The following is a 144,179-nucleotide window of genomic DNA, read 5'->3' on the forward strand; positions in this document are numbered from 1 at the left end:
CCTTTTGCTTGGAAACCGATGCTTCAGATGTAGGAATCGGTGCGGTGCTACTCCAAGACGGTCATCCTATTGCCTTCTTTAGCCGCAAATTGGGTCCTCGCCGTAGAGCTGCTTCAACCTACCACAAGGAACTCTTTGCTATAGTGGAAGCCGTTCAAAAGTGGCGCCAATATCTTTTGGGGAGGGAGTTTATAATTCGCAGCGATCAGAAGAGTTTGAAGGAGCTGCTTCAACAAGTGGTTCAAACACTGGATCAACAACTATATGTGCGAAAACTTATGGGTTACAAATTCCGTATAGAGTACAAGAAGGGCATTTCGAATAAAGCGGCGGATGCACTGTCTCGCCGTGAGGAGGGGGATCCACTGCCCGAGGAACCAGCAGGGCCAGAAGCTCTGCCAGCTGACCCGGCAGATTCGCGGGACTTGGCGGACCAGGAGGGGATCGCTGCAGCTTTTACTATTGCTGCCCAGCCAGTCCCGAAACTGTTGGAGGTGCTACGTTCCGAGACGGCGTCGCGCTCGAACTTGCGAGACTTAGTCGCACAGATGAAATCCGGTGCTGCACCTGCTCATTTGACCTTTATGGACGGCCTGATATACTTCAATCGACGAATATTGGTCAGCTCCTCGTCTTCCATGAAGCGGTTATTGTTGGAAGAACACCACTGTACTCCGTACTCCGATGGCAGGACATCCGGGACACGAAAGGACTTTCCGGTAGCTCGCAGCAGGTTTTTATTGGCCTAATATGCGGAAGGATGTTCGAGCTTTCGTCGATGCTTGTGTCATTTGTCAAGCAACTAAATACTCTACCTAGAAACCTGCAGGCTTGCTGCAACCATTACCCGTTCCCTCTCAAGTTTGGGACGATGTATCAATGGACTTCGTGACGGGGCTTCCACAGTCGCGCGGATATACTACAATAATGGTCGTGGTGGATAGGCTGTCGAAATATGCACACTTTGCTGCTCTACCCACCCGTTTTGACGCCTTGAGGGTGGCTCATCTGTTTGTCAACACAGTGGTCCGCCATCACGGTTTTCCCAAAACCTTAGTGTCGGACCGTGATTCGGTTTTCCTGAACACAGTCTGGGAGGAGATATTAAGCCTTAGTGGTACCAAATTGAATTTCACGACTGCCTATCACCCGCAGTCGGGTGGCCAAACAGAAATTCGAAATAAGGGTCTGGAACAGTACCTCCGCGCCTTCACAGCTGATCGCCCATCAACGTGGTTGAATTTTTTACCGTGGGCGGAGTTGTCGCTCAATTGTTTTCATCACGCTGCCTTGGGCACTTCTCCTTTTCGGGCCCTGTACGGCTGCGAGCCGCCTCTCCTGGTGGCAGCTGCACCGTCAGCCAAGACACCTCCTAATGTGGCGGAATTAATCACCCAACGGGGGGAACTGTTGATCGAGTTGCGTGAAAATTTGAAGAGGGCACAACAACGCATGAGTGCATCAGCCAACAAGCATAGACGTCACATTGAATTTGAGGTGGGTGACTTCGTGTGGCTGAAATTGCAACCGTATCGCCAACACTCCGTCGCAAAGCCGATTTCAGCTAAGCTGGCAAAGCGCTTCTATGGGCCGTTCGAGATTTTGCAGCGTATAGGTCCGGTAGCTTACAAGTTGCAGCTGCCGGAGGGGAGCCGAATACACAATGTCTTCCATGTGAGCCTTTTGCGCGCCTTCGTAAAGGGAGACAACGTGGTGCCGCTGCCGGAAAAATTCAAAGGGGACAGACCAAGAGTACATCCAGTAGCCATTTTGGATTCTCAGGTTATGTGGCATGATGGGGCGGCAATTGAACATGTGTTGGTACGGTGGTCCGACGGGTCGGAATCTCCATCTTGGGAGCCATTATCAGAAATGAGGAAACGCTTCCCTAAAATTCCCCTTGAGGGCAAGGAGGTTTCTAAGGGAGGGGGAGTTGTTACGACCTCAACAACCTCGCCTACTGCAGCTGCTGCAGAGACGAGCCCAGCTGCAGAGACGAGTCCAGCTTCCTCGTCAACTAAGGAGACGATAGAGGAGAATGGAGGTGAGGAGAAGATATCAGGGGAAGACTTGTTAGCAGAGGAGAGTGTAGCGACCAGGACGCTGAGGCCGCGGGAGCAAATCAGGCGACCGGATCGATATCAAAACTTCGTCGCCAAGTAGGCGCCGAAGTATGGAGAGCAGTAGAATTAGGAGTTAATTAAATTAAGTATTTTGTTTTACTTGCTTATTGTTATTTTATTTTATTTTTGAACTTAATTAAGTCGAGCGTTTTATAAGCTCCGTCGGGTTTTCTTTGTTGGTTCTTTCCCGATGAATAGGACTAGGTCGAACCAACCCTAGGGTCTTAGATATATAAATAGGGCTATTCATTAATTCTGTCATTCAATTAATGAAGTAATATTTTGCCCATATAAACTTACGCAATACACAAACGCAAAACCTCCCGCTGCCGACGGAATTCTCTTCCGCGCCAGCCGCCTCTGTTTTGTTTCAGCCGCCGATCCCAAGCTTAGGGACGCCGGATTCGTGTGTTGTTGGTTTCGTGACGGGAATTCTTCGTTAAGAGAAACTTTATCATAACAGTACACCAAGTACTCAGCCATGCATATGTTTTAAAAATGTGCAAGTTGAGCAGTGATGACGGTGGGCGGTGTTGAGCATAGACGATGAAGATCCTTCGATAGAATAGTACTTGGATGCGTCGTGTCTCCATACACGATGTCATCTACTCTTGACTCTTCCGCTGCAATGTAAAAGTCGAGTTTACATTCTTTGTACCATGCACTCTGATTTATGTATATATATTCCAAGTTATTTCAGTTCATGTTCAGTTGTGCCATAGTTTTTCCCCTTTCTTCCCCGCTTCTTTCATCCTCCCCTAGTCGCGATCAACCGGGCTTTCTATCCTTAGAAAGTGCGGTCGTGACAAAGTGGTATCAGAGCAATTTCTTCCTGCTCTGGACCCAATATTCAGTCTTAGTCTAGATTTGTATCCCTATGCTAAAAGGTTAAACGTCGAAGGCTCAACTAGGAAAGGAGGTAACCTTACATTTTCAGAAAGAGGACAAATTGAAAAAAGTTTTATGCCGTAAAGGAAGTAAATTCCCTTTGTGGAACAGTTTTACAGTTTTCAGTTTTTAAGGAAAAGTGTCGTGCAATCCCTTTGTGGGACGGTTTTCAGTTTTAAAGGAAGGTGCTACGTTTTCCCTCTGTGGGACAGTTTCAGTTTAAAAGAAGGAAAAGTACTTTGTTGTGTTTTGGAAAATAGTGAGTTTTGAATTTTGAGAAATTATGATTAGTTTCTCCGATTAAAGTTTTGAGATTTAAAGTGAGAAAAATAGTTTTGATTTTCAAAGTGAAAGTTAGAAAGTTTTTCTACAGTGATGTTTACTTTCAGTAAGAGAGTTTGAAAAGTACAAGATATCTTTTATGAGTCAAGTTTTCAAACATTGAAATCTATAGAGTAGAGAACCTAGACGATTCTCGCAGAACATAAAGTGCTTTAAGGTGCATGTCTTCCTTCTAGAACATGGTTCGACCTCGAACTTAAAGGGAATAATTTCCAAGATTAATATCGCTCTCCCAAGCAATAGAAAACTATGTGAACACCAAGAAGCAGTGGAATAAGAAAGAACACAAAAGGAGAAGATTAGAAAAAAACATATTAGAGCTACGAAGAGAAACTAGAAGTATATTTTTGGTCGATGGGCGCAATAGTTAGGGAATCGGTCGATTTTCCACAGTAAAGGTGTTAGGGAAACACCATAGACAAGAAGAGGCTACATGAGAATTGGAATGAGATGAAGGAGAAATATAAAACGATTTAAAGGACGTAAGCAAATTTCGGGATGAAATTTTTATTAAGGTGGGTAGAATGTAACACCCGACTTTTTGACATCTTTTTAGCTCTTCTGAAAGGGACGCCGAATGGCTAGACAAATTATTTTTTTACAGATAATTGTTAAGACGATCAAATGAGCATTTGACATTTATGATTGATCAAGAGAATTTTTGAATTTCGTTTCGTACAAAGGAATTCAATTTCAAATAAGCAATCAAGTCCATGATGGTAAAGTACAAGTGTTGGACTATGTCTAATTTCTCTTGAGCCCAAGTTCTTCTATGCTCGGCCCAATAGTTGAAAGATCAGCCACTTGAAGCCCACCTATCTCCTTCCCACTTCCTGCAGTGAACAAACAAAGACATTTAATACCAAGGAGGACCAGCAAGAATAAAACAAATATGACAAATCTCCTATCTGCAAAAATATTTATTTTAACTCCAACCTCAGCCCCTCTTGCACCGACAGCTTCAGTGTATCCTACACATCAAACAAAATCAGTTAGGGGACAGCTTGTTTGACTCCCTAAAGGACTGCCAGCCATGCCACGTCCCCAATGTCTCCAACCGATTGTCACCTCTTTATCTAACAACACTTCTATGCCTGCAAGATAAATCCAAATTCAGATAAGGAAAGCATGTGAGGAGTTATTGAACATGAGTACACCTGCACAAAGTGTCAAAATTTATTAACAAAGAGCCAAAGAAAAATCTGGCTGTCCTGATCAAAATCTTGACCAAATCCCAACAAACATTTATATAGGCATATATATATAGAGTCTCATTATTCACAAATCCAGTCTTAAAGACCGAACTAGAGATCAAATTTGGGCCCTTAGATCTAGTTTTTAATGGATGAGATTAGACAATGCTTTATTAATTTCGCTCCTTCATTAGGTAGACAAATTACTTCAACATAGGGGTATTTATGTCATTTTATAATTAGGGTAAAAAATTAGAATTCAATATCTCAAAAAATTCACTCATTCACATTCTCGTCTCTCTGTCTCTTCTTCTCTCAAAACCTCTCTGAAATACTAGCTGAAAAATCATCGATCATCTCTAGCTAATTCAACTGAAATCGACGACAGTCATCCATCATTCAGCATCTCCATTGGTCAATTCAGCATCACCATCGGTCGCTCAGCATCTCCATCGATCATCTCCAGCCGATTCAATTGAAATCGATGACAACCATCCCCGATTCAAAATCTCCATCAGCCGATTCGGCATCTCCATCTGCCTAGTTCGACAACTCTTCAGCCTAACCCGAAATCGGACGTTAATTCGTAATGGTTGACACTCACAAATAGTCCACCAAAGGTGAACGACACCTATTGCTTTATTGTTTTTACTTTTATTGTTTTTCCATTCTCATCCATCATTACTTGTTTGGTACCAGCCACAAAGTGCGAATCTTCCTTCAATTTGCTCTAACAAATGTGGGCGTATGTATGTATAGATAAGTGATTAAATTCGTTGCAGTATCTGTGGGGTTTCAATTGTGATTCGAGCATGAAGAGACATAGTAGAGGAGGAAAACAGTTTGAGGTGAGAGATGGTTGCTTGGAGTTGTGCCTTTGATGTGTTTGTAGAAATGTTTCAAAGAATATAGAGGTTTGATGATTAAGTTGTGTGTTTTTTTGTTATTTATGTCGGTCGTTCTAACTCTCCAATATAATGAAAAAATAGCTAAATATTAAGCCTAAAGTTTATGTTTTTGGTGATAATAAAGTGGACACAGAGAGTGAAGAAGATGATATAGCCTATCAATCATGTTTCTTGCTTCATCACTTTGTGAGCTTAGCTTTTGTTTCTGACTTGACTACTGTTTTGGAAAGCTTGCACTTGTAAAGATGAATATATTATGCTTGATGATAATGTCGACTCGACTAGGGGATTTGAATATGCTTGCTCAACCAAAACTACAGATGGTCTAATTTTAAACTGATCATTATTAATTAATTCATAGATAGTGAAAACGTACGGAAACTTTGCTTTTCGAATGTATATAGCATCTGTTTGATCAAATGCTGGAATGAAGTAAACCCGTAGTCCAATGAAGTAATAATGGTTTTGAATGAAGTAAAATCCTACTGGAATGAAGTAAATATCTATTCATTCTCAATATTACATATTTGTGTTTATTATGATTTTTGACTAACAATATTTAGTTTTTATGTTTTATACCAGTGTCTTGTTTTATTTTCTAAATAGAGTATATGTCCAAGCCTGGTCGTAGATATGCCATATGAAGAAATAAAGAATTTGTCCAAGCTTGGTCGTAGATGTGCCAAATGCCACATAGGTGGTTGGCATGATTCAAGGAATTGCGACAAAACATATGAGAAGAAGCAAATATAAGTGAAGAGTTGTTTTAGTGATATTCTTTTGTTAGCATTTTGATTTTCTGAAAATGTTGTGATACATTTATTTGATTGTATTTATTACTTCATTCCAATAGGTTTGATACTTCATTCCAGTAGTTAATCATTTCGGTACTTTATTACTTCATTCCACTTTGAATTTGAACCTGTTTAAACTTTTTGCAAACTTTAAAGTGAATAGACTGTATGAATTATTTTAACAATGAAGTACTTTATCTTTATTATAATGTATTCATATGTTCATGCTGAACCTATTCATTTAAAGATAACTATATGTGCATGCATTATTAAGGTATTTCCACATCCTCGTTATTTATTATGATATATTCATTTAGTTTGTTGTCGTTTAAATTTTTGGAGGTAAAATAAAATCTCATTTCAAAAGTACATAATTCTACTAATGAAATACTTTTTTTTTGCGTTTCGTTTTATTATTTATTAACCTTTCAATCTCTTACCAAACAAAATATATAACATATGATTAAGATTATCGTGATAAATGTTCTGTTGGACAATCACTTATCAATAGTTATTGTCTTGTTTTATGTTGATTCAAAGTAATTAACGAACGAAATGAACTAGTAAATCATTTACGTGATGAAGTTTACGAAAGAGTGATCACTACTTCATGCGTACGCGCATTTACTTCATTCAACAAATATATCACTTCATTACAATAGTTTTTTACTTCATCAAACTTCAAGTGAGTTATTACTTCAGTTCACTACCTTATTAAATACAATTAAGTCCATATTACTTTATTACATGTGGTTATAACTTTATCGAGTATGTTATTTAGTTTATTACAATTATAATTCTTCGCAAACTATGCATACAACACAATTCAGTTCATATTATTTCATTACTTAAGGTTATAACTTCATCAAGTGCGTTATTTAGTTCATTACAATTATAATTCTTCGTAATCTATGCATACGATACAGTTCAGTTTATATTAGTTCATTCTTTGAGGTTATAACTTCATCATGTGTGTTATTTGGTTCATTACAAAATTAATTCTTCGCAAACTATACATATAACACAGTCTCTATCTGTTCTTTTCCACTCTGAAAAATTCCTTCAATCTACCACGACGATTTCCCCCAGAAATCCTTCAAAATCAAACTTGATGACTATAAATTATTCTCGAAGCTTCTCTAGCCCGAATGAAGCAATATATGCATTTCTTTTTGTGAAGTTTATTTATTATCATAGACCCACTATTGTTGGTATATATGTACGAGTTTATGACTTTCTTCATTTCTTAAAAATGAAGTTATGACCTAGTCATAATGAAATTGTAAATTCATACGATGAAGTTAACTGTGTTGTATGCATTTTGGTGAAGAAATAACAATTGAATGAACTAAATAACCTACGTGATGAAGTAATAACCTCATGAAATGAAGAATATAAACTGACCTGCTTTGTATGCATATTTTGTTAGAAATTACATTGAATGAACAAACTAACCTACTTGATGAAGTAACAATCTCATGAAATGAAGTAATATAAATTCACTGCTTTGTATGCATATTTTGCTAGAAATTACATTGAATGAACAAACTAACCTACTTGATGAAGTAACAATCTCATGAAATGAAGTAATATAAATTCACTGTTTTGTATGCATATTTTGCTAAGAAATTACATTGAATGAACTAAATAACTTAATTAGTAAAGTAATAACCTCATGGAATGAAGTAATATAAATTGACCTGTTTTGTATGCATATTTTGATGTAAAGTATGTTTGTAATGAACTAAAGAACCTAAATGATGAAGTTACAAACTATTTTACTGAGGTAATATAAACTATGTTTCAAATGTTGAATTGTTGTTATGTGTTTCTTGTATATAGGTGAACAAAATGTTGGGGAAAATCCTCTAGCTCACAGCTGAATGAGAAATCAAATCGGGGGAGGGGATGAAGAGTTTCTGGAGATGTAGTTGAGGCATTATTGATGAGGACATTTGTGCAGTCGCTGAATGGGCTATCCCCAAGCCTAACAAAGGGGCGATGGCCATAATCATGGCTCATCCTATTGAGATGCGTTGGTGTTTCATTTTTGGATGATTTATTGTATTGGAAAAGTTTGTGTTTTTCTTTTTTGTAATTGAGATTTTGTATTTGGTTATGGGATTTATATAGTGAGCATGGCGTGGTTTACCAACTTTCTCCTACTGTGGAAATAGTTGGCTATTTTGGAGAAAATTCAAATAATTTTAGTTCACGCACACTATTAAATTACTGGAATGAAGTAATAAACTACGACAATGAAGTATTGAACATATAAGCATGATTAATAGGCAGGTGCAGTCTTAGCATACAAATACATCATTATAAAGAATAAATACTTCATTAATAAAACACTTCATATAGTCTATTTGATTTAATGTGTGCCAAAATTTAAATAAATGCAAATTCAAAGTATAGTGAAGTAATAAACAATTAGAATGAAGTAATAAACAACTGGAATGAAGTAAATAACTACATGAATGAAGTACGAAACCTACTGGAATGAATAATTTACTATAAGGAAATAAACTCATCAGTTCTTCTTCTTCTTCTTCTTCTTCTTCTTCTTCTTCTTCTTCTTCTTCTTCTTCTTCTTCTTCTTCTTCTTCTTCTTCTCCTCCTTCTTCTCCTCCTCACTATCTTGTCGCAATTCCTTGAATCAAGCCGACCAACCTCGCCACATTTGACACATTAACAGTCAGGCTTGGACATATTCTTTATTTCTTTCTCAAGTCGTGAAACTTTCTGACTACTTCAAAATGAAGTAATAACCTAGTCAAATGAAGTAATAACCTAGGTGAATGAAGTAATAATCTAACTGAAAGAAGTTATAGCCTATGTGTTTGAAGTAATATATAAATCTAAATAATGACAATTTCCATACTTTCTTCTCCACTCAGAAATGCATCCAATCAATCGCAACGACTGAAGTAGGTGACGCTGCTCTGCAGCTTCTTCCTCTTCTCAACCACTGACGACAACTCGTCCAGCATCCCCTCCTGCCCATTCTCCTAACCTCATCAATTATCTTCTTATGCACCACCTACACTATGCTGAACAGCAAGTGCAACACCATGTTATCTACCATCCTCCCCATCACCACCACCCATTACGCCGACATCATCATATTCAGATCGTACGCTACTTGCACCACATCCGTGTTCACGCCCCATAGATGTGTGATGCAGCGAGAAACTAGCGCGAATCTGTTCCATGAATCGGTTCTGCTCCGCCATTAGCTTGTTCCACGACGCTATATGCCTCGTTCCATGTGTAGTCGGTGAGCTTTTCCATCTCCACCAGATCGAAGATCCACTCCGCAGAGTGGTGTTTCTTCCTCCACTCGGATGCGGTGGGGCGGGGGAGGCCATGGAGGTAGTTGCGCCGGGGATAGGTGAGAGAGAAACATAGAGAGAGAGAAGTGGATTGGATTTAGAGAGAGAGAAGTGGATTGGATTTGGGAAGGGAAGAGGTGTATACACGTAGCTGCATCATTTTGGTTCTTCCAAAACTACCCTTGTGTCAATTTAACAAAATAAAAAAATCAGCTAATGTGTAATTATTAATAACCATTAGATGTGATTAATGGATGGATGAGATTTGGTCTCTAGTTCGGTCTTTAAGAATGGTTCGACATTGATCACAACTCTATATATATATATATATATATATATATATATATATGTATACATAGCCAGCCATCCAGTTCCATCCTCTCTCCACAAATCAACTTCACAATCAGTTGCCAAAGAATAGAGGGTAAGGAGAGAGTTTAACAATGAATAGGGTGGAGTCAAGAGTTTGAAGTCAGCAAGGAGAACTCCCCAATCTCACCACAGTTCCTTGTCTTTCCAAGAGGTAAACACCACCATACCCTTTGCATCATATAGAACTATAGAACAGTCACAATAGAAATTTCCAAAACCTAGAATCATAGAAGCATGATCACTTATGAAGCAATGTTGTCAAATAGCGGCTATGGCGGGGATATGGCGCTATAGCATATCAGTTTTTAATGAAAACGCCATCGCCACAACGATACATGGCATTTTTTTGTGGCGGCCGCCATGCCCGCTGATAGGCTAGTTTTCGTCACTCGGATTAGATCACTTTTCGTACTTATTAGTTGGATATTTGCATGATAAGATGCTATTTTGGCAGGGAATTGAGCTTATGGATCGGAGGCATGGTAGAAAGGCATTTGTAGTGGAGTGATGCAAAAAGGAGGCAAAAAGTGCAAGAATTTGAAGAAAATCAGAAAAATGGCAAACTGCCCAAGCTGTCAGCTTGGCCAAGCTGGACCCGACGGGAAAATGCATGAAGCCACTTGAGCACAATTACAAGACTGCTTCCTTTTGCAACACGTGTCCACCTCCGTCTAAGGCATGGGAAAATGGAAATATCTTTTGTTAAATGAGAGATATGTAAAAAAAAATACTTAACTTAGCTTGGAACCACTAGTACTTTATCACTCTTTAGTTTAGTTTTAGTTTATTCTCTCTCTAGGAAACTTTCTCTCTTCCTTAAGAAGAGAGATTTCAACTTCAAGGCTGCCAAGATCTTTAATTCACCATGGGTTGAAGTAGTAGTAATTTAGTAGTAGTGTTTGCTTTCTCTAGTTAGCTTGTTCTTAACTTTGTAGTACTTTTGCTCCTTTCTAAATCTTAGTTGTTGTTGTTGTTGGACTTGTTTTAAAGGCTCATTTAAAGTAGTAATTGCTCTTAGTGTTTATGTATTGAATGTGTTTTAAAGTTTAGTTCTTGTTTCATTTCCGGTTTAGCTTGTTGTTTAGTTCTAGTGTTGGTTAAGTTCTTGTTTAGTTAAAACCTTTTTCAAGCTTTTAAAATCAGTTTCTCTTCACCATGTTTAAGAGTTCTTGAAGCTTCTTTCTATCATGTTTAAGTGCTTTAATTTTCAGCTTTTCATTTGGTGTTTCCAATGCATGTTTAGGTAGTTTAATCGATGATTTTATGTTTCTCTTGCATTTTTAATTATGTAGCAGCCATCTACTCTCTTTCTTCTCCATATTTTCGTGCCTTTTAGTGTAGGATTAGTAGTTAAAATCAGCTTTTAGAAGTAAGTGAAAGAACCATTAGTTGTAATCTTTTATCCAATGGTTTTACACCTTGGGTAATAGGGTTTAGGAGACAACAAGTACATGCTTTCATTTCACTTTTGGCAGCCCTTTTAGCTTAGTTAATTTCTGCACTCAACCTCCATTTACATCTGATTTAGTTTAGCTTTTAGGATTCAATTAGTCTAGCCACTTTTAAGGGTCACAATCCTAGTTTCTAGACTTAGTTTAGTAGCTAACACTTAGTTTATTTTCCTTAGTCTTTTAACTTAGTTCCTTTTGCTTTCTGAACTTAGGATGCTCATGCAAGTTGCTGCTCTCTTTTCATTTCCGAAATGTTCTTATTTTCGCCACTGCTAAGTTGCCCAGTTTACCAACTTGCCCAGTCTGCGTTCCAGTTTAATTGCTTTCTTCTTATTGTATTTTATTTGCATGTTTAGTTCCCAATCTTAGCTTAAGTGTTATTATATTTCGTAGTTCAGTTCCCACCCCAATTTAAAGCGTGGCGGCATCGCCAAAACCCTTTCTAAGTGTTGAAATGCATAACGGATGCTACCGTTCCTCGTGGGTTCGACACCCTAACTTACCATATACTAATTAATAGTATTTTGGAAAGTGGGAACTTATAAATCTTGTTGAATAGGAAGGGACACGCGCCTACGACACGCGTGCAAAACCCCTTCCTCTCAAATGGCGCCGTTGCCGGGGAACGGTGTTGTTGTCTTGTTATGTATTCCTACACTTATTGTATATAGTTTTTTACTTGTTTTTTTTGTTGTTGTTTTTTCTCTTTTATTTTTAGGTTATGAGCAGGTCCTCTTCTCCAAGTTTGTTGTTCGATATTGGAGTTAAGTAGACACCGAAGAGGCTACGCAAGGAAGCTCGCTTGAGAGAACAAGTGGGTATTGGTTTCTCTGTCCTGGGCAGTTCATATAACTGCCAAGTTCAACATACTGCCCAGCTTGTCTAGTCAGAGAGTTTGGAGAAAACTGATGAGGAAATCAATTCAAGAGCCAATGACGAGAGTGGTGTGCCATTAAAGGGCAACATGGATCATTTCACAGATCCATACAATCTTGGATGGCATGATCATTCCAATTTTGTATGGACCGATCCGAATCAACAATATCAAGGTCCACCACCACAAGTAAATTACCAAGATTTCCATGGATCAGATGTTAATCATGTTTATTGGTCTCCCGATCCAAGTGGATTCCCTCCGTGTTTTCAGCCACAAGAACTTGGCCAATATCAATCAAATCATCCGCCAATGCCACCAAAGTGCTTAGAAGAAATGATGGAGGATCTAATCACATCCCAACAACTCATGCAAAACAATTTGCAAGCCAATTACAATGTGGTGCATGAGATGCATGATGAACAATATGAGCAAATGATTAGTCTTGATCATCTTACACGCCAACTGACACAATTGGCGACTTCCATCAATGATATGCGTGGGAATGGTGGAGGAATTCCGGCTCAAGTGCAACCACCAAGGATGGAGGCCCTTAATCAGATTACCTTTAGGTTCGAGAAAGAGTTGAAAGCTTCATTCAACAATAACTCAAACAACGGACCTAGGGAAACATTGGAACATGAGCCCAGATTGCCCAGTGTAGCACACTGCCCAAGTCAGAAGACTGCTTGGTTTGAAGATGAAGAGGATAGCGATGAGGAGATTGAAGATAATATCATCATTCAACCCGATGAGCCTACACCTATACCTTTGAGAACAGAGGCGACCATCATGAAGGGGTGCAACATATTGGAGCACGCAAAGTCTACCAGCAAGCTACCTAATTCAAGCGAACTGCTCAGTCTAAGGGCAGATGGGGAATCGGTACCGTTGGAAGTTCGGTCACCTAAATTGGAGTTCAAGCCGCCGGCCACCAATGTCAACCATGTCTCCGATATCATCAATAGTGAGCTGGGAAATGGCCAAAGTGAGAAGTTGATCAAAGAGTTGAAGGGTCCCAACTTTCTTGAAGCCGAGTTATTTCAAGATACGTATCCACTACCCTCCATTGAAGAAAAAGTTGAGCTTGAAGAACTTAGTGAATACAAGTTGTTCAACACTCAAGGGCTTAGTGATGAGGAGATAGAAGCTGAAATAATGACTTGGTGCAAGAAGAGGAGTTACACAAACCCACCCGAGAGATGTAAACTGCCTAATCTGCTGGAACTGCCCAGTCAGAAGGACCTGCCTAACACGAGGGAGAAAGAAGAGTTGCTACCATTGGAGATCCATCCACCTAAGTTGGAGTCAAATGCATTTCCTTCAAAGCTCAAATATTTGGAAGAAAAAAAGACCATTCTCATGATCATCAATAGTAGCTTTCACAGGAATAAAGAAAAAGAGCTAACCAAAGTTTTAAAGAGGCAAAAAGAGTTGATTGGTTGGACTTTGGCCGACGATATCGTGAGTATAAGTCCCAATGTTAGCATGGTTTACATGAGTTCAGAGAAGGGTTCCAAACTCTACAGGGATCCTAAGAGGAAGTTGAATGCTTCTACTTGGAAGGATTGGAATGCAAGATTCGATGATGCATTTCCAAAAGAACACTCGTGTGCTGCCCAGTTTGTTGAACTAGGCAGTCTGGATGCCATAGTGGATAAAGTAGCAGAAGCTGAAGGAGCCATCGAGCCAACACATGAGCCTGGATCGAAACCAATGGAGGCAGCTGCACCAGATCTAGCACCACCTGCCACATCAGCCCGTACCCCCCGCTTTGTGCGGGGGAGGTGATTTCTATCCAACTCTCTCTTTTATTTGTTGTATATATGTGTTATGTGTGTGATGTATGTGTTTGCTTTAAAGTTTTTGCTTTGTGGCCTTGCCGACCTTTGTGATTGTTATGTTTAGTAATTTTTCTCTAAACACTTGGTCAACTTGCTCTCGAGCAAGCAATGCCCAAGTGTGAGGAGGTGGGATTCTTGTGTGTCGTTCTTGATTTTCGAAGTTTTATGTGATTTGTTTCCTTTTCCAACATTTCAACCAAACTTGCTTGAGGGCAAGCAAGGTCTAAGTGTGAGGAGGAGGTTTGTTTTGTTGTTTGGTCATGTTGTATTGTGCCGTTTTTGTAAAGTGTCGTGTTTTATCTTTTTCCCAAGCCTTGATGCATGATTTGGTAATGATCCCCCTATTGAATCATAGCAAAAAATAATTATTTGTTGAATTGTAGTAAAAAAAATTGACTTGCTTTGTTTTGAAAAATTTACTTCAAGAACTTGTGGTTTTGATTGAATGAAGTTGAGTACGATGGAAATGTGAAGCACTACCACTTGCATAAAAACCCACAAATGGTAAGGTTCAAAGCCTAAAAGTAGAACACTTTCTACATGTGTTTCGAGCGTTGAATGACATTGCATTGCATGATAGTTGATATCGCTTGGTCACTATGGCATAGATAGAGGGCACTAGGAAAAGCCAAATTGAGCCTTATTCTTTGTGATTACATCAACCAAAAAAGAGCTACCCCTAGTTGCCACTTTGAAACCTTGAGCCTACATTTCTTTCTAAGTTAGGAAATGGTTTCCCTCTTGTGCAAAATAAATGTGCTTAGTTGCTCCTACATGATCACCACCTTTTAAGAAAGAGATAGTAGTTGTAAACATCCAAAAATCTGCTACCCCCACCAAAAAAAAAAGAAAGAAAACAGTGGCTACCAAAAAAAAAAAAGAAGAAACAGAAAACAGAAAAAGAAGGAAAAAGAGGAAGGAAACAAAACAAAGAGAAAATGGAAAGGAGAATGTGGGAAGGTAGATGGAAGCAGAAAAAGAAAAAGAAGAGGAAGAGGAAAAAAGAAAAATGAAAAAAGAAGAAGAAGGAAGTTAAATGCATCTCTAACTTTTGGTTTGATTGTGGGTGATTGTGTTTGGAGTTTCTAAGTATCCCTTTGGAGAATAAGCACAAGTTTTTGTTGTACTACACTCACTAGCTTAGGACCCCTAGGATCTAACCGACAATATTAAATGGTCCCAAGCCCCATTACATCCCGTAAAAGACCCTCTTGAGCTACATGTGATAAAGTGATATCTCCTTGGTTGCATTTTCATTATTATTATTGAGAGAATTGTCCTTACATTTTGAGAGGGTCAGGGAGTGAATCTTTTGCTTGTGATATGTGCTTAACTATCTTGATGATACCGACGGTTGGAACCACATTGTTCGATGAAGAAAATTATGTTTTAAAAAATTTATGTTTTGAAAATATGTTTTGAGCTTGATTCTTGGGGTATCATTACGCTTTTCGTACAACTTGCTTGGTATGTCTGTCGTGTGTATCTTGAGTAGTTGTGTGTGTTTGTGTCTTGAAAATGTCTTTGTGTTTTGTGTTTTTTTAATTTAGTGTGTGTGTTTAGAAAGTGGAGGGGAGTGACTTAAACTAGCAATTGAGTGAAAAGTCCAACCACATACTTGGGACAAGTATGATCCAAGTGTGAGGAGGTTTGATAGGCTAGTTTTCGTCACTCGGATTAGATCACTTTTCGTACTTATTAGTTGGATATTTGCATGATAAGATGCTATTTTGGCAGGGAATTGAGCTTATGGATCGGAGGCATGGTAGAAAGGCATTTGTAGTGGAGTGATGCAAAAAGGAGGCAAAAAGTGCAAGAATTTGAAGAAAATAGAAAAATGGCAAACTGCCCAAGCTGTCAGCTTGGCCAAGCTGGACCCGACGGGAAAATGCATGAAGCCACTTGAGCACAATTACAAGACTGCTTCCTTTTGCAACACGTGTCCACCTCCGTCTAAGGCATGGGAAAATGGAAATATCTTTTGTTAAATGAGAGATATGTAAAAAAAAATACTTAACTTAGCTTGGAACCACTAGTACTTTATCACTCTTTAGTTTAGTTTTAGTTTATTCTCTCTCTAGGAAACTTTCTCTCTTCCTTAAGAAGAGAGATTTCAACTTCAAGGCTGCCAAGATCTTTAATTCACCATGGGTTGAAGTAGTAGTAATTTAGTAGTAGTGTTTGCTTTCTCTAGTTAGCTTGTTCTTAACTTTGTAGTACTTTTGCTCCTTTCTAAATCTTAGTTGTTGTTGTTGTTGGACTTGTTTTAAAGGCTCATTTAAAGTAGTAATTGCTCTTAGTGTTTATGTATTGAATGTGTTTTAAAGTTTAGTTCTTGTTTCATTTCCGGTTTAGCTTGTTGTTTAGTTCTAGTGTTGGTTAAGTTCTTGTTTAGTTAAAACCTTTTTCAAGCTTTTAAAATCAGTTTCTCTTCACCATGTTTAAGAGTTCTTGAAGCTTCTTTCTATCATGTTTAAGTGCTTTAATTTTCAGCTTTTCATTTGGTGTTTCCAATGCATGTTTAGGTAGTTTAATCGATGATTTTATGTTTCTCTTGCATTTTTAATTATGTAGCAGCCATCTACTCTCTTTCTTCTCCATATTTTCGTGCCTTTTAGTGTAGGATTAGTAGTTAAAATCAGCTTTTAGAAGTAAGTGAAAGAACCATTAGTTGTAATCTTTTATCCAATGGTTTTACACCTTGGGTAATAGGGTTTAGGAGACAACAAGTACATGCTTTCATTTCACTTTTGGCAGCCCTTTTAGCTTAGTTAATTTCTGCACTCAACCTCCATTTACATCTGATTTAGTTTAGCTTTTAGGATTCAATTAGTCTAGCCACTTTTAAGGGTCACAATCCTAGTTTCTAGACTTAGTTTAGTAGCTAACACTTAGTTTATTTTCCTTAGTCTTTTAACTTAGTTCCTTTTGCTTTCTGAACTTAGGATGCTCATGCAAGTTGCTGCTCTCTTTTCATTTCCGAAATGTTCTTATTTTCGCCACTGCTAAGTTGCCCAGTTTACCAACTTGCCCAGTCTGCGTTCCAGTTTAATTGCTTTCTTCTTATTGTATTTTATTTGCATGTTTAGTTCCCAATCTTAGCTTAAGTGTTATTATATTTCGTAGTTCAGTTCCCACCCCAATTTAAAGCGTGGCGGCATCGCCAAAACCCTTTCTAAGTGTTGAAATGCATAACGGATGCTACCGTTCCTCGTGGGTTCGACACCCTAACTTACCATATACTAATTAATAGTATTTTGGAAAGTGAGAACTTATAAATCTTGTTGAATAGGAAGGGACACGCGCCTACGACACGCGTGCAAAATCCCGACCTCTCAAATGAAGGTCTTGGCAGCCTTGAAGTTGAAATCTCTCTTCTTAAGGAAGAGAGAAAAGGTTTCCTAGAGAGAGAGTAAACTAAAACTAAGCTAACTAAAGTGATAGATGGTATCTCTTGGTAGTTGGTCGGTCGTGGCGCCATGGCGCCACCATATCCCGCCATGGCGGTATTTTAGGCTAATTTTGACTTTTTTTGTGCTAATTTTGACTTTTTAATGGGCTTTTTACTTTTTAATTGAATTTTGCATAGGCCCAAAACTAAACCAGCCCACCCCAACAATTCTAACTCATTTAATATTTAATTAAAATGAAAAACTAAACCCTAATTCAATCAACGGCTACTCTAGAGGTGCCACGGTTCAAGAACCGGCGGTTATTGTTCGGAACTGAGTCGGAACTGAACCGCGAGGGTGTTTCGCGGTTACGGTTACGGTTCCAAAACAGCCAGTTTCGGTTTTAGTTCCTATTGGAACATGGTGTATAAGGCTTCGGGTGTTGGAAAGCCTAGGACATAAGTTCAAGTTGTCTTAGAGTTTCTAAGAAAAAGGAACCTATCATACCTAGAAAAGGGAAAGGGTAAAGGCTTGAGCTTGTAGATGAAGAATTGGAAGAGGAAGAATTTGAGGATAGTGTAAGTGGAGATCAAGAGGATGAAGCAATGGAGGATGAAGATGATATGGATGCCGATGATAGTGATGATGATGAACTAGAAGACTATGTTGAGCTTGATGATTGATGTCTATTGAGCTTATCATGGTTTTATGTTTTGTTGAACACTTGAACTAAAGACTTTAATTACTAGAATTTTATATAATTGCGTTCTATTTTATGCTTTATTACATATTTTTAGTTTTTAATGTTATATTTTTATTATTTTCTAATTTTTTGAATTATATATGAATATATAAATATTATTTTATATATTTAATTAATGACCGCCATATCCCGCCATACCGATACGCCATATCCCTGTGGCATTTTTCGGCGAACCGCCATGGACCGCCATACTGCTTTGACAACATTGTTATGAAGTCACTGAAATAACATCAATAGCCAAAGATATGATCTTTATGAACCAAAAATGTAAGTGAAATGAGTTAGTAGAATGTGAGGTCTATTATAAAAAATAGTAAAAATCAGAAGTGACAACGTTTTAGGGACTGATAAAAATAGAAATAAGTGACAAATTTTTGGATAGTTACAAACTTCGGGACTAATCTTTCATTATCACAATTGGAATAGCTGTGTTAAGTTAAGACTTAGGAATGGAGTGTGTAACAGCCCAATTATTCTATGTTAAAACTGTGGAGATTAAATATACGAAAAATGTAGTTGGGCCTCGTGAAAATCAAGCATTATTCCTAAAGGCTCATTGGACCACCTTTTACCAATGTTTTTAACACCAATACAAAAAGATTGAATTTTCATAGACAACTAATTTTAGATGAATATTAATATAGGAGTGCGTTATATTGTTAAATGCTAATTTTTAAATTATTAATTTATTAATGCAGTGTATTAAAAATATTAATATGATGATATTAAAATATTAATACATAATGTCAAACATAGTGTATTAAAATGCCAATAAAATTATGTGTTAACAATTTAAATACACTTCGTTAATGAGTTAGTAGAAATGACAACTTAAAAAAATTAGCAATCGAACACATCTCTATTAATGTAAGTATAATTATTTATAAAATCCTAGAGATATAAAATCCAAATTTTTAGGGAATATTAATCTTTCAAAGTTGATTATGTCTCCAACTAATGATTCCACTTTATAATAATAACAATAATAATTACTCCATAATTTTAGAGGGATTATTATTATTATTATTATTATTATTATTATTATTATTATTATTATTATTATCCATAATTTTAAAATGGAAAATTGTAATTAAAATCATAATTTTATTAGAATTTGAATCGCATAGGACAATTGAGAGAGGAAAATAAGGTTACGATCTAATTCGCTAAGATAATCGGAAATTAACAAAAATTTATGATTTTAATTGTGAATGAATATGCTTGATCAGTGCCATTGGCCTTTGTGTCCGGCTGCTTGCTGGGGCCGGCGCCCCTCGTGTTCCTCCTCATCACGTCCCGCTCTTCCTCGCTCGATGGCGTCTTCTCCACTCCTTAGCCATCTGCCTCCTCACCGCCTGCACTGTCGACAATGATCTCGGGCGCTGGGGTGGTTGTAGGGTTCGTAACACATAATCACTTGATCGCCTGAGCCTCGCAGAGCGGCAGAGGGGACAAGCCACCGCCGTATGAAGTCGTGTGAAATAGAAGAACAGACCAGACCCTGATCAGCAACCCACAACATACACTTAAAGGGGCGTGATTTCAACAGTAACTCCAACTTGAATCAAACTGAACATTGTCCCTTTGTTTCAGATTGATCATTGAAGAGCACGGGTCTTAGGCACGGCTAGAAATGAAATACAAAGTAACTAATAATTTTATTGTTGAACTAAAACACAATAGGTTTGAAATGAAGGGTGAAAGAAATTAAGTTGAGTTGAATAGAAGACCTTGATATACAGGGAGCAGATGAATTAAAGTTATTTGGAACTGATGAGATGCAGAGACAGATTAGTACTGCTGGTGAGACCCTCTTCTTGAATCTCATTCTTGAAGCTTTTAATTGTATCCTCATCACCACGAAAATATACAGTGAGTCGAAGGCTCTCATTACCAAACTCCTCTTGTTCCACTAATGTTCTCATTGCTGAAATGCTCAAAGATGCGCTGCAAAATCTCAGAACAATATATTGGAGCGTTGCTATTTCTCCTATGCCTGAAGGGAACTCATTCAATTTATACAAATCTTCTAAACGAAGTTCTTCGAGGACTGGAAAATGGGAGTTGTCAGCATTCCAACAAACTAAATCACCACAACCATAAATAATCAAGGTTTTCAAGTGACACAATTTTCCCTCAACAGGGTTCCAAACAGATCCAATGACTGAATTTCGAAACAATGAAAGCATTTGAAGATGGGGCAATGATCCGACCATCATTGTCAACTCATCCCAATCAACACCACAACCACTTAAACGCAGCGCCCAAAGAGAACTTGGGAAAATGAGGCTCGTAGCAAACTCACGCCACTTGGAATCACCATCAAACTCCAATGCTAGGTTTTGCAGTTGAAGAAAGCAGCCAAGATTGTGGGGACAGTAATACCAACTTACTTCATCACAATAGGATAAACGTAGTTCTCTCACATTGGGAATTCTCTTGCAAACTTCTTTACTAAGCCTGAAATTCTCCACTTTGAAAAGTGTGTATAGATTTCTCATAACCATGTGATTTGCTTTATCCACCGGAAGAGGATCAATGAGACAGATCAGGTCGACTTCAATCTGCCTAAGCTGTAGCATCTCCCAAATCCCATAAGGAGCAATCACTTTTGATTGATGCGGTACAATGATTGTTAGTATTTGCAGATTCCAAAGCAATGATATCGACGAGGGAAGATGATAAAAAACTGGGCGAGGGATATAAACAAGATTCACATATAGATACCGCAAGTTAACTTGCTGAAAAATAGATTCACGTATGGATGTCGTAACAACCTTACTCAATGATTGTTTATAAAGATTGTTTATACCGTAACGACCCCTTTTCCATATCATAGAACGGAGTGAAGCATCAGAGGTTATTGTTTCATGATTCACCTCTCCACTGATTACAATCTGACGCTCTCTAGTTATGGCGCCTGAAGTTTCAAACACTATTAAAAACTCCTCTTTCTTGGCAGTCTGTAGGCATAATTCTCTTATTAGATCATGTACTTTAAATGAAACTATGTTTTCCTTATAGTCAAACTCGTCCACTAATATAAGATTTCTTACACAAAGATCCCATAAAAAATATGCTGCAACCTCTTCCAAGCAGGTAGCGTTAGAATGTTGTATAAATCCTTCAGTGATCCAAAGTTTAAGAACATATTCAGCGAAAATGATTTCATCTTCTGGAAATGCTCCAAGGAGTAGGAAACACGGCTTTAGATAAGCAGGCAAGTATCTATAACTCAGAGATAATACATTCAAGCATTGCTCAACGTTCCCTGTAGAATACAAAATTGACTGCGCAACATTCTCCCAGTAGGCTAGAACCATTGGGGACTTCCTAAGATGGCCTCCAACAACTACAATAGCTAGGGGAAGTCCTTTGCACCGTGCAACTATCTTCCTTGCAGTCTCCTCCAACTCAGGAGGGCAACCTTGCTGCTTTCCAAATGCATTTTGACAAAATAGATGCCAACTATTGTCCTCGTCAAGAAAACGCATTACAACATGATAATAACCCAAGTGATTGGCTACATTCGCATGCCTAGTAGTCACAACAACTCGACTTCCATTGTTTGTATCTGGAAACAAGGATTTCACATTCATATCATCCCAATCTTCGAGGTTCCACATATCATCTAGAACAATCAAATACCTTAGCCCGAATAAACTCTTGTATAACCTTTCTCGCAGCTCAACAACTGTTCCACTAGTGGATCGTCTCATACAAGACAAGAGTTGTGCCAAAATTTTGTGAATGCTATACTCTTGAGATATTGATGCCCAAAGGCAATCATCAAAGTGTTGCACGATATATGGATGTTTAAATGCATTTAAGGAAAGAGTAGTCTTACCGATTCCCCCCATGCCTTGGATGGGGATGACTCGCCGACTCAAGGGACCTCTGACGAGCAGATGCAGAAGTTGAAGTAAGATATCATCAAATCCGACCATGGAAGAGGTGAGAAGAGGCGTTGACTTTGTGGATGATGATGAATTTGTGGATGGCTCCAACAATCCACTTTGCGAACTCACGATTAATGCCTTTCTTCTCATGTAATCCAATCCTTGGGTTGCTTTGTGCAGATCCAGCAGGAAACGAGATGATCGCGTCTTTCCACGACGGATCTGATCCACCATATGTGCTTCTAACACATCTGCTGCTACTTGAGCTGCTCCCGCGATTCGCATCTCTAATTCTTCTGCTCTGTCTCTTCTGACTCCATGAGAGTTGTCGTAGCTTATCATGAAATTGATCAGGAAACAGACACTCTCCCAAAGAGGTCCAATCTGTTCTTCCTCAAAGGGAAATGTAGGGTTGGGGTGATTGTCTATAAGGCGTATATTATTTTGAAGAGAAACTAGAGCTGCGAAAGCTGCTGCCATCGATGGATCTCTGATTTCTGGGTTTTTTTTAGAGAAGACCAAGAATCAGAAGCTTGTTTATTTGATGAGATTATAAAATATGGCTTAGTAAATAAAGGGGCTCATAATTGTCAACTAAGAAAGTAATTATTTTATTAAGAAAATAGTATATTTATTATATACTCCTTACAAAATATTATATTTATTATATACTCGACTTTATGAATTTTATTTCCTGTTTCTATCATTGAAACATTGAGTACTGGAGTATAAAGTTAGAGGAAAGCCTGAAAAGAGTATGTAAACACCATTCTGAATCAGAGGAAAAATAATAAAGTTGGGCCTCATAAGAGTCCATCATTGTTTTTAAAGGGTCATTGCACCAGTGTTTTTCAAGCCCAACAGTGTTCGTTGCAAATTGCAAGTCTATCTAACTATAGGGAGTAGAAATATCAGAGTATAAAGTTGTGGACGACAAAAAATTCAGATAACTTTGATCATAAGAGCATTCCCAATGATGCCGGCTAAAAGTCGGCGTTTTTTCACCGTCTATCGCCGAGTTATCGCCGACCAATGGGAGAGGTCGGCGATAATTCGGCGATTTTTCCTCCCGTTTTATCGCCAACCGGCGAAAAATCGCCGGATTATCGCCGACCACTGTGGGTGATAATTTGGCGATAAATATATTTTTTGTTTTTTTTTTTTATTTCCCCCCTATAAATACACACCTTCTCTTCATTCTCTCCCCATACTCATCCCTTTTCTCTCTTCATTCTCTCCTCATCCTCATCCCTTTTCTCTCTTCATTCTCTCCTCATCCTCATCCCTTTTCTCTCTTCATTTATTTTCTCTCTCTCCATCTATATTTAATGAATTCTGAACTTTTTCCATTCCTGTACTATTTTTTTTTATTAATTGTCGTCGTTGTAATGTTTACCCGTGTTTAATACAACGAACTTTATTACTATTATTTGTTTTGTCTTATAAATTAAATTAGCTAGCTTTATTATATACAAAAATAAAACAATTAAATTAGTGATGATGTAAAAATGAAATGTTGAGTTAGTGAGAAATAAGGGAGAAATCATTGAAGCAGTTGGCTAAAAACTGGGGATAAATTATGGTGCTGATGTGGCGCTAATGTGGCAGGAGTTAGGGAGAAATAAGGGAGGTTTTAGGGAAACTGTTGGGAATGCTCTAAGAATCGATTAAATACTCCCTCCGTTTCATAAAAATATTTTTTCTTTGTAGATCGCTCCCCGAAAGGCCTCAAACTGATTAGACAGAATTTATATACACCTTCCAAGTTACCTCAGATTTCCGAGGTGAGATTAACTTATAGTCAACAAAAATCAATAAAATAAGATTAATTCCTTTAGTTCAACTAATTATTATATCGACATTATAGGTTTGCCAAATTCATAAAAAAGGTACCATTTTGGCCTACCCGAACCGGCACTCGATGTATCCTGTACCTTAACAATATCCCACGCTTTTCTGATATTCAGTAGGACAGCCACGCATGAAATACAGTCTGACTAGAATTAATTCTTTGTCGTTTTAAGTTATTTTGGCCTTCGCATTTCTTAATTAGTTATACTAGTATCGTATTTAATTTTAATATGTATTACATTTTACTAGTTGAATTATGTTAATTTTATTATAAATTTATACTCCCTCCGCCCCTTACATTACAAACATAAGAATACATTCAAACTAAGAGAGAATCACAATCGCTTGATCGCCGGAGCTTTACAGAGGGGGCAGAAGTTCTCGCCGCAGACGAGCCACCGCCGTATGCAGTCGGGATGAAACTCGTGGCGGCAATCCAAAGTAGTCACCGATCCTCGGTACAAATCGTCCAAACATATGCAACAAATTTCTTCTTCATCTTGATCCGTATCGTCGCAGCTACGTGTCTTGAAACAAGAGAGAACGTAGGCTTCGGGCGAATCCACGTGGCCATCGGATTGAGGCGACCAGACCCTGACCACGACGTCATAGCCTTGAAAGTGCAAGACCTTAAGAGTAACTCCATCATGCGCCGCTGCTTGATCCCAACCGTACATCATCGTCGCGTACTCCTCTAACTCCTCCACGCCCACTGGCCACCGTAAAATCGCCACCGGCTCAACCTCAAGAGTATATGTCTGTTCCATCGCCATTGGTTTTGGTATGAAATTTGATAGAGAAAGAGAAGCTTTAGGGTTTTGAGAAGTGTGACGAATGGCGTGAGCTTTGAAGATATATATATAAGTTGCTTTAGCTCAAATTAAATTAATAATTTGGGAAGAATATCTGATTTTGTGTTTTCATGATATGAAAAATAACTTTTGTTTCTATAATTGAAATTGAAATTTGATTTTTCAGGTGGATTCTATCTAATGGCGATACTTTCCTTATTTATAATAAAATTATGAATAATTTTTTATTCAAAGTGTGACAAAATTATTTGAAGGCCATATCTTACAACAAAATTTAGAAATAAAAAATTGAAACTTTTTTGAATGTGGAAGGAAATTACGTACAATAGCCAATGCCGATCAAGGAGAGAGAGAGGATATGTGTCGATCGAACAGATTGCATGCATATAACTAATGTCATTAAATTATTACTATAACTGAAAGCTTGATCTCCAATTTAGTTAAATCTGTACTAAATTTTTGTTACTAATTTGCGTCTCTTACTTATTTTTCAAGTTTTGGGATAAATGGCATCTCCACTATATATTATTGCGTGGACCACATGGTGGATGATGATTTTGAAGTTTTGGGATAGTTGAATTTGGATTTGGATTTGATAATGTCAAAGAGACGATATACATTTTCCTTATTTATTATATCAAGATTAATTAAATCAAACCATCAACATATCTTTAAAGGCATACGTAGTATTTATTCTACTAAAACAAATCAGATATAAAAAAAATACTAAGTAACTTTTTGTCGCAGATTGCCTTATTTTTTATAAAAAAAATTATAACTATATTATAGTGTTTTATGTTTATTTTTAATATTCATATTTATTCAAAAATCAAACTAGTACTTTTTAATTCCATCAAACATAGAAATTGTATGAAAACATATGCAAGAATAACGGAGAGCTAGGATTTTGACATTGAAAATTTAAGTTAAAGAGGCGTATAATCAGAAGGTTCCTTTATATTTTGCCTTATTAATATAATATGTATTGTTGGATAAAAACATGACTTGGATAAAAGTGCATAAATTGTGTTAATACATAGCTCAACAAATCCAAGAATCGTTGAAACAATAACATTAAATCGTTTAGTTCAAATAAATACATAGCAATAAAAGTTGACAAATACATAAAAAAAAGTTGGTAATTCGTCAATTGATACTAAGAGAGTCTAGCATTAAGTGAAGTGGCTCCTTGATTGCTGTAGCTTTGCAGAGTGGGCAGAAGTTCTTGCCACGGACGAGCCACCTCCGTATGCAGTCCGGATGAAACTCGTGCCCGCAATCCAAACTAGTCACCGATCCTCGGTACAGATCGTCTAGACATATGCTACAAACTTCTTCTTCGTCATGATCGATTTCGTCGCAGAGACGTGTCTTGAAGCAGGAGAGAACGTCGTCGTCTTCGGGTGAATCCACGTGGTCGTCGGTGTTGGTAACAGCCCAGACGCGGATATGCAAACCGTAGCAATTGGGAAGAAAGGAAGAGAAGCCGGGAGGAGGGGTGGCTTGAAAAGGCAAGATCTCAACGGTAGTTCCTTCATGTTGGGCTAATTCATTAAACCACGTCGCTGTCGTTTCGTATTCCTCCATGCTCCATGGCCACCATAGAATTGTTTCCGATTCAAGAGCGCGTATCTCTGTCTGTGTCGCATCCATCGCCTTAATTTGATCTTCGGGAGAAATTTGTGAATTTGGTGTTTAGAGAAGTATGAGGAATGAGGCGAGAGGTTGATAAGTTATATATAGTCGCTTCAGCCTAAATATTTTGGTAAAAATCTGATTTTGCGTTTTGATTATGGAAATTTTCATTATCAAGATATGGAGAGTAGCTTTTGATTAGCTTTGGGAAATTAAACAAACAAAATAAACGATATCTTCTATTTGGATATGATTGCTATCCAAGAAATAGTAGTACTACATAAACTACTTATACTTTTCAAATTGCACTCTGGCTAATTAGATAAATATTGATTATTTGTCAACTCGATTCTAAGTAAGGCGATTATTTCCTTATTTATTATATTAAGATAATTTATTTAATCATAGCGTGACAAAAGCAAATATTTATTTGAAGGCCATGTTTTATAATTTACGCTACTAAAACAAATTCACAAATAAAAATTTGGAACTTTTACTCTTATAAAAGGGAATTTATCAATAGTCAGATATTTACCGTAACTACTTTTTGTATTTTTGTATAGTAAAAACGTTAAAGATTATTTATTTGGGAGGTGAACAACTTCACACTTAACAAGTCGAATAAATCAAGTGATATTAGAACATATGTTAGTTCTACAAAAGAAATTTGCGTGCCTTGGTCAAAATCATGATTAAAAACGTTGACCGTTACAATTTAACGGAAAAGTTAGTTTTAGACCGATTGTGATCCGAGTTGAAATGTTTGGGATGCGAAAATTAAAAAGATAATGTCTAGGATTAATTCGTTAAATGTGCGTATGTTTAGAACCAACTTTGGCATTTACTCTTATTATAATGTGTTTTTTTGGTACACAAGTCCAAGATAGTATTTCATATTACCAACTACTATTGTAATATACTCTGCCTCTGCTACTGTAATATAGATTTCAGCTCTTTTTGTTATTTTGGATCGTGCCAACTTAATAGACTGATTTCATTTAATCACTGTTAAATAAATATTACAAATTTAAAACTCATTTTTCACTACCTTAATTGGAATAACTGTATTAAGTTAAGGCTGTGGAGTACTGGGGTATGTAACACCCCAATAATATTATGTTGGATCTGAGGAAATTAAATAAACCAAAAATGTAGTTGGGCCTCATGAAAGTCCATCGTTATTCCTAAAGGCTCATTGGACCACCATTACCAATGTTTTTAAGCCCAGCACAAAAGGATGAATTTTCATATGCCACTAATTTAAGAAGATTATTATTGTGAGTATAATTATAAATGAAATCCTAGAGCTGTGCATCCATATTTTATGGGTAAACTAATTTTAATGTGAATATAATCATAAATAAAATCCTAGAGCTGTAAATCCAAATTTTAAGGGGAAACTAATTTTTCAAAGTTGATTATATTGTCTCCAATTAATGATTCCACACAATAATAATTATTATTATTACTTTTCTTTAAGGAAAATGACCTTCTTGATGGCACAATATCTTACACAATTTTATTTTGTTTGTTTGACTAAGAGAATAAAGTAGTAAGAAAGAGTGAATAAAATAGAAATAAAATTATTTCTATTCATAAATATGATAATAAAATTGTACAGTAAGTTATTATTACTATATTGTCCTTATAATTATTATTATTATAAGTAATTATAATTCATGATATTTAAAGATGTTACTAAGAGCATCTCCAATGGCGGACCCCCCGTCGTCCTTCGGAGAGGCTTCCGGGAAGTCCGTCGGGGAAAGGGGCCATTGTGGCACGGAGAGGAGGACGCGGACGTCCCGTGAGGACACAGGAAGGGCGGGCGGACGTCTGCCATTGTGGCGACACGCGGACGTCCGGTATTTTAATTTTTTTTTATTTAAAAAAACTCTATATATACGGCTCGTTGAATATTTTTCCATCCGATTTCATATCGAAATTTTAATTTCGTAACGTAAATTGAATATTTGTGAATTTGTGAATTATTTTAATTGCGGGAAGGGCGATAGGAAGGGCGGATTGTGTAGTGTGAAGTCCTTATGACGTGGCAGGAGGTGTATTTGAGAAGGGCAACGGGAAGGGCGCGAGAAAGTCCGCCCATTGAAGATGCTCTAAAATAATAATTAATGATACACCAAGATTAATTCTCTTAGATTAAAGAATTACTAAATTGAACATATAAAAGTTTTCCAAATACACATAAAAAGCACTATTTCATTCAAGAGTCAACACATGAAAATCCATACATCTCAACATAAGCTAACATTCAAACAAAGAGTGAAATCACTATCAAATGATCGCCTGTTCTTCTGCTTGAGGGTGCAGAAGTTCATGCCGCGGACAATCCATCGACCACCATTTGCAGTCGACGTGAAACTGGAAACATCTTGCGACGTCGGTGTGGCAGCATATGGGAAGAGAGTCGGTCAGGCAAGATCTCAACAGTAACTCCTTCACACTCATCATTGTCCTAATTTGCTCCATAATATTGCTTCAGATTGAAGAGCACGGGTCCTAGGCACGGTCGAAATGAAATACAACGACTTAAATAACTTGGGACAAATGGAGTAATTAATAGTAGTAATTTTATAATTAAACTAAAACACAATAATTTTGAAATGAAGGATGACAGAAAGTTAAGTGGTATAGAAGACCTTGAGATGAATGGAAGTTATTAGCAACTGATGAGATGCAGAGACAGATTAGTACTGCTGGTGAGACCCTCTTCTTCAACCTCCTTCTTGAAGCTCTCCATTGCTTCCTCGTCACCCCGAAAATGTATAGTAAGTTCAAGGCTCTCATTACCAAGCTCCTCTTGCTCTACCAATGTTCTCATTGCGGAAATGCTCGAAGATGTGCTGCAAAATCTCAACTCAATATATTGGAGCGTTGCTATTTCTCCTATGCCTGAAGGGAACTCAATCAATTTACACAAATCTTCTAGAAGAAGTTGTTGGAGAACTGGAAAATGGGAGTTGTCAGCATTCCAACAAACTAAATCACAACTACCACCAATATCTAAGTATTTCAAGTGACAGAATTTGCCCTCAACAGGGGTCCAATCAGATCCAATGACTGAATTTTGTACTAATGAAAGCTTTTCAAGATGGGGCAATGATCCAACCATCATTGTCAACTCTTCCCAGTCAACACCACAACCACTTAAAACCAGCACCTGAAGAGAACTTGGGAAAGTGAGGCTCGTAGCAAACTCACGCCACTTGGAATTGCCATCAAACTGCAATACTAGGCATTCCAGCTGTTGGAAGCAGCCAAGATTGTGGGGACAGTAATACCAACTTACTTCATCACAATAGGATAACCGTAGTTCTCTGACATTGGGAATTCTGTTGACAACCTCTTCACTAAGCCTGAAATTCTCCACTTTCAAAACTGTGTATAGATTTCTCATAACCATGCGATTTGCTTGATCCATAGGAAGAGGATCAATGAGACAAATCATGTCGACCTCAATGTGCCTAAGCTGTACCATCTCCCAAATCCCATATGGTGCAATTACTTTTGATTGATTTGGTACATAAATTGTTAATATTTGCAGATTCCAAAGCAATGATATCGACGAGGGAAGATAATAAAGAAACCGGCGAGGAATATAAACAAGACTCACATTAAGATACCGCAAGTTAACTTGCTGAAAAATAGACTCACTTATGAATGTCGTAGCAACATTACTCAACGTTCTCAACAATTTCAAGTCATTCAGATTGTTTATACTGTAACGACCTCCGTTGCATATCAGACAACGGACTGGGGCATCCGTGGTTATTGTTTCATGATTCACCTCTCCATTGACTAAAGCCCGACGCTCCCTAGTTATGCCTCGTGAAGTTTCAAACACTGATAAAAACTCCTCTTTCTTGGCAGTTTGCAGGCACATTTCTCTTACTAGATCATGTACTTTAAATGAATGTAAGTATCCCTTATAGTCCAAACTATCTGGTAATATGAGATTTCTCATATGAAGATCACGTAAATAATATGCTGCAACCTCTTCCAATATGTGATTATCAAAATGGTCTATAAATCCTTCAGCAACCCAAAGTTTTATAATATCTTGCACGTAAATCTTTTCATCTTCTGGAAATGCTCCAAGGAGTAGGAAACATGGCTTTAGATGAGCAGGCAAGTATCGATAACTCAAAGATAATACATTCAAGCAGTGCTCATCGTTCCATGTAGAATAAAAATTGAATGTGCAACATTCTCCCAGTAGGCTAGAGCAGTTGGGGACTTCCTGAGATGGCCTCCGACAACAACAATTGCTAGGGGAAGTCCTTTGCATCGTGCAACTATCTTCCTTGCAGTCTCCTCCAACTCAGGAGGGCATGAACCTTGCTGCTTTGCAAATGCATTTTGACAAAATAGATGCCAACTATTGTCCTCATCCAGAAAATCCATTGCAACACGATAATCGCCCAAGTGATAAGCTACATTTGCAAGCCTAGTAGTCACCACAACTCGGCTTCCATCGTTTGTATCTGGAAACAGGGATTTCACATTCATATCATCCCAGGCTTTGAGGTTCCACATATCATCTAGAACAATCAAATACCTTTGCCCGAATAAACTCTTGTATAACCTTTCTCGCAGCTCATCAACAGTTCCACTAGAGGATCCCCTCACACAAGACAAGAGTTGTGCCAAAATTTTGTGAATGCTATAATCTTGAGATATTGTAGCCCAAAGGCAAACATCAAAGTGTTGCACGATATATGGATGTTTAAATGCATTTATGACAAGAGTAGTCTTACCGATTCCCCCCATGCCTTTGATGGGGATGACTCGTCGACTCAAGGGACCTCTGGTGAGCAGATGCAGAAGTTGAAGTAAGATATCATCAACTCCGACCATGGGAGAGTTGAGAAGAGGCGTTGACTTTGCTATTGATGATGATGATGATGATGATGATGATGATGATGATGATGATGGATTTGTGGACGGCTCCAACAATCCACTTTGCGAACTCACGATTGATGCCTTTCTCTTCATGTAATCCATTCCTTGGGTTGCTTTGTGCAGATCCAGCAGGAATCGAGATGATCGCGTGTTTCCACAACGGATCTGATCCACCATATGTGATTCGATCACATCATCTGCGACTTGAGCTGCACGCGCAATTCGCATCTCTAAAGCTTCTGCTGTTTCTCTTCTGGCACCATGGGAATTGTCGTAGCTTTCAATGAAATCGATCAGGAACCAGACAATATCACAAAGGGAGTCAATCTGTTCTTCCTCAAAGGTATAGTTGGGGTGATTGATGATAAGGCGGAGATTATTTTGAAGAGAAGCTAGAGCTCCGAAAGCTGCTGCCATCGATGGATATCTGATTTGTTTCTGGTATTTTTTTTGAGAGAAGATGGAGAATGAGAAGCTTGTTTATTTAATGAGATTATAAAATGACCATAGCATGGCTTGTAGTCTGGTACGGTAGTACTCCGTCCTTTCCAATTTAATTGACTCAAAATTTTAAATAGAGATTAAGAAATTGACGAAGAATAATAAAGTTGGGCCTCATAAAAGTCCACGTTGATTTTAAAGGCTCATTGCACTAAAGATTTTTTAAGCCCAACAGTGTCCGTTGCAAATTAGAGTATACTACTCCCTCCATTTCGGATAATTCAGGTCACTTTGACCGGATACGAGTTTTAAGAATTATAATGAAAAGTGAGTTGAAAAATTTAGTGGAATGTGGGTCCTACCTTTATATATTAGTTTTATAATAAAATGTGAGTAGGAATGAGTTAGTGGAATATGGAGTCCACTACCAAAAATAGTAAAAGTGAAGTGGGATAAATTATATGGGACGGACCGAAATGGAAAAGTTGGAGGAATTATTTGGGACGGATGGAGTAATTTTTTCTTATTTTTTAAGGATAAATTAATTTTTACTTTCCCATCTGCCATCAAGACGGGCGAATGCCTTCCCTTTGATGGCCTAAAGGACGCTCCGCTTGAGAGTCTTACCAATCTAGAGCTGCAGTCGTCCTGATTGAATCAAAGAAAGCGGAGTAATGGAATATTCTCTGGTTCTGACAATTGGACTAGACGAGTGCAGGTTCGAATCCTGCCCTCGCTTAGCTATACTTCATTAAAATCAGAGTAAATACAAAAAAATCAGAGAAGGGAGCAAAACAAAACTTGCCCGGAGTCCATGCAATTTTTGTCCTCTTCAACTCCCATACAAAGCGCGGCCTCGCCGGGGCTGTCGCTACCTTCCATCTCTATCTCTCCTTCGTTTTTTGCTTATTTCCAAATTAAACGAGAATTGGTCTCCCCAATTTAAATCTCCCAAACAGAGAACCCAATTTCTCCTCCCATCTCCAATTTCTATGTCTCGATGTCGTTTGTAAGATAAATCTTTGTTTTTTATTTGTATATCTGTCTTTTCTGATTTAGACGCCAATGAAACCACAAGTGAAGAAACTTTTAATGAACTTGACAAGCTATCCATGGGGCATATTGCAGTTAGTACTATTCCTTCTCTGTTTTTCGCTTTGTTGCCTGAATTCATATACATTTATTTGATTATTGTATTGTGGAATGATGTACATTTGCTTAACAACTCTGAATTGTGTGGGCATTTTTGGCAGCTACGTATTGGGTTTCTTTCGTTACGTATTATCTCCTGTGGCGATCGTACAGGCATGTTTCGAAAATGAGAGCCGAAGCCCTTATGTCTCCTGAAGTGAAAAACGAGCAGTTTGCTGTTCTTGTTCGAGACATACCTGCTCCCGAGAAAGGTCAAAGCATTAACGAACAGGTGGAGTCGTATTTTAAGGCAATCTATCCAGATACATATTACAAGGCAATGGTGATCACAAACAATAAAGTTTTACTTGCTTCGACACTCTTTTGCATCTCTCCATCAATGTTTTGATTCGCCATAGTCTTTCTCTAGGTGTGTGCGTGTTTTCTCACCGGACATTTAGTGATCATATCGCGTATTGTAACTTGTCACCTTTTTCTCTCAGGCCAACAAGATTTATGCAGAGTTGGATGGATACAGAAAGAAGCTTGCGCGTGCGGAAGTCATCTATGCCGAGTCTAAAGGGACTGCTAACCCTGAAGGAACGAGGCCGATTACTAGAGCTGGATTTATGGAGTTTATAGGTAAAAAGGTTGATGCACTAGAGTACTATGATAAAAAGATAAGAGAGATGGTTCCAAAGTTAGAATCCGAGCAAAAGATCGCCCTGAAAGACAAACAACAATCTGCAGCTGTGGTTTTCTTCAATAACAGGGTAACTGCAGCAGCCGCTGGACGATGTCTGCATAATAATGTTGGATAAATGGACTGTCATGGATGCTCCCGAGGCTCGCCAGTTGCTATGGACCAATCTTTCCAAGAATTTCTACTAGAGACTGGTCCGGCAATATGTCGTCTATTTCATAGTGTTTCTCACCATCTTCTTTTACATGACACCTATTGGGTTGATTTCAGCGCTGACTACTTTAGCTAACCTGGAGAAGTTGGTCCCCTTCTTGAAACCAGTGCTGGAACAGACTACGATCAGAACAATCCTCGGGGCTTACTTGCCTCAGATTGCGCTTATAATATTCTTGGCACTATTGCCAAGTTTCTTGTTGTTCCTATCCAAGGCCGAGGGCATACCTTCACAGAGTCATGCGGAAAGGGCTGCCTCCGGGAAGTACTACTGTTTCTCGGTGCTGAACATATTCATTGGTGTCACAGTAGGTCACACACTTTTCGATTCGTTCAAAGATATTGAGGATGATCCAAACAGTGTATTCGATGTACTAGCAGCAAGTCTTCCAGGAAGTGCTACATTCTTTTTGACTTTTGTGGCTCTGAAGTAAGACTCTTTTGCCTTTCTTATCTAGTTGTGGTTTATTTCTTCTAACTGAGTCCGTCATTTCTTGCACCTGTTTTTTTAAAAAAATTCCAAGGGTTCAACATAGAAAAAAAGAGAGGGTCTTTTCTTGACAAATCCTTTTGTTTTGTACTCATGATTTACATCTTATTTTGAGTTGGCCTGTTGTGGTGAAATTGAACATCATCTCCATAATATATCTTCTTGTCTATGGCTTGTAGACAGACTCAAATGCGCTACTGACTTTGTGCCTTCAGGTTCTTTGTCGGATATGGGCTTGAGTTATCATGAATAGTTCCTTTAATAATATTTCATCTAAAGAAGAAGTGTCCCTGCAAGAGTGAAGATGAATTGAAAGAAGCTTGGGCTCCGGGAGATCTTAACTATGGGACTAGATTTCCAGATGATATGCTTATTCTGACAATCGTTCTCTGCTATTCTGTCATAGCCCCGGTAATCCTTCTATTCGGATTGTTGTACTTTGGTTTGGGATGTCTTGTTAACTATACTTCTAAAATGTTACAATACCAAGATGTTTTATGTTCATATTTCAGCTACTAACTCTTCATGCCTCTACTATTGTAATATATTCAGCTCTTTTTGTCATTTTGGACATCCCAACTTAATAGAATGATTTCATTTTAACATTTATAGAACAATTACAAATTTGGTACACATTTGGAATAGTTGGTTTAAGTAAAGACTTAGGAGGAAATGGAATATGTAACACATGTTAGATCTGGGGAAATTAAATAGATGATTATGTAACAACACATGGTGGATCAGCAACCCACTAACATGATTTCAACAGTAATGTGCAGCAACTTGAATCAAAATGATCATTGTCCCTTGGATTTCTTCCATGCTCCATGGCCACCATAATATATTGCTCCCGATTGAAGAGCACAGGTCCAAGGCATGGCTGGAAATGAAATACGATTTAAATAATTTGGGACAAAGGGAGTAATTAATAATTTTACAATTAAACTAAAACACAAAATAAATTTGAAATGAAGGGTGAAAGAAAGTAAAGTGGAATAGAAGACCTTGAGATGTAAGGAGCATATGAATGGAAGTTATTTGGAACTTATGAAATGCAGAGACAGATTAGTACTGCTGGTGAGACCCTCTTCTTGAATCTTATTCTTGAAGCTTTTAATTGTATCCTCATCACCACGAAAATATACAGTGAGTCGAAGGCTCTCATTACCAAACTCCTCTTGTTCCACTAATGTTCTCATTGCTGAAATGGTCGAAGATGCGCTGCAATATCTCAACTCAATACTTTTGAGCGTTGCTATATCTCCTATGCCTGAAGGGAAGTCAATCAGTTTAGACAAATCTTTTAGATAAAGATATTTGAGGACTGGAAAATGGGAGTTGTCAGCATTCCAACAAACTAAATCACCACAACCATCAATAGTCAAGGTTTTCAACTGACAGAACTTGCCCTCAACGGGAGTCCAAACAGATCCAGTGACTGAATTTCGAAACAATAAAAGCATTTCAAGATGGGGCAACGATCCGACCATCATTGTCAACTCTTCCCAATCAACACCACAACAACCACTTAAACGCAACACCCGAAGAGAACTTGGGAAACTGAGGCTCGTAGCAAACTCACGCCACTTGGAATTGCCATTGAATTGCAATGCTAGGTATTGCAGCTGACGGAGGCAGCCAAGATTGCAGGGACAATAATACAAACTTTCTTCACCACAATAGGATAACCGTAGTTCTCTGACATTGGAGATTCTCTTGCAAACCTCTTCACTAAGCCTGAAATTCTCCACTTTCAAAAGTTTGTATAGATTTCTCATAACCAACTCATTTGCTTGGTCTACAGGAAGAGGATCAATGAGACAAATTGGGTCGACCTCGATCCGTCTAAGCTGTAGCATCTCCCAAATCCCGTAAGGTGCAATCACTTTTGATTGATCTGGTACAATTATTGTTAATATTTGCAGATTCCAAAGCAATGATATCGATGAGGGAAGATAATAACGAACCGGGTGAGGGATATAAACTAGATACAAATTAAGATACTGCAAGTTAACTTGTCTAAAAATAAGCTCACTTGTTAATGTGGTAACAACCTTACTCAATGTTCTCAACAATTTCAAGTCATGCATATTGTTATTGTTGCTTATCAGGCAACAAACTGGAGCATCAGAGGATATCGTTTCATGCTTCACCACTCCACTGATTACAACCCGACGCTCCCTAGTTATGGCTCCTGCAGTTTCAAACACAGATAAAAACTCCTCTTCCTTAGCAGTCTGTAAACACATTTCTCTTACTATATCATGTACTTTAAATGTAGCTATGGCTCCTTTATAGTCCCACATATCCACTAATATGAGATTTCTCATAAAGAGATCCAATAAATAATCTGCTGCAACCTCTTCCAATATGCGATCATCAAAATGTTCTATAAATCCTTCAGCGATCCAAAGTTTAAGAACATCTTGCGCGTTAATCTCTTCATCTTCTGGAAATGCTCCAAGGATTAGGAAACATGGCTTTAGATGAGCAGGCAAGTATCGATAACTCAAAGATAATACATTCAAGCATTGCTCATAGTTCCCTGTAGAATACAAAATTGATTGTGCAACGTTCTCCCAGTAGGCTAGAGCCGTTGTGGACTTCCTGAGATGGCCTCCGACAACCACAATTGCTAGGGGAAGTCCTTTGCACCGTGCAACTATCTTCCTTGCAATCTCCTCCAACTCAGGAGGGCAACGCCCTTGATGCTTTGCAAATGCATTTTGACAAAATAGATGCCAACTATTGTCCTCATCAAGAAAACTCATTGCAATACCATAACCATTCTCTCCCAAGTGATAAGCTACATCTACAAGCCTAGTAGTCACAACAACTCGGCTTCCATTTTTTGTATCCGGAAACAAGGATTTCACATTCATATCATCCCAGACTTTGAGGTTCCACATATCATCAAGAACAATCAAATACCTATGTCCGTATAAACTCTTGTATAACCTTTCTCGCATCTCATCAACAGTTCCACTAGTGGATCCCCTCACACAAGACAAGAGTTGTGCCAAAATTTTGTGAATGCTATAATCTTGAGATATTGTTGCCCAGAGGCAAACATCAAAGTGTTGCACGATATATGGGTGATGAAATGCATTTATGGCCAGAGTAGTCTTACCGATTCCCCCCATGCCTTGGATGGGGATGACTTGCCGACTCAAGGGACCTCTGGCGAGCAGAACCAGAAGTTTATTTAAGATATCATCAAATCCGACTATGGAAGAGGTGAGAAGAGGCGTTGACTGGGCTGCTGCTGCTGCTATTGATGTATGTGTTGACTGCTCCAACATTCCACTTGGCGCTATCAGCAGGAGGAAAAAGGCGTTTAATGCCTTTCTTCTCATGTAATGTAGTTTTTCGCTTACTTTGTGCAGATCCAGCAGGAAACGAGATGATCGTGTGTTTCCACAACGGATCTGATCCACAATATGTGCTTCGATCACATCTTCTGCCTCTTGAGCTGCACGAGCAATTCGCATCTCTAAAGCTTCCGTTGTTTCTCTTATGGCTCCATGGGAATAGTTGTAGCTTTTCAAGAAATCGATCAGGAAAGAGACCCTTCCCCAAAGAGGTTGAATCTGTTCTTCCTCGAAGGAAAAGTTATGGTTGGGGTGATTGCGGATAAGGCGTAGATTATTTTGAAGAGAGACTAGAGCTGCGAAAGCTGCTGCCATGGAAAGATCTCTGATTTCTGGTCTCTTTTGAGGTAAGACTGAGATTGATCTGGCTTGTTCAATTGATGAGACTGAGATTATAAACTGACCACAGCATGGTTTGGAAAAAGTCAATTATGACCCATTATTTGATAAGATTATGAAATGACCTCAGCATGGCTTGTACAACGAATAGTCAACTATGATGATCCATTAATTTCATACTCCATCTATCTACAATATAACACTCCTTCCATCCTATAAAAATATGTGCACTTTTTAACTTTGTCCGTCCCACAAAAATATATGTATTCCATTTTTGAAAATTTATACTCCCTCCGTCCACTATTACGAGTCTCATTTATAGACAACACGAGCTTTAAGAACTGTTAAAAAAAGTGGGTGAAAAAAGGATCTCACTTGTATATATTAGTTTTAAATGAAATGTGAGTGAAATGAGTTAGTGGAAGGTGGGACCATATTACTATTTATGGTAAAAGTGAACCAGGACTCCCATTCGCGGACGGACTAAAATGGAAAAACGGGACTCCTATTCACGGACGAAGGGAGTATATCAATTTAATAATGTAGTACTATCCACTAACACTACTCTAACTATCATTCTTCTCCTCTCTCTTACTTTACTATACCATCCTCCTCCATTCTGTTACTTTACTAATTTTATCTTATTTTCGTGTCATACCTATTGCCCATATTTTTATGGGATAAAGGGAGTAATACTTTATCAGCTTGTCATAAAGAAATTATTTTTATAATTTCTATTTTATCAATGATATTAACTTTTATAAAATTATTTTTTTTACAAAATTATTACTCCCTCCGTCCCAGATAATTTGTGACACTTTGACTCGGCACGAGTTTTAAGAAATCTAATGGAAAGTGAGTTGAAAAGGTTGGTGGGATGTGGGTTCTACTTTTAAAGTATTAGTTTTATAATAAAATGTGAGTAAGAATGAGTTAGTGGAATATGGGGTCTACTACCAAAAATGGTAAAAGTGAAGTGGGATAAATTATGTTGGAACAGACCGAAATGGAATACTAAGACGAATTATCCGGGACGGAGGGAGTAATAAATAATCAAATGATTATTTATAAAAGTATTTAGATATATCTTTTAGTGTCCTATTATATGTAAACCCACTCCTTATTGTCGAATAGCAGAACTAAATCCAAGTAAGGTTTTTAGATCTAGTTTTTTATGGATGAGATGCAGCGATATATAAATTATTTTCTCCTTCATCACGAGCCTATTTTACATCTACCTGGGGCAAATAAGTCATAAAATATTAGGAAGATTTAACTTCATTCCAGAATATATTACTTCATTCCAGTATGTTTTTACTTCATTTCAATACGATTATTATTTTATTTCAGTACAATCAGACGATTTTTTTGTCGCGTACCGCTCTTTCTCTCTGTGTCACGATGCTGGTAACAAAATGGAATGATAGCCTAATTGAATAGTGTAATAAGCACGTGGAATGATGTAATAATCTATTTGAATGAATTATGTATAGAAGCATTTAAAGTCCTTCTGAAATGAAGTAAAAACATTGTCCAATAAGGTAATAACGTTTTTGAATGAAGTAATAAACCTACTGGAATAAATTATCATTTTAAAAGTACGAATAAAGTAAAAACCTAGTTCAAAGAATTTGAATAAAACATGTGTTGAATCATTTCAAAACATACTAGAAGTAAAAACATATTTTAGTTTCAAGGTATTACGTATCAGAATGAACTATTAAACCTGCTAGAAGGAAGTAAAATGGGCTTATAATGAAGACCGAAATAATTTACACATCGGTGAATCTCATAAAAAAAACTAGATCTAATGGCCCTAAGGCGCGAAGTATCATACCATGCACGAAATACTGACAAGAATTAATTGTTTTTCCTTTTTATAGTTATATTCGCTTTTGTATCTATTAAGATTAATTAGTAGTATCATATTGTTTTTATGCATAAATATGTATGTGATTTTTATATTTTACTAGTAAAATTACGTTCATTGTCATATAAAATGACAATTAAAATTTGTTATTTAATTCTATTTAACAAATTATGTGATACATAATTATATTGTGAAATACATATGGAAAAAAAGGCTATTTCATTGATTTGTCAATAGTAATTACACATGGAAATCCATACAGAGAATCACTATCAGTTGATCGCCGGAGCTTTGCAGAGGGGGCAGAAGTTCTCGCCGCAGACGAGCCACCGCCGTATGCAGTCGGGATGAAACTCGCGGCGGCAATCCAATGTTGTCACCAATCCACAGTACATATCATCGAGACATATGCAACAAACCTCTTCTTCATCTTGATCCGTATCGTCGCGGCGACGTGTCTTGAAACAAGAGAGAACGTCAGCTTCAGATTGAGGTGGCGTTGTGGCAACGTTAACCAACCAGACCCTGACCACGGCGTCGTAGCCTTCAAAGTGCAAGACCTTAAGAGTAACTCCATCATGTGCTGCTGCTTGATCCCAACCGTACATCATCGTCGCGTACTCCTCTAACTCCTCCGCGCCCACTGGCCACCGTAAAATCGCTACCGGCTCAACCTCAAGAGTATATGTCTGTTCCATCGCCATTGGTTTTGGTATGAAATTTGATAGAGAAAGAGAAGCTTTAGGGTTTTGAGAAGTGTGACGAATGGCGTGAGCTTTGAAGATATATATAAGTTGCTTTAGCTCAAATTCAATTAATAATTTGGGAAGAATATCTGATTTTGTGTTTCATTATGGAAATTTTAATGATTGAGACTCACATGGAAAGTAACTTTTGTTTCCATAATTGAAATTGAAATTTGATTTTTCAGGTAGATTCTATCTAATGGAGATACTTTCCTTATTTATAATAATATGAAGAATAATTTATTCAAGTGTGACAATTTAATTGAAGGCTATATCTTACAAAACAAATTTTGAAATAAAAAATTGAAACTTTTTTAATATGGAAGGAAATTTACAATAGCCAAGTCAAGGAGAGAGAGAGAGGATATGTGTTGATTGAAGAGATTGCATATAACTAAATCATTGACATTACCATAACTGAAAGTGTTCTCTTAAATTCGTACTAAATTTTAGTTACTATTTCTCGATTTATGCGTGTCATCCTTGCGCAGAGGCCATGCTAATCTTCTCTGTATCGTTCCAATTTTATCGGGTGTCCCCGAAGGGACATAAATTTTAGTTACTAAGTGGCGTCTTTTACTCAATTTTGACCTTTTGGGATAATTGGCGTCTCCACTATTATTGACATGCTTTGTTGTTTAGTTGGGTTTGGGTTCGGATTTGGATTTGTTAATGTCAAAGTCGATATAATTTTACTTATTTATTATATCAAGATCAATTTAATCAAACCGTCAACTTATCTTAAGGTCATAATGCCATAGAGTAGTATTTATTCTACTAAAACAAATTATAACTACATAGTGTTTTATGTTTTATTTTTACTAATCATATTTATTCAAAAATTAAACTACTCTTCAATTCCATCAAACATAGAAATTGTATGAAAATATACTCAAGAATAACGGAGAGCTAGGATTTTGACGTTGAAAATTTATGTAAAAGAGACGTGGTAAGGATCCTTTATATTTTTCCTCATTCTTTTTTTACATAATTTGATTAATCTATAGAGTATCAAACATATGTATTGTTGGATAAAATCATGACTTTGATCGAAGCGCATATAATTGTATTAATACATCTCTCAACAAATCCAAGAATCGATGAAACAATAAGATTAAATCGTTTAGTTCAAAGAATTACTATTACATTAGCAATAAAAGTTGCCAATTTTTTTTTTTAAAAAGAAAAAGTTGCTATTATAACTAGTTCGTCAATTGATACTAAGGGCATGCTTGGTATGATGGAATGGAATGGTGGAAAGGAATGTGATTCCTACTTTCATTCTATTCATTTGCTTGGTGTGATGGAATGAATGAGTGAATGGATGAAAATGCAAAGGAAATCCAAGGAAATTGACATTTCATTCCTATCTTCATTCCATTCCACCCTGCATTCCATTCCACCCTCATTCCATTCCATCATACCAAGCATGCCCTAAGAGAATCTAGCATTAAGTGAAGTGGCTCCTTGATTGCTGTGGCTTTGCAGAGGGGGCAGAAGTTCTTACCGCGGACCAGCCACCTCCGTATGCAGTCCGGATGGAACTCGTGCCTGCAATCCAAACTAGTCACTGATTCTCGGTACAGATCGTCTAGACATATGCAACAAACTTCTTCTTCATCTTGGTCGGTTTCGTCGCAGCAACGTGTCTTGAAACTGGAAAGGACGTCGTCTTCGGGCGAATCCACGTGGTCGTCGGTGTTGGTTACGGTCCAGACGCGGATATGCAAACCATAGCAATTGGGAAGAAAGGAAGAGAAGCCGGGAGGAGGGGTGGCTTCAAAGGGCAAGATCTCAACGGTAGTTCCTTCATGTTGGGCTAATTCATTAAACCTCGTCGCTGTCGTTTCGTATTCCTCCATGCTCCATGGCCACCATAAAATTGTTTCCGATTCAAGAGCGCGTGTCTCTGTCTCTGTTGCATCCATCGCCTTTGATCTTTGGGAGAAATTTGTGAGCGGGAGAATTTGGTGTTTAGAGAAGTATGAGGAATGAGGCGAGAGGTTGATAAGTTATATATAGTCGCTTCAGCCTAAATATTTTGGTAAATATCTGATTTTGCGTTTTGATTATGGAAATTTTCATTATCAAGATATGGAGAGTAGCTTTAGATTAGCTTTGGGAAATTAAACAAACAAAATAAACGATATCTTCTGTTTGGATATGATTACTATCCAAGAAATAGTAGTACTACATAAACTACTTTATACTTTTCAAATTTTCGTTGTGGTTGCACTCTGGCTAATTAGATAAATATTAATCATTTGTCAACTCGATTCTAAGTAAGGCGATTATTTCCTTATTTATTATATGAAGATAATTTATTTAATCATAGCGTGACAAAAGCAAATATTTATTTGAAGGCCATGTTTTATAATTTATGCTACTAAAACAAATTCAGAAATAAAATGTGGAACTTTTACTCTAATAAAAGGGAATTTATCAATAGTCAGATATTTACCGTAACTACTTTTTGTATTTTTGTATAGTAAAAATGTTAAAGATTATTTATTTGGGAGGTGAACAACTTCACACTTAACAAGTCGAATAAATCAAGTGATATTAGAACATATGTTAGTTTTACAAAAGAAATTTGCGTGCATTGGTCAAAATCATGATTAAAAACGTTGACCGTTACAATTTAATGGAAAAGTTAGTTTTGGACCGATTGTGATCCGAGTTGAAATGTTTGGGATGCGAAAATTAAAAAGATAATGTCTAGGATTAATTCGTTAAATGTGCGTATGTTTAGAACCAATTTTGGCATTTACTCTTATTATAATGTGTTTTTTTGGTACACAAGTCCAAGATAGTATTTCATATTACCAACTACTATTGTAATATACTCTGCCTCTGCTACTGTAATATAGATTTCAGCTCTTTTTGTTATTTTGGATCGTGCCAACTTAATAGACTGATTTCATTTAATCACTGTTAAATAAATATTACAAATTTAAAACTCATTTTTCACTATATTATTGGAATAACTGTATTAAGTTAAGGCTGTGGAGTACTGGGGTATGTAACACCCCAATAATATTATGTTGGATCTAAGGAAATTAAATAAACCAAAAATGTAGTTGGGCCTCATGAAAGTACATCGTTATTCCTAAAAGCTCATTGGACCACCTTTACCAATGTTTTTAAGCCCAGCACAAAAAGATGAATTTTCATATGCCACTAATTTAAGAAGATTATTATTGTGAGTATAATTATACTCCCTCCGTCCACGATTAAATGTCCCGTTTCTAAAGGGCGCGAGTTTTAAGAAAGTGGTTGAGTGTGTAATAAATGGAGTGTGATAGTGGAATTTGGGACCCACTTGATTGCATTGCAGTTTTGAATTAAAGTGTAAAATCTGTTTTTTGTTTAAGTTTCATTTAAAATTTTCATTATTCACAATTTTATTTATTCCTAATTTTCAACAATAGATAAAGATGATAACACAAAATTCATAAACAAAGCTTTCCATTCCATAACCTACGAAAATTGTTTCAAATACAGAGGGGGAATCTGAAAAATTTCAATTTCCCTCTTAGACATTTTAGAGGGAAATTTGAACTAAATTTTGGACTTTCAAACTCCCTATAAATACATTAACAATGTGCATTTAACACAACTCCTATCAACCTCCAAACTCAAAAAACTCCCAAAAAAGTGGCATTACATTTAAATTAGCATTTCCCTCAAAAAAATTTCATCATTGGGATGGATGATGATCAGCCAAGGCAGTCACAGGTCCTAACCAGCAATATGAAGAACTTGGTGGTGCAGTTCCTCCTCAAGCACAGCCACGTAGGAGTGCTCAGAAGAGGTGCTGTTATGGAGGCAGCAGGGGAGTTTAGCATCAGCAGAAAGACAGTATACAGGCTGTGGAAGGTAGCAAAAGATCAGATGCAGAGGGGGGAACCTGCAATCATGGAAGGAAAGCTTAAAGGATATCAACATGCAGATAAGTTAAATCTTGATGAAGATAAGGTCAGAAATCTATCAACACTTCAAAGGTCTTCAATTAGAACCATGGCATGTAATTTGTCTGTCAGCAAGACCACAATTCATAACTGGATTAAGCAAGATAAACTAAGGCCTCATACAAATGCTATCAAACCTGCCTTGACTGAGCTTAATAAATTAGCTAGGTTGAAATGGTGTCTTACTCAACTTCAGCCATCCATAACTCAAGGAAAAGTTCATTTTCATGGCATGCACAATATAGTCCATATTGATGAAAAATGGTTCTATATGACCAAGACATCAGACATGTATTACCTCTTGCCGGATGAAGATGAGCCATATAGGTCATGCAAGTCAAAGAGGTACATCACCAAGGTGATGTTCATGTGTGCTGTTTCTAGGCCACAATTTGACAGTGAGGGGCAGCCCACATATGATGGTAAAGTGGGAATATTTCCCTTCACTGAAGCTGTTCCAGCTCAAAGGAAATCAAAGAATAGAGATAGAGGGACCTTGGAAACAAAGCCAATTACAACACTGAACAAGGAAGTGATGAGGGGCTGCATCATCCACAAGGTATGCAATTTTTTCATACTATCAGATCTTACCAACTTAGTATAGATCATCATTTAGTTCATTAAGTGTTTTTCATGGCAGATCATACCTGCAATTAAGGCCAAGTGGCCTGATTGGGCAAGTAAGGAGATATACATACAACAAGACAATGCTACACCACATATAACTGCCAAAGATCCAGAATTTCAGGCTATTGCCAACTCAGATGGATTTAAAATCCATCTGATTTGTCAACCACCAAATTCACCTGACACTAACATATTAGACCTAGGATTTTTTAGGGCTATACAGTCACTGCAGCATCAGAAACCATGCAGGAATGTGGATGAACTGGTGGAAAATGTATGCAAGGCTTATGAAGAGCTGACACCTCAGACCCTCAACAGAGTTTTCCTCTCCTTGCAGGCTTGCCTCACCCAGATCCTACAATTCAGAGGGGACAACAGCTACAAAGTTCCACACATGAACAAGGATAGGCTTGAAAGAACAGGGGGACTACCCAATGTGTTAGAAGTGGATGAAGATCTTGTGAGAGAGGTGCTGGAGTACCTAAGGCAGCCAGAGAACAATGATGGTTCAGGGTATGACATTGGGCCTCTAACTGATGCATTTGGCTTCTAGGTTTGGGGCTGTGTTTTTGGTTTTTTGATCAGGCCCTAAGGTTTTTGGAATAGGTGGTCTGATGTTTTTGCTTTTTTGGTGTATATAAATAGTGCAAAGATCATGTAATGCATATTTTTAGCTTTTGAATGTAAGGCAGGGCAGGGACACAACTAACAGAATCCACAATACTTTTCCCTCAGAAAAATTTCATCATAGGGCAGGAAATCAAGCCTCCAAACCTTGCAAAGGGGTGGCTTGACACAACTTAAGCACAACCAACAGAATCAACCACCAACAATATGAGCCAACACAATATGATCACCATAAACAAATTCCACACCAAATCAGTGAACATAGAAGTAAGCAACACTTTTTCTTCAGATAAATTTCATCATAGGGAAGTAAATCAAGCCTCCAAACCTTACATAGGGGTGGCTTGACACAACTTAAGCACAACCAACAGAATCAACCACCAACAATATCAGCCAACACAATATGATCACCATAAGCAGATTCCACACCAAATCAGTGAACATAGAAGTAAGCAACACTTTTCCCTCAGAAAAATTTCATCATAGGGCAGTACATCAAGCCTCCAAACCTTGCAAAGGGGTGGCTTGACACAACTTAAGCACAACCAACAGAACCAACCACCAACAACAACAGAAGCCACGCAAAATCAGTGAAAATCATCACAAAAATTTCATCATAGGGCAGGCTTAAGCAACAATAATGGAACAATACATGCTCTCAGACAATATTTCATCATAGGGCATGCTTATTGGACAATAATCGAACACCACAAGCAAACAATACAGCCTATCATAAAAATTTCATCATATGGCTGTGATTAAACCTCCAAACCCTAAATTGAGGGTGGCAAAATCACAGAAACAACACACCTCGGAAACCCACAAACCCCAAACTCAATCAGCCTCCAAACCCTAAATAGGGGGTGGCTAAATCACAGAAACACCAAAGTCAGTAAAAACTCACATTTTAGAGTAGATCGGCCATGCCAGGCAATAGCATGACCAAAAACTCCTTGAACCACTCCTCCTCCGAGATACGCCTCTTCCTCCGTCGATTTGGAAGCGGCGTTTCAGGTACTTCAACTTCGAAACCCTCAGAAATGGCTTCGAGATCCGGAGTTTCAGGGAGCAACGAGGACTGGGATTCCATCCACGAATCCAATTCGAGCTCAGGGGTTTCGAGAACCACGGTCTCCTGTGAATCAGTCTTCTCCCACGAGTATGTGGGGATTGTGACGGTATGAGTGGCAATAGGAGCCGAGATCGTTCCCTCCGAGGTGTTAAAGATCCACTCTGGAGGAGGAGACCACAGAGGAAGAGGCGACGAGGGGTTAGGGTTTCCGATTGATTCTCGGATAGAGAGAGGGGTTAGGGTTTCCGGAGGCGTGCGATCCATCTAGACAAAGAGAGGAGGAGGAGGTATTCGACGGCGAGAAGGAGGCGGCGGCGGGTTAGAGAACTAGGGTTCTGCGTGAGAGAGCGAGAGAGAGAATATAGAAGAGGGTAAATGAGAAGGAGGCGGCGGCGGGTTAGAGATCTAGGGTTCTGCGTGAGAGAGCGAGAGAGAGAATATAGAAGAGGGTAAATGATTGAAGGGAGTGAGAAGGTGGGAGGAGATGTAAAAGTAATGGCATGTGTGTAAATAGAGTAAGAAAATGAGGGTATGAATAATGTCCAAAAATAGTAAGGAGAACCGGGACTCTTATTCGTGGACGGACGAAAATGGAAAAACGGGACATTTAATCGTGGACGGAGGGAGTAAATGAAATCCTAGAGCTGTGCATCCATATTTTATGGGTAAACTAATTTTAATGTGAATATAATCATAAATAAAATCCTAGAGCTGTAAATCCAAATTTTAAGGGGAAACTAAATTTTCAAAGTTGATTATATGTCTCCAATTAATGATTCCACACAATAATACTCCCTCCGTCCCAGTTTTATAGTCACATTTTCCATAAAAGTCCGTCCCACATTTATAGTCACATTTAGAATTTTTCATATTTGGACATAAAATTTTACCCCATTATTCACTAAAATTACACTCAAATGTCATTATCAACATAAAAATAAATCAAAACAAAAATAAAAAACCAAAAAGTCAACAAGGGACCCACCTTCAACCAACTCACTTAATTTATTACACACTCTTTCATCTCACTTCATTTATTACACACTCCACCATCTCACTCTTCCATCTCACTTCATTTATTACACACTCCACCATCTCACTTCATTAATTACACATTCCACCAATTCCTTAAAACTCGTGTCCTAACTAAATGTGACTATAAATGTGGGACGAAGGGAGTAATTATTATTTTTACTTTTTCTGTCTTTAAGGAAAATGACCTTCTTGATGGCACAATATCTTACACAATTTTATTTTGTTTGTTTGACTAAGAGAATAAAGTAGTACTCTCTCCATTCCATTGAAGATTGACTCACTTTTCTTTTTAATTTGTCCCAACCAAGATGACTCATTACTAAAAATAGAAACCCATTTATCTCTACTTTATCCCTTTCTCTTACTTTACTCTTTCCACTTAACACACAAAATAAAGTTGCATAAAATCTCGTGCCGCCCAAGATAGGAGTCATCTTCCTTGAGACGGAGGAAGTAAGAAAGAGTGAATAAAGTAGAAATAAAATTATTTCTATTTATAAATATGATAATAAAATTGTACAGTAAGTTATTATTACTATATTGTCCTTATAATTATTATTATTATTATAAGTAATTATAATTCATGATATTTAAAGATATTACTAAGAGCATCTCCAATGGCGGACTTCCCGTCGCCTTCGGAGAGGCTTCCGGGATGTCCGTCGGGGAAAGGGGCCATTATGGCACGGAGAGGAGGACGCGGACGTCCCATGAGGACACAGGAAGGGCGGGCGGATGTCTGCCATTGTGGCGACGCGCGGACATCCGGTATTTTAATTTTTTTTGATTTAAAAAAACTCTATATATACGGCTCGTTGAATATTTTTCCATCCGATTTCATATCGAAATTTTAATTTCGTAACGTAAATTGAATATTTGTGAATTATTTTAATTGCGGGAAGGGCGGATTGTGCAGTGGGAAGTCCTTATGACGTGGGAGGAGGTGTATTTGAGAAAGGCGACGGAAGGGCGGCGGGAAAGTCCGCCCATTGGAGATGCTCTAAAATAATAATTAATGATACACCAAGATTAATTCTCTTAGATTAAAGAATTACTAAATTGAACAAATAAAAGTTTTCCAAATACACATAAAAAGCACTATTTCATTCAAGAGTCAACACATGAAAATCCATACATCTCAACATAAGCTAACATTCAAACAAAGAGTGAAATCACTATCAAATGATCGCCTGTTCTTCTGCTTGAGGGTGCAGAAGTTCATGCGGCGGACAATCCATCGACCACCATTTGCAGTCGACGTGAAACTGGAAACATCTTGCGACGTCGGTGCGGCAGCATATGGGAAGAGAGTCGGTCAGGCAAGATCTCAACAGTAACTCCTTCACACTCATCATTGTCCTTTGCTCCATAATATTGCTTCAGATTGAAGAGCACGGGTCCTAGCCACGGCCGAAATGAAATACAACGACTTAAATAACTTGGGACAAATGGAGTAATTAATAGTAGTAATTTTATAATTAAACTAAAACACAATAATTTTGAAATGAAGGATGACAGAAAGTTAAGTGGTATAGAAGACCTTGAGATGAATGGAAGTTATTAGCAACTGATGAGATGCAGAGACAGATTAGTACTGCTGGTGAGACCCTCTTCTTCAACCTCCTTCTTGAAGCTCTCCATTGCTTCCTCGTCACCCCGAAAATGTATAGTAAGTTTAAGGCTCTCATTACCAAGCTCCTCTTGCTCTACCAATGTTCTCATTGCGGAAATGCTCGAAGATGCGCTGCAAAATCTCAACTCAATATATTGGAGCGTTGCTATTTCTCCTATGCCTGAAGGGAACTCAATCAATTTACACAAATCTTCTAGAAGAAGTTCTTGGAGAACTGGAAAATGGGAGTTGTCAGCATTCCAACAAACTAAATCACAACTACCATCAATATCTAAGTATTTCAAGTGACCGAATTTGCCCTCAACAGAGGTCCAAACAGATCCAATGACTGAATTTTGTAGCAATGAAAGCTTTTCAAGATGGGGCAATGATCCAACCATCATTGTCAACTCTTCCCAATCAACACCACAACCACTTAAAACCAGCACCTGAAGAGAACTTGGAAAAGTGAGGCTCGTAGCAAACTCACGCCACTTGGAATTGCCATCAAACTGCAATACTAGGCATTCCAGCTGTTGGAGGCAGCCAAGATTGTGGGGACAGTAATGCCAATTTACTTCATCACAATAGGATAACCGTAGGTCTCTGACGGTGGGAATTCTCTTGACAACCTCTTCACTAAGCCTGAAATTTTCCACTTTTAAAAGTGTGTATAGATTTCTCATAACCATGCGATTTGCTTCATCCACAGGAAGAGGATCAATGAGACAAATCATGTCGACCTCAATCTGCCTAAGATGTAGCATCTCCCAAATCCCATAAGGTGCAATTACTTTTGATTGATTTGGTACATAAATTTTTAGTATTTGCAGATTCCAAAGCAATGATATCGACGAGGGAAGATAATAAAGAAACCGGCGAGGGATATAAACAAGACTCACATTAAGATACCGCAAGTTAACTTGCTGAAAAATAGACTCACTTATGAATGTCGTAGCAACGTTACTCAACGTTCTCAACAATTTCAAGTCATTCAGATTGTTTATACTGTAACGACCTCAGTTGCATATCAGACAACGAACTGGGGCATCCGTGGTTATTGTTTCATGATTCACCTCTCCGTTGATTAAATGCCGACGCTCCCTAGTTATGCCTCCTGAAGTTTCAAACACTGATAAAAACTCCTCTTTCTTGGCAATTTGTAGGCACAATTCTCTTACTAGATCATGTACTTTAAATGAATGTAAGTATCCCTTATAGTCCAAACTATCTGATAATATGAGATTTCTCATATGAAGATCCCATAAATAACCCACTGCAATATCTTCCAATATGCGATTATCAAAATGTTCTATAAATCCTTCAGCAACCCAAATTTTAAAAACATCTTGTCTGTAAATCTTTTCATCTTCTGGAAATGCTCCAAGGAGTAGGAAACATGGCTTTAGATGAGCAGGCAAGTATCGATAACTCAAAGATAACACATTCAAGCATTGCTCGTCGTTCCCCGTAGAATACAAAATTGAATGTGCAACAATCTCCCAGTAGGCTAGAGCAGTTGGGGACTTCCTGAGATGGCCTCCGACAACAACAATTGCTAGGGGAAGTCCTTGGCACCGTGCAACTATCTTCTTTGCAGTCGCCTCCAACTCAGGAGGGCAACGTCCTTGCTGCTCTGCAAATGCATTTTGACAAAATAGATGCCAACTATTGTCCTCATCCAAAAAACCCATTGCAACACAATAATCGCCCAAGTGATTGGCGACATTCGCATTCCTAGTTGTCACAACAATTCGGCTTCCATTGTTTGTATCCGGAAACAAGGATTTCACATTCATATCATCCCAGGCTTTGAGGTTCCACATATCATCTAGAATTATCAAATACCTTAGTCCAAATAAACTCTTGTATAACCTTTCTTGCATCTCATCAACAGTTCCACTAGTGGATCGTCTCAGACAAGACAAGAGTTGTGACAAAATTTTGTGGATGCTATACTCTTGAGAAATTGTTGCCCAGAGGCAAACATCGAAGTGGTGCACGATATATGGATGTTGAAATGCATTTAAGGCAAGAGTAGTCTTACCGATTCCCCCCATGCCTTCTATGGGGATGACTCGCCGACTCAAGGGAGGTCCGGTGAGCAGATGCAAAAGTTTCAGTAAGATATCATCAAATCCGACCGTGGAGGAGTTGAGAAGAGGCGTTGACTTTGTGGATGATGATGAATTTGTGGATGGCTCCAACAATCCACTTTGCGAACTCACGATTAACGCCTTTCTCCTGATGTAATCCATACCTTGGGTTGCTTTGTGCAGATCCAACAGGAAACGAGATGATCGCGTCTTTCCACAACAGATCTGATCCACCATGTGTGCTTCGATCACATCTTCTGCCACTTGAGCTGCACGCGCAATTCGCATCTCTAAAGCTTCTGCTGTTTCTCTTCTGGCACCATGAGAATTGTCGTAGCTTTCCATGAAATCGATCAGGAACCAGACAATATCCGAAAGAGGTACAATCTGTTCTTCCTCAAAGGTATACTTGGGTTGATTGTAGATAAGGCGGAGATTATTTTGAAGAGACACTAGTGTTGCGAAAGCTGCTGCCATGGATGGATCTCTGATTTCTGATTTCTGCTCTTTTTTTGGAGAGAAGATCGAGAATGAGAAGCTTGTTTATTTGATGAGATTATAAAATGAAAGTAGCATAGCTTGTTTAGTTTGTAGTATGGATATGGAGTGATTAGCAGGTTTCTCCCATGTTTTGAACAACGTTGGACTTCTTGACCCACTAAAATCTACTGTTCCAAATGGAATTGTGATGGTTTGTAATCCACTCAATGGGAAGAATATTATTTGAAGGGCAAAGTAGTCATTACATTTGCAGTGCATGTAGTTATCATACAGGCTAGAGGCAGTTCTGCAATAAATACATTAGGAAGAATTATTAAGCCACTAAATATGGACGATGGGAGTATTTTTTAAAGTCCATCGTTGTTTCTAAAGATCATTGAACACCTTTACCAATTTTTAAGCCCAACATAAAAATATTTTGAATTAATTTAAGAGGGACTTCAAGTAGTAATCCAATTTTTTTGGGGAAACTCATCTTTGAAAGATGCATGTCTTTTTGCTTTTGTTTTTGAGTTGTCGAAAAAGTATGAAAATAAATATGATTCCACTTATCCGGCAGGTCACTGTCAATTAGGCTTTTAGACCGATTTGACAGCACAAATTATTTTTGCTTTTGGGCCCGTTTAGAATACAAATAATTTCTTGTTTCAGATCAATAATTTAATGGACTTTATTCATGCGGGCCTCATTTTGTCAGTGTAACTGATTTAATAAAGTAACCATTTTAATAAACATAAGAATTAGTTACTGATATTCTAAAAAAATTGTTGATTTTTTCTGAAACATACTCGTATATAACATAATTTCAACAGTTGTTTTATATATTATTTATTTATTCTCTTTCTCTTTTATATTATCAATTTCTCGTTAAAACTCGTGCAGTTCAAACGATTCAATTTCTCGTTAAAACTCGTGCAGTTCAAACGATGGACTTTTTTTCCGTAGACAGAGGAAGTATTATATATATATATATATATATATATATATAGGGGAGGGTTAAGGTCCTTTTACACCCTAAGTGTCTTTCTTCTTCTTAATATCAACCATTAGATTGATGGAATGGATGGAGTAGATTAAAAGTGACAATCTAATCCCGTATTGCATTATTTGTACATTTTCGTGCATTAAAAGGGTAAAGCAGTAAAACAACATACTACATAATCGGTTTCAAAACGGCAGGTCCGAAATTATCGCGGCATTTTCATCGACCTCTCAACTTCCCCCTCTCTCTCTCCATCCCATCAACAGTATTTGTCAAATATTCTCTCCTAAATCCACAAAACCCTAGCCGCCCAGCCGTGAATTAGAGTCAAGTTCTACGAACGCCGGCCGCCGCGAACGCTCCGTTGGTCCACCATTCCAGCCGTGGAATCTACGTCGCTGGACGATTCCTGACTTGAAAACACTACGCGCTCTTCGTCGTCGGAAGTCGAAACATCTCCTCCCAAAATCCAGGTTTGTTTCCTTTTTTTTGGTTTGTTAGGCACAAACAGTCTTAAAAATCGATTGAAGTCACAAAAACTCTGAAAAAACGATTCTTCAGTGTATGTTCGAAATAATGCACAAAATTATTTGCCTCGATCTTGTTGGGAAAGTTTAAATTGGGGTTGGTAGGGATAGGGTATGGTTAATCCTTGATATAACAATTACTTCTCTGCTTTGGATCTGGGTTTTCCCGGTGGTTTAATGCAAAAAATACGTTCTTGTTTTTCCGGGCTTTTTTTACACTTTTCAGCAATATTTGGGTGAAACCAAGCGCAGGTAAGGCAGAAAAACTCACCAATTTTTCCCCTGTCGTCGCGCAGATATACAATGACTAAAAGAGCACGCCTTTACAAAAGCCAGCCAGAACAGAATGAAGGTTATGCACGTTTCCATCATTTATGTGGATTATTATTCTAGTTTGTGCATTACATCTTTAGTTTTGACAATTACAAAATAGATGGTTTGCATTACTTACTTAAACGCATAGAGTAGATGGAATTTATGTTCTGTGGTGATTTGGCATGTAGTTGTTGGAAGCATCCCTTGTGTAAGTGATGTATGGGTATGCTTGGGTTTATGCATTATATATTCAGTTCTGTCCATTGGTAAAAAGATGACATGCATTACTTATTTAATGTGGCAGCCAGGCATGAATTTGCCTGATCCATACCTGTAGGAAATCATATGCAGAAATGTTTGTGTTATGTGAATTACAGCTTCAGTTCTGTGCATTTCCAAATATACATGGCGTGCATTACTTTCTTCAACGCATAGATTGTTAGGTTTAAAACATGTTTTTACCTGTTTTGGGCAGGTTCCAAGCAACGTCGGACTGACTTTGACCAAGCCGTAGATGATGTTATTCCCATAGGATTGGCTGAGAAACTGCGGAAAAGGTTAGCCGTGGAAGAGGCTGCATCAAGTTCACTCAATGAACCATTGGAGAAAAAGAAACCCAGGGGGAAGAAAGCCGACCACCTTTACTGTCGTCAAAACCCAACCGAGTTCATATCGTGTATACAAAACCTGACTCCCCGTCAGAAGGAGGCCGTGATCGAACTGGGTTTTGGCGCTGTCCTAGATTTCAACATCAGTGAGTACCCTGGTTACCTAGCTTACCGGGTGTTGAAGTCGTTAAATCTGGCTCGGTGCGAGATTCCATTATCTTGTGGCGACCGCCTAACACTAGATGAGGATGATGTCCACCTTACATTGGGCTTCCCGAGAGGGCGGATTCAGATTGCCCGCAAGGAAGAATATCAATCAAACTTCGAGTTCAACGATATGGTTGCTGCGCGGTGTAAAAAGTCTCGGTACAAGCTGAACGCGACAGATGTTGCAAACATGATTAAGGAAGAAACTGATGGTGGTCCGGTCTTCAAGCGTCTATTCATGTTCTTACTGGAGAATGCCTTGATGGAGACTCCTTCAGATGGCAATTGCAAGCCAAAGATACTACACTTTATAGACGATGTGGAGGCTATCAGTGACATGAATTGGTGCGGTTACGTCTTATCCGTGCTGGAAGTCACTTATCCGGGCTGGGCCAGGGGGGATACTGCATACTTCACAGGGCCAATACATTTTCTTTTGGTAGGTAATTGTACCATTGCATTATATGATACAGTTCATGCATTACTTTGTGCTGCATTAATGAACCCAATATGTTGCATTAAAATAGCCTTTACTGTGCATTGTTTTTGTGTCAGTGTGCGTACGTGGACCGTGTAGTTCACATACGGAGGCGAGTCGAGCGTGCTTGGCCCACTATAAAAGGTTGGACAGCGGAGACACTAAAGCAAAGGGAAGATGCGGAGATTGATCAGTTCGGAACGGGGAGGTTAGAGGGCCGCATTGACAAACATCAGTACCTTACCGACGAGGAAGCAAGGAGGGTAGACGCTGTGTATAGGGGAGACAGTGGAACCCCAAGCAGGAACAAGGCGAAGAGACTCAGAGATCGTTTTGTAGCCTCGAGTTCTTTGATGGGACATGCCATTGCGAGGTGGGTCGACGATTTTAAGCAGATACCTATTGAACTGCTTGACGATGGGTGCATCCGAGTGGGGAGTCAGATTGGCTTGAAGTTGTTAGGGATGGAAGATGACAAGCCTGTGGAAGATGAGGAAATCGTGACAAGACTAACACAAGCGAGGGAAGACGAGGAAGAATACAGTCCCGAGTGGATTGCAGAAATGGAGAAGATGATGCAGGCATACGACAAAAAGAAAACAATCACCAGGGGATTTGATAGGCCATCTTTCGTCTTGGATGGGTTTGAGTGTCCGGACCCTTTTGCTACGCAGAAAGAACCACGGGCAGAGGGTTGTTCTCGGGAACAGGAAAACACTAATGCCGAGGAGACGGGAGCTGATGGTGCTGGAGGTGAGTATGATAGTGATGCTATTTTTTGTACAGTTTTCAACGCATTGTATGCAGTTTTTTTTGCTGGATTAAAGCATAATTCACTCATTATGTACTTTTGTCAGGAGACAAGCCCAGTTTGGCAGGTGATAGTAAAGGAGAATGCGGAGATAAAGGCAAAACAAAGAAGGCGAAGGGAAAACAGATCCTGGAACGCAGTGAGATTCCATCTGATAGGGCTGTAGGTCGTAAGGAGTTGAAGGGAAAACGGGCTGCCAATACTAAAGTAATTCCTTTAATAAATGTTATTAAAAAAAATTTGTGCATTATTTGACCGGTTTCCTGCATTGAATTCAAGTGTTCATTCATTAAAAGTATTCATTGGTGTGCATTATATAGGCTTTATTAACCATAACAACATGGTGTGTTTAATGCACGACATGGTATTGTTGGTGCGCATTATATGGGGTGTTCAATGCATTACATGGTGTTTTTGGGTGAAGTATACAATAATTATTATGCATTATATGGTGTGTTTAATGCATTACATGGTGTTTAATGCATTACATGGTTTTTTTCGTGCATAGAAAATTGTCCCAGTTGCTGCAAAGGGTCTTGAGATTGGTGTGGGAGAAAAAACCAACGAACCTGAAGTTGTTGCTGGAAATGAGGGTGCTGGAAAGGTGGGTGACGGAAAGGGAAAGAGTGTTGCTCCACAGGGTGTGGCTGGAAAGGGAAAGGGAGTTGCTGTGTCCTGCTTGGACACTCCAGATGGTGATTTTGAGGTATGTTGGATTTTGAAGTATACAATACTTATTATGCATTATATGGTGTGTTTAATGCATTACATGGTGTTTAATGCATTGCATGGTGTTTTTCGTGCATAGAATATTGTCCCAGTTGCTGCAAAGGGTCTTGAGATTGGTGTGGGAGAAAAAACCAACGAACCTGAAGTTGTTGCTGGAAATGAGGGTGCTGGAAGGGTGGGTGACGGAAAGGGAAAGAGTGTTGCTCCACATGGTGTGGCTGGAAAGGGAAAGGGAGTTGCTGTGTCCTGCTTGGACACTCCAGATGGTGATTTTGAGGTATGTTGTATTTAAAAAGTAGGGTTGCGGATGAACTGTAATAACCATGTCACCTATTATTGCAGGATCCCGGGAAGCTGGCATCAACCCGTTTCAGGACAGCCAGTCTGGCTGCCCGTTCTCCTTTCCACAACCGGGCGATTACAATAACGGCAAAGCCAAACTATGCGGACAAGTCGTTATACTATTGGGTGCTGAGCACAGCGGAAGCGAATAAGTACGTTTTTTTGGTTTGCTTGACTATTTCGTTTGAAATGGGTTACTTATACACACTTTATTCATGTGTAGGGAGACGGTTGTCTACGTAGACGACTGTATCACGACAATGCATATTGAATTCGCGTCCCTGGCACCGTTCAAGCGCATTAGCCCAGCCATTGTAGACACTTGGAGTGCCCACTTGAATAACATGGAGAAGCTCAAAGCTCCTGAAACAGTTGCAAGGGTCTTCTTCTCGACAAAACCATGCGTTAGTGAAATACCTTGTGCCCTGGATGGTAATTAGTATTGCAATTATACATAATTAACTTGTTTACCACATTACACTGTAGAGACACACCGTGATTGATACCCCGGCTGAATGGTCAGAGGACCAGTTGAGGGAGACATTCTGGACTCGGTTGTTCGATGATGTACTGGGAACGGGAATCTTTAAATGGGAGAACTATGACATGGTAAATTCTATTACGCTTAACCCATCTGATTTACATACGTTAACCTATTTACATTTGTACAGTTTTTCTTCCCGGTTTGGGGTTCTACCCATCAGTATGTGGTGTGCTTTGATCTGCCGGATGGCAACATGAACATCATCGACCACACGTTGGCTGACTCTCACAAATCTTTCAAGGCAAAATATGGGAAAACTCCATCCCTTCTGGTGTGTGTTTGAGGGTATTCCATTAAGTTGCATTACATTCGGATAACTGTGCATTATTTATGTTGCTAACGGTTTTTCTTTGGGAATTTGTTACAGAAACAATTTTTTGCAGAAGCGCTCGTGAAGTTGAAGGCTAATCAAAAGGCAGCCGAGGTCCGAAAATGTAAGACACATGTGGTGGCTATGACTTGGAGGAGAAACGAGCCATCTGTGGAGACGGGGGTGTACATCATGCGGCACATGGAGACTTATTTCGGCGGAAAGGACAAAGATTGGCAGTGTGGATTCACCGGCAACGGGACCAAAAATCTGGAAATGTACCGAATTAAGGTAGCAAATGCACTGCTGTCTTCTACACACAATTCTGAGCGCGACACCAACCTCTCTTACGCCGCCAAGTTCTGGAAAGAGAAGCCGGCAAAGTTCAATTTCGATAAGTGGGCCGACGAGTTTGGGCTGGATTGATTGCAAGAGTACTGATTAGAAACAATGTGGATTTTAAGTTGAAGACTGTTAGAATGGGGTAACTTATTTTGATTTGGTCAAATGACGAACACTTTGAACCATACACTTGTTTTGTTAACTGATGCATATTTTGGTACTATTGTGTTTAGTATTGCAGTGCTAACGGATTAACTTATACATCAACAATCGTAGGGATAATTGTTGCTTAATCAGCAATGGATGAAATAACCGAGAGTAATGCACAACATAGCACTATTAATGTAATGATATGAAACGATAATGCATATTAACAGATTAATGGAGTAATGGAATAAATAAACCACAGTGCTGCGCAATATGGCTTGTGTAATGCAAATAAATGGAGTGATGCATAGATCATCGAAAATAATGCAAGGATAGCTATAATTAATGCACATTATCATCGAACTAGACTAATGGAAAAAAACCTCAGAGTGATGCATAGAACATCCTTACTAATGCAAGGTTGTACTTCGATAATGGAAAGTAAAATGTGATCTAAAAGATAACCGAGAGTGCTGCGCAGTATGACGTGTTTAATGCAAGTCCAAGATATGATAACGCACATACACGTCATACCAAAAAACGGAGTAATGCATAGAACATTCTTACTAATGCAAGGATATTTTTAGAGAATGCACATTATCAACGAACTCGACTAATGGAACAAACCGACATAGTGATGCATAGAACATTCTAATTAATGCAAGCCTATAACTGCGTTTATGCACAAAGCAAAGAAAATCAACTAATGGAATGAATTTAGGGAGTGATGCATATAATATCCTTATTAATGCAAGGTTATAAGTCGATAACGAACAGTAAACATGACAACTCGAAGGAGTTGTTAGGAAAAAAATTACGCCAGCGCTGCAAATAAAACGGTATTTTATTCGTTACAAAACACATCAAGCTTTCCGCTTGCCTTTACTGTGCGCTTTCTCCTTCTCCATCTCTTTAAGCATTGGACAGTTTCTAGAGTCGTGATGGCCCAACTCATCACACGCCTTACAACGTCTAAGAGGTCTAGCTGCCTCCTTTATAGCCTTTTCTCTCTTTGAAACCAGTCGGCTCGCGGAGCTGCTAGCATGACCCTTCGTCTTTACAACATCCGGAGGATGGACCTCTACAACTTCAGGCCTTGGCATTCCGTAAAATTCTTCAATCATGCGCCTCTTTTCAAAAGCAGAGGTCGGAGGAGTTCCACCTTGAAGAGAATTACCAAGTTCTTCCAAACCACTTACGAAACCACAAAGGACTTCAATGTCACTCTCAAAGCGTCGAATAAAACCGTAGAACAGGGATATTCCTTGATTGGTAACAGTCTGCCTATCGTCAACGGTAGACCTTGTATCTACGGTGGACATTGTATCCACGGTGACATCAAATCCATGTACGCCCTTGGCTAAGGGAGTCTTCATCCATCGGTTGTTGCAGTACCTCTCTGGAATTTTTGACACTTCATTGTTCCTGAATAGGAAAAAAATGTGGCAACACAAATAGCCCTGCCTACCGAACAATTTGCAGTTGCACGAGTATGATTCGTCAGTCTTGTTGTGTGTCACGGAATACGAATTCCGTCGGCTATCCCCAAGCTTGTACGTGTCAATCGTATCTGTTGATGAAAAACCAAGCACACGGCATCTGTCATTCCCATCAACAATTTCTTCTTGTATCTTCCTGAACATACTGTCTGTGTAAATCGTCGCAGCATGTTTCTCGAAACCCAACTTAGTGGCCAGTATGGGCACGGAAGTAGCATCGTTGTAGTCCAGCTTTGTTCTAGCATTCCGCTGAAAGGTCAGAGCATTGTTGAAATACAAGTATAATTCGGCAAGGTTCGCTCGGGGCTTCATAAAATTTTTGTAGAAACTGTTTTCAGATTCTGATATGGACGTAGTCCTAATCATCGAACCGAGTGGGAAATCTCTGAAGTATGCCGGTATCCACATCTGTCTATACTCGTACAATGTGTTCAACCAATCAACGTCTTCCAGCTCATAACGCTCAATCACTCCATTCCACTCCTCTTCAAATTCATCAGGTTCAAGCAAGTCCGACCAAACGCATGCATTGAATTCCTTCTTGAAATCTTCGTCCCTAAGCAACTGACTCAACTTATTTTAACACAAGTGATACCCGCAAGTGTACAGGGCTGGTGTAGCAATTAGCAAGCAAGAGTATCGTATCCCACAGAGACAAATTTGTATCAACTTAACTACCACGAACAAATGTTGACTACTATCTAGAGAATCGGGAAAGGTTTGGTTTTGTTCTAACACTACGGAAAGCATATAATGAACAATTAATTAAATAAAAGCAAGTAAACACGGAGTGAAAAGATAATATGGAGAAAAATGTAGAATCCAAGGATCCGATGCACAATTCCAAGCTCTTATCCAATCAAATTGTCTTACCTTTTGGTGTCTCTAGAGTTACTAAGTCGACCACAATTATAGATTAAACCCCCTCCCGGGGTGAGAAACCTGTAGATTAGGTGCTAGGATTGAAGTCCCCTTCTAATCCTAAAACCCCTAACTCCCAAAAGCTCGATTAGGTCCAAGACCTCACTCAAAGCCTCAACTCTCCCGAGTTTTATTGCATTAAGGTGTGAACTATTCCTATTTCCAGATTAATTATTTCATCTCCCGATTAATTTAATTAATCCTACACAATCAAGTGGTGATCAAGCAATTGAAAGGAATAAACCCAAGAATAATCAAATAACTACAAGAGCAAGGCAAGAACAAAATTAATTGGATAAAAACTATGAAATTAGTGCATCTTCACCAAGAATTCTACAAAAGGTATTTAGCTACTCATGTTCTTCACAAAAACCATGTTCAAAACAAAAGATTCTATGAAATACATGGAGAAAAGATTAAGATACTCCTGTGAGAATGAATCTATGAAATTGCAACTTCAATCTTCCGATTAGAAGTCTTCAATCTTCAATTCTCTCTCTCAAAGTGTTCTTGGCGGTGTGTGTGAGTGTTGGAGGCGGTAGATGTTGAATGATATGAACCCTAGGCGTTTTCTCTTTAATCTCCCATCAAAAATCGCGTTTTTGGCAAGAAAATACGCCAAAATAACGTACCCGGCCGGGTAGAATTACAAAGAGCAAAATTCACCCGGCCGGGTGGTCATTTTCGACCCCATTCTGGCCAATTCCCGCTGAGTTACAGTACCCGGCCGGGTGAATTTACAGTGTAATAATTCACCCGGCCGGGTGTAAGTTTCTGCAGAGCGCAGTGTTCTTGTAACGGCCATAACTTCTTCTACCGAACTCCGATTGAGGCGTGCAAGATACCCACGCGAAGCTCTTTCGAAGACGAAGAGATTGATATGCATTATAGGCTGATTGGACTTCAAAATCTCCAGTTAATATTGTCTCAAAGCAAGGCTGCTGCACATCCACATATTTTGTACCTTTTTTTCTACACATTCTTAACAAAATGGTCAACATACCAATATAATAGAGAAGTATATATAAACATGTCCAATAATAGACAAAATATGATCAAATTCATACATAACCACCCTCTAAAACCATGTAAAATCCAAGTATGTCAACTCCCCCAAACTTAAATAATTGCTAGTCCTCGAGCAATGAAGAAAAAGAACTAAAAGAAGACTTGGATTTAAAGGGGTTTAGACATCATCATTGTTTCAAAGAGTATGGAATAAAAGAGCATATCAAAATACAAATTCTATCAAGTCAAGCCGTCGAGTGCACTTTTACTACTAACTCGTATATCACCTTGGATTCATGCATCTCTCAAGATTTGTGTATGTGTATCTCACTCTCAAAAGTATATGTATAGAAATAATACTCTCAACTCAAAATACAAGTAGTGTTTACCATAGGCTTGTTCCAAATCAAACATCTCCTCTACTAGAATGTGATTGTGAATTTAAAATCAGAAAGGACTTTATTAAGGTTGTAACGTGGCTTTTTGGACGGTAGGGAACATTTTGGCTAAAGTGGCTGAAAAGTAAGAGAAGCCCAAGTACTCGCATATTACAAATCCCAACAAAAGACCATTTCCCATAACAAACCTCAGATAAGTAAGACTTTGTCGAACTTCTTCCTCCCATCCGGTCCCCACTTATTTAGGAACCCAACCAATAACTCTTCTAGACTTCGTCTAGCTTATACCTCCACAAATTTGTTATTTTTTTTCTTTTTTTTTTCTTCCTCTAGACTTCGTCTAGCTTATAACTCCATTTTTTCACCCCATATGTGCTTCCAAGTTTGTAGGCTTATCACTTTGACAGTAACTCAACAATGATTTGACATTGGAATACTTTTTAGGCTAGGAGGGCTAACTAGGGATTAAGACAAAAATATACATTTGTGAAGGGGAAAACAAAGAATGCCTAACGTCATCTCCTAAATTCACATTCACTATGTAGATTTAATATGATTAGGAGCAAGTTCTAGAAACAACAACAAGCATATGATAAAATCACACAAAAAATGAAGTTTTGGCTCAAATCTCACTCGGGTAATAGCATGAATCAAGGCAAACAAGCAATTCATTACTTATGCACCTATTACTCAAACTTTTAAGTCAGAGACCATGATTGCTTAAAAGATGGATGGAGTTTTGATCATTAACAACTAGTCTTTACCCCAAGAAACCAGAATTCAAACAAGTTCAAATTCAGCTCCACAACAACCAAAATCAAAATAACTCACAGAGGTCTAAAGCAAAACAAATCTACCCTAAAACGTAAATAAGAGCAACAAAAGACAACTAATCAATATGAAACAAAGATAAAACAGTAAAATACCTCATAAGGCTCACTATCCACCATATCACCCCCCCCAAACTTATTCAAGGCTATGCAAAGAATGAGTTTGAAAAGTTGGTGGAGAAGGGAGACTTATATGATAGGCAAACTAAAACGAAAACAATCTAAAAGTTACCTACTAGGGGTTACCTCCCCTATAGTGCCTTTGGTTATCGTCGTTGGCTCGACGTCTTCACACAGCTTATCATTTCACTTCCCCTTTAATGGGGATGTTGGCTTCTTCTTCGCGTCTAGACAAGTATGATATTGCCAACCTCTTCTTCCACCATATTTTTTTCACAATGCTGTCATTTGATATCAGCTCAAACTCGGGTAAGCTCGATGCCTCTGTTTTCTTGTCTTTCACTTCCTTAAGCTTTTTCCGTCTTCCTTTGCAATGACTCGATCCACCACATGGGCCAAATAGATATTGTGGTAAGAAAATATTCTTGACCTTGGGCTTTACCATTTGATCCTTCTGAACCTGTACAACTTGCACAACTTTGCACTCTTTCTTCGTAGCAAGCTCTTCCACCTTAGGACTCCCCATGGCATTGTAGATGGACAATATATGGCGCTTGGTGCCCATGCGAAGGGTAAGCTCTCCCCTTGAAACATCAATCAATGCTTTCCCCGTCGCTAAGAATGGCCGACCAAGGATAAGCGGCACATTCCTATCTTCTTCCATGTCAAGCACGACAAAATCAACGGGAAATATAAAGTCATTTACCCGCACTAACACATCTTCTATGATCCCTTCAGGATAGGTGACAGATCTATCGGCCATTTGGAGCGTGATTCTAGTCGGCTTGAGAGTGCCGATTTTCATCTTCCTAAAGAAGGATAGGGGCATCAAGTTGATGCTCGCCCCCAAATCACAAAGTGCCTTCGTGTGTTTGTCGTCACCAATGACACATGATATGTTGAAACTTCCAGGGTCCTTAAGCTTTGCCGGCAATTTCTTCTGGATTATGGCACTACAATTCTCCGACATGCTCACTGTTTCGTAGTCTACCCACTTTTTCTTCTTGGAGATCACGTCTTTTAGGAACCTTGCATACATAGGCATTTGTTGCAGAGCCTCTATTAGTGGGATATTCACATTCACCTTCCTAAAGATGTCCAACAATTTCTCCAATTTCTCATCCACAACCTTCTTCTTGATTCGGCAAGGGAACGGTATCTTAGGAGTATATGGCTCCAATCGAGGTGGTTCAGGTTGTTTCTTCTCTTTCTCAACAACATTATCCTCTGCATTCTCTTCATCTACCTCTTTTTCCACTTCATCGGGTTGAATGGTCGCACTGATGGCTTTGCAATCCTTGCAGTCTTTGGGATTGACAATGGTATGTGAGGGAAACTGGCCCGGTTGATATTGAATACCCACAGCCTGTGAAATCTGGCTCATCTGAGTATCTATGCTCTTCATGTGAATGCTCAAGCTCTGCACATCTGTCTCTACCTGCTTCAATCTTTTATCAGAATTGGCCATAATCTCCCCTGTCTGCTTCATGAACGTCATCAATACATCTCCAAGCTCATTCTTCTTCGGCTCGATGATTTGTCCATTCGACACTTGAAAGCCCGGAGGTGGCTGTAGGGCATTATTAGGATTCCCTTGATTGTGGCGGTAGTTGTTGTTGAAATTATGATTGTTGCCGCCTTGATGGACGTAATTCACCGCTTCACTTTCGAGCCCGGTTGGCTCTGTTTTCATATAGCCAAACTTACTAGTCAGGAAATCCAACTGCTTGGACATCATGTCCATCTTGTCAACATCCGATGCCGACGCCACCCTGTAGGCTTTACTTCGCTCATTCTTCCACCCATCATCGTTGGAGGCCACCCTCTCAATCACCTCTAATGCATCGTCTTCTCCCAACTTAAGGAGTGACCCCCCCGCGCTCATATTCAACTCGCGTATTGCCTCCGGAGTGGCTCCCCTGTGGAAAGTTACGACTTGTTGCCCCGGGCTTAACCCGTGGTTGGGGCATCTCTTCATCAGGTATTTGAATCTCTTCCATGCCTCGTGAATATTCTCCTGAGGATGCATTGCATAAGAGATGACTTCAGCTTGGCGCTTGAGTGCCTCGCTCGGTGGGTAGTATTTATCCAAGAAGAGCTCAACCATTGCATCCCAAGTTTCGACTGAGTTGGGATCCATGCTATCGTACCAATCCCTAGCATCATCCTTCAAAGAAAAAGGGAACAGTCTGAGGCGAATCTGATCATCAGAGACCCCATTAGCCTTCACCGTGTTGCTGATTTGTATGAACTTGGTCAAGTGCTTGTTGGCATCTTCTGAACCTGTTCCACCAAATGCATGTGCTTCTGCCCTGTTTATCAACCCCGGCTTTAACTCAAAGCTGTTGGCTGCAATCCCGGCATTATTGATTGGTGGATTAGCCACTCTTCTATATGCATACAAATTCTGCACGGGCTGAACCGGTGGTCTCGCGTTCTGCTCATCCAACTGCCTCTGCATATTGGCCATCTGATCTCGGAGTTGACGAATAACAGGATCCTCGTTGTTGTTCTCATTGTTCTCCATTAGGATTGGAGAATTATGCTCGTACTGTATAGGTGACGGAGGTGGAGACAGTGTGGGTGATGGAGTCCTCTGAACGGGAGAGGGTGGACGCATATGACCCGGTGAAGAAACACGGATCCTCTGGGTCAACCTCCTCTGAGCGTTCCTCCTCCTGTTGGATGCTTCGATCTCGTGATCAATGGATTCTAAAGGTGGACCTTGAGAACGAGTGCGCATACAACCTGAAAAGAAACACTAAGATTAGAGAACTCAAAAATAAAAATAAAAATAAAGCAAATAAAATCTAGACTAGTAATCTCAATTATTATCACGATATTAAGCTCTAATGACACAAAATAGTCCCCGGCAACGGCGCCAAAAACTTGACTCAACTTATTTTAACACAAGTGATACCCGCAAGTGTACAGGGCTGGTGTAGCAATTAGCAAGCAAGAGTATCGTATCCCACAGAGACAAATTTGTATCAACTTAACTACCACGAACAAATGTTGACTACTATCTAGAGAATCGGGAAAGGTTTGGTTTTGTTCTAACACTACGGAAAGCATATAATGAACAATTAATTAAATAAAAGCAAGTAAACACGGAGTGAAAAGATAATATGGAGAAAAATGTAGAATCCAAGGATCCGATGCACAATTCCAAGCTCTTATCCAATCAAATTGTCTTACCTTTTGGTGTCTCTAGAGTTACTAAGTCGATCACAATTATAGATTAAACCCCCTCCCGGGGTGAGAAACCTGTAGATTAGGTGCTAGGATTGAAGTCCCCTTCTAATCCTAAAACCCCTAACTCCCAAAAGCTCGATTAGGTCCAAGACCTCACTCAAAGCCTCAACTCTCCCGAGTTTTATTGCATTAAGGTGTGAACTATTCCTATTTCCAGATTAATTATTTCATCTCCCGATTAATTTAATTAATCCTACACAATCAAGTGGTGATCAAGCAATTGAAAGGAATAAACCCAAGAATAATCAAATAACTACAAGAGCAAGGCAAGAACAAAATTAATTGGATAAAAACTATGAAATTAGTGCATCTTCACCAAGAATTCTACAAAAGGTATTTAGCTACTCATGTTCTTCACAAAAACCATGTTCAAAACAAAAGATTCTATGAAATACATGGAGAAAAGATTAAGATACTCCTGTGAGAATGAATCTATGAAATTGCAACTTCAATCTTCCGATTAGAAGTCTTCAATCTTCAATTCTCTCTCTCAAAGTGTTCTTGGCGGTGTGTGTGAGTGTTGGAGGCGGTAGATGTTGAATGATATGAACCCTAGGCGTTTTCTCTTTAATCTCCCATCAAAAATCGCGTTTTTGGCAAGAAAATACGCCAAAATAACGTACCCGGCCGGGTAGAATTACAAAGAGCAAAATTCACCCGGCCGGGTGGTCATTTTCGACCCCATTCTGGCCAATTCCCGCTGAGTTACAGTACCCGGCCGGGTGAATTTACAGTGTAATAATTCACCCGGCCGGGTGTAAGTTTCTGCAGAGCGCAGTGTTCTTGTAACGGCCATAACTTCTTCTACCGAACTCCGATTGAGGCGTGCAAGATACCCACGCGAAGCTCTTTCGAAGACGAAGAGATTGATATGCATTATAGGCTGATTGGACTTCAAAATCTCCAGTTAATATTGTCTCAAAGCAAGGCTGCTGCACATCCACATATTTTGTACCTTTTTTTCTACACATTCTTAACAAAATGGTCAACATACCAATATAATAGAGAAGTATATATAAACATGTCCAATAATAGACAAAATATGATCAAATTCATACATAACCACCCTCTAAAACCATGTAAAATCCAAGTATGTCAACTCCCCCAAACTTAAATAATTGCTAGTCCTCGAGCAATGAAGAAAAAGAACTAAAAGAAGACTTGGATTTAAAGGGGTTTAGACATCATCATTGTTTCAAAGAGTATGGAATAAAAGAGCATATCAAAATACAAATTCTATCAAGTCAAGCCGTCGAGTGCACTTTTACTACTAACTCGTATATCACCTTGGATTCATGCATCTCTCAAGATTTGTGTATGTGTATCTCACTCTCAAAAGTATATGTATAGAAATAATACTCTCAACTCAAAATACAAGTAGTGTTTACCATAGGCTTGTTCCAAATCAAACATCTCCTCTACTAGAATGTGATTGTGAATTTAAAATCAGAAAGGACTTTATTAAGGTTGTAACGTGGCTTTTTGGACGGTAGGGAACATTTTGGCTAAAGTGGCTGAAAAGTAAGAGAAGCCCAAGTACTCGCATATTACAAATCCCAACAAAAGACCATTTCCCATAACAAACCTCAGATAAGTAAGACTTTGTCGAACTTCTTCCTCCCATCCGGTCCCCACTTATTTAGGAACCCAACCAATAACTCTTCTAGACTTCGTCTAGCTTATACCTCCACAAATTTGTTATTTTTTTTCTTTTTTTTTTCTTCCTCTAGACTTCGTCTAGCTTATACCTCCATTTTTTCACCCCATATGTGCTTCCAAGTTTGTAGGCTTATCACTTTGACAGTAACTCAACAATGATTTAACATTGGAATACTTTTTAGGCTAGGAGGGCTAACTAGGGATTAAGACAAAAATATACATTTGTGAAGGGGAAAACAAAGAATGCCTAACGTCATCTCCTAAATTCACATTCACTATGTAGATTTAATATGATTAGGAGCAAGTTCTAGAAACAACAACAAGCATATGATAAAATCACACAAAAAATGAAGTTTTGGCTCAAATCTCACTCGGGTAATAGCATGAATCAAGGCAAACAAGCAATTCATTACTTATGCACCTATTACTCAAACTTTTAAGTCAGAGACCATGATTGCTTAAAAGATGGATGGAGTTTTGATCATTAACAACTAGTCTTTACCCCAAGAAACCAGAATTCAAACAAGTTCAAATTCAGCTCCACAACAACCAAAATCAAAATAACTCACAGAGGTCTAAAGCAAAACAAATCTACCCTAAAACGTAAATAAGAGCAACAAAAGACAACTAATCAATATGAAACAAAGATAAAACAGTAAAATACCTCATAAGGCTCACTATCCACCATATCACCCCCCCCAAACTTATTCAAGGCTATGCAAAGAATGAGTTTGAAAAGTTGGTGGAGAAGGGAGACTTATATGATAGGAAAACTAAAACGAAAACAATCTAAAAGTTACCTACTAGGGGTTACCTCCCCTATAGTGCCTTTGGTTATCGTCGTTGGCTCGACGTCTTCACACAGCTTATCATTTCACTTCCCCTTTAATGGGGATGTTGGCTTCTTCTTCGCGTCTAGACAAGTATGATATTGCCAACCTCTTCTTCCACCATATTTTTTTCACAATGCTGTCATTTGATATCAGCTCAAACTCGGGTAAGCTCGATGCCTCTGTTTTCTTGTCTTTCACTTCCTTAAGCTTTTTCCGTCTTCCTTTGCAATGACTCGATCCACCACATGGGCCAAATAGATATTGTGGTAAGAAAATATTCTTGACCTTGGGCTTTACCATTTGATCCTTCTGAACCTGTACAACTTGCACAACTTTGCACTCTTTCTTCGTAGCAAGCTCTTCCACCTTAGGACTCCCCATGGCATTGTAGATGGACAATATATGGCGCTTGGTGCCCATGCGAAGGGTAAGCTCTCCCCTTGAAACATCAATCAATGCTTTCCCCGTCGCTAAGAATGGCCGACCAAGGATAAGCGGCACATTCCTATCTTCTTCCATGTCAAGCACGACAAAATCAACGGGAAATATAAAGTCATTTACCCGCACTAACACATCTTCTATGATCCCTTCAGGATAGGTGACAGATCTATCGGCCATTTGGAGCGTGATTCTAGTCGGCTTGAGAGTGCCGATTTTCATCTTCCTAAAGAAGGATAGGGGCATCAAGTTGATGCTCGCCCCCAAATCACAAAGTGCCTTCGTGTGTTTGTCGTCACCAATGACACATGATATGTTGAAACTTCCAGGGTCCTTAAGCTTTGCCGGCAATTTCTTCTGGATTATGGCACTACAATTCTCCGACATGCTCACTGTTTCGTAGTCTACCCACTTTTTCTTCTTGGAGATCACGTCTTTTAGGAACCTTGCATACATAGGCATTTGTTGCAGAGCCTCTATTAGTGGGATATTCACATTCACCTTCCTAAAGATGTCCAACAATTTCTCCAATTTCTCATCCACAACCTTCTTCTTGATTCGGCAAGGGAACGGTATCTTAGGAGTATATGGCTCCAATCGAGGTGGTTCAGGTTGTTTCTTCTCTTTCTCAACAACATTATCCTCTGCATTCTCTTCATCTACCTCTTTTTCCACTTCATCGGGTTGAATGGTCGCACTGATGGCTTTGCAATCCTTGCAGTCTTTGGGATTGACAATGGTATGTGAGGGAAACTGGCCCGGTTGATATTGAATACCCACAGCCTGTGAAATCTGGCTCATCTGAGTATCTATGCTCTTCATGTGAATGCTCAAGCTCTGCACATCTGTCTCTACCTGCTTCAATCTTTTATCAGAATTGGCCATAATCTCCCCTGTCTGCTTCATGAACGTCATCAATACATCTCCAAGCTCATTCTTCTTCGGCTCGATGATTTGTCCATTCGACACTTGAAAGCCCGGAGGTGGCTGTAGGGCATTATTAGGATTCCCTTGATTGTGGCGGTAGTTGTTGTTGAAATTATGATTGTTGCCGCCTTGATGGACGTAATTCACCGCTTCACTTTCGAGCCCGGTTGGCTCTGTTTTCATATAGCCAAACTTACTAGTCAGGAAATCCAACTGCTTGGACATCATGTCCATCTTGTCAACATCCGATGCCGACGCCACCCTGTAGGCTTTACTTCGCTCATTCTTCCACCCATCATCGTTGGAGGCCACCCTCTCAATCACCTCTAATGCATCGTCTTCTCCCAACTTAAGGAGTGACCCCCCTGCGCTCATATTCAACTCGCGTATTGCCTCCGGAGTGGCTCCCCTGTGGAAAGTTACGACTTGTTGCCCCGGGCTTAACCCGTGGTTGGGGCATCTCTTCATCAGGTATTTGAATCTCTTCCATGCCTCGTGAATATTCTCCTGAGGATGCATTGCATAAGAGATGACTTCAGCTTGGCGCTTGAGTGCCTCGCTCGGTGGGTAGTATTTATCCAAGAAGAGCTCAACCATTGCATCCCAAGTTTCGACTGAGTTGGGATCCATGCTATCGTACCAATCCCTAGCATCATCCTTCAAAGAAAAAGGGAACAGTCTGAGGCGAATCTGATCATCAGAGACCCCATTAGCCTTCACCGTGTTGCTGATTTGTATGAACTTGGTCAAGTGCTTGTTGGCATCTTCTGAACCTGTTCCACCAAATGCATGTGCTTCTGCCCTGTTTATCAACCCCGGCTTTAACTCAAAGCTGTTGGCTGCAATCCCGGCATTATTGATTGGTGGATTAGCCACTCTTCTATATGCATACAAATTCTGCACGGGCTGAACCGGTGGTCTCGCGTTCTGCTCATCCAACTGCCTCTGCATATTGGCCATCTGATCTCGGAGTTGACGAATAACAGGATCCTCGTTGTTGTTCTCATTGTTCTCCATTAGGATTGGAGAATTATGCTCGTACTGTATAGGTGACGGAGGTGGAGACAGTGTGGGTGATGGAGTCCTCTGAACGGGAGAGGGTGGACGCATATGACCCGGTGAAGAAACACGGATCCTCTGGGTCAACCTCCTCTGAGCGTTCCTCCTCCTGTTGGATGCTTCGATCTCGTGATCAATGGATTCTAAAGGTGGACCTTGAGAACGAGTGCGCATACAACCTGAAAAGAAACACTAAGATTAGAGAACTCAAAAATAAAAATAAAAATAAAGCAAATAAAATCTAGACTAGTAATCTCAATTATTATCACGATATTAAGCTCTAATGACACAAAATAGTCCCCGGCAACGGCGCCAAAAACTTGACTCAACTTATTTTAACACAAGTGATACCCGCAAGTGTACAGGGCTGGTGTAGCAATTAGCAAGCAAGAGTATCGTATCCCACAGAGACAAATTTGTATCAACTTAACTACCACGAACAAATGTTGACTACTATCTAGAGAATCGGGAAAGGTTTGGTTTTGTTCTAACACTACGGAAAGCATATAATGAACAATTAATTAAATAAAAGCAAGTAAACACGGAGTGAAAAGATAATATGGAGAAAAATGTAGAATCCAAGGATCCGATGCACAATTCCAAGCTCTTATCCAATCAAATTGTCTTACCTTTTGGTGTCTCTAGAGTTACTAAGTCGACCACAATTATAGATTAAACCCCCTCCCGGGGTGAGAAACCTGTAGATTAGGTGCTAGGATTGAAGTCCCCTTCTAATCCTAAAACCCCTAACTCCCAAAAGCTCGATTAGGTCCAAGACCTCACTCAAAGCCTCAACTCTCCCGAGTTTTATTGCATTAAGGTGTGAACTATTCCTATTTCCAGATTAATTATTTCATCTCCCGATTAATTTAATTAATCCTACACAATCAAGTGGTGATCAAGCAATTGAAAGGAATAAACCCAAGAATAATCAAATAACTACAAGAGCAAGGCAAGAACAAAATTAATTGGATAAAAACTATGAAATTAGTGCATCTTCACCAAGAATTCTACAAAAGGTATTTAGCTACTCATGTTCTTCACAAAAACCATGTTCAAAACAAAAGATTCTATGAAATACATGGAGAAAAGATTAAGATACTCCTGTGAGAATGAATCTATGAAATTGCAACTTCAATCTTCCGATTAGAAGTCTTCAATCTTCAATTCTCTCTCTCAAAGTGTTCTTGGCGGTGTGTGTGAGTGTTGGAGGCGGTAGATGTTGAATGATATGAACCCTAGGCGTTTTCTCTTTAATCTCCCATCAAAAATCGCGTTTTTGGCAAGAAAATACGCCAAAATAACGTACCCGGCCGGGTAGAATTACAAAGAGCAAAATTCACCCGGCCGGGTGGTCATTTTCGACCCCATTCTGGCCAATTCCCGCTGAGTTACAGTACCCGGCCGGGTGAATTTACAGTGTAATAATTCACCCGGCCGGGTGTAAGTTTCTGCAGAGCGCAGTGTTCTTGTAACGGCCATAACTTCTTCTACCGAACTCCGATTGAGGCGTGCAAGATACCCACGCGAAGCTCTTTCGAAGACGAAGAGATTGATATGCATTATAGGCTGATTGGACTTCAAAATCTCCAGTTAATATTGTCTCAAAGCAAGGCTGCTGCACATCCACATATTTTGTACCTTTTTTCTACACATTCTTAACAAAATGGTCAACATACCAATATAATAGAGAAGTATATATAAACATGTCCAATAATAGACAAAATATGATCAAATTCATACATAACCACCCTCTAAAACCATGTAAAATCCAAGTATGTCAGCAACCTGCCTGGAACCTTGGAAGCCAACTTGTGCATTATATGCCACATGCACCAACGGTGTCGAGTTCCTACAAGAACCTCTTGAATAGCTGATCTCATTCCCAGGTCTTGATCGGTTACAATCATTTTGGGGGCTACACCCATGCATTCAACGAAATGTTTGAACAACCAGGCAAATGCCCCTGTTTTCTCGTTGCAGACCAATCCAGCAGCAAATGTTACGGGTTTACCATGATTGTCCTTCCCCGTGAAAGGTGTGAAGATCATGCAATACCTGCGATGCACACAAGAATGCAGCATTAGCATAATTAATTCGGAATAATGCATAAGGATACAGTTGTAATGCACCTTTTTGGCTTTCTAATGCACGCAGTAACGTACAAACAAACAGCATATAATGTATACCTGTTTGTGTTGTAGGTGGAGTCAAACGCCACTATGTCACCAAACATATGGTAGTTCATCTTCATCAAACCATCACACCAAAAAAGGGCAACCAACTGGTTAGCAGCGTTTACTTCGTAGTGATATGTGAAGGCATCCGACAACTCCTTCTTCTTCGCCATGTCGTCCAACACCATCTGCACGTCACAACCGTGTGCGAATGCTTTGATGTCGCGAGATGTATTCTTGATATCCCCAAGATTGCAACCGACTAGATCAAACCCACCGAGGATTTCCTTCAACACCTTAAAGGTAAGGGTGGGACCTATATTAGCCTTGGAACAGTCAAGAATGAACTTGTGATGTACGTCATCCAACTTCCGGTTAAGTGTCATAAACTGCTGATGCTCCGACTCCACCATATAATGGTTGTGAACCTCGTTGAACTCGTGAATAATATATCCAGGTATTCCTGCTTCGGAAAAGTACTTGAAGGATATAGAAGCTTTACAACCACATCGCTTAGAAAGCCGCCTGCGTTTAAGAGAAAAACCAGAGCGTGCATTCACATCGTCTTCCTCGTTTGACTTCTTGCAGCCCTCCCTATTGCATACCACATAATACCAAGTAGTAACACCATCCGTCGCCTTCCTCATACCTTGTTTGCGCGTATCAAACCCAACAGCGCGGGCATACACATCATAACACGCAAAAGCAAAATCTAGGGATTGGAACTTCTGACCAATCACAGGCTTCAATTGTGGAGAACATTCAGGTATAACGAACACTATACATACAAATCAAAACAACAAGCATATTAGAATTAAGTTTCATTATATGATAAAAATCGTACATTACAAATAAGAAATAGTGCATTATAATTTAATATTTGTACATTACATACGTCGAGTAATACCAAACAGTAGCCGAAAGAATAACTAAACCCTCCCTATACAAAAAACTGAAAGTCGTTGACTCAACACAATATTACACCCTAACCACCAATGACTGCTAACTCCTAGTGTATTATATTAAACTCTCACAATACATTTAAACACGACAACAGATTAAAGCACAAAAAGGACATCAGATCAAACGAGAGAGAAAATGGCTGACCAAACATATGCATTACATATCCTAAATCGTTCATTATAGAGTCTATTATTGGCATTAAATAATGCTACATGTCCATTATGTGTATAGGTTAAAAGAACTCCCTAACCCACCCGAATTGTAAACCCTAGAGGATTAACTGAAACTCGTTCACTTTGAATAGAAGACGTGGTACTTACTATGTACTACACCCTAGCCCACAAGGATTGCTAAACCCTTGGGGAATACATGAAACTTACGGCAAACATACAAACACGTATAGAAATAAAAACGATCACAACAACTTATTTGCAATGAACAATTAATCCAACTAATCGGTATTCAAGTGAGCCAATCGGTTTTATAATCGAAGATTGGAGAAAATTAATTACCTTGTTCCATTTTGTAGAACACGAAATCAATCAACGATTGCTCAAAAAAACGGATTTCAACGAGAAACCAAAAATAATTGTTTACGGAGAATGTTTCAACAGCGATTTTTGTCGACGTTGGAATGGTCGACGTTGGAATGGTCGACGTTGGAATGTCTTCAACGAAGATTAAAGAGAGAAAAGATTCGTCAGAGAATAAAGCTTGTATCATTTATTTCTGTCAAAAAAACCGCTAGGATCAAGAGATGGAGAAAATCAAGGACTTACCATAACCAACTACATTGTGTATTCCTAATCAGCCCTTGTCGTTATTTTTAATGATTAAAAGTAAATAAATCAGCCTCTATTTTGGTCATTAGATCTACAAAATGGAGGGCCAAGATTAAAAAGGACATTAGAACATAATATTAGAAAAGGATATGAACCCATCCCTATATATATATATATATATATATATATATATATATATATATATATATATATATATATATATATATATATATATATATATATATATATAGGGTTGTGATCAATTGAGATTTTTTATGCTAATTGAGAAATGAGATGCAATATCAGCCACTCATTTTTATTAAATGAGTGGTCCAGATTTTGCCACACAAAAATATTTTTAGATTAGTTTATTATGAAAGGACAAAATGGTAATTCATATTTTAATTAGTGTTCTTCATTTTGTGTTTGGTGATCTGCGCGAGATATCTCTCGGAATTCTGGAATTTAGGTGATTCCAAAAATCATCTAGATCCAAAATTAAAACTGATTATATCACAAATTATGCTAAATTGATGATCTCGATCGGCAAGGTGGACTATTTATCTCCGTCGTCGCTAACATACGCCAACGGCGAGGAGCGGGCGGCGCTGGTGCATACATCATTGAGGAGCAGGAATCGGGAATCAGGCGATGAGAAGTGGGTGCGCTACTCGGAGGTGGTGGAGAGGAAGGTGAAGAAGGAGGAGGTGACGAGCTCCACCGTGGACCGGCAGCATGTGTTGCTGAAGCTGGATCACGACGCCAATTCGAGCAGATAGCCTAGATCTGGCCGTCGATTCACCGGAATTCGATGCCAATTCGACGATTCCTTCCTCAACCCCTCCGGATTCGCCGCCGATTCGACGGTTCCTTCCTCAGCCGCTTCGGATCCGTGACCGGAAGCGGGAGATGCAGTGATTTCATCCTCGAAGCTCTTCATGAACACGTCGTGGATGGAAGTGCAGAGATCGGAATCCTCGTCGATTCCGTCCAGCAGATCCTCCCTCAGCCGCTTCACCTCCGGTGAGTCAATCTCCTCCGTCTCTGTTTCCGTTTCTCTCTGTCTCGTTTCTTTATTATTTCTTCCATTAGATTAATGCCGAAGCTCCTAGCTCTATTTGAAGTGTGGAGAGTGAAATTGAAGCTCTGTGGAGTTGCTGCCGGAATCTATTCTGTTTGTAGGGTTGTGCTATCTCGTAATGCATTCCGATTGGATATTTCTGCGAGTTTAACTGAAGAAAGTTTCGTATATACAATAAATTCTGGATTTTCGATGACTGTATATGTGTTTTGATATTCAAGTTCGAATTTGCTGATTTGATGCCTCTCCGGCGGAGATGTATGCCTTTGCCATACTTCTCTAATCAAATTGTTTTCAGTTTTCATGATGAGATTTCAATCAGTGAATTTATCTCGTATGAATTAGTTGCTCTGTGTAGGTTCGTTTTGAAGCTAATGCCCCCTTTTTTTAGTAGGATTTGAGACATTTTGCTCTCTCTCTATATGTATCTGTTTTGTTCTATTTAATTGTGAATTTGTGATTCAGTTAGTTAATGAGCGATTCAAGTGCTATTTTAATCAAAATGTAATCCAGTTGATTGTGATTCAGCTAGTTAATGGTGATAGATTGAAAAAACAATGCAGTAAAACGAGATAGAAATAAACTCTGTAAATTGGAAGGTAGATGGTAAATATAAGACATTTGAGGCTGGTATTGTGTGTGTTTTGTGATATTGGAAGGATCAATGTTTAAATGATGGCATAGAACAGAGCATGCTTAGCTTGAAGTTATGAGTTTCTTCTGTTTTGTGAGTTTTGGTATTTCATGCTTATGCTTATTTTTATTGATGCATGCAGGTAAAACCAGGAAATCACATCGAAAGAAGAGGTGAGATTTATAAAATTAGTGTAATGGTGATGTTATATAATTGAATAAACATGCATGTCAAGGGATTGATACAACGTTGTTTTTGGATTGCTGCTGATGCAACACAGGAAAGATTTACGAGGTAATTATCCGATAATTGAGTTTTATAGTTTATGTTTTTTCTTTTATATGGTTTACTAAATAGGCAGTGGTTATCATGGCAAAGCTTAATAATCTAAACTATTGCTTAGGTGATAAAAGCACAGCATGCATACCACTCAAGGAAGAGGAGGAGCTATTATACAGGTATCATGCTAATACCATAGCTATGATATCAATGTACTAGTTTTTTTTTCCTTGTGTATTACATGAAGTGGTGCCTGCGCCCGATCTTTTCATAGTTCCCTGTTTAGATGGTTATTCATTTTTATTTAGTGGGTGCTTATCCATTGAAAGGTCTTATAAAAATATATTTAATGAAATGCCTCTTTTCATATTACTTGTATGCTAACAGGTGGAGCTCCGTGATGTTGATAGCGGGAACAAATTGAATGAAAGGCTGCGAACAGATGAGAAAGTTGAACGTATGCACTCTCTCATCTTGTAGATATAACAGTGAGAAAGTAAATGCCTGGGTTTAAAGTTATTTCTTTTATTAGTTACCTGAACTCTTTTAAACTTCTCCATTAAGGGACCTGGATAAGATAGCAAATGTCCTGATCCCCGTTTTATAACTTCTACATTTAGCTGAGGAATGTTGAAGTGTTTGCAGTAAGTTCATGGTGATTTTATTTTTGTAAGATGCATTAACTGCTGGATTAATGCGTAGAGCTATGGCTATTTAATGATTTTTTTGTGTTTTAATCTCGTAAGAATTTGGCTTGTGCTGGTGGGGACCGCATTATGAATGTTCATGATTTTGTGGACTAGTATAACTTAATTCTGTTGCTGCATTGTTTGATGTAAGTGGTGGTTTTAAGCTGGGATTCATGAAGAATCATTTGATGCTTTCTTCTTTGTGAAGTTTAAATATGATGGAGAGTTTGTTTTCTTATTTGTTACGAATTCAAGTTACGTTTTCGTTTGAATTCCTCTACTCTTGGCATTGTCGTTGAAATGCATCAATAATTTATAATATGAATGATATTCGATTGAATTGGATAGAGAAATGAGTCTTTAATTTTGTTTGATTTAAGTTTAAAAATTGAATTGATGAGTTTTGAGATTGTTTTTGCAATTCAATTTGTTTGTTTTGTTATCATCTGCTAGTTTTCTCAATAGAATTAGGATGCTGATTACTATAATTCCCCGTCTCTATAAACTGATGATTATTTTGAAGAACACACTAGATCTGTAGATGCAGCAGTTTTGAAGTTTGCAACTGACTAAATTGATGAAAATGTTTACTTTTTTCCTTAATTATATAACTCGTTGACATAATAACGTTTGTTGTTGACATGAATTATATAGGACGTTGGCATAAATTTTATGAAAAATGTTGTTGACATAAATTATATGTAAAACATTGTTGTTGACATGAATTATATGTAAAACGTTGTTATTGACATAAATAATATATGTAGTTGACATGAAAATATTTGTTGTTGACATTAATTATTTGTAAAATGTTATTGTTGACATAATAGTTGACATAAATAAAGTTTGTTGTTGACATCGTAGTTGATATAAATAAAGTTTGTTGTTGACATCGTAGTTGACATAAATAAAGTTTGTTGTTGACATTGTAGTTGACATAAATAACGTTTGTTGTTGACATCGTAGTTGACATCGTGCGAAAATGACAATTATACCCCCTAGTGATATTGCCTAAAATAGTATTGTTGACATAAATTATATAAGTTGTTGACATGAAAATGTTTATTTTTTACATGAATTATATAGCTCGTTGACATAATAACGTTTGTTGTTGACATGAATTATATAGATCGTTGTTATAAATTTTATGAAAAATGTTGTTGACATAAATTATATGTAAAACATTATTGTTGACGTGAATTATAAGTAAAACATTGCTGTTGACATAAATAATATACGTCGTTGACATGAAAATATTTGTTGTTGACATAATAGTTGACATAAATAAAGTTGTTGTTGACATCGTAGTTGACATAAATAAAGTTTGTTGTTGACATTGTAGTTGACATAAATAATGTTTGTTGTTGACATTCGATATTCTCGCTATTGATATGTGAATTATAAGTGTTATTTGTTAGTTGTTGACATTTTAATACGAGTTGTTGACATTCGATATTCTCGATATTGACATATGAATAGTAAGTGTTATTTGTTAGTTGTTGACATTTTTATACGAGTTGTGGACATTCGATATTCTCGGTATTGACATGTGAATTGTAAGTGTTGTTTTTTAATTGTTGACATTTTAATACGTGTTGTTGACATTCGATATTCTCGGTATTGATATGTGAATTGTAAGTGTTATTTGTTAGTTGTTGACATTTTAATACGAGTTGTTGACATTCGATATTCTCGGTATTGATATGCGAATTATAAGTGTTATTTTATTGAATGTTGAAGATTTGAAGATTTGATGATTTGAATATTGGAGAGATTTGAAGATTTGAATGTTGAAGATTTGAAGATTCGAAGATTTGAACATTTGAATGTTGAAGATTTGAATATTTGAAGATATGAATGTTGAAAATTTGAAGATTTGAAGATTTGAATGTTGAAGAGTTGAAGATTTGAAGATATGAATGTTGAAGATTTGAAGATTTGAAGATATGAATGTTGAAGATTTGAAGATATGAATGTTGAAGATTTGAAGATTTGAAGATTTGAAGATTTGAATGTTGAAGATTTGAAGATTTGAAGATATGAATGTTGAAGATTTGAAGATTTGAAGATATGAATGTTGAAGATTTGAAGATTTGAATGTTGAAGATTTGAAGATTTGAATGTTGAAGATTTGAAGATTTGAATGTTGAAGCTAGAGTTTTAGAGAGGATTTTAGAAAATGATTTCAAACACAATTTAATGAAAAGACAATTATACCCCCTTGTTGACATAATGTGGTATTTGTTGACATTTTGTTAATCTTGTGGATTAGTGGCCCATATTGCATCTCATTTCTCAATTTAGCTAAATAATCTCAACCTAACAAGACCCTATATATATATATATATAGAGGCATATTAGGGTGCCACCACCCCTTAAAATAACACCATACCACCATTCCTAACCAATCCTTTGTACACATGGACGAATAATAAGCTGTCACGTGGCAAAAAAAAAATTTGAAAAACTCAGGCCAACAATTTGTTGCTCTTTATACAACAATTTTTCTTGTCCAGCAATATCCGACACAATATACAGCAATCTATAGATTGCTGTGTAGTGTTTGTAATATTGCTGTACATTGTAGCGTTTATAATATTGATGTATAAGTGGTGTCACGGTGTCACTTTAAGAGGGGTTGTCATTTTAACACAAACCTATATATGTACACACATAATATGCCAACATTAAGATAGAGAGTGAAGTCATTTTCGCAGTACTGATGTTGCTCTTCACATGGCTTTCGAGGCGACCCGGCAACCACCTCGTCTACTATCTGAATCCGATCCTCAGTAGGTCGGATCCGAAAGAGCGTTTCCGGGTCAGCCACAACCCGTTAGCTTGGATTAAGGAGGCCGTCTCCTCTACTGAGGCTGATGTCGTCAGACATTTCGGCACTGATAATGCTGTCTACTTTGTTTTCCTCACCACCAGTAATTTCCAATTGATTGTCCCATTTATTTGTATTTAGAGGAAATTGTGCATGACGTGGTAGGCTAAATCCATGATTTATTTGCCATTTTGTATACATATCAAAAGCCTTTAATTTTAGCAGTCCATCTGTCTCAAAAAGTTTGTCACTTATTTTCATTTATGTTCACTCTATAAAATTTATCACATTTCACTTTTATCATTTTGATTTCCAAATATTCACATGTAATATTTCCTCGAATATAAATCAATTGAATAGTAAACAACATATCATAATGATAATACAATTCATTATTTTAAAATTCCGAGACCGACCGAACTTCATGATTTTTGTGGCAATTTTCCCAAAAACTTTATTATTTGAATGGGAATAAGAAAAAAATCAGAAAAGAAGTTTCAAATAAACTATCAGTGTCATCTAGTAATAATTGTTGCATGATACTACATAACACTTAATTCTACTTAGCTTACTTCCAATTTATAGACAAGATCTTCTTACATTCATGGTTCATGAAGAAATGAAAATAGTGGCACGTGGAGATAATGAAACTCAACTTTAACAATCTTCCATTTTTGCCTTTCTTCACAAATACACCCAACAATCCATATTATTTACGGAAAATTGAATTATTTCATTAATTCTAGTCGTGCGACTCCTGCCTAATAAATAAAAACATGAAATGTACAAAATCGTAAGAATTGTTGAAACAGTAGTTAATGGTACAATAAAATTAATTCGTGCTGTTTAAAGAATTATACTCATAATAAGACCAATAAAGCTAAGGTTTGCCAAATTAAACGAAAGTGCTAATTCAACGATCTTAAATAAGACATGGAAATGGAAATCCATAAATTTCATATTTTGCTCTAGATCATTTAATTCCTCGGTATTTATTAGTTTGTGAAGTACTCCCTCCGTCCCCCAAAGTTTGTCCCAATTTGATCTGGCATAGGTTTTAAAAAATTGTTTGATTTTATATTAATTGGAATTGTGTAGTGGAATAAGGGTTCCACATTGAGAAGATTGAGAGATGTATTTAATGTCTATTTTTAGAAAGATTCCAATTGGAACAAATTTTATAGGACGGACAAAAATGATAAATTGGGATAAACTTTGGAGGACAGATGGAGCAGTACACTAATTATTATAGTAGCAGTCATTTTTTTTGTTTAGACTCGGATGTACTAAAAACTAATCAGTGGCAAGTGAAGCGAGCAGCCCATGAAACTATATATTAGTTCAAGTTCTCTTTTTCATCGATGCAAGATATTGATTATTCTTTTTTTTTCTATCAACGCATTACTGGTCTTGCAAATAACAGAACGGTAGCCCTCGGTTATGGCCATTTGTGGTAGCCACGTATTGGGTATCTTTCGTTGCATACAAACTCTTATGGCGAGCATATAAATATGTGGCTGACATGAGGGCCGAAGCCCTCATGTCGCCCCATTTGAAGAATGAACAATTTGATGTCCTTGTCCGAGACATGACTGCCCCCGAAGAAGGCCAAACTCGAATGGAACAAGTCCATTCCTATTTCATGGGAATCTATCCAGACACATACTACAAGTCCATGGTTCTCTTCTCACAAAAAACACAATGGTAAATTAGCGTGCATGTGTTGGCCTGGTGATAAAGTGCATATATTGTAACTTGTGTCCCACTAAATTCTGAGAGGGGCAGAAGGATGCGGCCGCCCTCGAGTGAGAAATATATTGTTTTAGTACTATAAATTTCGCTCCTCCAAAATTGTATTCAGGCCAACGAAATTTATAAAGAGTTGGAACGATACAGAGAGAAGCTTATTAAGGGTGCAGAGGCCGGAGGAAGGAGGCCGACTACTAGAACCGGCTTCATGGGGCTTATAGGTCAAAAGGTCGATGCAATAGAGTACTTCGATAACATGATAAGAGAGCTAGTACCAAAGCTAGAATCCGAGCACAAGGTGACCCTCAGAGACAAACACCTCTCCGCAGCTATCGTTTTCTTCATCAGCAGAGCCTACACGACACCATGGTGGAGGCCCCCGAGCCTGGCCAGCTGCATGAACTTCTACGAGAGAGTGATTCGGCAGTATCTCATCTATTCTATAGTGTTGGCCAACATCATCTTCTAAATAGGACGATGGCGGTTCCAGGAGATCTGAAGTATGGGAAAAGATTCCCTGATGATATGCTGATTCTTACCATCGTCCTATGCTATTCTGTCACGGCGCCCATGATTCTTCTCTTTGGAGTTATGTGTTTTGCTTTGGGATTTCTCGTTAAATCATACTCTCTTCGTCCATAAATAAATGCTCCAATTTGACTCTGCAAATTTTTAAAAATACTACTGATAAGAGAAAACAAGCAGAAAAAAGTTACTAGTAGTGAATTTTAACTTGATTGTTTTTTTACTACTTTACATTGTTTTGTACTACCTCCGTCCCCCAAATTTTAACACGGTTTGACCCGGCACGAATTTTAAGAAATGTAATGGAAAGTGTGTTGAAAAAGTTGGTGGGATGTGGGTCCTACTTTTAAAGTATTAGTTTTATAATAAAATGTGAGTAGGAATGAGTTAGTAGAATATGAGGTCCACTACCAAAAATGGTAAAAAGTGAAGTGTGTCAATCTTTCAGGGACGAACCGAAATGGTAAACTGTGTCAAAATTTGGGGGAGGGAGGTAGTATAAGACAATTGACGTGTGAATATCTCAATAATATTGTGTGTATCAACAGGTGCTCAGAGTGTACGTGCCCTCGTACGAGAGTTATGGGTGGATGTGACCGCACATGTACAACCACATTATGGCGACGTTGATCCTGTTTCAGGTGACGATGGTGTGCTACTTGAGCGTGAAAAGGTTCGTCTACACTCCACTTGTGGCGCTGCTTCCTATCTTGAGCCTCTTCGCCTATGTATGCACGACCAAGTACTGTCGATTCTTCAAGACGACAGCGCTCAATGTTGCATGCCGGGAGCTCAAGGAGTCATATTTGTCGTGAACTTGTGAATTTTAAAAAAATACTCCTTCCGTCTTTAACAGGAGTCATATTTGTCGTGAGCACAAATTTTAAGAAATGTAAAAAATAATGAGTTGAAAAAATTAGTGGAATATGTGGCGAATAGTTACACATGAAATTCTATACATCTCAACATAAGCTAACATTCATACAAAGAGTGAAATCACTATCAAATGATAGCCTGGGCTTTTGCCGAAGGCGCAGAAGTTCTGGCCTGCGACACGCCACCGACCGCCGTATGCAATCGGGTGAAATTGGAAACATATTGCGGCGTCGTTGCGGCAGCATATGGGAAGAGAGGAAGAGAGTTGGTCAGGCAAGGTCACGTCATCTTCAAGGGGCGATATCTCAACAGTAACTCCTTCATGTCCAGCAACTTCATTCACACTCATCATTGTCCTTTGCTCCATAATATAGCTTCAGATTGAAGAGCACGGGTCCTAGCCACGGCCGAAATGAAATACAACGACTTAAATAACATGGGACAAATGGAATAGGAATTATTTTATAAATGAAGGGTGAAAGAAAGTTAAGTGGAATATAAGACCTTGAGATGCAAGGAGCATATGAATGGATGTTATTAGGAACTGATGAGATGCAGTGACAGATTAGTACTGCTGGTGAGACCCTCTTCTTGAAGCTCTCCATTGTTTCCTCGTCACCCCGAAAATATACAGCAAGTCGAAGGCTTTCATTAGCAAGCTCCTCTTGCTCCGCCAATGTTCTCATTGCTGAAATGGTCGAAGATGCACTACAAAATCTCAAAGCAATATATTTGAGCGTTCCTATTTCTCCTATGCCTGAAGGGAACTCAATCAATTTAGACAACCTTAGACGAAGACTTTCTAAGACTGGAAAATGGGAGTTGTCAGCATTACAACTAACTAAATCACAACCATAAATATTCAAGGTTTTCAAGTGACAAAACTTGCCCTCAATGGGGTTCCAAACAGATCCAATGACTGAATTTGGTAACAATGAAAGCATTTGAAGATGGGGTAATGATCCAACCATCATTGTCAACTCTTCCCAGTCTACACCACAACCACTTAAACACAGCGACCGGAGAGAACTTGGGAAAGTGAGGCTCGTAGCAAACTCACGCCACTTGGAATCGCCATCGAACTGCAATGCTAGGTATTGCAGCTGATGGAAGAAGCCAAGATTGTGGGGACAGTAATACCAACTTACTTCATCACATGAATAGGATAACTGCAGTTCTCTGACATTGGGGATTCTCCTGCAAACCTCTTCACTAAGCCTGAAATTCTCTACTTCGAAAAGTGTGTATAGATTTCTCATAACTATGCGATTTGCTTTATCCACAGGAAGAGGATCAATGAGACAAATCATGTTGACCTCAATCTTCCTAAGCTGTAACATCTCCCAAATCCCATAAGGTGCAATTACTTTTGATTTATTTGGTACATAAATTGTTAATATTTGCAGATTCCAAAGCAATGATATGGACGAAGGAAGATAATAAAGAGACCGGCTAGGGATGTAAACAAGACTCACATTAAGATACCGCAAGTTAACTTGTTGAAAAATAGACTCACTTATGAATGTCGTAGCAACGTTACTCAACGTTCTCAGCAGCTTCAAGCCATTCAGATTGTTTATACCGTAACGGCCACCGTTGCATATCAGATAACGGACTGGGGCATTCGAGGTTATTGTTTCATGATTCACCTCTCCATTGATTAAAACCCGACGCTCCCTAGTTATGCCTCCTGAAGTTTCAAACACTGATAAAAACTCTTCTTTCTTGGCAGTCTGTAGGCACAATTCTCTTACTAGATCATGTACTTTAAATGCGTATACATCTCCCTTATAGTCCCAACTACCCACTAAAATGAGATTTCTCATAAAGAGATCCATTAAATAAAACAATGCAACCTCTTCCAATATGTGATTATCAAAATGCTCTATACATCCTTCAGCGATCCAAAGTTTAAGAACATTCTGCGCGTTAATCTTTTCATCTTCTGGAAATGCTCCAAGGAGTAGGAAACATGGCTTTAGATGAGCAGGCAAGTATCGATAACTCAAAGATAACACATTCAAGCAGTGCTCATCGTTCCCTGTAGAATACAAAATTGATTGTGCAACATTCTCCCAGTAGGCTAGATCCGTTGGGGACTTCCTGAGATGGCCTCCGACAACAACAATAGCTAGGGGAAGTCCTTTGCACCGTGCAACTATCTTCTTTGCAGTCTCCTCCAACTGAGGAGGGCAACATCCTTGCTGCTTTGCAAATGCATTTTGACAAAATAGATGCCAACTATTGTCCTCATCCAGAAAACTCATTGCAATACGATTACCATTATCGCCTAAGCGATAAGCTACATTTGCAAGCCTAGTAGTCACCACAACTCGGCTTCCATTGTTGGTATCCGGAAACAAGGATGTTACATTCATATCATCCCAGGATTTGAGGTTCCACATATCATCTAGAGCAATCAAATACCTTAGCCCGAATAAACTCTTGAACAACCTTTCTCGCACCACATCAACAGTTCCAATAGTGGATCCTGTCATACAAGACAAGAGTTGTGCCAACACTTTCTGAATGCTATACTCTTGAGATATTGTTGCCCAAAGGCAAACATCAAAGTGTTGCACTATATATTGATGTTGAAATGCATTTAAGGCAAGAGTAGTCTTACCAATTCCACCCATGCCTTGGATGGGGATGACTCGCCGACTCAAGTGACCTCTGGTGAGCAGATGCAGAAGTTGAAGTAAGATATCATCAAATCCAACCATTGAAGAGGTGAGAAGAGGCGTTGATTGGGCTGTTGTTGATGAATGTGTGGGCGGGTCCAACATTCCACTTCGCACTCTCACGTTTAATGTCTTTGTCCTTATGTAATACATTCTTTGGGTTACTTTTCTCGTAATATAATCCTTTTTTTGGGTTGCTTTGTGCAAATCCAGCAGGAAACGAGATGGTCGAGTGTTTCCACAACGGATCTGATCAACCATATGTGTGCTTCGATCACATCTTTTGCCACTTGAGCAGCACACGCAATTCGCATCTCTAAAGCTTCTGCTGTTTCTCTTGTGGATCCATGAGAATTGTCGTAGCTTTTCATGAAATTGATCAGGAAAGAAACATTATCTGAAAGGGAATCAATTTGTTCTTTCTCAAAGGAAAAGGTATGGTTGGGGTGATTGTCGATAAGGAGTATATTGTTTTGGAGAGAAACTAGAGCTGAGAAAGCTGCTTCCATGGATGGATAAGTTCGAGATTGTGAAGCTTGTTTTTGATGAGATTTTATTGTGACCTCTGCATAGCTTGTAGTATATCATATAGTCAATTATGAACCACTAATTTCATATCCATCCATCCATCTCACTCTAGTATGGATATGGAGTGATTAACAGGTTTCTCCCAAGTTTTGTACTCCACTCCACTGCGTTGGACTTCTTGACCCTGATAGAAGCTCGTTGACCCACTAAAATCTACTCTTTCAAATAGAATTCCTTTGATTTAATGTGTCACGAGAAATACTTATAGATCTCATAAAAATAAAACAAAACAATGCTCCATGACCGTCAGTGTTTTAAAAATCGGACCAGACCGGCACCCTGCCGGTTGGACTGATTTTTTCAGCGATTTTTTCATTTGTAAGGCATTTTTTCAAAAATTGTTCTCGAAGGGAATCAAACTCCATACCTATCAGACTGAAGCCCAACCCTGCCAGTGTACCACTTGAATAATTATGATATAACCATAACCTTAATTAGTAAAATGTCGCTTATTTAATATTTAATTATTAATTTCAGTAAACTAATTAAAAATATTGTCTATTATTTTTTTAAACCAACTAATTAATTCTAGAGTAAAGACTAAAACTGGTGCTGAACATATGATCATTTTATGATTTTGGTCCTAAACTTTATCTTTTGGATTTTTTGGTCCTGCATATTTCAAATCGGATCACAATTGGTCCTCCGCTAACAATTCCGTTAATATTTAACAGTCAACGGTATTAAATACGATTTTGACCAAATTAAATTGTTAAATATGATTAATTACTCCCTAATTTCATCTTCTCCCTCTCTTCTCTCTCACATCTAACTACAAAAATATGTCAGATTACCGACGGAAAATACAGACGCTACGAATTACCGACGGAATTTTCCGTCGGTAATTTAATTCCTTTTTTAATTAATCTACTTTCCGTCGGTAAAAAAACAATTACCGACGTGCTTTTCATCGACGGATTAGGGTTTAGGGAAAAATTTTCCGTCGGTAAAGAGCTAGTCGGTAATTTGTTTTACCGACGGAAAGTAGATTAATTAAAAAAGGAATAAAATTACCGATGGATGTTTCCGTCGGTAATTCCTTTGGTAAATCCTTGCCAAAAATATTTCGTCGGTAATTCCGTCGGTAATTCGAAAAGTTTTCCGTCGCTAATTCTGTCGGTAAATTGACCATTTTGTTGTACTGTCTTGTACGCCGCCACCGTCTGCAATTGCCACCGCCGCTGCTTATTTGTCGTCGCGAGTCCAGTTAGAGCAGATGCGGTTAGCCACCGTCAGCCCATCTTTCACTCTTCCCCCTCCGATTCTCCCCTTCTCTGTTCAGGACTAGTTTTGGCATTTACTTTTAATTCTAATATTTTGTGGATAAGTTATTTACTAATCTTTAACACTAGTATTTTATCATTCACTAAATCTTAATATTGAACTAGATTATGTATAAGTTTTAAATATTTTAAGCAAATATTAAATTTTCATTATACTTATCATCAACTAAGTTTAATAACATATTATTATTAACTAAAATTTAATGTTATAATTATAGATTCTGATCAAAATTCAACAAACTTCTTCTTCATCTTGATTCGTGTCGTCGCAGCGACGTGTCCTGAAACCGGAGAGAACGTCGTCTTCGGACGAATCCACGTGGCCGCCGGATTGAGGCGACCAGAGCCTGACCACGACGTCGTAGCCTTGAAAGGGAAAGACCTTAAGAGTAACTCCATCATGCGCCGCTGCTTTATCCCAACCGTACATCATCGTCGCGTACTCCTCTAACTCCTCCGCGCTCACTGGCCACCGTAACATCGCTACCGGCTCAACCTCAAGAGTATATGTCTGTTCCATCGCCATTGGTTTTGGTATGAAATTTGATAGAGAAAGAGAAGCTTTAGGGTTTTGAGAAGTGTGACGAATGGCGTGAGCTTTGAAGATATATATAAGTTGCTTTAGCTCAAATTAAATTAATAATTTGGGAAGAATATCTGATTTTGTGTTTTCATGATATGAAAAATAACTTTTGTTTCTATAATTGAAATTGAAATTTGATTTTTCAGGTGGGTTCTATCTAATGGCGATACTTTCCTTATTTATAATAATATATATAAAGAATAATTTATTATTCAAAGTGTGACGAAATTATTTGAAGGCCATATCTTACAAAACAAATTTTGAAATGAAAAATTGAAACTTTTTAAATGTGGAAGGAAATTACAATTGCCAATTTCGATCAAGGAGAGAGAGAGGATATGTGTCGATCGAAAAGATTGCTAATCATTAAAATATTACTATAACTGAAAGCATTTTCTCCAATTTAGTTAAATCTGTACAAATTTTTGTTAGTAATTTGCGTCTCTTACTTATTTTTGAAGTTTTGGGATATTTGGATTTGGATTTGGATTTGATAATGTCAAAGTCGATATACATTTTCCTTATTTATTATATCAAAGATTAATTTAATCAAACCGTCAACTTATCTTAAGGCATAATGCCATAGTAGTATTTATTCTACTAAAACAAATCAGATATAAAAAAAAATACTAAGTAACTTTTAGTAGCAGATTGCCTTATTTTTATAAAAACAATTATAACTATATAGTGTTTTATGCTTATTTTTAATAATCATATTTATTCAAAAATTAAACTACTTTTCACTTCCATCAAATATAGAAATTGTATGAAATTATACGCAAGAATAACGGAGAGCTAGGATTTTGACATTGAAAATTTAAGTAAAAGAGACGTGGTAAGGATCCTTTATATTTTTCCTCGTTCTTCTTTTACATAATTTGATTAATCTATAGAGTGTCAAATTAACATATTTGTTGGATATGAACATGACTTTGATCGAAGCGCATATAACTGTATTAATACATCCCTCAACAAATCCAAGAATCGATGAAACAATAAGATTAAATCGTTTAGTTCAAAGAATCACTATTACATAGAGCAATAAAAGTTGCCATATACATATACAAAGAGTTGGTATTAATTCGTCAATTGATACTAAGAGAGTCGAGCACAGTGGCGGACGGAATGTAGAACTAGGGGTGACGGTTGCACCCCCATTTTTTTTTCTTTTTTACTGCAATCATACCTATATTATTGTTTATAATTTTATATATCTCTAATTAAAATTATAAAGCAATCTCACGTCTGATTTAAAAAAGATATTTAACCTAAATTACGCCGCCTAGAAAATAGTGATATGGTGATAATATGGAGTAAATGAAATACGGCGCCTCATTTTAGTTTTATAGTCTAATTATGAATATGATACATCATTTAATTCATGTTCACACTTTATTTTTTTAATTCTTGTTATAGTCATAAAACTTTGTGCCCTTATTTGATGTTATTGTTAGATAATTTATAACACATGACTATATTTTCTATTCTAGTAATAGTTTATATATTATTGTTCGTGTTATTAAATTTTACACTCAATGTTTAATTATTTATTAGTTTGGTAAAAACTTAAAACTTAGTACTAATAATTTTGTCTTAAAGAGAATGAAAAAATAGAGAGAGTGATGTTTCTAACTTTAAAATTGTGTCATTTAAAGTGGAACATCCAAAAAGAAAAATAATTCACTTATAGAATGGGACGAAAGGAGTGTTAATTTAAAATTAAACAATGTTTCAATGTATAATGCTTTAACAATACTTTTTTTATGTAATTATCTACCTTACTATTCGCACCCCCGGAATTAAAATCCTGGATCCGCCACTGGTCGAGCATTAAGTGAAGCGGCTCCTTGATTGCTGTAGTTTTGCAGAGTGTGCAGAAGTTCTTGCCGCGGACGAGCCACCTCCGTATGCAGTCCGGATGAAACTCGTGCCCGCAATCCAAACTAGTCACCGATCCTCGGTACAGATCGTCTAGACATATGCAACAAACTTCTTCTTCATCTTGATCCGTATCGTCGCAGCGGCGTGTCTTGAAGCCGGAGAGAACGTCGTCTTCGGGCGAATCCACGTGGTCGTCGGTGTTGGTAACGGTCCAGACACGGATATGCAAACCGTAGCAATTGGGAAGAAAGGAAGAGAAGCCGGGAGGAGGGGTGGCTTCAAAAGGCAAGATCTCAACGGTTGTTCCTTCATGTTGGGCTACTTCATTATACCACGTAGCTGTCGTTTCGTATTCCTCCATGCTCCATGGCCACCATAAAATTGCTTCCGATTCAAGAATGCGTGTCTCTGTCTGTGTCACATCCATCGCCTTTGATCATCGGGAGAAATTTGAGAGCGGGAGAATTTGGTGTTTAGAGAAGTATGAGTAATGAGGCGAGATGTTGAAAAGTTATATATAGTCGCTTCAGCCTAAATATTTTGGTAAGTATCTGATTTTGCATTTTGATTATGGAAATTTTCATTATCTGAAACGTAGGAGTGTAGCTAATTAGATAAATATTGATTATTTGTCAACTCGATTCTAACTAAGTCGATTATTTCCTTATTTATTATATTAATAGTATTATTTAATCATAGCGTGACTCAGAAATAAAAAATTGGAACATTTACTATTATAATAGAAATTTATCAATAGCCAGATATTACTCTATCTACTTTTTGTATAGTAAAAACATTAAAAAATTTGTCGTGATCAACTTCAAACTTAACAAATTGAATAAATCAAGTGATAACAGAACAAATATTAGTTCTACATACGGTCTGATGCGGCCCAACATGTACAACTAGGGATGTTAATATAGCCCGCAACTCATGGATCGGCCCGAATAGATCGCCAAATTTACAGGGTTAGGGCTGAAAATTTCTACCCCAATTAGTCCGCACTCGATTAACCCGCAACCCGTTAGGGCCAAACCCAAACACCCGATGGGCTGGCCCGAAAACCCGATAAAATTTCTATCGTTCTATTTGTTTGACTCTAATTCGGCACTTCATTGGTTATTTTATAATATAGATTGCTAAAAAAATAACTTTCAATTTTACAGATTAAATATATAAATTATAAATTAAATTTTTATTAACATAATACTCCCTCCGTCCCAGTTTAAGAGTCACTTATTGCCATAAAATTCCGTCCCAGTTTTAGAGTCACATTTAGAATTTTCCATATTTGGTCATACAATTTTACCCCATTGTTCATCAAAATTACATCAAAATGTCATTATCTGCATTGAAATAAACCAAAATAAAAATCAAAAATCAAAAGGTCAAAAAGGGACCCACCTCCAACCAACTCACTTCATTTATTACACACTCCACTATCTCATTTCATTTATTACACACTTCAACTCTTTCTTAAAATCCGAGCCATTACAATAAGTGACTCCTAATTCTGGACGGAGGGAGTAATAGATATATAAATTAAAAACTTCAAATTCACTAAAAAATACTCCCTCCGTCTCAATAAATATGAAACATTTGGTTTCCGGCACGGGATTTTATGCAGTGTTGTTTTGTGAGTTGATGAAGAGAGAGTAAAGTAGGAGAGATGGAAAAGTAGAGAGAGTGATGTTTCCATTTTAGGAAATATTTCATTTTTAGTTGGACAACCCAAAAAGGAAAACGTTGCATTTCTAATGGGACAGAGGGAGTATATTTAAATTTCTAAAACATGCTTTAAAATTTCTTGATGTTTATGTTTTATTTTGCATCATGTTTATGCTTGAGTTTAAGCATATATCTCAAATTTATCATAATTAAATATTTTACATTTTATAAATATAACTAATTTTCACCATTATTTATTGGATTGATCGCATGCTAATTTTATCGGTAGCAACCCGATTAGCCCGCTGGGCTAGCCCGAAACCCGATCTTTTAGGGTTAGGGTTGAACTTTAATAACCTGAAAAATCATAACCCGATTAGCCCGCACCCGATTGACCCACAACCCGAATAGGGTTGGCCCGAAATCCGGTGAGCTGGCCCGATTGACATCCCTATGTACAACCACGTTGCAGTATTGTTGCTCTTGTATCAAGCCACAATGGTGGGCTACTTCAGTGCAAAGGAGTTCGTCTACATTCTGGTTCTGATTTATACTAAATTCAAACTCATTTTAGTGTAAATGTCACATCAAATGTAATTTTACCCCAACTCAAACTTAAAGTATTTTTGTATATTATATCTTTTTTACTCACAAATTTTGAAAAAAAGCTTTTGGTTTTGATTTAGGGTAAACCTAAAGATATGTATGTTTTACTTAAAAATAAAAAGGGATATGTTGTTTAGTACTATTAGAGTTAATTACCTATCTTATTTTAGATTATGGTCTAAGACTATGGAGGAATGGAGTTTGTAACACCCCGGTCATTTTATTTTACATTTTAGGAAAATAAATAAACACAAAAGTTCAAGTACAAATAAAAGTTCCGAATATATAAAAAGCGCTATTTTATACTATCGTCAATAGTTACACATGAAGATCCATACAGTACATCTCAACAAAGCTAACATCCAAACAAAGAGTGAATCTCAATCAATTGATCGCCTGAGCTTTTGCAGAGAGAGGAAGAGAATCGATCACTTCAATGGCCAAGAGTATGGGTCCTAGGCACGGCCGAAAGGAAATACAACAACTTAAATAACTTGGGATAAATGGAGTAATTAATTATTTTATATTTCAACTTAATGATACGAGTACAACACGACCCCGACGGACGGAGACCATACAAGAGATAGAGGTAGTACCAACGAGCCTTGATGCTCCGCCGGACTGCGATACGGTGGAAAGGGGTCGCCCAACTGCGACGGCCATCAAGTCGCCACGACCAAGGCGACAAGTTCAACCCCCAAGTCAAGTACGGGGAGTTTGTCCCTTGCTGAATAGGATTAGTTCATATTTTAATATTATTTTATGTTAGTTTTGTAAATTTTATGTCTCACATATGTGACATGTGATAGAATCCTAAATAAAATTGGATTTTTAGTATAATACATATATTTGGTATAAGACACATTTTACCCTAATTAATTGACTATCTATTAATTATTGTCACATCAATTAATTAAATAATCATACGATATTTCTCCAAAGAGAATATATGTTCATATATATATATATATGGCGATTGATTGCCAATAAATGGAAAAGATTGATTGCATAATCTTTTTATGGAATGAATATTCATTCTCTTGGTCATCAAGTAAAAGAAACGTGCATATATATTATTAAAGATTTGATTAGAATTGATTGTGATCAATTAGTAATATTAATAGACGGAAGATTATATTCTTGGTCAATAAGAAATGTATTTACTAATTATTTTGGGCCTCTTTGATGGAAAGGGCTTTTAGGGTTTGATACCTAGGGTTTGTCCTCTCTCTGCCTATAAATACAAGTGTGGTGATCCCATCAAATCACACACATTAAGAGAACACATAAACGAGGGAAAGGGAGAGAAACAAATCCTTGGAGTTGGAGTTACGCCACTACGCCAAAGAAAGTCCGGGGAAGTTCGTCTCCTCCTTCCTCAATCGCTTCCGCTATGGATCACCAAGGTATGTCTCGATCCTATTATGATTATGGTTTACGTGAAATACATGTTGTTCGAAGATCTTGCTTTATTTATATTCAATTATGTAATCTTGAATATATGATGATAAATAATGTCCAACATGTGGTATCAGAGCATGGTTGAGAACTCATGTATTTTCGTATGATTGAAAATCATACTTTTTGAATTTATTTTTGATAAATTACTGTGAATGAATCGACTGCTTTTAAAACATGTTTCAAGCATTTTATAACTTCAGATTACGATGAATTGTGTATTTCATATTGTGAATTCAATTTTCAGTGAGTTCAAATCATGTATGACGTATTAGTGGATTTAATGACTAAATGAATGATTATGATTGACTCTCTTTATGAAATAATTGTTTCCGTACGAATCCAGATTGTATGATGGAATTGGTAATTCTGTTTATTTAATTTGATCGCATATGTTTGTGAGTTGTAATGGTTAATTGCGTTATTAATTGAAAGTTAGCTTTTTTTTTTGTATGATTATACTTTTGAAATATATGGTTTCCATATTGATTCTATTTATATATATGGAATTGATTTGGGTATTTTGATTGTGTATATACTTTATGTAAATTGAGTTTGAATATATGCATTGATGAATTGAGATTTCAATTAAATGTTTTATGATTATGAATCTACCGAGACGGTGGAATGAATGATTACATAATTCAATTCTCGTTTTAACATGTATTTTGATTATATTATGTTTATTTTGCAATCACCAAAGTGAGGCAAAATAAGGAGAGTCTATAATCAAACTCATATTAAAATTTGTTTAAGCAATTAATCTCTATATGTTCTTGATTATATTATTTTTATTTTACAATCACCAAAGTGAGGTAAAATAATAGTTTATAATCAAATTAAGTGAAAATCTGCTTAAGCAATTAATCGCTATACATTCTTGATTATATTATGTTTATTTTGCAGTCACCAAAGTGAGGTAAAATGAGAAGAGTTTATAATCAAGTTAATATGAAAATCTATGTATGCAATTAATCATCGTGCTTGTTGTGGCTATTCATTATCTAAATAGTTTGTTTGTTATAAGGTCTAGATTCCCAAAGGAAATAGTCTTTGCAACATAATAAACACTTATGGAGTTAATAATTTAAATTGGTGTCAATTACCCAAAAGTAACGCCAATTTATTATTACTCAATTATTGAACTAAGATATGAATATTAAAAGCATGATTTTTATTATTGTATGAAGACTACCCAAAGGAGTTTTCATAATTGCCTCATGATATGAGTTTTCAAATTAATGTTCGTGTTATTATTCAAAGCTTTTATATGTGAGCATTCATTTCTTAATTGCTCCTATAATGTAAAAACATATATTTTTTGCTACTAGTATGTTTACCTCAAACGTTCCCCAACTTAATGGAACTAACTTCTTTGAATGGAAAAAGAAACCTAAGTTCACTCTTGGAATAATGGACTTGGAACCTAACACTGTTGAATGATAATCCAATTATCTTTGATCAAAGTAGTTGGTTGATTGCCCATAATGCTTGGGAAAAATCTAACAGGACTAAGTTTACAGTTCATTAGAATATTCGTTGTAGATAAAGTCTCTCAACGACTGATATTGCAAAAGAATATTTGCATAATGTTGAGGATCGCTTCACAACTGCATATAAGTCTATTGCAGGAAAACTTATGAAGGATCTCATGAGCATGCAATATGATGGTTCTCGGACTATGTACGAGCATGTGATGAACATAAATAACATCTCTTCTAAGCTGGAAAAGTTAGGATTACAGGTGGATGAAGATTTCTTTGTCCAATTCATCCTAACTTCCTTACCTCCTTAATATAGACCATTCCAAATTGATTCACTATACAAAATTAGTGGACTCTTAAAGAATTGGGAAATGTATTGGTCTAGGAGAAGCATAAGATGAAGAAGTATGGAATGTGTGCATCTCATGCTCACATTGCAACCGAAGGAGCGTCTAAAGGATAATATTCATTCGAATTTATCATTCTTATGGCATAAAGGAACTGGATCATACTTCTAGTGAAAGAATTAAGAGGCTTACAAAGGATAATATTCATTCGAATTTAGACTTTACAAAGCATTACAGTTTGTGTGGATTGTATTAAGTGTAAACAAACCAAACACAATAAAAATGCCACAAGAAGCAATGAGCTCCATAAAATTATACATACAAATATTTGCAGACCTTTTGATGTCTCGACTTTTGGTGGAGAAAAATATTTTATCACCTTTATTGATTATTTTTTCGCGTTATGAATTTATTTATTGCAAGAAAAATCTCAGGCACAGTTGAACATTTTATGACTGAGGTTGAAAGGCAATTAAATAGAAAGGTGAAAATTATTCGATCTAGAGGTGGTGAATTTTATGGCCGTACCACTAAAATAAGTCAATTACATGGACCTTTTGCCAAATACTTAGAAAAGCATGACATTTGTGCTTAATACACTATGCCAAGTACGTCTCAGCAGAATGATGTTGCTGAGAGACGAAACCGAATTCTCATGGGAATGGTTAGAAGAATGTTAATTCTACCTTACCCATAACATTGTGAATTTATTCTCTTAGAACCGCTATTTATGTATTAAACCGGGTTTCTAGTAAGGTTGTAACAAAGACTCTATTATGAACTTTGGACAGGTATAAAACCCAGTTTGCAGCACCTTCATGTTTGGGGCTGTTCAGCGGAAACTAGAGTATACTATTCGCAAGAAAAGAAAAAAATGGATTTTAGACAATTATTGGTTATTTTATGGGTTACCAGAAAAATCCAAAGGGTATAGGTTTTATTGTCCTAATGATAGCATGAGAATTGTGGAAACTGGAAATATATGATTCTTTGAGAATGGTGAGATCAGTGGGAGTTTTAACACTCATGATGCGGTCATTAATAAAATAAGGGTATAACCTTCTTCCCTCATTTCCTCAAGAATTAAGTGTGCCAAATATTGTTGAACAGCCTAACAATATTTGAATGACCAACCACTTAATGATGATGCCAAAGTCATTGATCTACAGAAGTGCCATTAAGGCTTTTCTACAAAAACGAAGGTTGGGTATTTCTGATGACTGTGGCTAATATCTCCAAGAATCCGAATGTAATATAGGAATACATAATGATCCAGTTTCATATTCACTAGCCATTAAGTGTAATAATTCTAATAAATGGATTGGTGCATGATAGAAGAGTTAAAATCTATAGATTAAAGTCTGGGACCTTATCGAATTACCTGATAAACAAAAGTATATTGGGTGTAATTACTTCAAGACCAAATTCGATATAAATGGTTTAATCTATCGATTTAAAGTCAGACTTGTTGCCAAAGGTTATACTCAGAAAAGATAGCATTGATTGTAAATAGACTTTCTCTCAAGTATCAAAGAAGGGCTCACTTAGAATCATTTTGGCACTTGTAGCCCATTTCGACTTGGAACTACATCAAATGGATGTGAAAAAAAACTGCTTTTCTAAATGGCGATTTGTAAGAAGAAGTCTACATGAAACAACCTGAAGACTTCATTAAGAAATGGAATTGAAACAAGCTTCTCGACAATGGTATTTTAAATTCCATGACACTATTACTGCTTTTGGTTTTAAAGAAAACACTGTTGATCGGTGTATATACCTCAAGATTAGTGGGAGCAAGTTCATATTTTTGGTTTTGTATGTTGATGATATATTGCTTGCTAATAGTGACATTGGATTACTACATGCACTAAAATTATCTCTCTAAAAATTTCAACATAAAAGATATGTGTAAGACATCCTATGTCATATGATAGAAATATCTTGTGATCAATCACGTGGACTCTTGGATTGTCTCATAAAAGCTACATAGATCGAATCTTTTAGAGAGATATGGCATGAGTGCTTGTTCTCCAAGTGTTGTTCAAATTCATAAAGGTGACAAATTCAGTTTGGATCAATGTCCAAAAACTGAATTGGAATGTAAGGATATGGAAAATATTCCTTATGCATCTATTGTGGGAAGTTTGATGTATGCTCAAGTCTGTTCTAGACCAGACATCAGCTTTGCAGTTGGAATGCTAGGCCGTTACCAAAGTAACCCTGGTGTTGAATATTGGAGAACTGCAAAGATAATAATGAGATACTTAAAGTGAGCAAAATATTTTATGCTCAGATTACGGAAATCTGATCAACTAGAAATTATTGGATTTCCATTAAAGCTAAATTTATGGTTTGCTTTGAAGCATTAATGATTGCAAAATTTTATTTCAGGCCTTGGTATTGTCTCCTCAATATCCAAGCCGTTGAAATTATATTGTGATGATAGTGCAATCGTATCTTTCTGTAAGTATGACAAGTATTCAAGGAGCTAAACACATGGAATTAAAGTTTCTTGTTGTGAAAGATAAAGTTCGGGAACAAAGAATATCTATAGAATGTATAAGCACGCAGCTTATAGCTGCTGATCCATTGACTAAGGTGTTACCGCCTAAGACATTTATGGAATAAGTTAACATAATGGGTCTTGGGTATGGAAACGTCTAATTCTTTATGTTTCCATGTTGGTTCAGACACTTAACTTATAGATATTTTGAATTCAATAAAGTTGTTTCTACTTTTCCTGCATATACTTATTATTTGATATGCATATGTACGTTTTTAGTATTAATGCAGGAAGTCTTGAAATAAGACAATTATGGACATTGTGTCACTTATAGATTATATTAGTGGGGTTATTGGTGATGTGGTACATGGAAGGAACTATGTCGGTTGAATGATATACGCCCGACATGACCCGCATTAGTAGTCTCTCTAATATAATACTTATGTTTGCCAATAATGAAAGTATTTATAAAGTCCAATATTATGCGCGCCTTATGTTTATTATGTCTATTTTACTGTGGCTCTGTCAAGTGTGACAAGTGGGAGAATCGAAAACTTTGTGTCCCACATGTTCGCCAAGTGGGAGAATGTAAGTTTTATGTCTCACATATGTGACATGTGATAGAATCCTAAATAGAATTGGATTTTTAGTATAATACATATATTTGGTATAAGACACATTTTACCCTAATTAATTGACTATCAATTAATTATTGTCACATCAATTAATTAAATAATCATACGATATTTCTCCAAAGAGAATATATGTTCATATATATATATATGGCGATTGATTGCCAATAAATGGAAAAGATTGATTGCATAATCTTTTTATGGAATGAATATTCATTCTCTTGGTCATCAAGTAAAAGAAACGTGCATATATATTATTAAAGATTTGATTAGAATTGATTGTGATCAATTAGTAATATTAATAGACGGAAGATTATATTCTTGGTCAATAAGAAATGTATTTACTAATTATTTTGGGCCTCTTTGATGGAAAGGGCTTTTAGGGTTTGATACCTAGGGTTTGTCCTCTCTCTGCCTATAAATACAAGTGTGGTGATCCCATCAAATCACACACATTAAGAGAACACATAAACGAGGGAAAGAGAGAGAAACAAATCCTTGGAGTTGGAGTTACGCCACTACGCCAAAGAAAGTCCGGGGAAGTTCGTCTCCTCCTTCCTCAATCGCTTCCGCTATGGATCACCAAGGTATGTCTCGATCCTATTATGATTATGGTTTACGTGAAATACATGTTGTTCGAAGATATTGCTTTATTTATATTCAATTATGTAATCTTGAATATATGATGATAAATAATGTCCAACAAGTTTTCTTTTTGAAATAGGATGATTATCTTAGTTTGTTTCCTTTTTGAGTTAGGCTTGTTTTGAACATTATAAGTAGACGTTAGCTTTTTTTTTGGGATAGGAATATATCAAATTTTCGTTAATTTTATCTTTACTGTTTCTTAGTGTTAAAATATTCGTTTTCAAAGCGGTCGACGGGATTTTGCCTCCCGGGACTTCTAGTTTACCCGTTTCCGACATCGTGATAGGGGAAAACCCTTATCAAATTGGTGCTTTCTTGAACTCATGGAAAATCCGTCATCTGGTGTCGGAACATCGACCACAGCCACATCCAGCAGCGTGGCGCCCCCGGCCTTCGATAACCGGAAACTCGAGCAGATGTCTGCGACTTTGGAGCTTCTGGCCTCATCCATGGTTCGTTTTGAGTCACGTTTGAATGAGGTTGCAAAAGTCAGACGTCTGTCCAACGGCAGCCGCCTCGCCCGGAGCCGGACCCGCCTTCCGCCCTTCCTTCGTACTGGTTCTCCAGCCCGTTTCCAACGACGGGACAGACGGTGATCCCTTCGCAGTCTGTGATCGTCAGCACTCCAACTCCGCAGTTCTCTCGTGCCTCGGATGCGCTTATATTGCGTCCACCTACTTCCTCAACACCAACCACTTACCCTTGCAACAGATTTCCCACTATTGGGCATGACCCGTCTGGTTCCCGCCCACTTCGGACCTCTGCAGGTTTCCAGCCACCGCCTGCGAGCGCAGCCTGGGACTTGCCCAACAATAACAACAGGGGCGCGGGGCTCTCTAGAGCAGCCCAGACGTCGTGGGATATTCCGGGGTCGCAGCTTGGTTTTGAGCCACCTAATTCGCGAGCAGCGCCCACGTCATGGGACAACCCGGTGACCCGCCAGCAACAGGGGACGTTCGGTGCTGACCAATCCCGTAATTTTAAGATGAAGGCACCACATTTCGATGGGACGGACGTGGCCAATTGGATCTCGCGCGTGCAATACTATTTTGAGCACTTAATGATGCCCGAGGACCATCGTTTACACTACGTCGTCATGCTCTTCGATTCCCCGGTGGTAGATTGGATATTCAATTATCGTGCGAGCAATCCGACGGCCGATTGGCATGGTTTTTTGGAGGATGTACGACGCCGCTTTGATCCACATTACTTCGAGGATTATTTGGGCCTCATCGCCAAGTTGAGCCAGACCGGTTCACTAGCCGATTACAATGCAACGTTTGAACGGATGCGAAGCAAAGTCCCGAATCATCCTGAATCCTCATTTTTGTCCTACTATGTGGCGGGACTGCAGCAACCGGTGTGGAATCAAGTTAAGCACCAACACCCTACTTCGGTGGCAGCGGCAATGGCCCTCGCCGTAGATTACTATAGCTGCTTGGAGAAGCCGGTGGTCCACCCAGGGCTCCGGCGCCGCAATGGAATGACCAAGGACTGGCGCACGTCCGCTCTGCAGGGGCAACCCCAGTCTTCGGGCAAACCTGTTTATGCCAAGGCTCCAGAGTATTCAAAATTACCGGTTATTCGTCTCACTGCGGCGGAAAAGGCGGATAGGACGCGCCGAGGTGTTTGTTGGTATTGTGAGGAGAAATGGGTCCCTGACCATGCTTGCAAGAGAACCTTTCTAGCCTACATGGGCGTAGAGGAAGATGAGGAGACGGAGGAGCACATGAAGCCGCACGATTAATCGGAAACCGAGGTGATCACAGCCGATCTCTCGCACATTTATGCTTTGGAAGGAAAGCAAATGCCAGCTGCTATTGAATTGGAAGGCTTCATTGGCGCTTCTCCGGTGCGCATTTTGGTAGACACCGGCAGCTCACATGATTTTCTGCATCCAAAGGTTGCGGAGCGGCTCTCCCTGCCCCTCAAATCAATCAGGCCTTTCCGAGTGTATGTTGGCAATGGCGAATCGTTGTTGTGTTCACACACGAGCGTGCAGACCCGTTTAGTGGTTCAGAATCAGGTTTTTCTGCTTGACTTACACATTCTACCTATTCATGGAGCTGAGGTAATTTTGGGTATGACTTGGTTGAAGTCACTCTGTCGTGTCACAAATGACTATGAGGTGGGCACAATCGAATTCATCAGGGACGGTGCGCCAGTTTGTTTGAAGGTCACACCGCCGAACCCGAAGCAATTGTCCCTGCGATCGTTTGCCAGCCTACTTACTATGCAGGGCACAACCGACTTGTTCGAACTAATTCCCATCCAGCAAGACGGTCCCATGGCTGGTGAGGCCGCTGAATTGGAGTTTCCGCCGGGTCAGCCGTCCTCCATCAGCCGGATCCTAGAGGCCCATACGTCCGTGTTCAGCATGCCGTCAGGCATGCCACCGCCGCGTCCCTTTGATCCTAGAATCCATATTTTACCCGGGACGAAACCGGTCAATGTTCGACCTTATCGATATCCATATTTCCAGAAGAACGAGATCGAGAAGCAGGTGAAGGAAATGTTGGCCTCAGGGATCATTCGACCTAGTCACAGTCCATTCTCATCCCCGGTTTTGTTGATTCGCAAAAAAGATGCGACATTTCGTTTCTGCATCGATTATAGAGCATTGAACACAGCCACGGTCCCGGATCACTTCCCGATCCCGACTACAGACGAGTTATTTGATGAGTTGGGATCAGCCCGGGTCTTTACCAAACTCGACTTACGGTCCGGTTACCACCAACTCCGAATGCACACAGATGACATCTACAAGACAGCGTTCCACACTCATGATGGCCACTTCGAGTTCTTGGTAATGCCTTTTGGCTTGACTAATGCGCCTTCAACATTTCAGTCGGCAATGAATGCTATTTTTCGGCAGCTCCTCCGACTTTCTGTCATTGTTTTCTTCGATGATATATTGGTATATAGTCCCTCGTTGGATTCACACGCAAAACATCTACATGAGGTCCTCACTATCCTGGAAACTAATAAAATTTTTGTGAAAATGTCAAAGTGTGTGTTCTGCAGCGAGTCGGTGGACTATCTCGGGCATTTGATTTTTGAGGGGCAGTTAAAGGCCGATCCAGAAAAAATTGCAGCAATGGTAGCATGGCAAGTCCCGTCCACTATTAAACAATTGCGGGGTTTCTTGGGCCTCACGGGATACTACAGGCGTTTCATCTCCAATTATGCGACGATTGCGGGGCCACTAACCGACTTGCTAAAGAAGGATGCTTTTCAATGGTCTCCTGTGGCTGCAGACAGCTTCGAGGCGCTAAAGAAGGCTATAATGTCAGCCCCGATACTCCGTCTTCCGGACTTTAGTAAACCTTTTTATTTGGAGACAGACGCCTCCGATTTTGGTATAGGGGCGGTATTGCTACAAGACGATCAGCCATTAGCTTTTTTTAGCAAGAAGCTAGGCCCTCGTAGGCGGGTGACATCGACGGACCACAAGGAACTTTACGCTATCGTCGAAGCAGTGCAGAAATGGCGTCAGTATTTACTTGGTCGTGAGTTCGTAATCCGCAGTGACCAAAAAAGCTTAAAGGAACTACTGCAACAAGTCATTCAGAACCCAGATCAACAGTTTTATGCCCGAAAATTGATGGGATACAAGTTTCGGATGAGTATAAGACAGGCGCTTCTAATCAAGTGGCTGATGCCTTGTCACGCCGAGACATGGATCCGTCGCCAGAGGCCGTGGAACAGGCAGCAGTGGCTACAGCCCTTTTGACGGCGATCTCGCATCCTGTCCCGGAAATATTGGACACTCTGATTGAGGAATCAAAATCAGCCCCTGAATTATTGGCCTTGCGGACAACAATTGAGGAGGGTAAGGCAGACAATAGGTTCTCATTGAGTGAGGACTTGATTTACTTTAATCGGCGCATATATGTGGGGGACAGATCAGCTGCAAAACAGGCCCTCCTCTTCGAACACCATAGTACGCCACAAGCTGGCCATCCCGGTGTCGAGCGGACTTTTCGACGTTTGGCAGCAACATTCTACTGGAGGAAAATGAGAAAGGATGTGAAGGAATTTGTGGAAGCCTGCTACGAGTGTCAAACTACTAAATATTCGACCCAAAAACCTGCAGGTCTTCTGCAGCCCCTTCCAATTCCGTCCCAGGTTTGGGAGGATGTCTCGATGGATTTCATCACTTCTCTTCCACAATCACGTGGCTTTACAATGATTATGGTAGCTGTAGATCGTTTATCGAAGTACGCGCATTTCGCGCCTCTTCCGCCTCAGTTTAACGCTCTCCGTGTGGCAAACCTTTTCATTGAAACTGTGGTTAAACATCATGGATTTCCCAAAACCTTGGTCTCGGACAGGGATTCGGTGTTTTTAAATGATGTTTGGGAGGATATGCTTCGTCTCAGTGGGACAAAACTTCACTTCACCACAGCATATCACCCGCAATCGGATGGACAAACGGAGGTCCGTAATCGGGGGTTGGAGCAGTATCTCCGGGCATTCACCACAGATAGACCGAATAAATGGGTGAATTTTTTGCCTTGGGCAGAGCTGGCTCTTAATTGTTTTCATCATGAAGGTTTGGGGACGTCTCCATTTACTGCGCTGTATGGTCGCGACCCGCCGGCCTTGGTCGCGGTTGAGCCTTCGGCAATAACTCAGCCGGATGTGGCATCCTTAATTCGCCAGCGCGTGCAGAGATGATTATTGTATTGCGTACGAACTTGGAGAAGGCCCAGCAACGAATGCGATCTGCGGCCGACAAGCACCGTCGTGATGTGGAGTATGTGATAGGTGATATGGTGCTGCTGAAATTGCAGCAGTATAGGCAGTATTCAGTGGCCAGGCCGTTATCTACAAAGTTAGCAAGGAGATTTTATGGCCCATTTAAGGTAATAGAGCGGATTGGTATGGTTGCTTATAGGCTCCAATTACCGGAAGGGAGTCGCGTCCACAACGTATTTCATGTGAGTTTATTGCGACCATTTGTGGATGGGTCCAAGTTCCAGACGACCGAGCTGCCATCAAGATTTGCTCGGGGTCGTCCAGTCTCTCGCCCAATGCGATTGCTCGACGTTCGCACAATCTGGAATGCAGGGGCGGCAGTGGAGGAAGGACTGCTGCAATGGGAGGATGACGGAGGTGAACGGCCGTCGTGGGAGCCTATGACGGTGATTAAGAGACGTTTCTCGCACCTCCTTGAGGACAAGGAGCTTCCTATGGGGGAGGGAGTTGATACGAGTACAACACGACCCCGACGGACGGAGACCAACGAGGTAGAGGTAGTACCAACGAGCCTTGATGCTCCGCCGGACTGCGATACGGTGGAAAGGGGTCGCCCAACTGCGACGGCCATCAAGTCGCCACGACCAAGGCGGCAAGTTCGACACCCAGTCAAGTACGGGGAGTTTGTCCCTCGCTGAATAGGATTAGTTCATATTTTAATATTATTTTATGTTAGTTTTCTTTTTGAAATAGGACGATTATCTTAGTTTGTTTCCTTTTTGAATTAGGCTTGTTTTGAACATTGTAAGTAGACGTTAGCTTTTTTTTTTGGGATAGGAATATATCAAATTTTCGTTAATTTTATCTTTACTGTTTCTTAGTGTTAAAATATTCGTTTTCAAAGCGGTCGACGGGATTTTGCCTCCCGGGACTTCTAGTTTACCCGTTTCCGACATCGTGATAGGGGAAAACCCTTATCACTTGACCACAATAATTTTGACATGAAGGGTGAAAGAAAGTAAAGTGGTATAGAAGACCTTGAGATGAATGGAAGTTATTTGGAACTTATGAAATGCAGAGAAATATTAGTACTGCTGGTGAGACCCTCTCCTCGAACCTCGTTCTTGAAGCTCTCCATTGCTTCCTTGTTACCCCGAAAACTTACAGTAAGTCGAAGGCTCTCATTACCAAGCTCCTCTTGCTCTACCAATGTTCTCATTGCGGAAATGCTCGAAGATGCGCTGCAAAATCTCAAATAAATATGTTTGAGCGTTGCTATTTCTCCTATGCCTGAAGGGAGCTCAATCAATTTACACAGATCTTCTAGATAAAGTTGTTCGAGAACTGGAAAATGGGAATTGTCAGCATTCCAACAAACTAAATCACCACAACCATAAATATACAAGGCTTTCAAGTGACAGAATTTTCCCTCAACAGGGGTCCAGACAGATCCAATGACTGAATTTTGTAGCAATGTAAGGTTTTCAAGATGGGGCAACGATCCAACCATCATATTCAACTCTTCCCAATCAACACCACAACCACTTAAACGCAGCACCCGAAGAGAACTTGGGAAAGTGAGGCTCGTAGTGAACTCACGCCACTTGGAATTGCCTTCGAACTTCAATAATAGGTTTTGCAGCTGATGGAAGCAGACAAGATTGTGGGGACAGTATAATACCAACTTACTTCATCACAATAGGATAACTCTAGTTCTCTCACATTGGGGATTCTCTTGCAAACCTCTACACTAAGCCTGAAATTCTCCACTTTCAAAAGTATGTATAGATTTTTCATAACCATGTGATTTGCTTGATCCACATGAAGAGGATCAATGAGACAAATCATGTCGACCTCAATGTGCCTAAGCTGTACCATCTCTCAAATCCCATAAGGTGCAATTACTTTTGATTGATTTGGTACATAAATTGTTAATATTTGCAGATTCCAAAGCAATGATATCGACGAGGGAAGATAATAAAGAATCTGTCGAGGGATATAAACAAGATCCACATTAAGATACCGCAAGTTAACTTGCTGAAAAATAGACTCACATATGAAAGTCGTAAAAACGTTACTCAACGTTTTCAACAATATAAAGTCATTCAGCTTGTTTATACCGTAACGACCACCGTTGCATATCAGACAACGGACTGGGGCATCTGTGGTTATTGTTTCATGATTCACCTCTCCACTGAATAAAACCCGACGCTCCCTACTTATGGCTCCTGAAGTTTCAAACACTGATAAAATCTCCTCTTTCTTGGCGGTCTGTAGGCACAATTCTCTTACTAGATCATGTACTTTAAATGTATATATGTCTCCCTTATAGTCCGAGCTATCCACTAATATGAGATTTCTCATATGAAGATCCCGTAAATAACCCACTGCAACATCTTACAATATGCGATTATCAAAATGTTCTATAAATTCTTTAGCAACCCAAAGTTCAAGAATGTCTTGAACGTAAATGTTTTCATCTTCTGGAAATGCTCCAAGAAGTAGAAAACATGGTTTTAGATGGGCAGGCAAGTATCTATAACTTAAAGATAACACATTCAAGCATTGCTCATCAATCTCTGTAGAATACAAAATTGATTTGTGCCACATTCTCCCAGTAGGCAAGAGCCGTTGGAGACTTCCTGGGATGACCTCCAACAACAATAATTGCTAGGGGAAGTCCTTTGCACCGTGCAACTATCTTCTTTGCAGTCTACTCCAACTCAGGAGGGCAACCTTGCTGCTTTGCAAATGCATTTTGACAAAATACACGCCAACTATTGACCTCATCCAGAAAACCCATTGCAACACAATAATCGCCCAAGTGATTGGATACATTCGCATTCCTAGTAGTCACAACAACTCGGCTTCCATTGTTTGTATCCGGAAACAAGGATTTCACATTCATATCTTACCATGCTTTGAGGTTCCACATATCATCTAGAACAATCAAATACCTCAGCCCGAATAAACTCTTGTATAACCTTTCTCGCATCTCATCAACAGTTCCACTGGTGGATCCTCTCAAACAAGACAAGAGTTGTGCCAAAATTTTGTGAATGCTATACTCTTGAGATATTGTTGCCCAAAGGCAAACATCAAAGTGTTGCACGATACATGGATGTTGAAATGCATTTAAGGCAAGAGTAGTCTTACCAATTCCCCCCATGCCTTGGATGGGGATGACTCGTCGACTCAAGGGACCTCTGATGAGCAGATGCAGTAGTTTAAGTAAGATATCATCGACCATGGAAGAGGTGAGAAGAGGCGTTGACTTTGTGGATGATGATGATGATGAATTTCTGGATGGCTCCAACAATCCACTTTGCGAACTCACGATAGATGCCTCTCTCCTCATGTAATCCATTCCTTGGGTTGCTTTGTGCTGATCCAGCAGGAAACGAGATGATCGCTTCTTTCCATAACGGATCTGATGCACCATATGTGCTTTGATCACATCTTCTGCTGTTTCTCTTCTGGCACCATGGGAATTGTCGTAGCTTTCCATGAAATCGACCAGGAAACTGACACTATCCCAAAGGGATCCAATCTGTTCTTCCTCAAAGGTATGGCTGGGGTGATCGTAGATACGGAGTAGATTATTTTGAAGAGAAACTAGTGCTGCGAAAGCTGCAGCCATGGATGGATCTCTGGTTTCTGGTCTTTTTTGAGAGAAGATCGAGAATGATCAGAAGCTGGTTTATTTGATGAGATTATAAAATGACCTCAGCATGGCTGGTACAGCAAATAGTCAACTATAATAATCGATCCACGCAGCTCTGATTTCACCTAATGGGTTTATTTAGTTAAATAACTAGAGAAATTATGTCTATAATGTCAGGATTTTCGGCGTCCGGAATATTAGTTTGATATTGTCCGCTTTTGGTCAAGCTTGCACGGATTTGTTTTTGGGTCACTCCCAAAAGGCTTCAAACTAACTGGGGTTGGACATGAACTATATACCACTCATCAGGATTGTCGACGTCGACAACATTAGTTTGATATTGTCCGCTTTGGGTCTAGCCCGCACGGATTTATTTTTGGATCACTCCCAAAAGGCCTCTTTCTCCCATTAACCAACAAATACCCTCTTCTTAGCTCTTGGTTCCAATTTACCCACACTCACATGATAGTAAACGGTACTTCCAAAAACTCTGACCAATGAGTAATCTGCATGCCAGTGTGAGGTCCACAGTTGATCAGGTAACACGCCGTGTTTACTGCTTCTGCCCAAAACTTCCTAGTCAACCCAGCCTGGAAAAGAATACATCGCGCTCTTTCCAGCAGTGTCTGATTCATGCGTTCTGCCACACCATTTTGCTGCCGCGTATGTCTAACAGTGTGATGGCGAACAATCCCCTCGTTTTTACAGAACTCATTGAACTCAGACAAACAGAATTCCAAACCATTATCAGTTCTAAGTCACTTGATCTTCTTCCCTGTCTGATTTTCTACCAAGATTTTCCACTGTTTGAATTTCTTGAAAGCATCACCTTTATGCTTATCATGAACACCCAAGTCATCCTTGAATCTGTATACGATTAGGTTTCTTATATGGGATAGGATTATGTTTCCTAGGTCTAGTCTGTCTCATGTGTGCCTATTTATATAGGAGTAGAGCACATAATCCTGTGATCTAAAAGATCCAATCTGAAATCTGTAGCCATAATCCGAAAACACTCTGAACAAAATCTGTTCTCCGTTCCTGCCCGTGATGTAGCTAACAACGTTGGTGAACCACGTAAATCTGTGTCTTCTCTATGTTTCTGTTTGTCTCGATTACCCAATTGCTCTATTCTGTCACAACAAACTGGTATCAGAGCCTGGTTTTCGAACTAGGGTTTTGAATTCCGCATATGTTAGGGTTTATGTGTTAATCAATCAAGATGTCTACTCTGAACGTGAAGGTAGACAAATTCAATGGGAGAAATAATTTCGGTTGATGGCAAATCTGAGGCATGGAAGGAGAAGTATGTTCGTCTGGCATTGTAATGATGTATCTGCAAGGGAGAATTCAAGTCAAGGTGGAGATTTGTTAGTATGCCTTGAAATGTGTATAGGATTATGTTTCTAGGCCCAGTCGGTCTCATGTATGCCTATTTATATGGGAGTAGATCGCATAGTTCTGTGATCTGAAATCCAATCAGATCCAATCTGTAGCCATAATCTGAAAACACTCTGAATAATATCTGTTCTCCGTTTCCTGCCCGTGGACGTAGCCAACAATGTTGGTCTCGATTATACAATTGCTCTATTCTGTCACAACATATAATTTCTATTTCATTTAGTTTACTATTTTCAAAAAAAATATTGATAAATAATCAAATGATTACTTCGTACTCCCTCTGTTCCATAATAGTGGAGGCGTTTCGTTTCGGCACGCTATTTAACAAAAATTGTGTTTTGTGTTCTATTGATGTTTTACTGCGTAATTTATTTTTCAATTAGACTGAATATGTTTAGTTTTATACTATTGTTGATTGATCTGGTGCAGCAATGGGGATAATGGTTTTCTCGAGGGTTCTTCTTCTTCCCGTGCTTCTTCCTATTGCTTATACTGCTGACAACAAAATAGACGCTAATGAAACCACAAGTGAAGGGACTTTCAATGAACTTGACAAGCTATCCATGGGGCATATTGCAGTTAGTACTATTCCTTCTCTGTTTTTGTTATTGTGGAATGATGTATTTTCTTAATAACACTGAGTTGTTGGTGGATAACAGCAAAAAAGCGACCGGTTATGGGCATTTGTGGCAGCAACGTATTGGGTTTCTTTCGTTACGTATTATCTCCTGTGGCGATCGTACAAGCATGTTTCGAATATGAGAGCCGAAGCCCTTATGTCTCCTGAAGTGAAAAATGAGCAGTTTGCTGCCCTTGTTCGAGACATACCTGCTCCCAAGAAAGGTCAAAGCATTAACGAACAGGTTGAGTCGTATTTTAAGGCAATCTATCCAGATACATATTACAAGGCAATGGTGATCACAAACAATAAAGTGGTACTTGCTTCGACACTCTTTTGCATCTCTCCATCAATATTTTGATTCACCAAGTCTTTCTCTGGGTGTGTGCATTTTTTCTCACCGGATATTTGGTGATCATATCGTGTGTTTTAACTTGTCACCTTTTCATCTCAGGCCAACAAGATTTATGCAGAGTTGGAAGGATACAGAAAGAAGCTTGCGCGTGCAGAAGTCATCTATGCCGAGTCTAAAGGGACTGCTAACCCTGAAGGAACAAGGCCGATTACTAGAGCTGGTTTTATGGAGCTTATAGGTAAAAAGGTTGATGCACTAGAGTACTATGATAAAACAGCAATCTGCAGCTGTGGTTTTCTTCAATAACAGGGTAACTGCAGCAGCCGCTGGACAATGTCTGCCCGATACAATGTTGGATAAATGGACAGTCATGGATGCTCCCGAGGCCCGTCAGTTGCTATGGACCAATCTTGCCAAGAATTTCTACGAGAGACTGATTCGGCAATATGTCGTCTATTTCATAGTGTTTCTCACCATCTTCTTTTACATGATACCTATTGGGTTGATTTCAGCGCTGACTACTTTAGCTAACCTGGAGAAGTTGGTCCCCTTCTTGAAACCAGTCCTGGAACAGACTACGATCAGAACAATCCTCGGGGCTTACTTGCCTCAGATTGCGCTTATAATATTCTTGGCACTGTTGCCAAGTTTCTTGTTGTTCCTATCCAAGGCCGAGGGCATACCTTCACAGAGTCATGCGGAAAGGGCAGCCTCCGGGAATTACTACTATTTCTCGGTGCTGAACATATTCATTGGTGTGACAGTAGGTCACATACTTTTCGATTCGTTCAAAGATATTGAGGATAATCCAAACAGTGTATTCGATGTACTAGCAGCAGGTCTTCCAGGAAGTGCTACATTCTTTTTGACTTTTGTGGCTCTGAAGTAAGACTCCTTTGCCTTTCTGAACTAGTTGTGGTTTGTTTCTTCTTAGCGAGATCAATCTCTTCTATTACGATCTTAATGAATCCTTCATTTCTTGCACCTGTTTTTTTTTTCGAATTTCAAGGGTTCAACGTTGAAAAAAAGGTTCTTTTCATGGTTTACATCATATTTTCAGTTGACCTGTTCTGGTGAAATTTAACACCATTGCCAAAATAAATCTTTGTCACGATGGCTTGTGGACTGACTCAAATGCGGAACTGACTTTGTGCCTTCAGGTTCTTTGTCGGATATGGGCTTGAGTTATCACGAATAGTTCCTTTAATAATTTTTCATCTAAGAAGAAGTATCTCTGCAAGACTGAAGATGAATTGTAAGAAGCTTGGGCTCCGGGAGATCTTAACTATGGGACTAGATTTCCAGATGATATGCTCGTTCTGACAATCGTTCTCTGCTATTCTGTCATAGCCCCGGTAATCCTTCTATTTGGAGTGTTGTACTTGGGTTTGGGAGGGCTTGTTCTACGAATCAGGTGATTTTCCTCAATCTTCTTCCTTCATGTTAGTTATTTGAAATCTGTGAATTTTATGATAAGTTAGGGATTTAGCTTTATAGATGGAGTAAAACATATGACACTGACCCTGCATTTGTCTTGTCTCGTTTCCATCCACAGGTGCTCAAAGTTTACGTGCCTTCGTACCAGACCTATGGCCGGATGTGGCCCCACATGTACAACCGTGTCGCAGTATCGTTGCTCTTGTATCAAGCCACGATGGTGGGCTATTTTGGTGCAAAGGAGTTCGTCTACACTCCGGTTCTGATCCCACTTCCAATTTTGAGCCTCCTCTTCATATACTTCTGCACGATGAAGTACTACCGCTTCTTCCAGTCGACAGCGCTGGAATTGAAGGAGACTCCCAATATGGAAGGCGTGTTCAGGTCGTACGTTGCATGTAGCTTGAGTACAGAGAAGACTGCCGAAGTGGTTCAGGTTGTAGATGATTTGGCTCGCGTTACCAGACCAGGTTCTGTGGTTTGATGTAAGCTACATGTTTTAGGTTTTGTATTATGCTGTTAGAGTTGTCTTAATTTATTGGGTAATAGCATTTTGTTTATAGTTCCCACAAGGTTTGTGGTTGAGAGATTCTGTGGTATAGTATATATCTAGTGGTAGGAAATTTGTATGCCAGAATATGGTGTGTATTTGTGAAATTTAGAGAAAAAATGATCTCCTTTTTCCTGATTATTATGGTCTATGTTTTTTTCACATTTTTTTTATGGGAAACTATGTTTATTCAAATTTGTAGTAATTGTTAACTATACTTCTAAAATGTTAAAGTCCAAGATGTTTCATGTTCATATTTCCAGATACTAACTCTTCATGCCTCTACTATTGTACTATATTCTCCCTCCGTCCTAATTTACTCGGCTCTTTTTTTTACGTTAGATCGTCCCTACTTAATAGACTGACTTAATTTTAACATGAAAAAACAATTACTACAAAATTGATGCACATTTGGAATAATTGGATTAAGTAAAGACTTTAGGAGGAAATGAGTATGTAACACATGTTGGATCTGGGGTAATTAAATAGACGTTGTTCTTAAGAGTGTCCACAGTGGGAGGGCCGCGGCCGTTGGTGGCCAAGTTTTGAAAATAATTTTTATTACAATAGACACGCATGGAAATCAATACATCTCAGCATAATACAACATTCAAACTAAGAGATAACTAAGCCAAAAAGTGTTTTAATTAGCTTTGAAGAGGTGCAGAAGTTCTGGCCATGGACGAGCCACCGCTGTATGGAGTCAGGTAAAACCCGGATCAGCAACCCACAGCATATGGGAAGAGAGTCGGTCAGGCAAAGTCAGTTCAAGGGGAGAGATGTCAATAGTATCAGCTTCATGTGCAGCAACTTGAGTCATACTCATCATTGTCCTTCGGTATTCTTCCAGGCTCCATGGCCCCACCCGGAAGGGATCACCTACGACAAAATCCTCAAACACACTCACAACAAAATAAAATAATCTTATAAACATGAGAAATTTTAATAACTTGGGCATGTCCCAAAATCAAATATAACTCAAATAACTTGGGGCGTAATTAATAATTTTATAATTTAACTAAAAAACTAAATAAATTTGAAATGAAGGGTGAATAGAAGACCTTGGAGATGCAAGGAGCAGATGAATGGAAGTTATTTGGAAGTGATGAGATGCAGAGACAGATTAGTACTGCTGGTGAGACCCTCTTCTTGAACCTCGTTCTTGAAGCTCTCCAATGTTTCCTCGTCACCCCGAAAATATACAGTAAGTCGGAGGCTCTCATTACCAAACTCCTCTTGTTCCACTAATGTTCTCATTGCTGAAATGCTCGAAGATGCGCTGCAAAATCTCAACTTAATATGTTCGAGCGTTGCTATTTCTCCTATGCTTGAAGGGAACTCACTTAGTTTAGACAAATCTTCCAGATAAAGTTTTTCGAGGACTGGAAAATGGGAGTTGTCAGCATTCCAACAAATTAAATCACCACAACCATCAATATTCAAGGTTTTCAAGTGACAGAACTTGCCCTCAACAGGGGTCCAAACAGATCCAATGACTGAATTTCGAAACAGTGCAAGCAATTCAAGATGGGGCAATGATCCAACCATCATTGTCAATTCTTCCCAATCAACACCACAACAACCACTTAAACGCAGCACCCGAAGAGAACTTGGGAAAGTGAGGCTCATAGCAAACTCACGCCACTTAGAATTGCCATCAAACTGCAATGCTAGGTTTTCCAGCTGATGGAGGCAGCCAAGATTGTGGGGACAGTAGTACCAACTTACTTCATCACAATAGGATAACCGTAGTTTTCTGACATTGGGAATTCTTTTGCAAACCTCTTCACTAAGCCGGAAATTCTCCACTTTCAAAAGTGTGTATAGATTTCCCATAACCAACTCATTTGCTTGATCCACAGGAAGAGGATCAATGAGACGAATTGTGTCGACCTCAATCTGCCTAAGCTGTACCATCTCCCAAATCCCATAAGGTGCAATTACTTTTGATTGATTTGGTACGGTAATTGTTAATATTTGCAGATTCCAAAGCAATGAAATCGACGAAGGAAGATAATAAAATATCGGGCGAGGGATGTAAACAAGATTTACATTCAGACACCGCAAGTTAAATTGCTTAAAAATAGACTCACTTATGAATATCGTAGCAACGTTACTCAACGTTCTCAACAATTTCAAGTCATTCAGATTGTTTATACCATAACAACCTCCGTTGCATATCAGACAATGGACTGGGGCATCTGTGGTTATTGTTTCATTATTCACCTCTCCATTGATTAAAACCCAACGCTCCCTAGTGATGCCTCGTGAAGTTTCAAACACTGATAAAAACTCCTCTTTCTTGGCAGTCTGTAGGCACAATTCTCTTACTAGATCATGTACTTTAAATGTATATATGTCTCCCTTATAGTCCCAACTATCCACTAATATGAGATTTCTCATATGAAGATCCCATAAATATTCCGATGCAACCTCTTCCAATATGTGATCTTCAAAATGTTTTATACATCCTTCAGCGATCCAAAGTGTAAGAACACCCTGCCCGTAAATCTCTTCATCTTCTGGAAATGATCCAAGGAGTAGGAAACATGGCTTTAGATGAGCAGGCAAATATCTATAACTCAAAGATAATACATTCAAGCATTGCTCATCAATCCCTGTAGTATAAAAAATTGATTGTGCAACATTCTCCCAGTAGGCTAGAGCCATTGGGGATTTCCTGAGATGGCCTCCGACAACAATAATTGCTAGGGGAAGTCCTTTGCACCGTGCTACTATCTTCTTTGCAGTCTCCTCCAACTCAGGAGGGCAACCTTGTTGCTTTGTAAATGCATTTTGATAAAATAGATTCCAACTATTGTCCTCATCCAGAAAACTCATTGCAACACGATAATCGCCCAAGTGTTTGGCTACATCCGCATTCCTAGTCGTCACAACAACTCGGCTTCCATTGTTTGTTTCCGGAAACAAGGATTTCACATTCATATCATCCCAGGCTTTGAGGTTCCACATATCATCAAGAACAATCAAATATCTTAGTCCGTATAAACTCTTGTATAACCTTTCTCGCATCTCATCAACAGTTCCACTAGTGGATCGCCTCAGACAAGACAAGAGTTGTGACAAGATTTTGTGAATGCTATACTCTTGAGATATTGTTGCCCAGAGGCAAAGATCAAAGTGTTGCACGTTATATGGATTTTTAAATGCATTTAAGGCAAGAGTAGTCTTACCAATTCCACCCATGCCTTGGATGGGGATGACTCGCCGACTCAAGGGACCTCTGATGAGCAGATGCAGAAGTTGAAGTAAGATATCTTCTAATCCGACCGTGGAAGAGGTGAGAAGAGGCGTTGACTGTGTGGATAACGATGATGGTGATGGATATGTGGACAGCACTAACAATCCACTTTGCGAACTCACGATGGATGCCTTTCTCTTCATGTAATCCAATCCTTGGCTTGCTTTGTGCAGATCCAGCAGGAAACGAGATGATCGCGTCTTTCCACAACGGATCTGATGCACCATATGTGCTTTGATCACACCTTCTGCCACTTGAGCTGCACGCGCAATTCGCATCTCTAAAGCTTCTGCTGTTTCCCTTCTGGCACCATGCGAATTGTCGTAGCTTTCCATGAAATCGATCAGGAAACTGATAATATCCCAAAGGGATCCAATCTGTTCTTCCCCAAAGGTATGGCTGGGGTGATCGTAGATACGGAGTAGATTATTTTGAAGAGAAACTAGAGCTCCGAAAGCTGCAGCCATGGATGGATCTCTGATTTCTGGTCTTTTTTGAGAGAAAATCAAGAATCAGAAGCTTGTTTATTTGATGAGATTTTAAAATGAGCTCGGCATAGCTTGTAGGAGTACATCATATAGTCAATTACTATGAACCACTAATTTCATATCCACCGAGATTAGCAGGTTTCTTTCTCCCATGTTTTAAACTACGTTGGACTACTTGACCCGGATTGACCCACTAAAATCTAGTGTTTCAAATGGAATTGCGATGGTTTGTAGTCCACTCAATGGGAAAGAATGATGAGATGAATATTATTTGAAGGGCAAAGTAGTCATTACATTTGCAGTCCATGTAGTTATCACACGGGCTACCATTAGAGCATCCACAATGGCAGCTAGCCGACCGGGGTTAGGAAGAATTATTAACCTTCTGTTGAATTCATGTGGACCATTATTCTTTGGGCTTGATTTATTTTATGTTTGGGCTTTTATTCTTATCGGACTTAGCCCAGAAGCCCTATCACTTAAGTGAGATGACTAGATTCTTGCCACGTGTCTCCTTCACCCGGATTGTGAACCTCTGCCGTTGGATCAAGGGTTTGTTGATGTGTGTTTGTTATGTGAGGAGTGAGCCGGTTTGTTTTACCCTATTCTCCTTTGATACACTCTCTCTCTACACTCTGAAATTCTCCATCTTCTTTCTACATCTCCGATTGCTTCTTCGGCTGGTTCCTTGAGATTATTCATCATTCCTGAGTGAATATTCGAGTGCTGAGTTGTGGGAAGGCAACTGCTTCGGTTGCTTGTTGTGTGAGAACTAGGGTTTCTGTTTTGAGGCGGTTTCTGTGACCTAATCCGGTGTGAAGGAGCGGTGTGGTGAAGGTATCGACGGTGTGAGGGTAGACTCCAGTTGATTCATCGTTGCTCCCTTGGATTCGGTTTCTAGTATAATAGATCTGGGCTATGTGGCGGGTTCTGAGTCATATTTTGTGATCTGTTCTGTTCGGTTCCTCTCTCTGTGTTAGTTTCTTGTATTTGATCCGAAAGGATCAGGTGTTGTAATTCTAATAAGTTTCTTGAGTGTGTAGGTACTCCAAGAAGTCAAGGTTGCTCAAGAACCCTAGATAGAACTTTTTACTGTAATTGTAATAGTTGTGAGGGCTTCTTCTTTGTAACCTGTATACATATCAGTCGCGGGGTTGGAGTTTGACTAAGCTCCCTTAATGAAGACCAAAGAAGTCTTGGTAGTTAGTGAATCCGTCCCTAATTTGATCCCTACAGTGGTATCAGAGCCATGAGGGGATTAGGGCGGTACGCCAAGTCGCATAAGAAGGTGGGCAAGTGGAATCCTCCTTCGAGTGAGGGTTCGCTCTGGTAAATTGGCTTTATCTCCTGGTTTTTTAAATTTCTGTTTAGCGCCACCTATAGGCTTGGGATCTTGTTTTCTTGTAGATAGTCTGTGGCAAAGACTTAGGTCTCTTTGTGCTTTATGTTTTTTCTGTGTCTGTGATCGCGTATCTCATTTTACTTGACCACCAAGCACTTATACTGCCCATGTGACCCCCTGCGCCCTCCATAAGCGAGTGATTGCGAGTTGGGATAGCCTTGGCCAGTGTTGCTCGTAACAGTCAAGGATTTGAGATCCTTTCTGTTGTGTGAAAGCCATGTACCTGTTCTTGTCTTGCTAGTGAATGTCTTTGTGTTGTCAGGTGTGTAAGTTTGTGTGTTTCAGGTGTGTTCTTGCAAAAATTGTTGTAAAAATGTCTCAACCTGTGGGTTTGGTTCCTTATAATGGTAAAAATGATTTTGCTATTTGGAAACGGAAAATGAAGTGTGTTTTGATTCAACAAAAAGTTTTCAAAGTTGTTGATGGCTCTTTACCTGAGGATACTTCTCAGGATAGGAAAGATGAGATGAATGAGTTGGCTAGGGCCACTATTGTGCTAAACTTGTCTAATTCTGTGATTAGGAAGGTTGATCATGTTGAATCTGCTTCTGAAACGTGGAAATTGCTTGATACTCTGTTCACTGAAACTTCTATGTCCTCCATAGATGATAATGTTGATAGGTTTCAGAAGCTAGTTCAAGATATTAAAAGATCAGGTGACACCACAATAGATGCTTATACCAGTATTGCCCTAATGAATGCCATTCCTGACTCCTATAGTGATGTTAAAGCTGCCATTAAGTATGGCAGGGACTCTGTTCCTCTGGATCTGATTGTTAGCTCCCTAAAATCTAAGGAACTTGAACTTAGGGAAAGAGCTGCTGATAAGAATGCCTATAACAAAGTGCTTAATGTTAGAGGTAGGTCTAAAACCAGAGGGGGAAATGAATCAGGTGGTGGCTCTAACTCAGGTAATAATGGCAAGAAAAAGTATAGATCTAGATCCAGAAGTAAGGATCCTAAGACCTATAGGAAGTGTTTTAACTGTGAGGATGTAGGGCACTATAAAAAGGAGTGCACTAAACCTAAAAAGTATAAATTCCAGAATAATAATTCTCAAGTTGAACCTCTTGTCAATGTGGCTACTTATGATAACATAAATGATTCTGTGTTTATGGTGCATGATCTGTCTTTTGTGAATGCTTCTCCTGTATGTCCCTTTACTACTAATGATTGGCTATGTGACTCTGGTTGTACCTATCATTTGAGTCCTTTCAAGGAAGTGTTTTCTAAGCTGAAGCCTGTAACTAAAACCTTTGTTTCAATGGCTGATGACAAGAAATGTGAAATTCTTGGTATTGACACTGTGTGTTTGAAGTTTGAAAATGGTTATGTGCTCAACTTGAAGGATGTCAGATATGTTCCAGATCTGTGCTATAACTTGATGTCTTGTACTGTTCTTGAAAATGAGGGTATGAGGGGAAAGTGGGGAGAAGGCTGCATGAAAATTTGCAAAGGGTATATGTGTATGTTCAAAGCTAACAAAAAATGTGGTTTATATGTTTGTACTGCTGTGCCTCTTTCATGTGAAAAAGCCTAGGCCAATGTTGTTAAAAATGATAGAACCATGTTGTGGCACAATAGGCTTGGCCACATGAGTGCTAAAGGCCTGAGTATTCTGAAAAAACATGCCATTTTTATCTGATAATGATGTCCATAGTGAGTTGCCTTTTTGTGATTCTTGTGTGTTGGGTAAACAACATAGAGTTTCTTTCGATAATTGAAATTGAATTTTGATTTTTCAGGTAGATTCTATCTCATGGAGATACTTTCCTTATTTATAATAATATTAAGAATAAATTATTCAAGTGTGACAATTTAATTGAAGGCCATATCTTACAAAACAAATTTTGAAATAAAAAATTGAAACTTTTTTAATATGGAAGGAAATTTACAATAGCCAAGTCAAGGAGAGAGAGAGGATATGTGTCGATCGAAAAGATTGCATATAACTAAATCATTGACATTACCATAACTGGAAGTGTTTTCTCTTAAATTCGTACTAAATTTTTGTTACTAAGTGGCGTCTTTTACTCAATTTTGACCTTTTGGGATAATTGGCGTCTCCACTAGTATTGACATGGTGGATGATGCTTTGTTGTTTAGTTGGGTTTGGGTTTGGATTTAGATTTGTTAATGTCAAAGTCGATATAATTTTACTTATTTATTATATCAAGATCAATTTAATCAAACCGTCAACTTATCTTAAGGCCATAATGCCATAGTAGTATTTATTCTACTAAAACAAATTATAACTACATAGTGTTTTATGTTTTAATTTTAATAATCATATTTATTCAAAAATTAAACTACTTTTCAATTCCATCAAACATAGAAATTCTATTAAAATATACTCAAGAATAACGGAGAGCAAGGATTTTGACATTGAAAATTTAAGTAAAAGAGACGTGGTAAGGATCCTTTATATATTTCCTCATTCTTTTTTTACATAATTTGATTAATCTATAGAGTATCAAACATATGTATTGTTGGATACAAACATGACTTTGATCGAAGCGCATGTAATTGTATTAATACATCTCTCAACAAATCCAAGAATCGATGAAACAATAAGATTAAATCGTTTAGTTCAAAGAATTACTATTACGTAGAGCAAAAAAAGTTGCCAAATACATAAAAAAAAAAAGTTACTATTAATTCATCAATTGATACTAAGAGAGTCAAGCATTAAGTGAAGCGGCTCCTTGATTGCTGTAGCTTTGCAGAGTGGGCCTAAGTTCTTGCCGAGGACGAGCCACCTCCGTATGCAGTCCGGATGAAACTCGTGCCCGCAATCCAAACTAGTCACCGATCCTCGGTACAGATCATCGAGGCATATGCAACAAACTTCTTCTTCATCTTGATGCGTATCGTCGCAGCGGCATGTCTTGAAACCGGAGAGAACGTCGTCTTCGGGCAAATCCACGTGGTCGTCGGTGTTGGTAACAGTCCAAACGCGGATATGAAAACCGTAGCAAATGGGAAGAAAGGAAGGGAAGCCGGGAGGAGGGGTGGCTTCAAAAGGCAAGATCTCAACGGTAGTTCCTTCTTGTTGGGCTACTTCATTAAACCACGTCACTGTCGTTCGGTATTCCTCCATGCTCCATGGCCACCATAAAATTGTTTCCGATTCAAGAACGCGTGTCTCTGTCTGTGTCGCATCCATCGTCTTTGATCTTGCGGAGAAATTTGTTAGCGGGAGAATTTGGTGTTTAGAGAAGTATGAGTAATGAGGCTAGAGGTTGAAAAGTTATATATCAGCCTAAATATTTTGGTAGTATCTGATTTTGCATTTTGATTATGGAAATTTTCGTTATCGAGACTTGGTGAGTAGGTTTAGATTAGCTTTTGGAAATTAAACAAACAAAATAAACGATATCTTCTGTTTGGATATGATTACTACCTAAGAAATAGTACTACATAAACTACTTATAATTTACCAAAAAATAATGCTTTCTATGCGATATTCCTCATTTATTATATTAATACTAGTATTTATTTAATCATAGCGTGACATACGAAAAAATTTATTTTAAGACCATATTTTATTATTTACGCTATTAAAGCAAATTCAGAAATAAAAATCTGAAACTTTTACTCTTATAAAAAGAAATTTATCAATAGCCAGATATTACCCTTACTTTTTGTATAGTAAAAACGTTAAAAAATTATTTGTTTGGGAGGTGATCTAACTTCAAACTTAACAAATCGAATAAATCAAGTGATAATAGAACAATTGTTAGTTCTACAAAAGAAATTCACGTGCCTTCGTACCAACATACGGGAGGATGCGGCCCAACATGTACAACCGCGTTGCAGTATTGTTGCTCTTGTATCAAGCCACGATGGTGGGCTACTTCTGGCATGTTGGACATTATTTATCATCATATATTCAAGAATACATAATTGAATATAAATAAAGCAAGATCTTCGAACATCATGTATTTCACGTATTAACCATAAACATAATGGATCGAAAACTTACCTTTATGATCCATAGCGGAAGCGATTGGGGAAGACGGAGAGAACTTCTTTGGACTTTCTTTGGCGTAGTAGCGCAGCTCCAACTCCAAGGATTTGTTTCTCTCTCTTTCCCTCATTTATGTGTTCTTTTTATGTGTGTGATTTGATGGGATCACCACACTTGTATTTATAGGCAGAGAGAGGACAAACCCTAATTATCAAACCCTAAAAGCCCTTTCCATCAAAGAGGTCCAAAATAATTTATTCATAATCATAAACTTGATTCTCAAGTCTCACGTAAATCACAAACATTATTCCTTACTTATATATTCCTTTCCTTAATATATGATAGGAAATATATTATTCCCAAATCAGTGACTATATATTAGTCAACTAACAATCGGGCATATACAATTATATATAACCTCCTCAATTTCCTTGTTAGTCATAGGAATCATATTGTGAATTACCATTAATTGACTAATTAATCACATGATTAGGAAACGTCCCAATAACAATAATTAATTAGGGAAAAATGTGTCGTATACCAAGTTAATGTATTATATTAAATATCCAATTCTATTTAGGATTCTAAAACTTACACTTCTGGTACAAAGGAGTTCGTCTACACTCCGGTTCTGATCCCACTTCCTATTTTGACCCTCCTCTTCATTTACTTTTGCACGATGAAGTACTACCGCTTCTTCTAGTCGAAGAAGCTGGACGTTGCCTGCCGGGAACTGAAGGAGACACCCAATATGGAAGGCGTGCTCAGGTACTCTCTGCCTCTACTATTGTAATGTACTTTTTCCGTCCTAATTTATTCAGCAATTCTTCTCATTTGGATCGTCCCAACTCGATAAATTGATTTCAGTATAAATTACTCCATCCGTCCCTTATAATTTGCCACACCCCTGATGTGGGAGATATAGACTAGCCTGTTAGGCGAGAGAGAGTCCATTAGTCTATGTACCTCACATCAGTTATTCTCACAACCGATGTGGTATTGAATCCGTAATAATTTGACCCTACATGAGTGGATCCAATTTTTATATATTGGTTTTATAATATAATGTTGTAAGTGATAACGAATTAGTGGAATGTGGATTCACTACAAAAAATTAATAAAAGTTAAATATGACAAAATTTTAATGACAAAATTAGAAATAAGTGACAATTTTTTTATTACGGAGGTACGGATGGAGAAGTTACAAACTTCGGGAGTAATCTTTCATTATCACAATTGGAATAGCTTTATTACGTTAAGACTTAGGAGGAATGGAGTGTGTAACAGCCCAATTATTCTATAAACGAAAAATAGACGTAAAATGTAGTAGGGCCTCGTGAAAATCCATCGCTATTCCTTAAGGCTCATTGGACCACCTTACCAATGTTTTTAACCCCAATACAAAAGAGATTGAATTTTCATAGACTACTAATTTTAGATGAATATTAATGTTAAGTATAATTATTTATAAATCCTAGAGATATAAAATCCAAATTTTTAGGAAATACTCCATATGTCTCATTAAAAATGAAACGTTTTCCTTTTTTGGTTATCCCATTAAAAATGAAACGTTTCCTAAAATAGAAACAACTCTATCTCTACTTTTTCATCTCTCTTACTTTACTCTCTCTCCATTAACTCACAAAACAACACTACATAAAATCCCGTGCCGATTTCCAAATGTTGCATTTTAAGTGGGACGGAGGGAGTACTAATCTTTCAAAGTTGATTATATGTCTCCAACTAATAATAGTAACAATAATAACTACTCCATAATTTTAGGAATTATTATTATTATTATTATTATTATTATTATTATTATTATTATTATTATCCATAATTTTCAAATGAAAAAATTGTCATTAAAATCAAAACTTTATTAGAATTTTAATCGTATGGGACAATTGAGAAAGGAAAATAAGGATACGATCTAATGCGCTAAGATAATCGGAAATTAACAAAAACTTATGATTTAGATGATAATTTTCTCATTTTAGAATTATATTAAAATTCTTTCGACAAATTATTAGTTGTCAGCATAATACTTAATAATGGTAACAAAGAAATAAAGGGTTTAATTAAAGAATTAGTACTAATAAATAGATAAAAAAAGGTCTACCATGAAAGTAGTACTAATATATAAAAACGATATTTCATTGATCGTCAATAGTTACACTGGCATATGGACATCTGAACATTAGCTGACATTTAAACAAAGAGAGAACCACAATCACTTGATCGCCGGAGCTTTGCAGAGAGGGAAAAACTTCTGGCCGCGGACAAGCTTGGAGAGATCTTGCGGCGGTGAGAGGCATATGGGAAGAGGGGAAGAGAGTCAGTCTGAGTCATGCAAGGTCACTTCATCTTCAAAGTTCAAGGGGCAAGATTTCACAGTAACTCCTTCATGTGCAGCAACTTCATTCATTGTCCTTTGCTATTCTTCCATGCTCCATGGCCGCCATAATATTACTTCAGATTGAAGAGCACCGGTCCTACGCACATCCCGAAATGAAATATGACTCAAATAACCTAGGACTAATGGAGAAATTAATAATTTAATAGTTAAAACTAAAACACAATAAATCTGAAATGAAGGTTGAAAGAAAGTTGAGTGGAATAGAAGACCTTGAGATGCAAGGAGCAGATGAATGGATGTTATTACCAACTGAGGAGATGCAATGACAGATTAGTACTGCTGGTCAGACCCTCTTCTTGAACCTCGTTCTTAAAGCTCTCCATTGTTTCCTCGTCACCACGAAAATATACAGTAAGTCGAAGGCTCTCATTACCAAGCTCCTCTTGTTCCGCCAATGTTCTCATTGCGGAAATGCTCGAAGATGCGCTGCAACACCTCAAATAAATATGTTCGAGCGTTGCTATTTCTCCTATGCCTGAAGGGAACTCAATCAATTTACACAGATCATCTAGATAAAGTTGTTCGAGAACGGGAAAATGGGAGTTGTCAGCATTCCAACAAACTAAATCACCACAACCATCAATATCCAAGATTTTCAAGTGACAGAACTTGCCCTCAACAGGGTTCCAAACAGATCCAATGACTGAATTTGGATACAATGAGAGATTATTAAGATGGGGCAGTGATCCAACCATCATTGTCAACTCATCCCAGTCAACACCACAACCAATTAAACACAGTGCCTGGAGAGAACTTGGGAAAGTGAGGTTCGTAGCGAACTCACGCCACTTGGAATTGCCGTCGAACTTCAATAATAGGTATTGTAGCTGATGGAGGCATCCAAGATTGCGGGGACAGTAATACCAACTTACTTCATCACAATAGGTTAGTTCTAGTTCTCTGACATTGAGGATTCTCTTGCAAACCTCTTCACTAAGCCTGAAATTCTCAACCTTCAAAAGTGTGTATAGATTTCTCATAACCATGCGATTTTCTTCATCCACGGGAAGAGGATCAATGAGACAAATCATGTCGACCTTAATCTGCCTAAGCTGTAGCATCTCCCAAATCCCATAAGGTGCAATTACTTTTGATTGATTTGGTATGGCAATTGTTAATATTTGCAAATTCCAAAGCAATGATATCGTCGAGGGAAGATAATAAAGAAACCAACGAGGGATATAAACAAGACTCACATTAAGATACCGCAAGTTAACTTGCTGAAATATAGACTCACTTATGAATGTCGTAGCAACGTTACTCATCGTTCTCAACAATTTCAAGTCATTCAGATTGTTTATGCTGTAACGACCTCCATTGCATATCGGACAACAGACTGGGGCATCCGTGGTTATTGTTTCATGATTCACCTCTCCATTGATGAAAACCCGACGCTCCCTAGTAATGGCTCCTGAAGTTTCAAACACTGATAAAAACTCCTCTTTCTTGGCAGTTTGTAGGCACAATTCTCTTACTAGATCATGTACTTTAAATTCATATACGTCTTCCTTATAGTCCAAACTATCCACTAATATGAGATTTCTCATATAAAGATCCCATAAATATTCCGCTGCAGCCTCTTCCAATATGTGATCTTCAAAATGTTCTATAAATCCTTCAGCAACCCAAAGTTTAAGAACATCTTGTGCGTAAATCTCTTCATCTTCTGGAAATGCTCCAAGGTGTAGGAAACATGGCTTCAGATGAGCAGGCAAGTATCTATAACTCAGAGATAATACATTCAAGCATTGCTCATCATTCCCTGTAGAATACAAAATTGATTGTACAACATTCTCCCAGTAGGCTAAAGCAGTTGGGGACTTCCTGAGATGGCCTCCGACAACAACAATTGCTAGGGGAAGTCCTTTGCACCTTCCAACTATCTTCTTTGCAATCTCCTCCAACTCAGGAGGGCAACCTTGTTGCTCTGCAAATGCATTTTGACAAAATAGATGCCAACTATTGTCCTCATCCAGGAAATCCATTTCAACACAATAATCGCCCAAGTGATGGGCTACATTCGCATTCCTAGTAGTCACAACAACTCGGCTTCCATTGTTTGTGTCCGGAAACAAGGATTTAACATTCATATCATCCCAAGCTTTGAGGTTCCAAATATCATCTAGAACAATCAAATACCTTTGTCCGAATAAACTCTTGTATAACTTTTCTCGCATCTCATCAACAGTTCCACTAGTGTATCCTCTCAGACAAGACAAGAGTTGTGACAAGATTTTGTGAATGCTATACTCTCGAGATATTGTTGCCCAGAGGCAAACATCAAAGTGTTGCACAATACATGGATGTTGAAATGCATTTATGGCAAGAGTAGTCTTACCGATTCCCCCCATGCCTTCGATGGGGATGACTTGCCGACTCAAGGGACCTCTGGCGAGCAGAACCATAAGTTTATTTAAGATATCATCAAATCCGACCATGGAAGAGGTGAGAAGAGGCGTTGACTTTGTGGATGATGATGAATTTGTGGACGGCTCCAACAATCCACATTGCGAACTCACGATTGATGCCTTTCTCTTCATGTAATCCATTCCTTGGGTTGCTTTGTGCAGATCCAGCAGGAAACGAGATGATCGCGTCTTTCCACAACGGATCTGATGCACCATATGTGCTTTGATCACATTTTCTGCCATTTGAGCTGCACGCGCAATTCGCATCTCTAAAGCTTCTGCTGTTTCTCTTCTTGCACCATGGGAATTGTCGTAGCTTTCCGTGAAATCGATCAGGAACCAGACAATATCCCAAAGGGAGTCAATCTGTTCTTCCTCAAAGGTATAGTTTGGGTGATTGCGGATAAGGCGGAGATTATTTTGAAGAGAAACTAGTGTTGCGAAAGCTGCTGCCATAGATGGATCTCTGATTTCTGGTCTATTTTGAGAGAAGATCGAGAATGAGAAGCTTGTTTATTTGACGAGATAAAAAAATGACCATAGCATGGCTTGTACAAAGCCAACTAATACTCCGCAATAGTATAATATCATGTACAAAGCCAACTAATCACGACACAGTAGCCAGTAGTAAGTTTTGAATATTTTTGAGGAAGAAACAACGTTTCTACTTATTTTATTTTTAAGAGATATTGTCTCCTAATACGTTAATTTTTAAAAAAATTGTTTTTCCCGCGACAACTTTTAATTTGTTACATAATATCATGTACTTAGCCTGAATTTGTTATTATCACCAGCGAGAATATTCCGGCTATATTAATGGATTGAAGAACAATTTTGGAGTATGTGCTTCCGGAAAAATTATTCTCAAAGATTGAAAAACTTGACACTCTCAAAGTTGATGTCGAGAAATTATTAAAAAAATCCGTATAATGATATTATTTGCCGGAATTTTTTTTTCGGTGGAAAATAATAAATTTGGGTTAACTTTGTCATATTACTCCCTCCGTCCCACAAAGATAATCCCACTTTGACCCGACGCGCGGGTTTTAAGAAATGTAATGAAAAGTGAGCTGAAAAAGTTGGTGGGATGTGGATCCTACTTTTAAAAGTATTAGTTTTATAATAAAATGTGAGTATAAATGAAATGGTAGAATATGGGGTCCACTACCAGAAATGGTAAAAGTGAAATGGAACAAACTTTGTGGGACGGACGGAAATGGAAAAATGGGACAATCTTTGTGGGACGAGGGAGTATTTACCAAGTTGAAATTTCGTGAGAAAAACCTAACTTTTTAAAGTTCTATAATATTAGGTGTCAATATCCCTATTTTTAACTGCATTATTAATGAAATGGGCCAAAATGTGTTGGCTTATTATAAATTGGCTCCTTGACGTAATAGGTTTATTTAGTTAAATATATAAGGTTAGTCATAGATTAAGAAAGAATAAATATGATTACAGTACTTTATATTTTATTAACGATATTCAATTCCATTTTATTTAATTTATTACTATTTTTATAAAATTATTGATAAATAATCAAATGATAATTTATAGAAGTATTTAAATATATCCTCTAAAATAAATATAGTCAGACGATAAAATTACTTTATTATATTACCATCGTCTAGCAATAGTGATCTCTTTTGCAATTTCGTTCGTCTATCAATAGGAGTTTTATTTTACAATAAATATTTTATTTTACAATAAATATTGTAAATGATAAGTAAGTTTTACATTCTATTAACTAGGAATGCCCAAGATTTACAGTTCGGGCGGTTAAATACGAAACCGTAACCGGCTGTTACGATTCCGAATCGAAACCGTGAGATTTAAATAGAACTGAAACCGCCACTTTTGGAACAGTGGTTCGATTCTAAAGTTCTGGAATCATTACCGTGCTGGAACCGAAACCGAAATCGACGTTTTGCAAATGGAACCGAAACCGTGGGCATCTCTACTATTAAACCATGCATATTCTATTCATATTTAATAATAAAACTAACATGCAAAACTTTGACCCACACTCCAATAATTTTACCAACTAACATTTTTAAATTTTTTTAGAACTGATAATAAGAAAGGGACTCGTAATCGTCAACGAGGGAGCAATATTTTCTAAAGATAATATTTAAATACTCCATTATTTTTACTTGATCCTATTCCTACGCGTTTTAATTCCCAGATCCATCATCGAGTGAGAGAGGAGAGAACCTAGGAGTATATAACTAATAAACACCATGTTTAATTTGAGGAATAATAATAAAGTTGGGCCTCATAAAAGTCCATCATTGTTTCTAAAGGGTCATTGCACCAATGTGTTTTAAGCCCAATAGTGTTCGTTGCAAATTTCAAGTGTTTCAGACTAGTAGGAGAAGAAAGTAGATTTTTTTAATGTAGATTGCCCCTGTTCGGTTGCTGATACTCAATCTCAAAATTATATTAATCTAATGTTCGGTTGGTAATACAATATTTTTGATTTAATCCAGGATTAAGTCTATGATGAATAGTCATAGGATTAGTCATATGGGCCGACCCCCACTGACTAAATTAATCAGCATGTACAATTACTTAACTTTCCAGATTTACCCTTACCAATTCAGCAAATTAATACCGATATCCTCCATTTTACAATACTGGTTGAGTGAGTTTGAGAAGAGAGAGAGGAAAAAGACGATCAGATTTGGGAAGAGAGAGAGTAAAAAGGCGATCGAAATCGTGCCAAGGTAAATTCAAATCATGCGATTAACGATTTTATCAAGGATTTCTAAATTTTACTCCGTAATTTTTTATATATGATGATTTGGGTAAATGTTTTGTAGAAATTAGGGTTTTAGTTGACTGGTATGTGAAGTATTGATGTAGAATGATGAAGAGTTTAGGATTTTTATAGAGTTTGGGAATGCAATAAATTAATGGGGAATAAATTTTGTTGATATAATCGGTAATGTGAAAAAGTTTTGGGTTGAGTTTTTTCATGAAAACAGCCTTTATACTACTCAGGTGAAAATCTGGAAAACTAGGATATTTGTTTGTGATTTTTTTTAGATTAAACAAAAACATGTGTAATTACTGTTTGTGTTAAATTCTCTCGAATTGAAACATGATCAATTTGATTAGTGTTTTTCAAATCATAGATTTTATTATGGAGAAATTTGTATCTCATGGATTGTCTTGTTGTATTGTTTCTGGTCATAAGTTTCTGTTTGATTTTCTATCTTATATCTTCAATGGAGTATGTTTGGAGTAAAATTCTGTTAATAAGAATATTATGGAGGAATTGAACCTGGTTATATATAACAGAAATATTACTATTGAAGATATATTCTCAAGTCAAATCTTCAAAGCTATTTTTGTAGCATGAATATTAAAATGCAGGGAAAATATTAATATGAGAAAGGGAGATTAATTTGAAGAACTTAAGGATTTTTTCTCCCCATTTGTTATGGCTAAAATGGGGTGCCTTTATTTCTGCTACAACATTAAATTTTGATGGCTAAAACTAGTCATCAAAAGTAATATTCCTGTTAACTATAACTATATCTCTTTTGATGTATGATAGCCTTAATATGCTGAATTATGTTTGAAATTAAAATGCATTTACCATAACTCTAGTAAAAATTCCATCCAATAAACATGAGCAATATATATGTTTGATAAAACAAAATATGCATTTACAGATTTGTTTGATTGTTTGCATTCCTCTATACTGTCATCTTGTGGTGATTCTTCTAACCTCCTATGATTTTAATTATTTGTTCTCTACTTCATTGTAGTTCATAATCCCCTATCGACACACTATAAAGATTGTGCATTACTATGAATTTCATATATCATATTGAACAGACACATCCAAAAGCTAAAACATCGCGATTCAAGTCATACCAGTATTTCCAAGACTGGATTGAGATTTTTGGAAAGGATCGCGCATCTGGAATAAGTACACAAGGCACAGTAGACCTTGAAAAAGTGGCAAGGCAAAAACAGGCCTCGAATGATTTTGCTAAAGTGGCAGGCCAACAACCATATCTACCTGACTCTGATATAAATGAGTTCCCTACCGGCCTCAATGTACACCCTCAAGATGATTCTTTCTCCAATACTAATGAAAACGTCAACCATGAGTTCTCCAACAACTATGTACCTCTGGAGGAGGAGGCCTCGGATACTCCTTTTCCTAGTGAAAGCAACTCAGTCAATTCCACCAAAAGGGATGGTGATAAGAAAACTCAATCCAAAAGAAAGCGCAAGCAGCATGAATCTGCAACCTCCAAGGACTCAGTTATTGTTGATCTCATGGATAAGTTCTTCAAACAACAAAATGAATCCATTGGAATCTTCGTCGACAAACTTGATAAACGCAGTGAACAATCGACGAGCAGCAAATCTGAAGTTGTTGACAAGACAAAGCTTATTCTTGAAGCTTTGAGTTAAATTGCTACACTTCCTGAGGAGACTCGACTGAACTTTGCATACAAAATTACAACTGATGCACGAGTGACAGATTTATTCATCAATCTCTCTGAAGGCGAACGTATTAAATTCGTGAATATGATGATGGCGAAGAAGGTATTACCATAGAACTTACCAAACTTTTATGCCACGCATATCACCAAACATTGAGGTGTAATTTTTGATGACATGTTAACAGCTATGGTTTACTGCTTTTAAAGAATCTGTGTGGGTAGTATTAGTTGGTGATGTTGGTTGTTTTTGATGAACATACATACATATATATATATATATATGCAGCTAGATATGACTTGATGATATTGACAACTTTTGATATTTCATATGCACATATACTTTGTAATTTGATTGAATTTCTTTGTGGCAAACCTCGATTTCTGTTTGCTATTTTGATTGATCCCCATCATAGTGAGACAGAGAAGTGACAAAGAATTAGGATTATGCATTTGGTCTAGTTGTTTGTTGGAGTGCTGCAAGTCTAAGCATCTAACTTTGTTACTTTTCTTCATGATGATGCTTGAGAGGCAGTAAGAATATGATTATATATGAGGCAGTAAGAGTTCATTTCTGTAGTTTGATCATTTTTGTGGGATTTCAGGTATTTATGGGGGAGGATTTTGATCTAAAATTGGTAGGAATATTTGAGTTTTCACAACAGTTTTGGAGTTAATATTTAAAATTGGTGTTTTTATTTAATTTTGTCAATAGTTTGTGCAATGTAGTTATTGATTTGTAATTTTTTATTTAATTTTGTCAATAGGTGGAATGTGATTATTAAACCTATTTTTAATAATATTTGTAAATTGGTATGGTCATAATTTTCTTATAATATTTTATTAAAATGTGTATTTTTATCACATATTAATATATTATGCATTATGCCTAATTTTTAAAAAAATGACAGTTATAATTTGTATTTGAAGTTTTGATACTTTAATACTGAAAAATAAAATAATAACGTTCTTCCCATATCATTATTTGAAAATGGAATTTAACATATTTTTTTATTTAGAGCAAATTCAAGAACGCAAAATATTGGACTCTATTATTATGAGAAGAATTAGAAGGGTATCATGGTAAATATACATTATCTTGGCATTATATAATATTTCAAACCAAACATGCTTTAAGGAGTATTAAAATTGACATTCCAACCAAACATCTTTTTTTAGTCTAAGATTGAGTCATGACTTATCCTAGATTATATCTTGGTACTATTTAGTCTTGCAAACCGAACACCACCATTGAGTATAAAGTTGGGACAACAAAAAAAATTCAGACTTTGATCAGAATAGCAACGGAAATTAAAGACATAATCAAAGTTTGGGGAAAAATTGGTTGCTCAGTTCTCTAACAGAAGGGGAAAAAAGAGCGAGAGGAGAAAAGAGAAGTGAGAAAGATCTGCTGAGGGTTCCTTGAGAGTTCATCTCAGAGAGTGAAGAAATAGCTTCAGTTTGCCGATTTCTTTGTTTCTTTCTTCTTGTTCAGATTATCAAGTTGTGTTTCTCGATTGTAATTGTTGAGATTCTGTGTACTCCCAAAATCGGAATGAAGTGTGTGTGTGCTTGTTCTTCTGTGGATGTAGAATTACGTCGAATCACGTAAATTCCCGGTGTTCATCTCATTCTGTTTTTTTTTTCTTAATCTCCATTTACGAACTTTCATGATCTATCAACAAACGGAAAAAGCAAATTGTTTTAACATAACCCTCACCAGATCTAAGAATTAATTGATGAAACAATAAATAACGATACAATACAGTTAAATTTTATTCGTTCAAAGAATTATTATACAGACCAATAAAAGTTTGTCAAATTCATAAAAAAATCGATATGTTAGCCAACCCGAACACGTATATTGGGTACCTAATATCTGACGTAAGATTTTCAGATATTCAATAGGGCAACCCTAAATTGCAATGAAGGCACGCGGTGCCAAACCACGCATGAAATACATATAGACTAGAATTAATTTTTAAGTTTATTTGGCTTTTGTATAAATATGCGTATGTGCTTACTAATAGTATTATATTTTGCTAGTTAATAATGACAATTAAAATTTCCTATTTAATTTTATTTAAAAAAATTACCACTTGGATGCATAAAATTAAATACTATACTACTCCCTCCGTTCCATATTAATTGAGTCATTTTGTCATTTTGGTACGTTCCATGCTAATGGAGTCATTTTCCTTTTTAGTAAAAGTCAACACATTTCTTCTCACTTACTTTACTCCCTCTTACTCTATTCTCTCTTCATCTTTCTACCTTTTTCATTTCCTACTTTACTCTTCTTTACTTAACTCACCTATAACACAATTTTTCTTAATCTCCGTGCCGAAAAGAATTGTTTCTATTACTATGGAACTGATGGAGTACTTGTTAGCAACCAATATATGGAAAAAGGCTATTTCATTGATCGTTAGTAAGTACACATGACTATCCATACATATCGACATAGGTTGACATTCAAACTAAGAGAGAATCACAATCACTTGATCGCCGGAGCTTTACAGAGGAGGCAGAAGTTCTCGCCGGAGCAACTGCCGTATGCAGTCGGGATGAAATTTGTGGCGGCAATCCAATGTAGTCACCGGTCCCCGGTACAGATCATCGAGACATATGCAACAAATATAGACTGATTTAGTTTGATCACTATAAAACAATTACAAACATAGAAACTTATCTTTCACTCCGTTCTATATTAGTGGAGATATTTCTTTTCGGCACAGAGATTAAGAAAATGATGTGTATTGTATTAAATTAAAAGATAATAAAGTAAGAGAGGGAAAAAAGTAGAGAGAATAAAGTAAGAAAGAAGAAAAAAATAAGTGAGAATAAATGTATAGATATTTATTAAAAAGTGAAATGACTCTCCAATACTACGAAGCGGAGGGTGTATTAAGTTAAGACATTGGAGGAAAATAAAAAAAAGACTTTGGAGGAATGAGTATGTAACACCCCAATTAGGGATGTCAATCGGGCCAACCCGTTCGGGTTCGGGTCAACCCACTCGGGTTTTCGGGCTATTTGGGTCCGGGCTATTCGGGTTATGAAATTTTCGGGCCATAAATTTTCAACCCTGACCCTAACCCGTCGGGTTTCGGGCTAACCCATCGGGCTATTCGGGCCTAAGAACTTTAAAAAACAATCTCTTGTAATCAAATTTTTCTCAATAAAATGATTTTTAATTTTAATTATGTTTTTCTTCTTAGTGATAGAATCACATAAAATCTTCAAATTTTTCATAGTTTTCCTCAATAGTTGGGAGAGAAGTCTTTCATCTCAATCAACTACTATAATCTAAACAAAGATAAATTAATGTTAAATCAATTAATTTCAATTAAAACTTGTGTTCGTGTCATTATTTTAGCATTGGTCATCATTATTTATTTTAAAATTAAAAATCATATCTTACATGAATAATTATTAAAATGATAAAATATATTGAGATTTTGATGGATTAATTCTTAATTTTGGCGTTGATGGTAGTAAAACAATAATGGGAAGTGATGGGACGATGGAATAATGAGTTGAGGTAGAGTTGAGGTGGAACTTGAAAATTGATAATGTGGGATTGAGTATAAACGTGTAGAATGTAGATTGAAAAAGACTAACGAGTGTGTCACGTGAAATTAAGAAAATACAAAAAATCCCTAAAACTCAATATTTTTTAATTAAAAGTTGCAACCCGTCGGGCCAACCCACAACCCGTTCGGGCCAACCCGTTTAACCCGCCAACCCATTCGGGCCAACCCGTATAGCCCATTTTGTATTCGGGTTTTAAAATTACAGCCCTAACCCGCTCATTTTACCGGGCTATTCGGACCGACCCACGAGTTTCGGGTTGAATTGACATCCCTAACCCCAATCATTTTATGTTGGATCCAAGGAAATTAAATAAACCAAAAATGTAATTGGGCCTCATGAAAGTCCATATATCGTTATTCCTAAAGGCTCATTGGACCACCTTTACCAATGGTTTTTAAGCCCAGCACAAAAAGATGAATTTTCATATGCTACTAATTTAAGATGATTCTTAATGAGAGTGGAGTATAATTATAAACCATAAATCAACGAAAACTTATGGTATAAATGACAAGTTTCTCATTGTAGAATTATTTTAAAATTCTATCAATAAATTATTAATTGCAAACACGATAATAAAATTATATTCTTACTATTATAATTATTAAAAGTTTTCCAAATACATTAAAAGCGCTTTCATATATCGTCAATACCACACATCTCAACATAAGCTAACATTCAAACAAAGAGTGAATCACAATCAAATGATCCCCTAAGCTTTTGCAGAGGGGGCAGAAGTTCTGGCCGCGGACAAGCCACCGCTGTATGCAGTCGGGGTGAAATTGGAGACATTTTGCAGCGGTGAGAGGCAAGGTCACTTCAAGCCGCAGCATATGGGAAGAGGGGAAGAGAGTCAGTCAGGCAAGGTCACTTCATCTTCAAAGTTAAAGGGGCAAGATCTCATCAGTAACTCCTTCATGTGCACCAACTTCATTCATTGTCCTTTGCTTTTCTTCCATGCTCCATGGCCACCATAATATTACTTCAGATTGAAGAGCACCGGTCCTATGCACATCCCGAAATGAAATATGACTCAAATAACCTGGGACGAATGGAGAAATTAATAATTTAATAGTTAAACTAAAACACAATAAATCTGAAATGAAGGTTGAAAGAAAGTTGAGTGGAATAGAAGACCTTGAGATGCAAGGAGCAGATGAATGGATGTTATTACCAACTGAGGAGATGCAATGACAGATTAGTACTGCTGGTCAGACCCTCTTCTTGAATCTCGTTCTTAAAGCTCTCCATTGTTTCCTCGTCACCACGAAAATATACAGTAAGTCGAAGGCTCTCATTACCAAGCTCCTCTTGTTCCGCCAATGTTCTCATTGCGGAAATGCTAGAAGATGCGCTGCAACATCTCAAATAAATATGTTCGAGCGTTGCTATTTCTCCTATGTCCGAAGGGAGCTCAATCAATTTACACAAATCTTCTAGACGAAGATATTCTAGGACTGGAAAATGGGAGCTGTCAGCATTCCAACAAACTAAATCACCACAACGATCAATAATCAAGGTTTTCAAGTGACAGAATTTTCCCTCAACAGGCGTCCAAACAGATCCAATGACTGAATTTTGAATCAGTGAAAGCTTTTCAAGATTAGGCAATGATCCAACCATCATTGTCAACTCTTCCCAATCGACACCACAATTAATTAAAAGCAGCACCCGAAGAGAACTTGGGAGTGTGAGGCTCGTAGCAAACTCACGCCACTTGGACTTGCCATCGAACGTCAATGCTAGGTTTTGCAGCTGATGGAAGCAGACAAGATTGTGGGGACAATAATACCAACTTACTTCATCACAATAGGATAACTCTAGTTGTCTCACATTGGGGATTCTCTTGCAAACCTCTTCACTAAGCCTGAAATTCTCAAGCTTCAAAAGTGTGTATAGATTTCTCATAACCATGCGATTTGCTTCATCCACAGGAAGAGGATCAATGAGGCAAATCATGTCGACCTCAATCTGCCTAAGCTGTACCATCTCCCAAATCCCATAAGGTGCAATTACTTTTGATTGATTTGGTACATAAATTGTTAGTATTTGCAGATTCCAAAGCAGTGATATCGACGAGGGAAGACGATAAAGAAACAGGCGAGGGATATAAACAAGACTCACATTAAGATACCGTAAGTTAACTTGCTGAAAAATAGACTCACTTATGAATGTCGTAGCAACGTTACTCAACGTTTTCAACGAATTCAAGTCATTCAGCTTGTTTATACCGTAACGACCTCCATTGCATATCAGACAACGGATTGGGGCATCCGTGGTTATTGTTTCATGATTCACCTTTCCACTAGATAAAACCCTACGCTCCCTAGTTATGCTTCTTGAAGTTTCAACCACTGATAAAAACTCCTCTTTCTTAGCAGTTTGTAGGCACAATTCTCTTATAATATCATGTACTTTAAATATATATAAGTCTCTCTTATGGTCCCACCTATGCACTAATATGAGATTTCTCATATGAAGATCCCATAAATAATCCGCTGCAACCTCTTCCAATATGCGATTATCAAAATGTTTTATACATCCTTCAGCGATCCAAAGTTTAAGAAAATTCTGCCCGTAAATCTGTTCATCTTCTGGAAATGCTCCAAGGAGTAGGAAACATGGCTTTAGATGAGCAGGCAAGTATCGATAACTCAAAGATAATACATTCAAGCACTGCTCATCAATCCCTGTAGTATACAGAATTGATTGTGCAACATTCTCCCAGTAGGCAAGAGCTGTTGGGGACTTCCTGAGATGTCCTCCGACAACAACAATTGCTAGGGGAAGTCCTTTGCACCGTGCAACTATCTTCCTTGCAGTCTCCTCCAACTCAGGAGGGCAACCTTGTTGCTCTGCAAATGCATTTTGACAAAATAGATGCCAACTATTGTCCTCATCCAGAAAATCCATTTCAACACAATAATCGCCCAAGTGATTGGCTACATTCGCATTCCTAGTTGTCACAACAACTCGGCTTCCACTGTTTGTATCCGGAAACAAGGATTTCACATGCATATCATCCCAGGCTTTGCAGTTCCACATATCATCAAGAACAATCAAATACCTTTGTCCGAATAAACACTTGTATAACTTTTCTCGCATCTCATCAACAGTTCCACTAGTGGATCGTCTCAGACAAGACAAGAGTTGTGACAAGATTTTGTGAATGCTATACTCTTGAGATATTGTTGCCCAGAGGCAAACATCAAAGTGTTGCACGATATATGGATGTTGAAATGCATTTATGGAAAGAGTAGTCTTACCGATTCCCCCCATGCCTTGGATGGGGATGACTCGTCGACTCAAGGGACCTCTGATGAGCAGATGCAAAAGATGAAGTAAGATATCTTCTAATCCGACCGTGGAAGAGGTCAGAAGAGGCGTTGACTGTGTGGATGATGATGATGGTGATGGATATGTGGACGGCTCTAACAATCCACTTTGCGAACTCACGATTGATGCCTTTCTCCTCATGTAATCCATACCTCTGGTTGCTTTGTGCAGATCCAGCAGGAAACGAGATGATCGCGTCATTCCACAACGGATATGATGCACCATATGTGCTTTGAACACATCTTCTGCCATTTGAGCTGCGCGTGCAATTCGCATCTCTAAGGCTTCGGCTGTTTCTCTTCTGGCACCATGAGAATTGTCGTAGCTTTCCATGAAATCGACCAGGAAAGAAACATTATCTGAAAGGGATTCAATTTGTTCTTTCTCAAAGGGAAATGTATAGTTGGGGTGATTGTGGATAAGGCGGAGATTATTTTGAAGAGAAACTAGAGCTGCGAAAGCTGCTGCCATGGATGGATCTCTGATTTCTGGTCTTTTTTGAGAGAAGATCGAGGATGAGAAGCTTGTTTATTTGATGAGATTATAAAATGAAAGTAGCATAGCTTGTTTAGTTTGTAGTATGGATATGGAGTGATTAGCAGGTTTCTCCCATGTTTTGAACAACGTTGGACTTCTTGACCCACTAAAATCTACAGTTTCAAATGGGAAGAATATTATTTGAAGGGCAAAGTAGTCATTACATTTGCCAGCACTATGCGGGCTAGAGGCAGTTCTGCAATAAATACATTAGGAAGAATTATTAAGCCACTTAATATGGACGATGGGAGTATTTTTTAAAGTCCATCGTTGTTTCTAAAGGCTCATTAAACACCTTTGCCAATTTTTAAGCCCAACATAAAATATTTAAATTAATTTAAGAGGAACTTCAAGTTGTAATCCAATTTTTTTGGGGAAACTCATCTTTGAAAGATGCATGTCTTTTTTACTTTTGTTTTTGAGTGGTCGAAAAAGTATAATAATATGATTCCAATTATTGATTCCACTTATCCGGCAGGTCACTGTCAAATAGGCTTTTAGACCGATTTGATAACACAAATTATTTTTGCTTTTGGGCCCGTTAGAATACAAACAATTTCATTTGTTTCAGATCAATAATTTAATGGACTCTATTCACGAGGGCCTCATTTTGTCAGTGTAACGGATTTAATAAAATAACCATTTTAATAACGTCGTTGTTGAGCTCATTTGTGATTTTCGTAGTGCTGATGTTGTTCTTCACATGGCTTTCGAGGCGACCCGACCCGGCAACCACCTCGTCTACTATCCGAATCCGATCCCCAGTGGGTCGGATCCGAAAGAGCGTTTCCGGGTCAGCCGCAACGCGTTAGCTTGGATTAAGGAGGCCGTCTCCTCCACTGAGGCTGATGTCGTCAGACATTTCGGCACTGATAATGCTGTCTACTTTGTTTTCCTCACCACCAGTATTTCCCAATTGATTGTCCCATTTATTTGTATTTAGAGGAAATTGTGTATGACGTGGAAGGCTAAATCCATGATTTATTTGCCATTTTGTATTCATATCAAAAGCCTTAAATTTAGTAGTCCCTCCGTCTCAAAAAGTTTGTCACTTATAAAATTTGTCACATTTCACTTTCGTCATTTTGATTTCCAAATAATTACACATAATATTTCCTCGAATCTAAATCAATTGAATAGTAAACAACATATCATAATGATAATATAATTCATTATTTTAAAATTTCGAGACCGACCGAACTTCATGATTTTTGTGGCAATTTTTCCAAAAACTTTATTAGTATTTGAATGGGAATGAGAAAAAAAAAATGAGAAAAGAAGTTTCAAATAAACCATGTGTCATCTACTAATAATTGTTGCATGATACAGAACGGCAGCCTCGGTTATGGCCATTTGTGGTAGCCACGTATTGGGTATCTTTCGTTGCATACAAACTCCTGTGGCGAGCTGATAGGATCTCGATCTAGCAAATCTCGCCAAAGATCATCTTCAATATTCCTTTCTTATTTTAGCATATCTCTTATTTTAGTTATTTATCTTTAGATATTTTGCATATTTTTTGTAATCTTTTATTTTAATTATGTTTCTTGATTAGCAAGACAGGTTTAGAATTCTATATAATAGAATTCTATCGTATTTTCATTCATTGAGAATTAAGAAATAAAAGAGGTTCTATCGATGCGAAAAGAGCACGCGTACGACAGATATTGATCGGAAAATATGATAAATCACCCCTAGTTGAAGTTCTAGGGTTTTGGAACAAGAATGAGAAAAGAAGTGTTTTTGAAGAAAAGGGCGAGATTTGCTAGATCGAGGACCCTATCACGAGCATACAAATTTGTGGCTGACATGAGGGCCGAAGCCCTCATGTCGCCCCATTTGAAGAATGAACAATTTGCTGCCCTTGTCCGAGACATACCTGCCCCCGAAGAAGGCCAAACTTGACAAGTCCATTCCTATTTCATGGGAATCTATCCAGACACATACTACAAGTCCATGGTTCTCTTCTCACAAACAACACAAAGGTAAATTAGCGTGCATGTGTTGGCCTAGTGATAGAGTGCATATATTGTAACTTGTGTCCCAGTAAATTCTGAGAGGGGCAGAAGGATGCGGCCGCCCTCGAGTGAGAAATATATTGTTTTAGTACTATTAATTTCGCCCCTCCAAAATTGTATGTCACTGAACGCTTTCATCTCAGGCCAACAAAATTTATAAAGAGTTGGAACGATACAGAGAGAAGTTTAAGGGTGCAGAGGCCGGACGAATGAGGCCGACTACTAGAACCGGCTTCATGGGGCTTATAGGTCAAAAGGTGGATGCAATAGAGTACTACGATAACATGATAAGAGAGCTAGTACCGAAGCTAGAATCCGAGCAGAAGGTGACCCTCAGAGACAAACACTTCTCCGCAGCTATCGTTTTCTTCACCAGCAGGGCAGCAGCAGCCGCAGCTGCAGCCGCGCAGAGCCTACACAACACCATGGTGGATCACTGGACCGTGGTGGAGGCCCCCAAGCCCTCCAACTGCTATGGACCAACCTGTCCAAGAACTTCTACGAGAGAGTGATTCGGCAGTATCTCATCTACTCCATAGTGTTGGACACCATCATCTTCTAAATAGGACGTTGGCAGTTCGAGGAGATATGAAGTATGGGAAAAGATTCCCTGATGATATGCTGATTCTTACCATCGTCCTATGCTATTCGGTCATGGCTCCCATGATTCTTCTCTTTGGAGTTATGTATTTCGCTTTGGGATTTCTCGTTAAATCATACTCCCTTCGTCCATAAATAAATGCTCCAATATGACTCTGCACGAATTTTAAAAAGTACTATAAGAGAAAACAAACAGAAAAAAAAAGTTACTAGTAGTGAATTTTAACTTGATTGTTTTTTTGCTACTTTACATTTTTAGTATAAGACAATTGACGTGTGAATATCTCAACAATATTGTATGTATCAACAGGTGCTCAGAGTGTACGTGCGCTCATACGAGAGTTATGGGCGGATGTGACTGCACATGTACAACCGCATCATGGCGACGTTGATCCTGTCTCAACAATATTGTATGTATCTCTTATAGTCTAACATTTCCGTTAATACTCATAAATAATCCGCTGCAACCTCTTCCAATATGCGATTATCAAAATGTTCTATAAATCCTTCAGCGACCCAAAGTTTAAGAACATCCCGCGCGTGAATCTTTTCATCTTCTGGAAATGCTCCAAGGAGTAGGAAACAAGGCTTTAGATGAGCAGGCAAGTATCGATAAATCAAAGATAAAACATTCAAGCAGTGCTCATCGTTCCCTGTAGAATACAAAATTGATTGTGCAACATTTTCCCAGTAGGCAAGAGCCGAAGGGAATCAAACTCCATACCTATCAGATAAAATGTGATCAATTGTGATCCGATTTGAAATGTGCAGGACCAAAAAATCCAAAAGATAAAATTTAGGACCAAAATCATTAAATGATCATATGTTCAGGACTAGTTTTGGCCTTTACTCTTAATTCTAATATTTTGTGGATAAGTTATTTACTAATCTTTAACACTAGTATTTTATCATTCACTAAATCTTAATATTGACCTAGATTATGTATAAGTTTAAATATTTTAAGCAAATATTAAATTTTCATTATACTTATCATCAACTAAGTTTAATAACATGTTATTATTAACTAAAATTTAATGTTATAATTATAGATTCTGATCAAAATTCAACATATATTATTATAAATTTTTATATAATTATATAATACTATATATTTAATTATATATGCTACAGTAAAACGATTCGACCAGTAGTTGAACAGATCTGACCAGTTGAAACGTGAACCAGTTGTTAATTATGGAGTCTAATCTCCTACCATATTTAGGATTTGTTTCCTAGAAGTATATTTCCTTGTGATAGATTTATTCCATAGAAGATATTTCCTTATGGAATATGTTTCCTATTTTGACTAGAATTAGGGTTCTCTATTTTGCTTATAAATAGAGGTGTCCCCTCATTGTAAAATCATCCTGAAATTTTATAGTGAAATCCCTGGCTTGGCATCGCCCCCAGACGTAGATACACTTTGTATCGAACTGGGTAATCAATTCGTTGTGTTCATTCTCCTTTTATATTCGTGATTGCCCGTGTTTATTTCCCAACAACTGGTATCTAGAGCCTAGGGTTTTGAGAGGCAGAAATCACGATGGGGATCGACGGAAAGATTGCTGTAGAGAAGTTTGACGGATCTGATTTCGGATTTTGGAAGATGCAGATTGAGGATTACCTGTACGGTAAAGATTTGTGGAAACCTTTAAAAGCCAAACCCGAAAAGATGGAACCGGAGGAGTGGGAGCTGCTGGACAGAAAAGCGATGAGCGCGATTAGGCTATCGTTGTCCAAGGAGGTGGCTTATCACACGACTGCAGCAAAGTCGACGAAGGAGATGATGAAGATCTTGGAGGATATGTATCAGAAACCATCAATGGCAAACAAGGTACATCTGATTAGACGATTGTTTAATTTTAGAATGCAAGAGGGAAAGGAGGTGCAACAACATCTCAACGAGTTCAACATGATTACTTCGCAACTGAACTCTGTTGATATTAAATTCGCTGATGAAATTCGTGCCCTAATTTTGCTATCGTCCCTGCCTGAGAGTTGGGCTGGCACAGTGACAGCAGTTACTGCTGCAGAGACAAACCTAACAGTTGACAGAGTAAGAGATCTGATGATTGGTGAGGAAGTTCGCCGGAAAGAATCAGGATCTTCTACTTCTGGTTCAGTATTGAGTACAGAACAGAGAGGCAGATCGAAGGGAAGGCAAAATCGTGGAAGATCAAAATCCAGAGGAAGGAGCCAATCCAAGAAGGATTTGGATCGAGTTAAATGCTGGAATTGTGATGAGTTTGGACACTTTAGAAATCAGTGTGAGGCACCGAAGAAATATAAGAATAAGGATCAGAAAGAGAAGAATACTGCAAACGCTACCATGTCAGATGACGATGGCGAGGCGTTGGTCCTAAGTGTGAGTAGTCCGATGGAATCGTGGGTATTGGATTCTGGAGCGTCGTTCCATTCATGCAGCAATGTGGAGGTAATGGAAAACTACGTTTCTGGCGATTTAGGGAAAGTATA

General features: G+C 38.2%; 8 protein-coding genes, 1 long non-coding RNA gene, 1 other non-coding gene and 10 pseudogenes across 18 annotated transcripts; 7 read left to right on the forward strand and 13 right to left on the reverse strand.

Moving 5' to 3' along the window:
• Positions 1-19,363: 19,363 nt before the first annotated feature.
• Positions 19,364-22,658, reverse strand: LOC125195460 (late blight resistance protein R1-A-like). Of its 2 annotated transcripts, none has more exons than XM_089057481.1 (2): positions 20,010-22,658; positions 19,364-19,780 (listed from the first exon to the last, which is right to left on the reverse strand). In XM_089057481.1, exon 1 carries the CDS (start codon positions 22,656-22,658, stop codon positions 20,040-20,042), a length of 2,619 nt encoding a protein of 872 aa, XP_088913607.1. In that variant the 3' UTR covers positions 19,364-19,780; positions 20,010-20,039. The 2 variants fall into 2 exon arrangements, with proteins under 2 accessions (XP_088913607.1, XP_088913605.1); XM_089057479.1 differs by having other exon boundaries at positions 19,364-19,906.
• A 6,018-nt stretch (positions 22,659-28,676) lies between these two features.
• On the reverse strand, positions 28,677-31,895 carry LOC148929479 (putative late blight resistance protein homolog R1A-3; annotated as a pseudogene). Its single transcript, XR_016129003.1, has 2 exons — positions 29,137-31,895; positions 28,677-28,996 (listed from the first exon to the last, which is right to left on the reverse strand). The product of XR_016129003.1 is annotated as a putative late blight resistance protein homolog R1A-3 (transcript).
• LOC148929480 (putative late blight resistance protein homolog R1B-14) lies at positions 30,888-52,328 on the reverse strand (annotated as a pseudogene). Its single transcript, XR_016129004.1, has 2 exons — positions 49,576-52,328; positions 30,888-31,017 (listed from the first exon to the last, which is right to left on the reverse strand). The product of XR_016129004.1 is annotated as a putative late blight resistance protein homolog R1B-14 (transcript).
• Positions 33,454-34,928, forward strand: LOC125195456 (CSC1-like protein ERD4 pseudogene; annotated as a pseudogene). The gene is made up of 2 exons (XR_016128905.1): positions 33,454-34,317; positions 34,593-34,928. The product of XR_016128905.1 is annotated as a CSC1-like protein ERD4 pseudogene (transcript).
• Positions 34,958-38,132, reverse strand: LOC125198222 (late blight resistance protein R1-A-like). Its single transcript, XM_089057477.1, has 2 exons — positions 35,382-38,132; positions 34,958-35,257 (listed from the first exon to the last, which is right to left on the reverse strand). The coding sequence occupies exon 1, from the start codon at positions 38,061-38,063 to the stop codon at positions 35,412-35,414; it is 2,652 nt and encodes an 883-aa protein (XP_088913603.1). The 5' UTR covers positions 38,064-38,132; the 3' UTR covers positions 34,958-35,257; positions 35,382-35,411.
• On the reverse strand, positions 41,148-41,251 carry LOC125198226 (U6 spliceosomal RNA). Its single transcript, XR_007172369.2, has one exon. It is a non-coding gene; the product is annotated as a U6 spliceosomal RNA (small nuclear RNA).
• Positions 44,412-45,854, forward strand: LOC125206097 (uncharacterized). The gene is made up of 2 exons (XM_048105400.2): positions 44,412-45,233; positions 45,315-45,854. The coding sequence occupies exons 1-2, from the start codon at positions 44,412-44,414 to the stop codon at positions 45,852-45,854; spliced, it is 1,362 nt and encodes a 453-aa protein (XP_047961357.2).
• A 1,728-nt stretch (positions 52,329-54,056) lies between the features above and the next one.
• LOC148929481 (uncharacterized) lies at positions 54,057-58,523 on the forward strand. Its single transcript, XM_089056864.1, has 11 exons — positions 54,057-54,105; positions 54,544-55,322; positions 55,439-56,114; positions 56,219-56,379; positions 56,681-56,878; positions 56,981-57,178; positions 57,244-57,395; positions 57,467-57,647; positions 57,730-57,852; positions 57,915-58,058; positions 58,155-58,523. Exons 1-11 carry the CDS (start codon positions 54,057-54,059, stop codon positions 58,521-58,523), a joined length of 3,030 nt encoding a protein of 1,009 aa, XP_088912990.1.
• Positions 58,524-59,449: 926 nt separating this feature from the next.
• On the reverse strand, positions 59,450-75,195 carry LOC148929482 (protein FAR1-RELATED SEQUENCE 5-like). The gene is made up of 4 exons (XM_089056865.1): positions 75,186-75,195; positions 73,723-74,488; positions 73,322-73,591; positions 59,450-60,653 (listed from the first exon to the last, which is right to left on the reverse strand). The coding sequence occupies exons 1-4, from the start codon at positions 75,193-75,195 to the stop codon at positions 59,450-59,452; spliced, it is 2,250 nt and encodes a 749-aa protein (XP_088912991.1).
• On the reverse strand, positions 63,978-66,105 carry LOC148929483 (uncharacterized; annotated as a pseudogene).
• On the reverse strand, positions 69,580-71,707 carry LOC148929484 (uncharacterized; annotated as a pseudogene).
• Positions 75,196-75,969: 774 nt separating the features above from the next.
• Positions 75,970-78,186, forward strand: LOC148929485 (uncharacterized). Its single transcript, XR_016129006.1, has 5 exons — positions 75,970-76,478; positions 77,313-77,343; positions 77,451-77,464; positions 77,574-77,628; positions 77,837-78,186. It is a non-coding gene; the product is annotated as an uncharacterized LOC148929485 (long non-coding RNA).
• Positions 78,187-78,356: 170 nt separating this feature from the next.
• On the forward strand, positions 78,357-113,144 carry LOC148929486 (CSC1-like protein ERD4; annotated as a pseudogene). The gene is made up of 7 exons (XR_016128906.1): positions 78,357-78,363; positions 80,835-81,071; positions 110,679-110,827; positions 110,909-111,184; positions 111,323-112,108; positions 112,384-112,633; positions 112,774-113,144. The product of XR_016128906.1 is annotated as a CSC1-like protein ERD4 (transcript).
• LOC148929487 (hyperosmolality-gated Ca2+ permeable channel 3.1-like) lies at positions 82,164-84,057 on the forward strand (annotated as a pseudogene).
• On the reverse strand, positions 84,656-87,322 carry LOC125194231 (putative late blight resistance protein homolog R1B-17; annotated as a pseudogene).
• LOC148929488 (late blight resistance protein R1-A-like) lies at positions 106,217-108,824 on the reverse strand (annotated as a pseudogene).
• Positions 113,145-113,696: 552 nt separating the features above from the next.
• On the reverse strand, positions 113,697-116,939 carry LOC125195462 (putative late blight resistance protein homolog R1B-16). Its single transcript, XM_089056232.1, has 2 exons — positions 114,272-116,939; positions 113,697-114,089 (listed from the first exon to the last, which is right to left on the reverse strand). The coding sequence occupies exon 1, from the start codon at positions 116,937-116,939 to the stop codon at positions 114,303-114,305; it is 2,637 nt and encodes an 878-aa protein (XP_088912358.1). The 3' UTR covers positions 113,697-114,089; positions 114,272-114,302.
• A 7,593-nt stretch (positions 116,940-124,532) lies between these two features.
• Positions 124,533-127,612, reverse strand: LOC148929489 (late blight resistance protein R1-A-like). Its single transcript, XM_089056135.1, has one exon. It carries the CDS (start codon positions 127,610-127,612, stop codon positions 124,991-124,993), a length of 2,622 nt encoding a protein of 873 aa, XP_088912261.1. The 3' UTR covers positions 124,533-124,990.
• A 2,206-nt stretch (positions 127,613-129,818) lies between these two features.
• LOC148929490 (uncharacterized) lies at positions 129,819-131,911 on the forward strand (annotated as a pseudogene). Its single transcript, XR_016137521.1, has 2 exons — positions 129,819-129,882; positions 130,933-131,911. The product of XR_016137521.1 is annotated as an uncharacterized LOC148929490 (transcript).
• A 3,903-nt stretch (positions 131,912-135,814) lies between these two features.
• LOC148929491 (putative late blight resistance protein homolog R1B-16) lies at positions 135,815-139,102 on the reverse strand. Of its 3 annotated transcripts, none has more exons than XM_089056203.1 (2): positions 136,388-139,102; positions 135,815-136,255 (listed from the first exon to the last, which is right to left on the reverse strand). In XM_089056203.1, the coding sequence occupies exons 1-2, from the start codon at positions 139,018-139,020 to the stop codon at positions 136,219-136,221; spliced, it is 2,670 nt and encodes an 889-aa protein (XP_088912329.1). In that variant the 5' UTR covers positions 139,021-139,102; the 3' UTR covers positions 135,815-136,218. The 3 variants fall into 3 exon arrangements, with proteins under 3 accessions (XP_088912329.1, XP_088912331.1, XP_088912330.1); XM_089056205.1 differs by having other exon boundaries at positions 135,815-136,218; positions 136,351-139,102; XM_089056204.1 differs by having other exon boundaries at positions 136,351-139,102.
• Between the last annotated feature and the right edge of the window lie 5,077 nt (positions 139,103-144,179).

The sequence above is a fragment of the Salvia hispanica genome, chromosome 4, assembly GCF_029641045.1.
Source record: "Salvia hispanica isolate PSC_SH4W2 chromosome 4, Shi_PSC_v1, whole genome shotgun sequence".
In the NCBI taxonomy this organism is placed as follows: Eukaryota; Viridiplantae; Streptophyta; class Magnoliopsida; order Lamiales; family Lamiaceae; genus Salvia; species Salvia hispanica.

Bases quoted from the DNA above. Each gene is read 5' to 3' on its own strand.
- LOC125195460 (XM_089057481.1), bottom strand. From the start codon at position 22,658: ATGGCAGCAGCTTTCGCAGCTCTAGTTTCTCTTCAAAATAATATACGC.
- LOC125206097 (XM_048105400.2), top strand. From the start codon at position 44,412: ATGGATGATGATCAGCCAAGGCAGTCACAGGTCCTAACCAGCAATATG. The intron at 45,234-45,314 runs GTATGCAATTTT...TTTTCATGGCAG, and splicing joins GGGGCTGCATCATCCACAAG to ATCATACCTGCAATTAAGGC.
- LOC125195462 (XM_089056232.1), bottom strand. From the start codon at position 116,939: ATGGCTGCAGCTTTCGGAGCTCTAGTTTCTCTTCAAAATAATCTACTC.
- LOC148929482 (XM_089056865.1), bottom strand. The intron at 73,592-73,722 runs GTATACATTATA...TGTGCATCGCAG, and splicing joins TCCACCTACAACACAAACAG to GTATTGCATGATCTTCACAC. The intron at 60,654-73,321 runs GTTGCTGACATA...AAATAAGTTGAG, and splicing joins GCTTCCAAGGTTCCAGGCAG to TCAGTTGCTTAGGGACGAAG.
- LOC148929491 (XM_089056203.1), bottom strand. From the start codon at position 139,020: ATGGCAGCAGCTTTCGCAGCTCTAGTTTCTCTTCAAAATAATCTCCGC. The intron at 136,256-136,387 runs GTAATAACATCC...CATTCGTCCCAG, and splicing joins TCATTGCATCTCCTCAGTTG to GTTATTTGAGTCATATTTCA.
- LOC148929489 (XM_089056135.1), bottom strand. From the start codon at position 127,612: ATGGCAGCAGCTTTCGCAACACTAGTTTCTCTTCAAAATAATCTCCGC.
- LOC148929481 (XM_089056864.1), top strand. From the start codon at position 54,057: ATGACTAAAAGAGCACGCCTTTACAAAAGCCAGCCAGAACAGAATGAA. The intron at 54,106-54,543 runs GTTATGCACGTT...TGTTTTGGGCAG, and splicing joins CCAGCCAGAACAGAATGAAG to GTTCCAAGCAACGTCGGACT. The intron at 57,648-57,729 runs GTTAGTGAAATA...ATTACACTGTAG, and splicing joins TCTTCTCGACAAAACCATGC to AGACACACCGTGATTGATAC.
- LOC125198222 (XM_089057477.1), bottom strand. From the start codon at position 38,063: ATGGCAGCAGCTTTCGCAGCTCTAGTCTCTCTTCAAAATAATCTACGC.